Source organism: Meleagris gallopavo, chromosome 8 (assembly GCF_905368555.1).
Source record: "Meleagris gallopavo chromosome 8, MGAL_WU_HG_1.1, whole genome shotgun sequence".
Lineage (NCBI taxonomy): Eukaryota > Metazoa > Chordata > Aves > Galliformes > Phasianidae > Meleagris > Meleagris gallopavo.
The window spans coordinates 4,469,049-4,582,675 of NC_139411.1; the positions used below are offsets into that span (position 1 = coordinate 4,469,049).

Sequence of the window (113,627 nt, forward strand, 5' to 3'; positions counted from 1 at the left end):
CAGGACTGTTCTCAGAGCTAACGTTTCATTTTGGGGTGAAAATTGAAGCTTTTTTTGCAAGAGTCGATAGAGACTACTGCAAGCTAAGTTGCTGTGAGCCCAGCCAATATACTACAGGGTATGGAAGGGGCAAAAACATGAAATAGCTTGTACCTGATCACCTGGTAAAAGTTACCACTGCTGTATCTGCAATATTTGTACTTACTGTTTATTAATATTACTAATTATTAATTCTCTTTATCATGCTCTTTGTGTTTCACAGGAAACATCACTGGTTTCTCCTGTACTGGAAAGCTAATGCCTGTGTTACTGTTTATGAAATGCTTATTGTCTCCTTGGAAAGAAAGGAAGTTTTAAAATGCTTTCTTAAATAAATGATCTCTTGCACCCTTAAAAAATTTTCTCACCCAATGACCCAGATCTGTGATCTCTTAAAGTTCTAGAAAATTCATCATATTAAAAACTTTTTTTTTTTTTAATTAAAAGATTGCTAATTATTTCCTGTATTACTAAGCCAATGACAAACCTCTTCCCCATTAAGACTATACCGACTCTGAATGGCCAAGCTGTGGTATTTGGGACAATTGCCAGAAAAGTGAATGGACAATCCTGCATGAGCTCTTTTCTGGCTTGGTTTCTCCTTTGCAGGTTATCTGACTTAATCAATTTTCCTATCCAGCCCCAAGATGAAGAGCAGTGATGTGAAACTGCATCTGAGGCTGCAGTAGCCCAAGCTGGCTCCATTGTGTCATTTCCTCCTCTTCCCCTGGTTGTCAGGATTTGCGGTAGTAAGCTGCTTGGTAGGATGCAAAGTTCAGCTCTTGTCCTGAATGGACACACTGGGTTTGTCTAACATAGCATGTGGATGTATTATAGTGTTTCCAAAGGAGGTGATTCAGAAGCTATACCTCCATTTAGCAGAGCATTGTGACATGGAAGTGAACTAAAGCACTTGAGAACATGAAGAAGTGAATAGCAAAGGAGGGAGGATGGGAATTAGGACCAGAAAATAATTTAGGTCAGAAGAGCTGTCTGGAGGCTTCTAGACCAGCCTTTGCTCAATACCAGGCCACCTGTGAAGCTGTATCATACTAATGCCACTAGATTTTGCCTGCAAATTGAAGTTGGGTGGGATGGCTCTTCTGGTACATTACAATGCTGATTTTGAAGACCTGCTTAGAAAGGCATGTGACGTCCAGGATCATCCTTGTTCCAGATATATCTATCACAAAGCTGAGGAAAGCTTGTGATGAGGAAGGGAAAAATACTCTTGAATGTCTGTAGGTCAGTGTCCTTCCAGGAAAAAAAAATGGAAATAGTAGTGTTTGGCTCAAACAAGAGAGCAAACACAACATCTCCCTGAGTGTCTAAATTGCCATCTGCAATAGAGAGAAAGGGTAAAGCTTGTTTACCATGGCAGGATTGAGGGTGAGGTATAAGTCTGTCAGAATTATAAAATATTCTTGGAACTGCTAAATATTATAGATGCTAATTCCACTTTGAAAAGTATCCTGGAGCAGATGAAATCTATTGAACATCAGCTTGACACAAAATGAAATGGCATCGATGTGGGGATTAGCTCCTGCTTGGTCTCAGTTTCCTGGGACTTGCTCAAGGATGATTAACCAATTGCTCCTAACTCTGTAATCCAGTATGGTGAAAAAGACAAGTGAACATAGAAGGGAAGTCAAACTCACTACTTAAACGAAACGAAGCCTCAAAACAGTCTGCAGGAGAAGTAAATAGCAAGTGGAGAGCCATGGATGTGAATGAGATGTTAGAAGTTCTTAATAACAAGAAAGCTAAAGGAAACAACAAGAAATTTTTGGCCAGTAGCATTAAAAAGTGAAGATAAAAGCCACTGTCCCCCCTGCTGCTTCCAGTCCTTCATTGTCATCATCTGAAAACCTGAGTCTTCAGGTAAATAGTTAGTTTACAGTGGATGTAAAGAGTGTTAGACCTCAGAAGATAAATTACATTGGTATAAATTGACCAGGAAGGCAATAGTAGTTCATAAAAATCAGAAAAAATCTCATTTGAGACCTTCTGCCAGTGCAGCTGGTGTGGGAAAGGTGGATGGGCAGCCACTAACCTAACATTCTGCCACATCACTACCTCAGTGAAAAACAACCATAAGAAAAATTTCTGCTTTTGGATTAAGGAGCTCCTGAGAGCTTTGAAGGAATCTGAGGAGCTCTGAGGGCTGCTGAGAGCAACCAAACCCCACTGTTGAGATATTGCATCACCCAGACAGAATGCAGGAAGACAACACAAGCTGTTGCAAATGCGCAGGTTGACCAGGTGTTTGTCTAGTTAACTCTGCTTGGTGACCAGTCACAGGAAAACACCTATTCCAGCCTTTTCTGCTCATGATAGGAGAAACTTAAACATGGAATTTTGTGCAGATGAAGTCCATAAAGGCATTATATTTGATCATGTAGGACAACCTGTATGGGAAGCATATAAAAATGTGCATGAAGCATTAGTCTGGTGGGACTGGACAAGCCTCTAAGTGTAATTGCAGGATGATTCCCGAAGTGAGGATCTGGCTTACATCGGTCCTTGGCAAAGTGTTATTTTTTATACAAAAATAAAAATTTTCTTCAACATTTTAATATAAAATACAAAGCCTGTGCTAAAGGTTTGCAGGTGGAAGAGGCCAAGAGAACCGCTCTCATGAAAGTGACCATCATGCTTTATCTTGCCTACACAAGCCTAGAAGTTACACAAGACCACATCCTGGAGCAGACCGAGCCCTCTTAGCTTCAAGTGCTTCCATATCACACAGTGGATATTTGCATTGCACTTCACTCCCAGTGGTGTTTTCGTGTTTTTATGAACTTCTGTGCTGATGAGCTTTCTCAGAGCTTGGCCTTGATCCCACTGCACAAATGTCATTTTGTGCTGGTGCTGGTGCTTGCCAAATAATGTCCAGCTCTGTGTTTCACAATGACAATGGGTCCCATCTGCTGCTCAGGCTCCAGGTCCCAGCATATGAGTAGGGTTATTTTGGAAAAAAATGGAAGCTTTCTTGTAAATAAGAAGTCACACACTAATAAAATTAAGGTAGAGTTCAGAAAGATCAAGTACAGAATTTGGATAAATCATGTAAGACCTCCTCTTTTGTCTGCTGCCCCCACCATGGCCAGCTGCAAAGCTGAATAATGGCCCTGAGAGCAAGATGAGATGCTATTCTTAAAGTCAAAAGAAAAATACCCAGGCATGCAAAGGACTCAGCACCTGTTCATGGCTGTGGCACTGAGGCTGACATTACAGCAGGAGTTGCAGGTCCCACCAAATGCCGAAAACCCCTAAGAAATCTCCTGAGCATCAAAGTTCAGGGTCTGACCACATCCAGCCACCAGCAGAGGGAGGAGATGGCAGGAGGGTGCTGAGTCATTGCTTCTGATGCTGTAAATTAGCACTCATAATTCACACAAAATGTGTACAATGGAACAGAACTGAGCTTTCTAATGACAGATGTTGGGACCAAGGTCCGACTGCTGCACTGACACTAAATGTGCACCGAGCAGGCATTTTTGAGCCGTGCAAACCTTGCACAACTGCATGTATTCTGAGAAAAAATGCAGAGTATAACATGATGTGATGGGAAGTCCTAGATGTGCAGAAGCCTTGAAGTCCTTAGGGCCTGTGGCCAGGTGAGTTGGGTCTGAACCCAAGGATGGTTCCCACCATAGGGATGTCCCACTTGTGGGGAACGTCATGCTGTCCAGTGCAGTGCTTAATGCACCCAGGTAGTAAACCATCACAACTCTCAACTCCTAAGTCTTTGGTTTACATTTTGAATTCTTGCTAAAATCTGTTCTCCCTTTGAAAATCAAATGGTTTTCACACAGGAACAGATTATGACCTCGTTGAACTGTGATTCCCTAAGAGCAACCAAACCGCTAATGACAGATGTGCGGTTATTTTTGGATGCTGAGTTCCTGTTACTTGGTTTGTTTTCAGTTTTTCTTGAGTGACTCTGGGTATGGAGATCTGTGGTTTCTTTTCTGGATTTGATAACAGAGACAAAATTGAGGGACATTTGAAACCTCAGCACGACTTGCTGGTTGATTCAACAGAGTTCTGAAAAATTTTCTCACAGTGGAAATTTGGGTGAAATAGGAGCTTGCCTTTCAAATGTAGTTATGACAGGGGACGAAAAAGAGTGAAGAGCAATAAACATAAAGAAAACTATGCATAAAATTCATACTGAACGCTGATCTGGAAGCAGAATTATTCTCTTTCTTGCTAATGTCTCAGTCCTGTTATTTGACTATGCTAGCAAGAGTGCAGACTGGGTTTGATCTGCAGGAGGCCAACAGCCTAAACCTGTCTGAGTAGCTTCCAAAAATTTGTCTTTAGAGGTGACACCAGTGCGACTTTGTAAACATGTCATGATGATCTGGATAATCTGCGAGGTATGGAATCCATATGGGTGACACTGGATGGAGAAATGACATGGGGAAAACGGGAAGGAGTGAGCTGATCCAGAGCCAAAGTGTAAGCAGCACTTACATCAGGGATGGGGATAACTCTCTGTACATGGCACTGAGGAGGTCACACCTGGGTCCTCGGGAGGGATACAAGAGAGAGATCTGCAAATGGATCACACTGGGCCCTGGGCCCCATGGAGCTAGGGCAGGAGCCCAGGCTTCTTTTCAAGGAAATTGAAAATGGTGGGTTTTCTTTTTGAGGATATTTTGAAATGGGTGTAAGGAAATCCTCCCTGCAATACACATTTCAACAAAATACAGGGAACCTATATACCCACATAACCAAGATAAAAAGAAGTCTTCCAGAGATGGTTGCAAGCATCTATGCAGCTGAGGTTCCACAGACTGACTCAGAATACAGAGGTCTGAATGACTGATTTTATTTAGAAAGTTTCAAATCCACTTACTTTCCAGCTGTGCTTGCTGTGCTCAATTATTAACTTCCTTCACCTAATTTACAGTGTGTCAGATGCTCACACCCAGGAAGTGTCTGCTTGCATAACTGAAACTTTTGCAACTTGAATGTTCAGTGGTAACTTCAGCTTCTAGTTTTTTTATAAACTGTGCTTTGCTGCCTCTGTGGTGCATGCAGATCCACAGTGATAGCTAATTCCTAAGCTGAGTAAAACAGACTTGCTCTCTTCCTCTGACAGGTGATCAAAGCTCTGAACAACAGCTGTGTGTAGCATGGGAAGTGGCTGTTTTCTGTGTGTGTGGGGCAAACAAAGTACGCTGGGTGAAAATGTGAAGCAATGGCAGGCAGCCAGGCCACTCAGATAGGAGCCAGATCTGCCTCCCTGCTGATTCTTGAATTCACTTCTTTCATTTGGGCGATTGGCATTGCCTACGTATCACAGACTGATAGCCAAGTGTTAATCTCAAAAACATTTACTGGATGTCACATTAGAAAAATATGACCAACACTAATTAATACTTGGGAAATAATCTTGCTGTTTACTGATAATTTCAGATTTAGGGTTTCATGTGCAAGTAAAGCAGAGATGAACATCACATTCTGTAAAGGCACTGCTGGCTTTGATCTTGGATGCAGAGCCCCCGTGTGCAGGAGCATGGATCCAGCCCTCCGTTCCCCTGCTTCCAGCACTGCTCCATACTCTCATGCTGTGAGATCTCAAGCCCAGGCTCTGCAACAGGATCAGCTTATGCATTTGTGTTTTGCTACTGTGGGCATCTGGATCCTTTGGAAGCCTTGGGTAAAGAGAAGCAGCCAGACCTAGCTTCTGAGGCTTGGGAGATGATGACCACACTGCTAGATTGCTTCTAATTTTGGATTTGTTGGAGTATATCATAACCAAGCACTAAGGGAAAACCCTAAGCATTGCTTATTCAGACACAGGACGTGAAGGGTCTTGTCTGAGCATCTTGCCTTAATGCAACAATTATTTGTAATTCTGCAAAAATGGGGAAAGGTCTAATTTTGAGCTATCAAATAAGCATTTTTAGTGCAAGCTCTGTACACTAGAGGGTACAGCTGCTCTTCTCCCACTTCTCGCTGAAGTGGGAAAAGAGCCACAGAGCCATAACACCCTGCTGAGCCTTTGGACTGCCCATGGAGAAGGGAGCAAGGTGGCACAGACCTCACAGCATGGGACAGTGAACAAGGCACTTTGCTTGCCCCTTCAGTGCTGGGCTGGCAAATGCCAAAGCTGTTCTTGGCCCTTCAGTGAGGCCAAGGACTCATGCGGATGGGAAGGTTGAACTAGGGTATCTCAGTGTTCCCAGGCTGGAATCTGATGTTGGCTGCCTGAGTGGGATTAGTAAGCAATAGAGGAAGTTGTCATTTCCCTGCTGATGCAGAGAAAGAAGAAATGCCCCATATGAACCTAGCAAGGGAGCTATGGAGAGCTGCCAGGCAAAATAGCACCTGCTCCAGCATCAGAGCTAGCACAAAGTGCATCAGCACATGTTCATATGGATAACTGATGATAAATTATTTGGGGCGGAGAGAGCATCTGAATGATGCTGTCAGTGTCTGCTACAAGACAGAACGCGTGGCTTCCTACCTGACCTCTCTAATCCAGAGGATAGCACAGAGGCTTCACTATGGACCTAACTATTTTGAGGCAATTACAGCTTTTGTACAGCATAAGAGCAAAGCTATTTCCCAATTAAACATATGTGTCTGAGGTGTTACCGAAAGCCTGTGTTTCCTTGCTTTTCATTTGATTGCAATCTCAAACAAAAGGGCATGTACAAAGATACAAGGTGGGATGGGTTAAACTGCGATCTAGCCAGGTGCTGAAACGTGTGCAATGATGAGAAAGTTATGTGGGCTCTACGGCTTCTGTATTTAATAGCGGTACGGATAAAGCTTTCCTCAAAGAAGAGATCTGATGTGCTTTTCAGCCAGGAATGTTCCTGTACCAAAGCCCTGCGATGCATTGAGCAGGCTTGCACCTACCACATGCTGCCATTGCTTCACACTTAGAAAACCTTGTGAGGTCCTAGAACAAAAAATTGTGAAAATTGGTGTTCCTTAATTTACTATAATACTTTAATGATGAGTCAAGATAATTTTTTTTGTGAACAGCTTGAGCATTGCTGGTATATGTAAGATACTGAAGACTTTATCTGAAATCACAAAAACAGCTGCTGAAACAAAATTTGTGCCCTGGCCAAATATGTGGAAACAAGAGCTCATCAGACCTAGAGATATTAAGGTTGCAATGCTGCACTTGCTACATGATAGATAAATACCACAATGTGAAACACTACAAAGGTTCAAAAATGGAGTCAGTACTACATAATAGTGGGTGAAGCTACAGTCAGTGTTTTGCTGGTTGGGTCAGGGTTGGGTGAGAACAAATGGCTGAGATGGTGGGTAAAACTTCTGCATCCCTGGGGAAAAAAGAAAAACCTCTCTGAACAGCAAGCTGGCCAGCTAGAAAACAACTTGCTGCAAGTGGTTTCCCAAGCACCAGATTCAAAGCCTGGTGGGATTGACGGCACTTTGCAAATAAGTGACTGGAGGGAGGTAGGATCATCAGGGAAAAGGGCTGAGAAACCCCTGTTCTCTGGCCCATGGTGGGGGGTCAGAGATCTCATAACATGTCAGTCCCTTAGAGGGAATGTCTTACCCACTGGGTCACGTTACCTTGCCAAGCTCAATAAACCAGATGCAACCACAAGCCTCAAGAAGGCAGACTTTGGGCTGGGAAGGGAGGAGAGAGTTGTATCTCAGATCGAGCACTAAATAGAAGTGAAAAACCTGTGTGTGAGATGAATTAATTATAGTAGGAATTTAAATACGTTTGTCCTTTCCTCAGATTTGAGTATCTTGAGATTCAGGCTGCTGTTTATTCCCACAAGCTTTTATGAAAAGCTGAAGGTTTGAAAACTGTAATTCTCTTTTTTTTTCAAGGAACAACATTTTGTTGAGAAAAACCCTCAAAAGCACCTGAAATGAAAGAGAAAAGAAAATGTCTTTATTATTTCCACTGTGGTGGAAACAAGCATATGGTGACTTGCAAAGGTGTGAGAGTTTGTGCACCCATGGCCCCGTACAAACTGCTCAAGTATGCCGAGTCCTTATTCCTGCATATAAGCTGGTGTCCTGCTTAGAGTGGAGATTTACAACCTGCTCACCATGGGAGTTGCATAAATAAGACGTGCTCTCCCCGTTCTCACACATTAGCTTGTTTTGGGAGGGGAAAATGACTGCTTCCTTCAAAGAAATCCCGGCTTTTGCTGATGCTATCTGGCATTTTCACAGTGTCATCACTTTGCAACTCATTTCATGGCAAGTGTGCGTCAGGGCTTTGGGGTTTTGGTATACCACAGACATCGTCTACTTCTCACATGCCACTAGATTGAGAAAGTTGTAAAAAATACAAAGGGTCTCTGCTCAGAGGAAAGCGCATTGCTTAGAAAGCAGTGGGAGCTGCCTGTTTCCCTTTTTGGGTGAAGAACAGGAATTTTCAGAATTTGGTCAGAATGTGGTGGGGCTGTGGTAGAAGTTGGACTTCGATCCCAGGGAAAATCAACTTTGAGATAACCAGCTCTACAAAAACTCCCCATTTATTTGGTACATTCGTTTTCAACTATACATGTACATATACTGTGAGTGTAACTATATATATAAAATGTCTTCCATCCTTTTCTCTTTGTGACCATAGCAGGAGGAAGGGCCTTTGCAGCAGCCACCAGTGGACTAAGATGTGTGGCAGAGGGAACAGCGTGTTCTTCCAGAGCATGAAGCTTGGCTGTGGTGCTCACTTCAGGTGGCTACATGCGTGGCATAGATGCCATGAATGACTCACAGATGACTGCAATACTTAAAATTTCTTACAAGGGGTTGATCTGAGGTGAACAGATAGAGGAAAGAGACATTTTATGTATCTCTGTGGACTGGTTCTTCAAAGGTGATGCAGAAGTCATTTGTATGTGAAGTTCTCCCTCTGGCAAAGCTTAGTTTTACAACAAAATATTCTCAGGAATTCAGTTAAATTGTGAAAGTCAGATGAGGGAGGCTGCCTGAAAGCAATACAAGATGACCATGTATCTGGCAAACTAGAAACTTCCTGATGTATGTGTGAACTCAACCAAATACTTTCTAATATGCCAAACTGAAAGCACATTTGAATCAGAATTAAGTTCATACAGTTGGGCCATCCTGCAGCTGCTTCTACAGGAATGTGTTTGGGTCTATCGTAGCCTTACTTTCAAGCTTGACCTGTCCTCTGTTGCTTGTATCTCTTTTGGAGAACTAGAAGGGTTCCAAAAGAAACAGCTGTGGTTCTTATAGTCATCAGTAGTACTTCCAGCTTGTTTCAGAGATGCAGCTTGCCCATTCTCCTTCGTGCTGCAATTAGGAAGGTTGAATGGAGTCAAGACATGCCAAAATAATGCACATTTGGTATCACTACAATTTTCAGCCCTTACTGCTTGTCACCATAAGCAGAGTTGTAAGAGTCAGAAGAGAAAAAAGCTGGAGCCAATACTAGTGGAATCATTTGACCTGAGGTCAATGGCAACGGGCAGTCCCATGACGTGAAAGCTGAAAGTTCCTGTGTCCAAGGGCAAAAGCTTTGGAAAACCCAGAGGATAAAATAGCCGTGCGTTTCTCGAGATCTACATTCACATCTACTTTTAGTGGCTTGGACCAAACTTTAATGTAAGCAACTGCTTTGGCATGTTGCACTAAAATTTTATCTGGATGGTGTCGCAACGTCCTTTGGGTTGTGGGAGAAGACTGTGCTTGAAATATGCATGTTTGAGCAAGTTCAATGCAGCTTGCTTTTGCTGGAGCCTAACTTCCTTTCCTGGACGAAGCCAGAGATTTGTGGGCTCTAATAATGTGGCAGCAAACCAATTTGGCATATAGAAATGAGAAGGGCGAGTCCCTGTTCCAGTTGCATAAAAATGTCAGAGTGTGTGGGGAGTAGATGAAGGTAAAATTAAGGCCCAGTTTATTTTCTTTCCTTTAAAGTGTATTGTGTTTCTTGCTGATGAGAATGATTTCATAATTACAAGCATATGGTGAAAATGTCTGGGTATCGGTACAGAGTTGAGATCTGAACTCAGGTCTGGTCTAGACCATATTCCTGTGGCTATACAGCAGGTAAATCTTGTGGCACAATTTCTTGACGTTTTAACACATGAAGCACTGCCAGCATGTGATGACACAGTCAGACCATTGGTGATCTCAAAGAACATGGTCTATTTGTTTTCTAGTATTGCTGACATGCTTGGGGTCAGCATTTTGATCCATACCCTTTAGGCATGTCCTAGACATTTTCTTGTGACATCAAGGAGAATTGAGACTGATGTAACTACTGGTTTTCAGGAGTGCAAGATTTAAAACAAATAATCAGAAGTTAAAAAACTTGTAAAACTGACAGTTCATGTTTTACTTGTTAATGTTGTTCCAAATGTAAAATTGGAGTGCTTTAAAATCATTGTTACAGTGCAGTTACCCATGAGGCAAAATGCCTTCAGTCTGCTGGGAATGACAGACAATAATGGCAGAAGGAAAGTCAACAAGGCTAACATCAAAATACTTGTATTTATAATTGCTTTTACGAAGTTCCTGGAAAGCCCCTGTTTCAGATGCAGAATCCTGTGGAGTTAGGTGAAATAGAACAGAGCATAATCTCAGTCCCTGAAGGGTTTGAGCTATGCAGGACTCTTCCACTGACCGGACTGCCACTGACACACTTGGAGACCATGTTACGGGAATGTTGTTTCTAGTTGAAAAAAAAATAACTTATAGACATTTTTCAACAGCAAATTATATTTCTTCCATCTTGTTACTGGCTGTTGGATGGCCAGTGCAGAAGGATCCCTTTTGCAAGACAAAAAGGCTAAAAATATAATAGAAATGAACGTCTGCAGCTGAAGAGTTTGGCTGGGACTTGAAAAGTTTGCTTTGGGTAGGAGCCAGGTCCTGCTGAGGTCTGCAGGAATTTTGCTCTTGGCCTCAGTGGGGCCAAGCTTTCACCCTTGGAGGCCATGTCCTGAGGAAGAATTTAGTCTGAAATAATTTTCAAAACTTGTATTGTTTGACTCACAACCAAGCATTTTGTTGAGACTGAGTGGCTTTGTATTTCTAATTGACTCACGTTGCTCATCATAGCATATCAGTGATCTCTCAAGAAAATCCAAGAATGAGAGATGACTGTGTTTGAGAAAGGTTCCTAAACCAACAGCTTCTTGAAGGTCTTCCCAGGTCTCTGCTTAAGCTGTATGTTTTCAGGAGGAGATGTGCCTTAGAGCCCCAGCACAGCAGCATACTGCACTGAAGCTATGGCCATGATCTGTGGCATGGCTGGGATATGCCCATCCAGATCCTGGTCATCTCTGATAGATCCATCCCTCCATTCTGCAGATGATTCTGTGGGTGAAGCAAATATTTGAAGGTAGAATAGAGAAACAGTAAGGCATTTTGATTTCTACCTCCCATGTGTGCTCTTCCTTATTACCCACTCTTTCCTTGGTCATTTTTCCTGTAGAACCCAGAGACCACATTGGAAATAACGACTATCAAAGTGAGGTTCATGCCTTTCTTCTTCTTCTTCTGATTAGAGCTAGGATTAGAGCTAGGACAACGCACTCAGATAGTCTGAAGCTGGGCATGGGTGAGACAGCACAACTGTACTCTCAGCAGTGCATGTTCTAGGCAGATTTAACGAGTATGTCTTGCATTGCTGGACTGCACAAGTGTAGTAATGTTGGGTTCTACTGCTCTATATCAGCTTGTGATGAAGCGTGGTGTTACCAGTGGAGACAAAGGCCCATTTTGTACGAAGCCTGCAGAAACACCAAGTGCTCGTTTGGGCATTCAGAACACGGAGCTGGGGAAAACAACTTGCTCAGTTTACAGTCCTGAAACCTCTGGAGATGCACGGCTAGGTTTTTTCCTTGATATTCTGTGATATTATGACCTGTTCTAATATTACAGGACCACAGAACTGTAGGAGTTGGAAGGACCTATGGAGATCATTGAGTTTCAGCCCCTGCTAAAGCAGGCTCCATAGAGGAGGTTGCACAGAACAGCATCCAGATCCAAAGAAGGAGACTCCACAACCTCTCTGGTCAGCTTGTCACATTTAAGCATTTTGTAGTTATCAAGATTTAAGATTTTCCTCCTGAAGTCAATTGGTTTCATAGTGGACCCCAACAAATAAGTATTTTTGTTTTGCTGAAATGGAGTGTGATATCATTTTAATGGCTCCTTTTTGAAAACCTTGAAAGCTGCTTAAGAAACAGATTTACAGTGTATGGGCTCAAAAACTATCTCATTCTGGTGCAGTTGGAGTTGTCCAGCACGGAGTGCATAATTTAGTCTTGAAAAAAAAAGAATCTGGGAATTAGGGACTGCAACACAGGAGCTATCAACCACCAAGAGGCTCTTTAAACCTCAGCAGAGCTGTGCTCTTTAAAAAGTGTGTGTTTGTGTGGGGAAGAAGAATAAAAAGGAAACCTGAGAAAACTGATTTTTATTTTTAGAAAAATATTTTCTTTTTGCTAAGGAGAACTTTTTATTTTCTCTGCTCTAAATAAAGCAGTGATATGGTCCTGTTGTGCCTCGGGCTATCGCCTAAAAGAAAGGAAAGGCTGGAAAGATGGACCATCTGGAAGCCTGTGCAGGAGCAGGCCAGTGCTGTTTGTAGTGGAAGAGAATCCTTTGGATGTATTTTTGCACACTGCAGTTTTTTGTGTGTGTGTTGAGCTGATGGGAACATCTCAGAAGATTTTTCTTCATTTGGTAATGCTGATTGCTTCTTTTTTCATTAAAGGAAAGTTGGGAAGTGGTGTTTCTCTCTAGAAGCACTTTCGAGATCTGCAGGTGATCACAACACAAAGGGAGCCAGGGGGCTGGTTGCACGATCTTGGCCAGATCTGCTCTTTCCAGGGCACAACAAGAACTTCCTCCTCTTCCCAGTTTTTTCTGGGATGCCTGGAATCTCTTTGGTTCCTGTGAGCAGAAAGTTCTCTATTCTGTTGTTGTGGTGGTGGTTTTTTTTTCTGTTGTTGCTCAGGACTTTTCCTGATGTGCTTTGCTTCAGTGCTGCATCTGAGATGAGGAGAAATTCACCCCTGGTCCTGGGATAAGGGACCTCCAATGCATACAGCATTTCTCTGAGCTTATGTTCTCAGATGTTCAAGTCCCATCCCTGCAGATACCAGTGCCCTTTTGGCTCAACCTACACATCTGACAGCCTATGCACATTGCCCTCCCATTAAGAGACTACTCATGTACAAAGAATTAGAGGCCTGTAGTCACAAGCTTCTGCAGGGAAACAAAACCACTCTTTTCTTTAAAGAATGTTGGACAACTCTTTTTTTTTTGGTGGAAACTTGTGAAATAAGCAAGATCAACTCCACCTCTCCACCTCCTAAAAGGAGCTCTCAGTGTGTCGTGCAGCCTCCAAGGGATGACTCTTGTGGGTTTTTTTTGGGGGGGGGTCGGGGATTTGGGCCGAGGTGGGATGTTTGTGAGGTGTGAAAAGGACAAGTGTAGGCACTTTGTCTCCTCTCAGCGTGACCAATGTGGAAAGCAATGAAGGACTAAAGGACATCACAATGTCATAGACATTCGTGCCACTAACTGCTGTTGCTTTCACCAGCCATATGTACAGCTGTGTTCTTTTTATAGTGCTGCATATGGCACTACCATAATTGAATTTTTCTTAATAATTGATCTGACCTGTATCATTCTGTTCATTTTAGCAGAGCTAATTCAAGCAGATTGAGATTAGGACTAAAAATATGGTCTGGTTAGCGAAGGAACCATAAAGAGCACGACTTCACAGTAACGATGACAAGCAATCTGTTTTACCCAGATAGGCTCGTACTATTTATATGTAGCACACTGTCAAGGCTGGTGCCTTGTCTGCCTTCCAGAAGTCGTGATATACAGGGTAGTGGCAATCCTGTGCTGAAGAACACTCAAATTCCCATGTTTTTGGACCTCATCTTATCACTCCCTCTAACAAGGCCATTGGGTCCACGATTGCAGATGATGGCCCTGTCTCTGTTGTAGTAACCCTCCAACATGCCCATGCATGTGAGGAATTGGATCTGCACTGTCCCAGACCTGGGCAAAGGAAACATGAAAGTCTCTAGCATTGTAAGCTTAGCTTTATACAGCAAGCAATGGAAATAGCAATGAAATTGGAATGGGTGAGCAGGATCCAGCCTCATGTTTAGAAGCAAAAATCCTAGGGTGGTCTCTGAATTGCCCTTTGCTGAAAAGGAGTTTGGCTGTTTGGTTCAGACTCCTGAGTGTAGGAACGGTGGAGGTGGGACTGCAGACAACTAAGAAAGTGAGAAATGGCCCCAAAGATTAGGAAGCTGCAAAATGAGTGGCAGCTCTTTCTCTCCCAGAGCCCTCAGCTGCAGCTGAGTATCTGGACCAGACTTTATTTTTGGCAAGAGGGAAAAAATAAATCTCCTTCAATACGGTGCAAAAAAAATGAAAGTAAATGTTGAGACCTACACGAGGGCAAGGATCTCCTTTGTTGTGTGGCAGCAGTGCTTTTAGAACCAAAATCCACTTGCTTTGATCACTGATTAAAAAAAAATGGACATAAAAGGGATTTACTCTGAAATAATGGATTTAATCCCCAGTAATCCTTTCTTTGGGATTAGACTTGGAATATTATTTTTGTGATCTGTGGAATTAGACCATGCTGGCATGACAGACCAAAGCACGTGAGTTTAACTGCAGGAAGGGACAGAGCTGCAAACAGTGAATTACTTGCACAGACCAAAGCAGCTGATAAATCTGCAGCTCTATATTTAATGACGCAAGATCCACATGCAAGCATAGGAGCAGAAGAAAAAAAACTCCTCCTAAACAGAAGGCAGGAAAGACCCCTTCTTTCCAGCTGATGTTGCAGAGAAGTACTGTGATCACAGAATCATCGAATCATAGAATGGCTTGGATTGGAAGGGACCTCGAGGATCACCAAACTCCAACCCCCGTACCACAGGCAGTGTTGCCAACTGCATGATCTCTATGGACTGTTGGCTAGAGCTACTGGTTTGAGTATTTTCTGCCAAAAGAGTTACAATTTATAGCTGCTCCCAGCAGAATGACTGAGGGACTTAGAACATTGGTGCAAAATCACTGCTTCATGTATGGCCACAATACTTTCCAGTGAGATTTGGCAAGCCCCAGGCTCACTGCCAAGCAGCGCCTGCATGCACTGCTCCTAGGTCTCCCAGCACACTGCTGATTTGGCCTGATATATATGCTGAAAAGTCCTCCTGAGTGGTTTGTTATGGATATATCATAACGAAATAGGTACAAAATGTGCTATGAGCCCTGGTATGTAACTTTGAAGTCCCAAACCTTTCACAGAAAGCAACTCCAAGGAACTTCTCTCACTTCTCCTGCCAGATTTTGACTTTCCAAACTCAAAGTGGGGCTGGAGATGGCTTTTAAACAACTCTGCATTGTGCTCTGGAACAGCTGATCTTCAAAACAAAACAAAACAAAACAAAACACAAAAGCTGTGGAACAGAGAGCAGGCGAAGGAAAGGGAAAATATCCCCTGCCAGACCTATTCCTGTTTTTGCCACTGGACTCACAGCCATGCTTCTGTTTGTGAAGGTTGTTCCTGTAGCAGCACATGGCCGAGGCTCCTGGCTTGCACAGCCATGGGAGCTGCGGGGCACAGCAGCACCTAAGCATAACCCAGGTCTGCTTGTAGTAGGCTTGCTATTTCAGTCCTTTGAGGACTCTTTGCTTTTTCCTCAGGGCTTGCTAACCCACAAAGCTGTATGCTCTGCCTTGAGAGCTGCTGGTGCAGGACTGTTACGCTGGCTTTATCTTAAAACTGGGCAAGGCACACCACGCAAAGTCTTGGGAAGAAGCTGGTGACAACAGCCCATGTTCCGAGTCTCATGTTTCCTTTGTAGGGTAAAAACGTGTTACTTATTTCCATTTTTTGATTCAGAGGGAAGGAGTTGCTTTTCCTCACAGCAACGTGTATTGAAGGGTTACAAGTGGTGTACAAGGAGTTTGGAATAAATCCTGCTTGGCGGTTATTCAAAAGGTTTTCTTGAGTACACTATGTCTGATTATTGCAGCTGACAGCCCTGTACATAACGTACAGCAGACATCGCTCAGCACAGCACCGCTGCACACCACCTGGCAAAACTGGGGCAAAACTCAGAGGCAGCCATCATAGTTTTCTGGCACAATTTGTGTTGAATATTCCCTCACCCTGCCCCATTCTCTGAGCCTTTCCCCCTGTGTCCCGCACATGCCCTTGGATGAAATGCACCCAATTTTTGCGCACACTGCAAATCTGGGAGGAGCAGCTGACACGCTGATCAGCAGTGCCAGTCCAGAGGGACCTGGAGAAATGTGGAGATTCAGCCAACAGAAACTTCCTGAAGTTCAGCAGTTAGATGTGCAACGTCCTTCATGGGGAGCAGGAAATCCACATGCGCAGCTCCGCTGGTCCCGCTGGAAGGCATGCAGGTATGGTGGGTGCTGTGTTCATTGTGAGCCAACATGTGCTGTCACTGTGCAGAACATCCCAGCTGAGGCTACTTGAGAGCAGCACAGACCAAAGGAGTTTCTCATCTCCTCTATTCAGGTCATGGCTGGATACCTGCAGGTGCAGCACCACAGAGGACATGATGGTGCTTGGCATAGATCTGTGGCACATTCTGCCACAAGATGTTGAAGGTGCTAACCGTTTCCACGGGCTCAAAGGGAGTTGGAATTAAATCATGGAAGACAGATCTGCTGGGGATACATTCCCAGAAAAATACATTCATGCAAATTTATACTGATACACCCCCTAATTGCATGATAGACTTGAGCTGCAAATTGCCTGTTAGAGCTTTCTGGGGTGGTACATCTACAGGCTTGTTCTTCAGTAATAAGTGTGCATTAGTAGCCCCTGCTGAAGTCATTATAAGGATGCAGGTTTGATCTGTAGCAATTTTCTTTCTCTTCAGCATCTTCCTGGGAAGTTCTACATGAGTGATGAGGGTAGAAGATGTAAGGAAACCTGAAAGTTTGGAGAAAACTCAAATGGAAGTGAAGGCTTTGGATAGTTCACAAGAAAAATATGGGATAGAGTTTTGCCCTGTGCCCTGAGTTCACACTCGGCAGGACTGTGAAAATAGCTGCTTTGAAAATCCCTCCCTTTGGAGTCTCTCCAAAGAGAGGACTCTAACTTGGTGGCTATGGTTGTGTCACCCTTCTGTTTGTTTGTGTCCCTGAGCTGGCTTTGTTGCTTACTCATGGCCCTCTGTTAAACTCACTGCCTTTTGTTCTCTTCCCACAAAGGTACATGTGTGCAAAATGCCCCAGCATCCTTACTGGAGCACCAACATCTCTCCGGGAAATCCATTTCCTTTCGGGTGCCAGAATCAGGCTCTTTCACAGCACTCACCCATATCTTGTGTTTCTTTTCTGCACTCTGTCCCACTTCAACAGGAAGAGATGTCCAATCAGCTTCCTTGGCTAGGACAAAGCGGTCCTAGCAAGTTCTACAAGATGAGATGGGAAGTGAAGCTCCAAGATGATAGCCCCATGAGCAAAGCAGGGAAACCTTATTGAGAGGGATGATATTCCCTACAGTACCACACAGCTCTTTTCCGGGTGAACTCATCTTGCTTTCTCAGTCATATCAGATATCCTGAGAGCAGTCAAGCAAGACTTGGTCGTGGCGATACAGTACATCTATTGGAGGGGTTGATCTACACATAGAGATGATTTTTCTTTTTCCCAAAATGGATCCGTTATTCTACAAAATTTTCTTCCTAAGCTTAGCGTGAGAGCACCAATGCCCCTTGAATTAGTGTGGTTGAAGGAAAGTTTCTAGGAGAAGTCTCAGATTGGCTGCAATCAGCAAGAAAAGCACATGACGATTTTACTGGGAAGTCTCCACTATTGCAGTCTGGCTGTGCAGATCTTTCAGATGGGTGAATACAAGAATTTGCTTTGGAGATGGGAGCTGTAACTCTGCAAGACGAATCTTGTGACCAGAGGTGAAAGAACAAGGAGCAGGGAATTCTGTCTGCAGGTCGTGGATGGAGGTCACAGTGGAGGAGCACTGGTTGCTTCCACGTCCATCAACCCTTTTTTTTAGTGGTGAGTGATAGTTCTCAGAGATACCAGCTTATTTATTTAGTGAATTCTTGTATTTTTAAAAAAGCAAAGGAATGGAAGGAAGAAGCAAACCACAAATACTTCCTTTCAAATGTCTGTGTTATCAAATATTTGGAAGTTTGGAGTCTGATAGTAAGGTCTGAATCCACATGCTTCTATTAGCAACCACATCTTGACAAATGAATCCACATGCAAGGCATTTAGTAGCTTGGCAGTGTGGTCAAACTCCTCTTCTGCACTGGATTTTTTCAACCCCTATTTCATTTCTAGAATTAAGCTCTGATCCAAAAATGCTTATCAACAGAGTACTGATGCTTGAGAATGTTGATGGTGTTGATGAGTTGGTGGCTTACCTGCATTAAGGACCTGTGCCAAATGTAAGTTACATCTGTAATAACAGTTTTGCAGCTCGTGGTTTGGAATGTCTGGAATAAAGACCACACAACATCTGTTTGCTTCCAAGGAAGTGGCTCTTTATAGGGAATGAAAACACACCTTTGCCTTGAATTTAAGCAGTATTAATAGAGGAAACACTTCTCTACTGGGGACGATCATATTGGCTGTGAATTTTGGTGGTGAACTTCTTCCAGATTGCCAACCTGGCATCCTACTTTTCTGGCACAGCCCATCATTAACTTGTTTTTCTATGGATTTCCACAGCATCATGACCTTTGCATGAAGCCAAAGGACACCACAATAAGAGATTCTGGTGTTTGCAAATCATGGCATGTGTGGTTTTTTTGAGCATGTTTCCTGAATACCTGTGCATGTCATTTTTGAGTGGCTGGGAAGAAAGTAGCCTAGGTGAAGAGGCAAAGCATATGTCCCTATCCTAACACCCCTTAGCCCACTGGTGTGCACAGTTCTTCCCTGTGTGTAGAACATAGAGAGGAAGCTCTTTTTTGTAGCTCATACAGAGTATCCAGCCACTGACAGCGTGCACAGGTGTAATTCTCCAAGTTCCCTTTAGAAGCCAGGTTTCTCATTGCAAGCACACCTAAGAATGAGCATATGTAATACCTGAGAAAAATGGGGAAGACCCTAGGTATGAATGATGCAGATATAAAAGACCGTAGAAACTGTAGAAAATCAGAATCTTGAAAAACACATTCTATTGTTGAGAAAAGCTCTGTAAAGAGATCTCTGTGTCAATGATACTGTTTTCCTGAAACCTTAGGGCATTTCTCCTGCTTTGTTTCAAGGAACTGTGCTGTAATATAAAAATTGAAATGCAATTTAGCTTAGCTTGTCACTGCATGCAGCAAAGTTTGAGCAAGGGAATTGCATTTCAGGCCTGTAGTATTAGAGGCAAACAAGTCTGGAAATCCAGATCATGTATCCCCACCATAGCACCTGCTGCTAATACTTACAATAACAGAGAGAATTAAAAAAATTCCTTTCTGCCACCTCTATTTCTGCTCCACAGGGTCAATAAAGGACTCATCTGATGCAGAGATACTAATTTCACTGCGCTACCCCTTCTTAACTCCAGGCAGCAAAAGGACATCAAAAGGACATCCATGAGGAGCTGCCAAGAAATGTGCTTTTGATTGCTTGGTTTTTCTTGGAAGCAAAGGAGAATTCCCCATACCATCAATGGAGCTGGTACTCCCCAGTTGCTGTTTGCAGAGTTTTCACCTAATACACCGGGTTGCTTCTGATTATAGTCATGCAAATCTCTTTGTGCCACTTCAGCAACATCCTCTACACCAGCAGTGATCAGCACTCAGGGTGGTATCTCAGTTATGCTTTGCTGATTGCCAGCCATGCTCAGTGTGGTTAGCTGCACATAAGCTCAGTGCTCTCTCTCTAATTTACCGTTTATCACAAGTAAGATTTCAAGTACTTCCAGATAACTGTGGTTTCTGCTAGTCTAGGTGGTGTTTCAGCCAAATGCATTGCAGAGAAAGAGACTGTATTTTGAAACTTTCTCACTTGTCTTCTCAATTGCGGTTCTCAGAAATCCCTTTTGATCACTTCCCTTGCCCTGCCTAAAAGATGTAGTGCTAGCTGCTGTGCTTCATGACTTGCAATTGATTGCTTCTGGACTTGAAGTCTCTTGTTTCTATTCTGAGTTCTTCTCTTTATTTTCCCTGTATTCTGCTTAAGCATATACTTATAGATGCTTCACTTATCTCTGACCATCTTCTGACTGCTCTCCTTTCTTTGTGGCTCCCTGGTGTTCACCCATTTTTCTTCTCAAGTCTTAAGCTGGTTTTGAAGGAATCATATACACACACTTGGCTGACCTGCAGCCTAACTCTTCCTAATTCTTTACTGCCCAGGCAGTTAAAAAAAACCTCAACACATCCCTCAGAACACCCCAAACACCCAAGAAAGTTGACAGTTCCTTTAGGGCCTGTTCTAGCTTAGGAATTCATGGTATCAAAAGATGCCTTCAAGACAGTGACACTGGTATGACCCCTTGGGGCTGTGTTTTTGTTTCCACACCATGCTCAGTGTGTTTGTAGTTCACAATTTTTTCCTTCTTGTAAAGAACAGACGAGATGATGAATTGAGCTTCAACCAAGTGGTCATTGACTTCTCTTTTTCTAGAAGCAATGTACACCGTGTTATCAGTTCAGGCAGTTGCTTTTGTTATGCTATAGATTTAGTCCCAGAGAGTTCCCTGGTGAATATGTACCTTATATGAGAGCCTGAGTCAATGTTCAAGAGAGAAACGGACTCTGGGGTGTCTTTGAGCCACTTGCTTTCCATGATAGAAACGAGCCAGCTGAGGTTTGATTCTCTCTGCATCAATCAGATTCTCATTCCCTGGTTAACTACATTTACTGCGTGTTTGTCCTGCCAAACATCCAACTTGTAGAAGATTTGGTGGAGGGGTTAGTGGGAAGAAGATGCTCAACTTGAGAAAGAAATAAGAAGACATTTTCAGGAATTTGAGGAAAAATGAGAAAATTTCACAGAAATTTCACAAGATTCTTGAGGTTGGATGGGACCTCTGTATATCATCTTACCCTCTGGATGTTGGCAACATCCTCTCATCTTCCAACTGTCTTTTCCCAGAAGGGATCCTTCTCTTCCTTTTCATGTGTATTTGGTCTTTGGGACATGAATATTGGAACTTCCTACCTTCCTGTAATCTATACAGCAATGGTCAACTGTCACTGCACTCAAGGGAAGACCAAATAAGCACTCCTGTCCTCATCAGGATGGATACTTATCATATAGGTTGGGTAACCACAATAAATCAGGCAATTCCCTTGGAGTTCAATCACATGTGAACCTGGGGATGTGAGATTATGTCTGGAGCTCTTCACCAATGTAGCTGTGATGTCAAACTTGAAGTTAGCTCTCAGTTGCAGGAAATGGCTGGATGCCGGAGATTTTCTAAGAGAATACAAGTTGTCTGTTAGAGCTAAACGTTGGGAGTCTTTTTCTTTGTGTAGGATAGGATCATTACTTTGTTACGTCAATGGAGAAGTGCAGATGGGAATATATACTTTCAAAAATGTATGCGTTTAGACTACTTGTGGTCACCCCATTTGCTAAAATCCACTACCTCTTGTACCTTTAGCTCTTGCAGGAATTTCATATCTGAAATCTGGAGAAAGACTTCTTTTGTTTTCAAAGAAACCTTTGTCTTTGACCCTTATATCTGCCTTCACTTGTTTCACTTTTAGGGCTTCTCCCACACTAGACAACTGTTGTATGGACCAAATGCTGTGTCTACTGTTTGCTCAGAGAACGAGGAGCAGAAAAATCTTGATGTTGCTCAAGATAAAATAAATCTCCAGCAACATTATTAGACCTTTACTGTTTTCAGTATCAAAGCTCTGCTTCCCTTTGACTAGATTTAGGACATATAACATACTATGAGCTGTATGTATTCTTTCCATTCTTCCATTTATTTATTTATTTTTAAGATTGTAAGTCAAAGTGCTGAATTTCTTAGAGAGACTGGAAAGAAGAGAGTGCCTAATTTCTATGGGTAAGCAGAGTACTAGCATCTGGACAGAGTTAGAGCAAGCAGAAATTTTATGCAGTGTCTATGGTTATGAAGAATCTTAGTTTCTTGACCATATGAGGCATCCAGAGCTTCAGTAAGAGAGAAAGAAGACTCAGCTTTTTATTAAAAGTGACTTTGATAGAAGAATAAAAACAGACCAACAGCCAGAAATGTGTTGTCAACATCAATATCTGGTCTGCTGGCTGTTTTACTGATGCTGAACTCCCTCGGCTGTCTGGTGTACAGGTGAATGGCCTCGTTTTGTCTACAGGACCATCCTGTGGCCTTTGTTATTAGAAGTGGCCCATTTGCACATTTCAATGTTCCTGGAATGGTCCTTTGAATACTTTTTTCCACACTGCTTATATGAGCCTGTGAAATGTTGAATATTATCCTGTTTACAGCTTCAGTCTGCTGACTTGAGGGTGTGTTCTTAACTGGTAGTGTAAATCCTCAATCATCCATAGCAGATGATGGAAAGAACTTCTTCATTCTCACTGATCATTAGCATGCCAATCATTAGTGTGAGAACTCACACCACAAACTCAAGCTTAGTTTCCATTACTCATTGTTTTAGTTTTACATGGTCGATTTTCTTGCCTAAAAGGAGCAGTATCCTGCATAGTACAGTGTGACCTGCTGACCTTGGAAGCAAGGTCACAGCTTGCTGATCTAGCAAGCCCTGATTTTAATGCTATAACCCACCTCGATCATACAAGATAGTTCTCAAAGATACCTACGTCATGACCTCAATGTTGATGATCTGTTTGATTAAAGAAACAGTTTCCATATAGCGAAACAGGCAGCTACCAGGGAGTTTTCAGCCTTGTTAGAGCAGCAACCAAATAAACCACAATATGCAAAGCTCTGCGGGCAACCTGAGGTATGATGCAGAGCCTTCAGCCAATGAATGTGAGAATGTAGTGGCAGAACAATAACATGATAAAAGCAAAAATATTCATTTGTAAATGACTACCTTCTCCAGGGCTGTCCTGGAAGAAACATCTACACGCCAAGGGGATTCTTGACATTAAAACAAACATTAAAAGTTGTTTATTTGCATGGAGGTAGAGAGTGAACTCCCGCTGTTGATATTTAAATATTGTGGATCCAATTCTGTTTTCATGCTGTACAGAAAATCTTATTGAAAGGACAGAAAACAAACAGATGCGTGTTGGAGGTAGAAACGCTGCTCTGCTGACTTCTGGTGCAGCTGCACCTTGGAGATCACCTCAAAGCTTCCCTTGGTACATTTCTCTTTGGTGCTCTAAGGCCAGTGTCTGCAGGGCTCACTGTGGAGTCTCACTACAGGCCATTCTTTTACTGCAAAAAGCCCTCCCTGCTGATGGGTGGACACCAAGGGCTGGGAGTGAATATATGATTGCCTTCGTGGTTTCCCATCTGGTTGGTGTCTGGTTTTGACTTTGGAGAAGGTTTTGCCCTCATTCCTGAGGGCTGCCACTGTTGCCATTTCTCATGAGTGATGGACTTCCCAAGGCAATGCAGATATCTGATCACTGCAAAAGGAACATCCTCTATGTCTGTTTGGGTCCAGGGTGGAAAAAAATTCCTCTGTTCTTCAACACACTTGCTTTTCTTTTTAAAAACATACTTAATTCAGAGAGTAGAAGACGAGAATTAACAAGGTATAAGAACAGTGCATTCCTGTTAATTCTTTAAGCCTTCTGACATCTTGGAAACATCTCCCTTTTTAATTGCAACTTATAAGTCAAATCCTTTGTTCTTTCACAGAATTGAATCTTGCCCTTTGGACCCTGCTCACAGAGTCTTTCTTCCTGCCTGCAGCAGGAGAATTGGGCCAGGTCTAGCCTGCAGCTTCATGCATCCTGTAGCAAATAGAAAGGATACATTTTGTTTTTCATTTTTAAACACCAATTAAATAAATTTTAAAATTAGAAAGTTTATTATGTCTAGTGTTGCATGAAGTTTTTAAACCTTGAGATGGGCTATGGCCATGTTGGATTGTGTTGATACACTATGTAGAAGATGAGCAAGTGGGCAAAGCATTATCTGTCTTCCACTGAAGACCTGATGGGAAGGTATGTGCAACAGTAAGCTCTTGTCACACAATTCATTCCACATCTACAGGAATTCCTGGACAGAAAAATCCAACTTTTCTAACATTATAATATTCTATTATTATTATATTCTATTATTCTATTATTTTGCATTTATGTAACTTTTATTTATTTAGGACAATGTTTCAGACCATGTTCTCTTTTCTCTAAATCATTCTATAAAGGAATTCGTTCTTATCACTGACTTAAAAAATCACCTATAAACGACTTAAGCACCAGAATATGTGATAGTATTTAAAAAATATATTCATTGAAGTATCCTGAAGTCCAGTCTGTAGCCTGCAGAAGAGTCAGGTCCTGCTGCATCCTGCTTTTCAGTTGCCTTCCAGTGCATCTCCGTGGCCAAATTCCCAGGAAAGCCAGCAGCTCCCAGACGTATGATCCCATTGCAGCAGGAGCATGCAAGAATTGAGTCCGTGAGGTGCACCAGAAGGCATGAGTTTCCAAATTGCCCAATTAAACCTGTGCCTAGCCCCATCCCAGCCAGCAGCCCCACAGAAAAGATCATCAGCATTGGCACTGGCAGGAGGAGGTGACAGCAAGAAATGTTTAGCCTCTGCTTGCCACATGCCAAAACACTAATGCAGTCCATATGTTCCTACATGAAAAAAAAAAAAACCAATATCTTATGCAAACCAGCCGTCCCTTGATTGGCCTTGGCACTTTCACAGTGTTTTACATTTTTTAAGTGAGGTGTAAGGTTAATTAAGAAATTCCTGCAACAGCCTTTAGAAGTGCACTCATCCTTTTCCCCAGCTGTACAAGCACCCGTGGCTGGATATGTGGGGCTAGGAACAGGACTCTGTGGCTAGGGAAAGCGGACATCACAAAATAGATGGAGCTCTGCACAGGGAATGGGGTTTGCTGGGCTGGCACTGATGGGTGGAATCCCTACTGGAACTTTTGGGGGCCTCAGCCAGCCCTGGGACCACAGAGATGTTGAGCGTGGCTAAAGCTGAATGAACATTCTCATGCTGCATTTATTTTTTTCTTGAGGTTTCAGAAAGTCGCTTTGTAAAAATGTCTTCTGTTAATCATGAAGTGGTGGCTAATAAAAGAAAAAGTGCTAGGATTTCAGTTTCCATTTGCTGAAGTTCACTGTATTCCCAGGCATGCTTCCAAAAAAGCATAATAATGGAATGGTTAAAACCAAGTACTCTACTACAAAATGTATTGCTGTCCAGTACTAGATACAAGGAAGGACTCGATACAAAACACTGCCTGCCCTCCCTGGATTGGTACTGCCTCCATTAATTTGGTCCTAACAGGTTTGTGGCCATCTACCCCCGATGTCAAACAGAAGGAATCCTACACAAATACGGATATTCGTTGTATTTGCATTTTAGCTCACAAAATGGGACAAAATTCTGGCTTACTGCCTCTATGGAAAGGCAACCCAATTTTTTTCCTTGCCATTGCAGACTTCAGAAGCTCCATGCTCATTCCTCAGGACTTAAGCAATGTTAGAAAGACTACTGGAAGTGTCCTGGTCTTCTTTACCACTCCTAGGTTTCCAACTGCTACTGTGGTGGAATAATTCTTAGCAATGCTCATACAAACAGGTATGGCCCTATTTATCATCCCCGTCCTTCCCTGCCCAGGCCAAGACCGGGGGCTGCTCCCCGTCCCTCCTAGTGGCCTCCAGCACTTCCCCATCTCTTGTGGTGGCTCCTGCAGCACCTCAGGACCACCTCACTGTCATGCCGGAGCCCAACATGTATAGTGCTAGCTGCTTTCATGCTTCCAGGGAAAGCCGAGGAGTTGCTGGTTGGTCGCCCAAACAACAAATTTCATAAAGTCCCTGAAGAGCCAAGTATCAGAAGCTGTAAAAGCAACCAGCTGAAATTTCCCCGGGTGCTTTCCTTGTTCTTATGCCCTTCCCCATGTTTTTGGCCGCAGTTCAAGACAGTGTCCTGGGTTTAGTGGATTTGAGCCAGTACAGCCATTTTCATGTTCTTCTGATGCAGGAAATCAAAGAGACAATCCCCTGTGAAGATGGATATAATGACCAAGGCATTGTGCATTTCTGTTTTATATCCTGATTCATGCTAAACATTTTGTGATGAAGCCCAGAGTTCAGAGACTAGAGGATGGAAAAAAACTTGTGTGGAAGTATGAAAAAGCATTCTGTTTCAGAGAACTTGTGTTATTAGGTTTCCTTGTGGAAAAAAAAAAAAAAAAAAAAAGACTACAGGGTATCTCACACCCCATAATTCATGAACTGAGTCAGTAAGCAACACTGACAAGATAAAAGCCTCTTGCAGTGAACTGCCAAATCAGCAAAGAAATGCATGCAGTTTTTGCAATATATTTGCAGTGTATTTTGCCAGCAGAAGAGGGTCTCAGTCTCTTGGGCGATTCACTTGCTGCAATTTGGCTCCACTTCAGGGGTGAGGGTTTCAAAATTACTCACAGCCACATGCTAACGAATCGGAAGTCGGGTAATGCTATTGAAGTATGTTGCAGCTTATCCCCCTTTAAACCCACAGACGTTCAGAGCGGATGACTTGAAAATGAGATCTTACCACTCTTCTTTTTTTTTTTTTTACCGTTGTGATTCAAGTTTCATTCCAGTTCTGCACTGGTCTTTATTTTAGACTTTTTTGCTCGTGGCAGACACTAATGACTTGATTATAATCTTGGCTGATGAGCGGGAGATGAGTGGGCTTTAAGTATTGATCTTACCCTCAGGAGAACCTCACTGGTGAGGTACAGATCCAGTGGGGAAAGATACTGATACACCCTAAGTCCAACTCTGTGCTTTAACAGCATAGAAATGTATTCATTTCGTCTTTTAGTTCATCTTTTTCTTGCATACCTAGATAGCTGAGATACCTAGAGCCAGCCACTCCAAAGGGTGCTCATTTAGAGTGATGCTGGATGGGAAACTCGGTGACCTGTGCTTCTCCATCAACCAAGTGGACACAAGAATCTTTAGAATGGGTTGAAAAAGTCTGCTGTGCGTTTTCTGTTGGGGGGACGCTTGGCTTATTTTTCTCCAGTTTCCAACTACATGAACACCTATTTTTTTTTTTTTGTGGAGCTTCCTTGGCCAAACAAATATTTTTATTAATACTTCTCAGCAAAAATACAAACAGATACTAAATTATATCCACAGATTCTGTTCTGATTATTTGACCTTTAGTTTCTATTGACAACAGCAAAGTAAACAATTTTGGAAGTGACTCAATGCTGATTTCAGCCAGGAATAAACAAAAACACAAGACTCACTCCATGAACTATATGCTATTAAATCAGAGACCTAAAGCCATCTAAGCAGAAGTGTCGATGCCAAAGGAGCGATGATTCTCCTCGGCAAAATGATGCTCTTTCCTCATCTTGCAGCCAGGGGTGGGTTTCATGGGCACGGACCTGCCCTGTTGTTATAGGCTTAGAACACTGTGAAAAGCAATCAAACTTGAAACAGGCATCTTTCCTCCTTACCATCCTTCAGATCAAATTTACAGACAAGCCCTTGAATCAGCAGCTACTTTTAGGAGATGTGAATGGGAAGTAAAGCTTCTGGGAAGCCCATGGTACATATTTACATTTCTGAGTATCTACATATGAAATCTTAAAAACAAAGCCAGCAAATTCAAGGTCTGGATTCTGAAAAGATTAACAAGTCTGCAACTCTTCAGAACTTACCTAAACTGCACGTGTACGTAAGTTTGCAGGATAATAGCCCAAATTACTGGTGTCTGCTTGAGTGCCACCATATCTGCAAGACAAAATGCCCTCTGCAAAGCCAGCTTTCAGTTTACATGACAGATCTTCCAGGCTTTAAGTCTCAGAAGTGGGCAGTGGTCTGTGCAGACAGGTGAGGAGGCCAGTAGGATTAAGGGCCAGGGCTGAACAAAGGAAACCTGGTGGCAATTACCAGACTAGTGGTCAGATAGCCCTTGACAGAATAGGTGTTGAATGTTAACAGAAGTTGGGACCTTGATTAAAAAAAAATTAAAAGCAACTATCAACTAGATAGATAAAACGACCTCTAGTTGAACAGGGTAATATAAGGTACGATGATCTTTGTTACAATTTCAATAAAGTAGCTGGCAATTTACTTGAATGCTTTGATTCCGTCATTTCAAATGCTTTTCTCAAGAAGCTGATTCCAGTTGCTAATCAGATTTCTCTCTGCTTTGGGCAACAGGTAGGATTAGAGACCTCCAAAGGCCATCTAGCATTAAATGATCAGAAACCTATGATTATTTGGGGAGATCTTTGGCACCATGCACATGTTTTATCTACTCAACTGAGCTGGCCCACGGAGGGCTCTAGACCCAGTACCTGCTTCATGCTACCATGTGTAGTTATATACCAGAATTTACGGAACTACAGGCTCCATCTTTTTTCCCTGTTTTAAACCTGTTTTGTAAAGTTCTGTATGCCTGCTGGTAATTTTATGGGAGAAAGCTGCCTCTGGATGTTGCTCTAAAGAAAGTCTGGCTCTAAATTCAGTATCTTCAGTAGGTAAATGCAAAGTGCTTCTTAAAATACCAATGTAGCACCATCTCTGAGCTGGTTGGTTTTGGCAGTCCACTATGTGATTTCATACAGCACATTCTTGTTTACAGTTTGAGACCATGCCGTGGGACTTGTTTAATTTTCTGATATCCCAAGATGGCAATGTTTGCAATACTTCTCAGTTTCGCTACAGTAAGCAGATACTTCTAACATGGAATGAGAAAAAAGTCTTGTGGTAGGTGAGGACTGGAAGCTCATCTGCCAGCATCACGATGGAGCCTCAGTCTGCAGGATAGTACAAACTCCTTCTGGTGGTGAACTGCTGTCTGGAGGGGAAAACAAAAACAAAAACCTACTTTTTTTTTTTTGGTTGAGTCAAAATGGCTAATTTCCGCTTACGGCATCAGAAGGATAGACTACCCTACGCAAGGTAAATAGTGGCAACATAAATACAGTCCAAAAAGTGACCCAACAAAATCACACCCATGAGGTGCAAGCCACAGGGAAGAGCTTGAATGCAGTGCTCTGATTTTCTGCCTTCGCAAAGGCAGTGTTAGTACATTTTCCTCCAAATAACTTGCACTTCACCATCAGCAAAATGGAAACAAGAGGCTTTAGAATGGTTTGGTTTCAGGATATTCTTTAGTGCTGCTCAGAAGTTTTTCAGTGGAAACCAACCTCTAAACATTCACACAGGGATTTGCTGGCATTTCCCAAAGCCTTTAGTAGGATGTTGAGGGTTTGAATATGCTTCTCCTGAGCACCTCCACCTTCCTGCAAACCAACTTACAGATAGACCAGGCATTTTCCTCAGATGCATGGAAGGATTATTTGTAGGAAAAGTGCCAAGAGGAAAAGCTGCCTAAAACAAGAGGAACAGCCCTTTTCATGAGTCAAGATCAGCAAAGGCAAAACTCAGTGATCTGAGGTTTGCCTTGCATTTCAGAAAATGGCTCAGGTTGGTTTAAATTGGCTTTAGCCTCTTTGGATAGCTTTACTTCTCTCACTGAACTTTCTTTTTCTCTGCTCTGGGAAATTTCCTGCTCCTGCTCCCAACTAACCTGTCTTAGGACCCTCCTTAAAACACAGCTTTGTGACTGTATGCAGAGCAGGGAAGTGAAATTCTAAGTCTCACTGTTTTAAAACCAGAAAGAATAATGCTAATGATACACAGCTAGTCCAAAGAAACCTCAAATGCAGAAGAACCTACAACTACTATGAATAACTTCAAAGACTCTGCAAAAAGCCTGGTTTTATTAATAATGACTGCTATTATCAAAGAATAATACGCATGTCTCAGTCTGACATAGCTACCTGAATAAGAGAATACAAACTTAGCAGGCAACTCAATGCCTGATTTAGTCGGAGGGTTACAGTAGCTGCCTGGTCTTTTTGGAAGCTGCAAACTGGCCAGCTCCCCTGTCCCTCGGGCTGGGACAGCTGGAAACATGCCTGTAATGAAGAGAAAACTGTAATATCCTATTTATTTCCCATTAAGAACCAGCCCAGTGCAGACTTAGGTAGCCGGATGGGCCAGCAGAACCTGTCCATGTCTTCCTGCTGCTACGAGGCCACTGCTCAACCTGGGCCTGGAGTCACCCTGGGGTAAAGGGCTCTTCTCTAGCCCCACTCTGCACGGCCAACACCAGGGTACAAGCTGCTCCAGGCTGTGTTCAGCTGTGGAGGTTAAACCCAGCAGGTGGCTCAGCACCACAGTCACTCACTCATTCCCACCTCTTCCCAGTGGGACTGGGGAGAGAATTGGGGAAGAAAAAAAAAGGTGGAACTTGTGCATTGAGCTAAAGACATTTACTAAGGGAAAAGGAAAATAGTTATGACTAAAAGCATATAACAAATGCATATAACAAGCATTTGTGCAGGTGTGTCTCACCCCATGCTGCTGTATGGGGAAGCATTTTCCCAGAAGAGCCGATTAAACTATTTACAAGCCAAAAGCTCATACATCAGTTGTTAGGGGTAAGGTTCCCCAGTGCAAACATGATATGCCAAACTCCTGCCTTTGCCACCACGTGTACAACATCAGTGATGGTTTAACAGATGCCATCAGTTTTGGGACTGACACTTTTGGGAACTAGTGTCTCCAGTAAGACAGCATCACACAAATCACCTTCAGCTTTTACAATTTCAGTCTCCTTCCTACACACTTGTCCCACCTTTCGTTACTTATAAAGGTAAGGGGCTTTGGGCACAGAGATCCTACTACAATTGCAATTTCTCCCTCAAATAGACAGCTCCTTCTTACTGCTTCAGACTGGATCCATCCCTACCAGAACCTCTATGGCAGCTATCTGGCCCACCATATCCTTAGGCTGAGTAATGCATCCGTATGCCTTTTTATGTCTTTCCCTGGTGTCAATGCCTTTTGCTTTTTTAAAACCACCAATAAAGGGATGAAATGCAGCATCGGAAGTCACCCAAGAGGTGACATTGCTCTGTGACTTTATTTCAGCAGCCTGCACAGCCATCTGTCAACATGACCACTACCAAGGTAGGATTAGATGAGCCACTGCAATGGATAGCAAATAATGGTGAGAGGCCCCCTCCTTCCCATTGGGTCTGCGATGCTCCAAGCAGCCCTGTAAAATGCCAGGTACCACTCCCACAGAGTTCCATCCTTCAATCCCTGTTTGACAGGGACATGAAGAATTTATGTGAGTAGTAGACTCCAGGTTTCCCTTCTGCTTCTATCATGATCTCCCCATAACCAGCCTGCAGCATGCTCAGCTATGGGGAGAAGATCCCGTCCCAGCAGGGCTTTAGGAAGCAGCTAGGAAATACAGCACCCATAGGGATCAAATCCTTCCAGAAAGTGTGGCTCTCAAGGCCATCTCTCCTTGCCAACCCAGAAGCAAAGAGCAAAAGCACCCAGTGAAACTCCCTGTAGCCACGGCTGGTTTGGAAACTGCTGCGTGGATTTAAGAAGTTTTGCCAACTTTGGCTATGGATCAGCCACACGTTGCCTTTCACAGAGCTCATCCCTGGCTCTCACTTAGCCAGCAAACACAAATAAGGCTGTCAGTGCTTTTCAGTGAGGTTTACAACTACACTTCTGCTCTGCTTTTTGGATTTAAGTGCAGCTAGCAAAAATACGCTCAGGCATAGATGGAGCCTGGCTCTTGTGCTAGCAATGCTCAACTGGGAATAAGAGTTACTTTTTTACAGCAGATGTGTAGCTCAAAGTTCACCATAAGTGCATGTGCATCAAGAGCACAGTGTATATTTTTCTGCAAGAAAACTAGACTTGGCCCTCTATGAGACTCCAGAACAGCTGATTTCATTATTAAAAGAGTGAGTGCAATCACGCCAGAATTAACCCTCTGGTCTCCTCCAAGCAGGGATTTCTTTAACACCTGTGAGTTGGGGATGTACGTTTTGCTCATCTGCACACACAGATGGACACAGAAAATCTGGGCATGGCATGATGCCCCATATCAGCTTTTTTCATCAGGACATGAGCTGTGTACTGTACCCCTTCAGCAGTCACCCATGGTGCCAAGGCCAGGAGGAGCACCACCCCCGTCACCAAATACTTCTACTCACTTTGTGAGGGTGGATACGGCTTGGGATTTTCAACCACTATTATAACCTCCAGAGAAAACCAGAAGCAAGAAATGACGCATTTTCTAAAAAAAAAATAATTCTAAAACAGTTCCATGCAGGAATGGATCATTTTCTTACTGACCAAACTCAAAAGTAATACTTGCAGGCAAGTAAGGAGAGAGGAAAGTTCCCATGAGAAAACTTCAAGCATGTATTTTTAGGTAGTTTTGAGCAAAAGGACAGAATATAAGACACGTATCACATTCCTTTACCCATTATGAGGAATGGCCACATGCACGTCCATCACTCGCCCAGTAGCTAGGACTAGGGGTGTTGAGCTTGGGATCTTCTCCACATGGTCAAGGTAGTGAATGAGTGGTTTGAGTTCACCTCCTTCTCCTTTGCTCCAGTTCTATATATGTATGAGATCCATATCCCAGCACTCACTGAGCATCACTTGCCAGCATTTTTTTCACCCCTTCTGGGCTGAAAAAGGCAGAGGATGGCCAAATCTGCCCATGGCTCTGTGCGCATGCTGTAAGCATCACTTCCACAATCCAAAACACACGGGGAAATGAAAGCTCAGCACTGTGGCAGGGCGTGCTCCTTTGTAAAGATCATGACATACATTATACCCTGGTGCAGAGATCTGTAGGGTGATAGCACTGAGAAAGAAAGGACGTTTCCAGCACCAGCACAGGTGAAGGAGGACGTGCCATTGGGTTTGGCAGGAACCCTGTGCCGAAAAGATAACTTCCCGCTGAACTGTGGTTCACCGCAGTGCCTCGTGACTGGTGTGGAGCAGGCTCTGTTCCTACAGCTGCACACACGCCCATGTCTTGCTGAGCCCTTTCCCCATGGTTGGAGCCATTCAAGAGGAGGGGAAGCCAGGAACTGCTCGGTGCACTAGGCTCTTCCCTTCTGGCATCATGCCCAAGGTACCCAATTATAGTGATGCTCAGCAATATCATTACCAAAGGTGCAAGTGAAATGTCAGAGTTCAGCAAAATCTGGGCAAGGCTCACAGCAGGGCCACATGGTGAGATGGGCAGAGTGGCAGCAGGCAGCTCTGGATTTCAGGGTTTCAGCTCTGCTGCACAAAGCGGCTTATGAACAGAACATCCGAGCCGGAGCCTGGATTAAGCCAAAGCCAGCTATGGCCCTGCAAGAATCTCATCACAGAGGCTCAGTGCCCAGCAGCTCGGGAAGAGCCCTCATTGCCCCTGGCCCCAGGCCAGCTTCCTGGTCACGCTGCGCTTTGCGGCACTGGGCAGCCAAGCAAAGCATCCCCAAACCTGGAAAGTAGGCTTTGGCTGTAGGGAGGTGTCACAGCACCATGGAAACCCATCACGTGTTTTCAGCTGGGAAGTGCCTCCCATCTGCAGCTGCCCTTTAAAAACTAAAGAAAAAAAAACAACAACCAAAACCACCTAAACTAAATCAACCTCGATTTATTTTTACATGCTTGCACAAAATTATGGCCTCATTAAAGGGATCCAGTTTATGAACTGAGGAGCTGGGCACCCATCATCTCTTCCTAGCTCTTGTTAGAAATGAGCTAAATTCCTATAAACTGCATCCAACACAGCATCTTTATGTCTTCCAAGAGCAATGTGTATTTTATTTTACAGCTCTGAGAGTTATTCCAGCTAACAGCCCCCATGTGCCCTGTGTAGGCAGGATCGCAAGATGTTTGCCTTGCAGCCTGGCAGAGGCAGCCTGGATGAAGTGATTGGGATGAGGCTGTCCCTGGCCACAGCAGAGGACTGGAGGTCTTCAGAAGAGGCTACGGGCTTGGGCTGCTGGATACGTCCCCAGCTTCTTGTCTGAGAGCTAGCCCAAGACTAATTCAGCCTGCAGCAGGATGCTCTCCCACAAGGCTTATCTCTTCTCACCGCAGCCCATATGGATACTATCTGCACCCAGCTTCTGTCCTGAGGGACCCATGAGACACCATACAAGCTGAGCTGCCCTTGCTGGGACTGTGGATATTGGATTACAGATTACAGAATCACAGAATTGCAAGAGTTGGAAGGGACCTCAAGAGATCATCGTTCCAACCCTCCTGCTAAACCAGGTTCTCTACAATAGTTTGCACAGGCAGGTATCCAGACAGGTCTTGAATATCTGCAGAGAAGGAGAATCCACCACCTCTCTAGGCAGCCTGTTCCAGTGCTCCATCACCATTACTGTAAAGGAAGTTCTTCTGCATGTTAGCATGAACTTCCTATGTTCATGTAATGTAAGCCATTACTCCTTGTCCTATTTCTGTGCACCACCAAGAAGAGCCTGGCCTCATCAATTTGCCTCCCTCCTCCCTTTATAAATTTATAAACATTTATCAGATCCCTTCCTCAGTCTTCTTTTCCCCAGGCTGAACAGACCCAGGTTACTCAGCCTTTTCTCATATGGAAGATGCCCTAGGCCCTTCATCATCTTTGTGGCCCTCTAAAGGACTGCTTCCAGGAGATCCTTGTCTTTTTTGAACAGGGGAGCCCAGAATTGGACACAGCAGTCTAAATGTGGCCTCACCAGGGCAGAGTAGAGGAGGAGGACAATATCCCTCAACCTATTGGCCAGGGTATTTCTAATGCACCCCAGAATCCCACTGGCCTTCTCGGCCACAAGGGAATCATGGCCAACCAGTTGTCCACTAGGACCCCCCCGGTCCTTCTCCACAGAGCTCACTTCCAGTAGGTCAGCCCCTGACCTGTACTGATGCATGTGCTTATTCCTCCCCACGTGTAAGACTCTACACTTGCCCTTGTTAAATTTCATCAGGTTCCTTGCTGCCCAACTCTCCAGTCTGTACAGATCTTGTTGAATAGTAGCACAGCCTTTCAGCATGTCAGCCACTCCTCCCAGCTTTGTATCATAAGCAAACTGGCTGAGGGTGGACTCTATCCTTTCATCCAGGTCGCTGATGAAGATGCTGAACAGGAGTGGACCAAGCACTGACTCCTGGGGAACACCGGTAGTTCCAGGCCTCCAGTCAGACTGCGCTACTGATGACCGCCTTCTGACTCTACTACAGGCCACATGATCAGGGTGAGGCTGTTGACGAGGCCTTCTTGCTTCAGCAGCAGGGAGTGTTGTTCTCGCAGGCTCTTGTCCTGATGGGAGATTTCAACACCTGGATATCTGCTGGGATAGTGGCACGGCGGGTGGCAGACAATCCAGGAGATTCCTGGAGTCCGTTGAGCATAACTTCCTGGTCCAGGTACTTGATGGACCGACCCGAGGTGAAGTCCTGCAGGACCTGGTGCTCACCAGTGTGGAGGAGAGCATTAGAGAGGTTAAGACTAGGGGCAGACTGGGCTGCAGTGATCATGCCATGATGAAATTCGTGATCTGGAGGAATGCAGGTCTAGAAAAAGTAGAGTCAGGACCCTGAGCTTCAGGAGAGCAAACTTCTGGCTACTCAAGGAATTACTGGATGGGATCCCCTGGGAAAGTGCCCTTGAGGGTATAGGAGCAGAACAGAGCTGGCAGGTCTTTAAGGATGCCTTTCTGAGAACACAAGAGCTCTCCGTCCCCCAGTAGAAGTCAAGCAGGGGACGCAGGCGACCAGCATGGCTAAGCAAGGACCTGCAGCTTAAACAGGGAAAAGGGAAAAGTGCAGGAAATAGAAGCAGAGTTGTGTAGCCTGGGAAGAGTATAGGGACATTGTCTGTAGAAATAAGATTAGGAAAACCAAGGCACAGATAGAGCTGAACTTGGCAAGGGATATGAAAGATAACAAGAAGGGGTTCTACAGGTACATAGGCAGGAGGAGGCAGGCCAAGGAGAGTATTCCCTCTCTGATAAATGAGGACAGATATCTGGCTTCCTCTGACATGGAAAAAGCTGAGTGCTCAGTAAGTGCTTTGTCTTGGTCTTCACTGATGGTCAGGCTCCTCCCCATGGCTGCCAGGACCCTGAAGCCCTAGGTGTGGGTGAGAGGAGCAGATTCTGTCCCACTGTAACAGTGGAACAAGTCTGAGACCTCCTCATGAAACTGAATGTATATAAGTCCATGGGGCTGGATGATGTCCATCCTAGGGTTCTGAGAGAGGTGGCTGATGTGGTTGCTGAGCCACTCTCCATCATATTTGAAAAATCATGGCTGTCTGGTGAAGTCCCCAGAGACTGGAAAAAGGGAAACATTACTCCTATTTTTAAGAAAGGTCAAAAGGATGACCTGGGAACTACAGGCTGGTGAGCCTCACTTCTGTGCCTGGGAAGATCATGGAGTAGATCCTCCTAGAAGCTATGTTAAGGCACATACGAAATAAAGAGGTGATTCGAGACAGCCAGCATGGCTTCACCAAGGGCAGATTGTGCCTGACCAACCTGGTGGCCTTCTATGATGGAGTGAGGCATCAGTGGACAGGGGAAAGGCAGTGGATATCATCTGTCGGGACTTCTGCAAAGCCTTTGATGTGGTCCCTCACCACATCCTTCTCTCTAAATTGGAGAGGTATGGATTTCAAGAATGGACTGTTCAGCTCTTGTGAGGCCCCACCTGGAGTACTGTGCCCAAGCTTGGAGACCCCAGTACAAGATGCAGAGCTCATGGAACGGGTCCAGAAGAGGGCCACTAAGATGATCAGAGGGCTGGAGCAGCTCTCCTATGAAGAAAGTTTGAGGGAACTGGGTTTGTTTATCTTGGAGAAAAGAAGGTTCCGGGGAGACCTCATTGTGGCCTTCCAATACTTGAAGGGAGCATATAAACAGGAGGAGCAATGGATGTTTATGAGGGTGGACAGTGATAGGACAAGGGGGAATGGTTTTATACTGAGACAGGGGAGGTTTAGGTTAGATAATAGGAGGAAGTTTTTCACCCAGAGGGTGGTGAGGCACTGTTCACAGGTTACCCAAGGAGGTTGTGGATGCCCCATCCCTGGAGGCATTCAAGGCCAGGCTGGATGTGGCTCTGGGCAGCCTGGGCTGCTGGCTGGCGACCTTGCACATAGCAGATCAATTAGCACACCCCTCCTTGTTGGCTCCTCCACCACCTGTGTCAGAAAGTTATCTTCAGCATACTGCAGGAACCACCTGGGCCTTGTGTGCCAGGCCATGTTTTCTTATCCCATAAATATCAGGATGGCTGTAAAGCTGAGAGTAAAGGGAGCTCTATAAACATGTCTGTAATAGCACTTTTTGGAGATGAGCTTTGTGGCTCTGATGGGTTCAGTCAAGGGATGAAGAGCTCAGCCAAGGGATAGTCACTGGGTGCAAGTTAACACAACTGTGAGTTAAAATGCTTTGAGCCTCTATGGCCCCATCTTTCCTTGAAGAGAAAGACAACAATGTAGTCATTTGAGATCTGAAATGCTTTAATTCAGCCGAAGTCTTTGGGCATTAGCTGCGGCTCGTGACATCCAGGAGATCATACACAGCCACTACCATGTCTGGGAACAGGGAGACATGGCTCATAATTGATGGATATGCCAGTTAACCAAAAATTACCTCACTCTGAGCAAGGCCGAGGAAATCCACCAGTCAAGTCTGCTGCCTGTATCTGTTCAGATGCAAGCAGTGGCCTCTTTGAAACATCACCACTCACTACCCACCTTGCATGGGAAAGCTGGCCACGTTGTCTCCCTGCTTGCATATAGGAAACCAGACATTGCTACAGGGAGACCAACCTGCCCCATGCTGGGGATTTCCTGCAGAGGAATGTGTCCATGAGCACTTACCACTCCATCTTAAAAAAAAAAAAAAAAAAGTCAATTTTGTTTAAATTGACTGAATCTGAGGAAACGATAGGAAAGGGGCATTTTGATAGACTGTCATGAAATTGGGAATGATGGAAGCACTCAGCATTTCAGACACCATGATTCAAGTTTGATCAGAATTCTGGCCTTAAAATCTCTGAATCTGTGATTACCAGGTATTCTGAGGTCTAACAATGACCAAAACTGTAGGATTGCTGAATGGCTGGGGTCAGAGGTAGCTTTGCTTTTCTGCCATTTGCAATACTTAGGTCTGCTTCTGACATCAGGCATCATTACTCTCTGGAGCATCCCTGTTTGTGAGGCAGCTACAGAGACAATGTAGTGTTATGTCAAAGATGTCTCATTTTCTGTTTTCTGCATGCTACATGCTTTTCAGGAAGGCTTTTCAGTGGTTTGGTAGCATTCAAAATTGAAGAAGGGAAAGGAAGTGCAAATTTTAGTGTGCTTAATGCAAATACAGCTTTTAAACAAGGGACAGAAAGAGCAAAGACGAAAAGAAACAGCATATCCAAGCAGACAAGTAAGACTGCAAGCTACTCCTTCACCCTTGCAGGAACACAATTGACTTCATTCCCACATCCTTCTCTGTGCACAAAGGCAGAGTTTGGATAGAGAACAACTGGTTGGATAGGGCCCCATCAAATGGGTCTAGCAATGGTGCTCCCCACTGCCATGGTGGCAGCTTCTAAGGGAACTGACCACCCAGTGGGATACTGTTGTGTAGGTTCAACATCAGAGAATAAATGTTTCTCCTTTAGGAACCTATTCGTGGAGGACACCTGGATGGAAGCTGAAAAGCAAATATGAAAAATATGGCTAGTTCCTCTGTTTTGCTTGTTTTCATCTAGGTTTTCCAACACTGCAATATCAAACTTTGCTTCAGCTTGGACTTCAGTTGCTTTTGAGCTAGACCAAACCAGTACTAAATTCCTTGACAAGTTAGTTTATTCCAAGGCTGTGTGGAATGGCTACCTTTCTCCTTGGGAAACAGGAATTCAAGTGTCTCTGTAGAAGACCTGCTCATGTATATGCTCACCATTCAGTGCTGGAAACCTACAGGATCAGAGCTGATTGGAGCAGACACAATAACGTTGAGTTTTAAACTTGATTACTTTAGAAAAGTAGAAAATAATCAATGAATCCAGCTGGTGCCATAAAATATCTTTCAAAGATGTTTTAAAAAATAGTTTAAGTCTTAAAATTCTTGGTCACTTAAAATACTCCTTTAGAAATGGTCAAAAGCAGCATTAAACTATCATGTTCAGTTGCCTGTGAATGCAGGATTTTTGTGAAATTAGGGGATTTAAGGAAGAGGTAGAATTGTAGTTCTTTAATGGATGCATGGTTAAAATTCTGCCTGTGGAAAATAGTATTTTTTTGTTTTTATTGCTGTAGTGCATAGAAGTGCTAAACTTGTGACATTTGATTTAGTAGAAAGGACAAGGTAAATTAAAACTTAGTATAAATGATTTCTTTGGTTAATTACTAAGCAATTTTAAAATGGATTTCCCAGAAACATTGTTTAGTAGCTTAGAAATACTTGAAACTGTGACAGGTAGTATTTTTGACAGTTACACTTGCTTTCTATTATTTTAGGAATTCAAATCATAATCCCTGTTCATTCACCCACATCTGTATTTATATACTTCCCTAGACCTGCTGCTGCATTCCTACACTTGTTCTGCCAAAGAAAAGTATAGAGCTGTCTAGAACTCACCCTGCTTTCAAACAAACTGTTTACTTTAAATCAGTTTTTATAGCAGTGGTGATTTAACTGCAAATGGGAAACGTCAGCATAGTTTTCTTATTAACATGCTATCACGGAATATGCTTCAATTATTTCCCCTCCTTTTCTGCATTTTCTCAAGAAAGCAGCTAAGCCACCTTCCACATTGGCTGCTATTATCCTGAATGCTCCACTGCCTGGGAGGAGGAAAAAGCTGTTCCTGGTGTTGGAGCCTGTGCCAGCACATAGCCACAAGGCACTAGTCACTCTAACGTGGCCAGTAGTCTATTTTGGTGGCACATCATTTCCTGCAGCAGCATCAATCTCTTGTAATGAGCTCTTCCACCAGCCTGCAACCAGGGCTTCAGAAAGCTGCAGGCTAAGAAAGCAGGGTGGCAGAGATCTACAATGCCTCCTTTGCATTTTGTCCACACCAGGAGACATGGTTAGACTTACAGTAAGCCATCCAACTTGGAAAGCATAGCTGCTAGAACTCAGTGGCTTTGACTAGAGATATCAAGCAAAGTAACAACTCATTTAAATTCCATTTCAGTAATTATTATGGTACACAGATAGGTCTTCCTTTATTACTTCATTTTTTGCAAGATAGAAGCCAGTGGCTTTCATACTAAACTAGAATTCAATCCATCATAAAAAAAAATTATCATGAATCTAGACCATGTTTAGCAGTGAACTGCAACAGTTATAAATGAGACCTCACAGTCTCTGCAAGACTCATGGCAGACTCTATGCAGCCATCAAAGTTGGAACAAGTAAATCCATCGCCCCCACAAATCAGGAGAGGTTGAGTATGAAGAATCATTTGTCCTGAACAATTCGGCACTGCTTTTGTAACCTGAAAAAGAAAAGCAAACAGGGAGATGGAAAAGAAGTATATTATTTACCTGAATTCAATGCCAGAAAGATCAATATTACCTAGAAAAATGTCTTCATATGAAATGCTCTTTCCATCCCAGATTTTAGCTTCTAATACTAACAATCAAATAGTAAAATATTTATCTTGAGGAGTTAAGTTATTAGAATAAAGCTCTCCTGCATATGAAAAACAGAAATTTTACTGCCCTGTCCTGTCTTATTCTCAGTCTGTTTCAGCAGAAATAAAGCCTGATCCTGGACAGTTCGTGTTGGGCAGTTCAACCCAAAAGCCTTCACATGAAAATGGTTTCTTTTGTTTCAAAACCTTCCCATCATAAAATGTGTAAAAAAAATTAGGAGTTCAGGAGGTAAACACTCTTAAATGGGACATGACAAGACATCAAACAGTTCATGGCCTGAACACACTGAAATCAATGCAGAAACTTTGAAGGATTCAACTACTGTGCTCCATAGTTGTTGGCTTTACTTGCTTCCTTCATCACCTGAGAATACAGCTGAGGCAAAGCATTTAAACGTTAATAGAGCAAAGACATGTAATCAAAATAAACCAAGTTCTCTGCCCTCTGACTCACAAAGAGAGCAGGCACGGGAACTGTGCACCAACACCACGATGCTGGAAATCTGGCCAAGCACATGTGCTAGGTCTCGTGGTCTTACAAGATCTAAACACTAGACTGGAAAAGCCATTGGCTTTTTATGTTATTCTGTGTATTCTCTTAAATTAGGATCACTGTGATGACACACAATGACTTAATGAACAGAAGGTGAGCAGCACAGCCCCAGAAGAACCAAAAGACTCACATGGACTTGCTTTGCTCCTCTTTTCCGTGTATATGTCCCCTCTGTTGGCTCCTCTGAGAGCCAGAGAGTGGGATAGCATGGCAGGAGAAGGAAAACACTGATTGTCCACATTGTACCAAGCCAGTACATTCCAGAGTAGCACTGATGTATGTCAGAACAGAGATAAGGTAGCAGGAACAGCAATGGTAAGCATGATGGCAAAGAAGGTCCAGGTAGAAGGGAAAAGAGTGAGACAATGCAGCACAGCTTGACGATGTAGTTATGAGAGAAGAAACACTGGAAGAGATATTTTGGTAAAAGGAATGACGAAACATGACCCACAAGGATGAAATGCTGAAATAGAAGAAAAAATATCAAGAGTGACAAAGAGAGAGGATAAAAAGCAGCACAACGATGGAGCATAAACAGGGATCAAACCACAGAGATCACAAGGCATGATATGGAGAATGTAATTTTCTTTCCATATTCCCTTGATTTTCTGCCTTGCTTTTGGTCCATAGATATGTTTCGGGTTCCTGTGCAGTAAGCTGTTGCTGAGCTCTATTGTGGTAGTGTCAGCTCCAGTGAACAAGATCAAGACCCAAGGCAACTTGCCGAGTCCAGGAGATTTTTCCAGTGACTCAGATGTAGCTCACCATTGGCAAGAAAGCGGCCCACAGTTACAGAGCTGCATAAAAATCAATGCATTACCAAAAATAATTCTCACTACAAAAGCAGTAAGCGTGCACACATATACATACGTAGAGATGCAGTGCATAGGTGTATGTAGTGAAGTCTAATAAAAAAACATCCCAGTCGTACGCATTTAGAACAAGTATTGTCCAAAATTACTTTCAGCTACATAGCCCAGCCTGCCGGATCTCCTTCCTTGGAAGACTTAATGACTGTTGTTTGCATGGGTGGATAGTGATAGGACAAGGGGGAATGGTTTTAAACTGAGACAGGGGAGGTTTAGGTTAGATATTAAGAGGAAGTTTTTCACACAGAGAGTGGTGAGGCACTGGAACAGGTTGCCCAAGGAGGTTGCGGATGCCCCATCCATGGAGGCATTCAAGGCCAGGCTGGATGTGGCTCTGGGCAGCATGGTCTGGTGGTTGGCAACCCTGCACATAGCAGGAGGGCTGAAACCAGATGATCTTTGAGGTCCTTTTCAATCCAGGCCATTCTATGATTCTATTAAGACTTTAATACTCAGCAGGAAAAACCCATGGTGAAACTGATCTAGAGTTGGCAACAGTTATGCTTTAAGCAAAAGACTGAACTAGAGACCTGAAAAGGTCCCTTCTATGGTCCAATTTCTATGAGTCTGTGTTTTGCCAAAATCCCTTGCACATGTAAAGTGACTCTGTACAAGGGATGGTTTGGGATGCTGGTGGCTCTGAATGCTAATATGTCTTATCATAATTAAAGCAGGGGATCCAGAATTGCATCTGTGCTGATCAGTAGTGTAAGTAGAAGTTTGGAAGTCCTAATCCCTCATCCGCCATGGATAACTGTAATGTCTGCACTTTAATCCCAGGATTGTGTTTGGCCATGTGAAGGACACTACAGACGGATTTAATTAACAAGCAGGATAAATCCTGTCTAAAAGAGTCAGGGGAAAGATGCACCCATCTCATCAGTTCCCCTTGCTTCAGTGACAACAGGTTATTATAACTGAAAGTAAAGACAGCTTTATGAGAAAGGGGGAACTCTGTTCCAGATATTTAATTTAGGTAGTGATTATTTGACAGGTTGCACACCTGGCAATAGAGAGCTCTTACTGAGGTAACTGATCTAACCCATGCTAACTTATTCGCAATTACATATTTACATTCACCCACTAAATTAAAGATTGGTGATAATTCTTCCTGTGACACAGACATAAAACTCAAGCAACCATTGAAACTGGTGATTTTAATTGGTAGCAGCACAGGAGGTAGCAGGCAAGAGAGGCAGAAGATAGTGGGAAGAGCTGTAAGTTGTACAGTGGCTTGGTGTTTGAGAAAAGTTCAATGTCATGAACATCAGCATTATCTTCTGAACAAACACCGTTCCTGCAATCTGGTGGAAAAGTGGCAGAACACAGTGTTACAGTTATTGCAGCTAAGAGAAAAAAGAACCCCAGAGGCAGAATTGTGTAGTTCAGCTGCATGCTGGTTCCCTTCACGGTAAGTGTGGATGAAGTGACAGATTTTTAGCAGTTTTTTAGCAACTGTTTTACCAGCATAGCCTCGTCTAATTTTGTTTAGAAATAGTTCTTACTTTGTTTTGGGAGCCCTTCCCAGACTTGATCAACCAAGCACTTGATCAAAATCTTCTCCCTAACACCTGCAGCACTTGTGCTCACATGCAGTTTGAAGGAAAAAGGTAATGCAGAAGAAAAGAAGACAGAATCAGAAAAGGGTGAATTAACAATGGCAAACGTACAGACATGCCGTAACTAACAAAAAAAAACCCCCTGAACCAATAAACAGGAACATACAAAACACACGATATGAGGCATCTAACACATAAATGCATATATTAACGTCATTTTCATTTGATAACAAACACTGTGCACTGGAAAGTGATCTGCAGACTACCAATAACTAATTCACAGAAAAATAAACTTTGTCCTTGCAAGACCAAGCTCTTGTTGCTGGATGCTGATCAAGGGGTACAAGCAGACTTCACAGCAATCATCTACAGTAACTTTTCCAGACTTCATAAAAGGAGAAATTTTTAGGGGACTGTCTTAAGTAAATATTTTGCATTGACTTCCACGTTTAGTTTCACCAATGTAATTTAACTTAAGAGGCTTTGGGTAAACATGTAGATATACACCAATCCTTGAGGAAATTGCCAACAATTTCCTTGGATTTTTAAGAGACGTCTGTAAAATATACACATTTTACTACCCTTAGGTAGTTTACATTAAAATACTTTTTGCATAACATACTGTTAAATTGAAGCAGGCCAAATCAAATAGTAACAATTAGTATATCCAAACACAAGAACTCTCACTATTCTGTGGTAAGGTAGAAGTTTTGCTAATAAAGCCACATGCTTTCAGAGGCAGAAGAGACAGACTTAGTCATATTTTTAAATACAAAAAAAATCTCAGCGAAGCATGGGGGATTTACTTCCTTCCTGTGCACAGCTCCTATTCCTTCTTATGAGGATTGTTGCATAACTTAACACTAAGCCAGGTCCACTACATGAAAACATGACTAGAAGTGATCTGGCTATAGCTAGCCAGCCATGAACACTGCTCGTGGCTACATGAAGGAGTGCATTATGGATATTGAATGGATATCTCTTCCTTCTCCTGGCTCTGAGGATGAACACCACCGGGCTGTATGATGTCCTTTTTCTCAGGACACCCTCTGCGCCTGTTCCACAACAATACCCTCCCAGCTGCTCGATCAACCATGGGTTACCTGCGAGTATCTCCACTTCTGACACTTTACACTATCTGCTTTGGGCAGGGAGGGCACAAGGTTCTCCAGGTGGCTGAGAATTAGCTGCTGCACCTCTGCAGGGTCTGAATCCAGATGCTCTCTTCCAAACGTCACCGTTGTATGAACTACAACTGAGGGTCCAATTTCAGGAGACTCTGAAATGAAGAAGAGAGATGCTTCTAAAAGATTACTCATTAATATTTGCATTCCCTCAATACTGCCCATTGTGTCTCTCGCTAGCCTAGAATTAAATAAGTATCTGCAGCACCACCCTGTTCCTCCAGCTGGAGAAACACAAGAAACAATACAAGTTATTTAAAAGAAGCGCAGTAGAGAAATCAAGACTTTTTGCAACATTTGCAATGGTTTTCCCATTGCAATACTTCTACTTTTCTCCTAAAGGAACCCCAAGGCAAAGGACAAAAAGAAGGAATAGTGTTTGCAGAGTTACTGTGAAAAACATCTGCTTACTCTATAATTGGTTGCATATTGGCCATGCAATACTATCTACACAATTGACACTAGAATAAAACCAATACTTTACTTTTGTGGAGGAGAAAGGAAACAGAAGCCAGGGCAGGTTGGCTTGATAAATCATTATCTTGATCTACACAAGTGGACTAAACTTGAGTTCTGCTGCTCTAGCGATTTCTAGGACATCAACATGGAGTTGTCTACATACAGGCTTGGGAGAGTGTTAAGCTTCAGTACAATCTGTGTGTAGTAGAAATGCTAAGTCACAGCCCGAAGCAGTGATTGAGCACATGGTGGGAAGGCAGGGCCAACCCAGGGGAGCTCAGGTACATGCAATGGACCTGAGTGACTGGAAAGGATGGAGTGAGGATCCACACTCTCCAAGACCTCACTGAAGGGCTGGCAGTGGATCCCTTCCTACCTGTAGACCTCCCAGAGATAAGCAGCTTCCTTCCTTTATTTCTGTGCCCATGGCTGTTGCGTTTGAGCAAATGCTTGCTGCAGCCTGAGACCTTGCTACTCTGCTGTCATTGTTGTGCTTTCTACTGCGTTACGCTTTGCTCAACTGTGTGCAAATGAGCAAAAATCAAACAAAAGAATTTCTCCATTAAAAACTAACCTTGACATTTAAAAGCCTGCTAAGATGGAGCCAGACAGGAGGAAATGAGCACAAACTGCCACTTGGGAAATACTGTCCCTGTGCAAGTAAGATGCCCCTGGTGGTGGAGTGTCTCCATTCTTGGGGACAGCTCTGTTTTTCCTGGACATGGCCCCAAGGAGCCTGGAGCGTTGTGGTGCTGGTCCTACAGCCCTGGTGTTGCCAGGTATCTCCAAGTGATTACATAATCGCATGGCTCTGCTCTGAGGCAAAACTAAGATCCTTTATCTTTCTACCAATAAATATAACACAAGTGCACAGGAACCAGGACAGCCAATGAGAGCATTTTCCTAGAACACTGGATTTTATGAGTGATTTCCCTGTGTCCAGGCACTATGAAGTCCCAGCAAATCCTTGCATGAGGTTCTTCCTAGTGGGGCTGATGCACTTTAAATGAACTGGATGTACTCGCTGGAGAAAGGATAGGACCTGGATTCTGCTATATTTCAGCCTAATTCACCAGTTAAACTAAGTGATTCCCTCTTGCTCCATCAACTAGAAACTCCCTCCTTTAGAAGTAGAAAGGCTAAACCTTTGTTTGAACTAGCAAATTCCTAGAAAAATATTTCAGTTCCAGTAAATGAGCATTTTCTGACCAGATAATCCATGCAGAAAGAGAAAATTGAATGCTTTCCAACCATAGAAACTATTCTGATAGAAATCTTTACATCTTCATTGTCACTGAGGATACACAAGGCTCCTCCTTTGAGAAGCCAACACATTCCACCTTTCAGAAGCAACCTAAACTTCATTTCCTGATAAACTTTGTGCTTATTTGCTGATCTCTTCAGATTACACAACTAAGACACATCAAGCCTAGTCCAAGCACTCACAGAAAACATGAAATGATGGTTTTCACTTCAACTTGGAAGATCCTTTCACTCAGTCTCTTTCTTAAGTGGCTCAGTCAACTTCTACTAAACGTGGGTGAAAAAGAAGTCCACGATCTCCAACCAGCGTGGATATGGGATGGAGGTAAGGCAGATCTGCTGTTAAGACCGTTGAATGAAACAAGACCTAGAAGCAGAGACTCAACCAAAGAGGCCATCTTCTTCCCTGAGCCCCGATGAAATGGCTGCCTGAGGGTAACCTTCAGTCTCACCTTCCTGACGTTTCCCATGCTTACACTGGTTTCACAAAGTAGCACAGGCCATTACCTCCGTTCACATCAGGTTTTCCAAATGTCCGCAAAACTCATGGGAACGCCACTCAGTCTGTCCTTCCCACCTGAGGTGGAAAACAGGTATTCCAAGTCTGTTGTCTGTACGTATTGCCAGGGATAGATAACCAAGTAGGGAAGCGGATTTTTTTTTGTTGTTGTTCATGTGATTTGGCAAATTCTTCCATATAAACTTGGTAAAAAGGCTCATTAACAACTAAGCTTTTTATTACCATAAATACTAATTGCTTGCTGTGACTTGTTGTAGCCAATGATTCTTGGACAGGGCCTGCTTCTTCCAGATCTCTCATCTCTTCCATAGCATGTACAAAGCAAGTTTCAGGAGAACACGCAGTTTGAGTTTTTAATTCCTCCTTAGAGCTACTCATAGCTTGGAGAGCTTCCAGAGACCACTGAGTCACAGCCTTCCAGTATTGAAATACGCAGACTGCAGGGATCAAATTTAGCCTCAAGTCTTTTTTTCAACAAAAATATTGGCTAACGAGGAGTTTAAAATAGATTTTTCCCTGAAAGCAATGGGGGCATCTCAGCCTCAATACCTTAGAGCTCTTACACCAAGTATGAATGACTGTTCAGCTGCTGCAGGAGCAAACCTGGTATTTTCTTCCCAGTGTGTTTAGATCAGGCTGTAACGGTTAGTTTAAAAACTAAAACCTTGGCAGGGCTTCTCATGAGATTTTCATTTCCTTTAGTTGTGGCGAGATGTGAACACTCTATGGCCGTGATGGTAAATGACAAAGCATCATGGGAGATGCAGCAAGCCAGGGAATGCTCTCAAAGTGTGGGTAATGATGTGAAGGCAAATGGAGGCAGCAAAAAGCTTTCATCTGCTCCCAGTTCTCCCTCCTCTCATCCCAGCTGCACAGCAATTAATCCAATCAGTTGATGTGGTGGAAGGGGTAGATCAGAGCTCGGATGAGACAGCAGAGTTGGCTGCAGCTTTTTTACATACATCATTAGCCAGCAGCCACTCTGCCAGTGTTGGCAGAGTACCCATCCATCCACAGTCACTGAGGGATCCCATGAAAACTTGGAAGCAGCACGCTTCTGCCTGGTGCTTTAGTCCTTTCAGCCCATGCTACACCAAAGCTGCGCTGATGTCATGCCTGCCCCAATCCAGAGTGCTGGCATCTTGACTTGTGTCCTAAGTTCAACCTCTCCTTGGTGGCATATAGAAGATGCAGGTCTAAAAATGTAGGTTTTCTTTGTTTCAGTGTTTTCTTCATTTTAGAGCGAATTTCTTTTGCATCAAACAGAATCAACACCAGCACATGAAGAGTGAAGAACATGAGGACTTTCAATATACTCAGTATGCATCCATGTAAACAGAAAGGAACTGCGTGATCTCTGGCATATTGTCCCATCCAGCCCCACATCCTGCCTGTGGCAGTGATGTTGTCACAGCAGTGGCTCCATGCCTGCTTTGGGGACCTTGAAGATGCTGGAGTTGCTATTTCATGAGGATGAGCAGACGGACAGAGTCAGGCTTTGATGTGAGATCCAGATTTAACAAAACCTTCCTCCCAGTGACATCTTTGCCACCACCATGCCTTGGCCACTATCACTACCTACTTGAGTTATTCTGAGCAGCTTGAAGGGCTGAATGGAGCGGTAGGAAGGATGTGAACAATTTGTTTCTTTTTTTCGAAGTAGGAAGCTCCACCACTCCCTCCCAGATAAGTTAAAAGATATTAGAGTCTCTATATCCAAGTAACAAGCGATAGGACAAGAGAAAATTGTCTCAAGTAGTGCCAGGGAAGGCTTAAGTTGGATATCAAGAAAAATTTCTTCTCTACAAAGGCTCTGAAGCACTGGAACACGCTTCTCAGGGAAGCAGTCAAGCCACCAACAGGTACTTAAAAGACACGTAGATGTGGAGATTAGGGACATGGTTTAGTGGTAGGCTTGGCAGTGCTGGATTAACAGCTGGACCTTAGAGGTCTTTTCTAACTTAAATGACTAACTTAAATGACTTCTATGATCAAACTCCAGCTGCACTATCAGCCTGACTAGCCCTTCTTAGTAAGTCTGAAACCAAATCCAAGGAAAGGGAAAAGGGGAGAAGAAAAGGGATGAAAAATAGAAGTTAGGAATTGAAAAGTGAGGATCTAAGTGCATCTTCCATATCCTAAAGGGCTACAGTGAAGACAGAGCCAAACTATTTATAGAAGTTCAAAGTGAAAGGACTTGAGAGAACATATGCAGTATTAAGCCTGCTAGGACTATAATTGTCCAGAAAAAATGATGGAGCTAATAAAAGATACTCTGAAAAAGAGCAGAAAAAACAGAGCCAGCACTTTAGCTTGTGGCTCAGGAACATCTGGTGTCAGAAAGGTGGCTTCAACATTTGGATAACACATTTAATGCAGAATATAAGATGGAAAAGTACAGTGTCCTGGGTGAAGCAAAGCTGCTAGGGCTAGAAGCATGGTTGCACTATTACGATAATAAAAAGACTTATGACCATTCCTTGCACTCATTCTTTACAGCAGCATAGTGACAATACGAACAGCCCACGTTGCCAAGTCCTCCCCCAGAGACCTTGTTCTGCCCTGGTAAGCCTAGAGTACCCAATTCACCACAGTATAAGCCCAGGTGTAAATTCTGCTCCCATTGTGGCCACATCCTCCTTAGCACTAGTCTTAGGGAAGAAAGGGAATACATAGTTCACGTGTTTGCAGAACCAAAAAACCCATAAACACCCCAATAAAAGTACAGCACACCACTTCTCGGAGAAAGCCCAGTGTGAATTGTCTGCCCATCAAAGTCTTCTCTCTTGCAAAATGCAAAAGCTGCTTTTGTACTGTACAGTTGGTGAATCTATGCCAAAGTCAGGGTTCAGAGTCCCTGAACAAAAAACAAATTGTAGAGATTTAAATGGTGCAATTAGCTTGATCCCTGGAATCCACAGAGGCCTGAAGCTGAATGTTTCTTTAGCAAAGAGATTACCATCAGTGCCTGAGACCTGTACTATTCATTTGGCAAATGGTCAGTATGGTATCCATAGTATTCTGGAAGTGTGATGGGTTGATAGGCTCCTAGAGGAATCGTGTCAAGAATTTCTCTCATGTTCCTGTCCAGTGATGCAAAACCTGGAGCCGGAACAGATACCAATGAAAAAAAAAAGACTTGGTTGCTCCCTACCCCTAAGGAATTTTTACTCTGAACTGGGAGTTGTGTTTTGCTATCCAAAACCCATTCTGATTCTGGACAACATGAGAGGAAGGAAAAGGGTTTTATCATTGCCATGTCAAACAAACTCTAAAAGCTGGGCTGAGAGGAAAGTGCATGGAAATACTGCTGGACAGTGCAGAGAGCCTCATAAAACTAGGAAAAAATATATATATATATATAAAAGAATAGTGAATAACTTCAGCAATCCTAGAAAATAAGCACAGGAGGATTCACTTTCAAAAATTATTTTAAAGTTAAAAAAAGATACTCAAATTACACTGATCTTGAAAGCCTGCAAAATAAATCTTCCCTCTAAATTATATAACCTCACAATCCTCACGTAGAAGAAGAGTACTGCTTCAATTTTTGTGTGTCATCTATCTTTAACCCTCTGGAATACAAAGAACTGCAAAGACTGCAGTATTTCAGAAATGAGGCTTGAAATACCGAAGAATTCCCACTGTCCCCCCCGACCAGTTATAAATATTGATGGAGTGTTTAAGGCAGCCAATCAGACAAATATTTAATATTCATACATAGCGCGCAGGGAATTCAACATACATTTTTGTAGGCTCTTCCTTATGTAACTTTTGAACATATTACCTCTATAGATGGAGATGCACCTCATTGCAACACCGCATATGGGAAAGCCTCACGGCAGCATGCTGCCCTAGGAGCAAGGGCTGATATTTCTGGAGAATGATAGACAGACCTGCCTCTCTGTCCTGCCATTTCTAATTCGTGCTAACAAACTGATCCTGTTGTGTAATTACAACAGTGCTGAGAATATATACCCGATAAGCACTGCAGCCACATCTGATGGGCAGGAAAGCAGATTTCCCTCTTAAGACTGAAGTAATGAAGGAGGGATGCAGGCAGGCACTTAAGAATTACAAGTCACTACATACGGTGTATATAGGAGAGTGCATATGGCCTAGAGGAGGGGAGGTAGAAGTAAGGAGCATTCAGGCATTAATACGCTGGCTCTCTGGAAAGGATCACTGTCCTGATAGGTTTCAGCTGCTTCACTCAGGGAACTGAACACTAACATAAATTTTAGCCTGAGCATTTCTGCTTTCTCTCTCTGATCATTGACACTTTCATCGTTGCCATCATCTTCCTCAGACGAATCAAGATCAGTCAAGGTTGAAGAATGTAATAAAGATGAATGTGTGGAACATAGTGCTAAAAGATTGGCAATGGCACCCAAAAAAAACCAGTGTGTGAACAAAGCTGTTCCTATTCCCCTTACTGAAATGTTCTGGAGGTCAGCCAGAAGCTCGAAGACTAAAAAAAAAGATGCAAAATACTTGTATGCACTAAAACAAACACATGGGACCTTTATACTCAGGTGTTCTGGATGCAGAATAAATATATAAATAAGTTTAATCTTCAGTACCCTTTGCCCAAGTTGTCTAATAACGTGAGTGTGCGTCTGAGTTTCCATCATTAGCAGAGCTGTGTCTGCTGGAAGAAAACTGAACCACTTGGTGACCATTCTTGTTTTTCCTTTTGTCTGCTATGTTACTCCACCTCGGCTTAAACTTGTGAGCAGGATGCAGGCATGCCTCCCCATCCTGTATACAACTGGAATGCTCATAGACAGAAATACTGCTTCAACTAATGCACAATGCTCTTTCACTCTATGTGTGGGAACTGTTGAATCACGGCCTGAACCTCTCATTGATCACCTGAGGCAAGCACTGAGTCAGCTATGGAGCACAGGTGAAGGCAATTCAGCTGTGTGACCAAAAGGGCTGGAGCCTGGCTGCATCTCTCCTAGACCACATTTAAGGGCTGACTGACACTGAGGAAGGATCTCTCTTTAGAGATTGCTCCTCTTGGAGTTTTTCCTGTGAGCCCAGAACACAGATAAACTTTTCCATTCTTTTCCATTCATTTCTGATTATCCCTTTCCAACATGATAATCTTTTCAGCTATATGCTCTCTAAAGACCAGCCTAGCTTCTCTGTATACTTGTCAATTCAACATCTGTATACTTGTTGATTACACACCTTAGTACTAATTTTCCTAGACCTAAGCTCAAATCTGCAAAACCCAAGTTCACCAAGAAAGACAGTACAGCTAAGGCATATGGTTGACTGTTTATATATCACAAGGAGGGCCTTATGGGACAGAAATCGTCTTCAGTTGCTGGAAAAAAACTACTTGTGTAAACAGATCTCTCTCATGATAGGAAATCTCAGTGAGAAAGGTATGCGTCAACACAGATGTTCTAGTAGTTAGCTGTTAACAATATGCCCCAACAAATACTTTACTTGCTATTTGGATGAATTTCCTTTGGAACTACCAAAAACACAGTACCTGCTGATTTGATAACTTGATTTTTGTTACATATTCATTGCTCTCATTGTTGGTGTTTTGAATACACATGAGTGATCAGACAAGGAAGGGATGGGTGAGTTCCTCACCTGGGCTGTGTCTTCTGCTCGACCAGATCAGGTGGCTGGGAGAACAACACCAGTAGGTGCTATTAACCACCAGGGAACTTATCCTTAAACGCAGCAGCAAAGATGTTATCTTGCATGCAGGAAAACATCCAGCTGCACTTTGTCAGCAAAAACAAGACAATGACAGAGGAAGAAAATCACTCTGTATCTGTTTTCTCTTATACTCTTTCTTATGTACTTGCTATTGGCCCTTGCAGGAAGAAGCACATCAGCATATCATGTCAGCCATTTTTTTTTACTTTAAGAATTTAGCCTATTCGTACAACTACGCTGAATTATTTGCACAAATAATAAAATTGGGCTTGCACAGCGGTGAGTTTGTTCATCTCTGCAATAACTTTGCTCTCAGCATAAACTGGTGAGATGTTTTGATGTAAGAGCAAGGTTCGCAGTGCCCAGTGTGAGCAACATTGCTGGTATTTATGGACTGCTGACAGGAAACAATGAATCCCGCTTGAACAAGAGACAGTGTACAGGAGTCTCCTACATCTAAATCTGAACATGTTTTAGCACAGTGAATGTCCTGATATGTAACAACTACCTCTTGAATTTTTATATGCTGAGAATCCTTCCTTACTCTGTAGCAGTGTGTCACCATGCTTATTATGGCACCCTAAAGGTGTGCAGATTTTCACTCCCCCTTCACCAATGTGGCTAAACTCGGTCATCATTTCAATGTGAGCAAGCAATAGAATTGGGAAGTATTTTCAGTTCCCAACTTGCTTGATTAACCTCAACTGCTAGCAGTTATTCTTGAGATACTCTATGCCAATATACTTCCCAGACCTCTTGGTATATGGAATATGTTTAATAAATAAAACATATAGCTATTTCATTGCTATCTTCCAGAAACAGATGAGAAGTGTCTACCTTGTGGGATGTTCTCCAAGCTTTACTGAGCAGCTGTACAGCATGCAGCCATTTGAAGGATTTTTCCATGATTATGAAAGCAAACTAGCGAACTCTGAATTAGACCAGGCAGCCTCAATTATATAACTTGTTACTACTTCCAAGTGTAGTTAGTGGAAAGAACAGGAGTTGAAAAGTAATGGATGACAGGAGATAAATTGGCGTGGTTATGAATCAATGTTTAAACTAAGGAACTCAAACACTTTCTTGGAATAGCAACATTTTGATGTTTCAAATCCCCTGACACTGGTTTCATAAATGCAGTAATGTAAACCATGTGTTGGGTAGTGATTTTCTGAGGACCTTCCCGCTTTCATTGTGTATTTTATTACAGGCTAAATGTGACATTAAATGCTATCTACCATGGCTTAGAGTTAAATACTTGCTCTGTTCAGAATATCAACACTCAATTAAACAGCATTTTTCATGATCTACACCCTCTATTGTCACCGTGTGTAAGGGAAATAATGGGAGCACTGACCTACATTGCGTTTCTTATTATCGATGGAGATGAAGCGTATGCAGGGATTATCGGTGATGTACTTTGCAGCCCAGGGGACATCAATCTGTGCACCGACTTCATAAAAAAGTCCCAGAGCGTAGCGGGAGGAGTATCTTGCTGATTCCAGTTGCTGCTTTTGCTTTTCATTAATTACTGTGGGGAGAAAAAAAAAACAACAACACAAAAAAACCCAGACAATTCAGACTGTCCTTTTTCTCTCAGAACACTAAATGCATGAATTCTGTGGTTAAGCTGATTACTCCTTCCTGAAAACGACCAGACTGCTAAAGCTAAGAATCTAATACTAACCCCAGTGCTTTGTAATATTTTTCTGGGACACTTCTTCATGAAGTTTTAATGGCACATTATGTAGAGTACGTCCTTCATGTGCAACCCTCCCCATCTGTGGGTCGTTTATCCTGTAGATAAAGTTGTGAGACTTTGATGCCAGATGACTTTTTCCCAAATGCTTTCTCTGAAGGTGAATAAATATTTCTCGGTAGGAATAAAATGTGCTAGTTTGCCCCAACAGATGAAGTGAATGATCATATGATTCTGTAAAAAGATCACAACAAATGACTTCATATATTTAAAAAAAAAAACAACAACAAACAAACACAGGAACTCTTGAACTTCTGGGAGAAATAGCCACATAGACCCTCCAGTGTCTGTGCTGCAATTCAGACAGATGAAAAAAACACCATGGCATCGCACTTTAGTGCTATGTTCTTGGGTTGTACTGAAATAGCCAGACTACTAGCACGTTTGTGATTGAAAACAAGAGAAGAACTTATCCTAAATATTTTTTAGCACAACATGAGTGGAGACAACCTGAGAAACTCTCAGAAAGGAGAAGATTCCACAAAGAGTTTGTAGTGAAGTTCAATAGCTTTAGCTGAAGGCATTTTAAGGCAGGTTAGAGCGTTTCAGAGCAACTGTGAATCCACTTCTCCCTGTGATTAATTCTGACTTCCAATTGCAGTAACATCTGCTTTTTGCCTCAGTTTTCCAGTCTTCACAAAATGCTGCCCAAAGTAATTTAGCCTGGGATAGACAAGACCCATGCATGAAGCCTGGTTTGCCTGCATGCCTTGCCCAATCCACAGCCACCTCCATGTGACAACAATTAGCATGTATCAAATTATGACTGGCCTTGCTGTCATGGCTAACACTGCTCCTCAAAACATGCAAACCAGGAAGGCTTCATCACATGCTATACCAGCACATGTTCTCTCTTTGGAAATAGATATTTCCTGCTGTGCCAGTGTGATAGTCCAGTACCCAAACTATAAATCAAACCTCCTTGCTTGGTCCAGTATCAAGGGACTCCTGAGTCCCGATTCAGCCATGCTAGCAGAACATTTTGCTGCAGGACACACAGCTGAGAGCATATTCAATCACACTGAGAAGTCCTTGCAAAAACTGCCACGGAACTCAGAGCCTACTGGTCAGAATAAAGATCCATTCCCACTGCTGCTGGTGTGCTCACCTCTCAAAAGCATTAAGGCTGCTCAAGTCTGGATTCTATTTAATACTATAAGAGACATGTCAGGGCTCCAGCTGCCATTTCAGCATGCAGCAACTGTATGTATACTAGTGAATGAAAAGTGCCAGAAAGGGTTCTCCAGCGCTGGATGTGGTGGCAAACTCACGGGAGCATCCACCTGACAGTGGGTTGGCCACTTCCCAGACTTGAGGTCTTTCCCTGGTCTTGCCCAGCCTACATCATTTGCTCAAAAGAAGCTTACCCCAGCAGAAATATTGCGAGGGCCTTCACACATCCAAGATGGGGGACATCTAATCTGTGTTATGCATTGGAGGAGGAGTCTTTGAGCTTCATAAACTGCTCCATGCACAGAGAAGCCCAGAAGAGACCATGACACACAAAAAAGCTTTACAAGCAGAAGACAACAAGTAGGTAATGGTGCCATTCCTGAGCCCACCCGGAACTGCCGTCAGCTTCGAGATGTGACCTCAGAGGGCTGTCCTAACTCAGGCTCCTGGCTGTTTTCCCCCAATTCATCACAACTTCTGCACCTACACCAGCTTTACCTCATCACCAGCACACCAGAACGTTGAAAGTCAGATGCTATCCCAAATCTCTTCTGTAATAAACCTTGAAATGCAGCCCCCCAAAAATCCCAGAGATTTCAATTATTTTACTATAAATACTTCTGGAGTCAGAGAAATATGAAGGGCAGACAAAAGCAATAAACAACAGGTGTCACATCCTGCTCATACAGGGAGGGAAGGGGTAACCAGATTCTTGTTGGTCCTTTACAGCTGGAGAGGGGAAAGGAGGAGAAATAAGGGATTTGGCAATGGAGATAGTAGTAATGTGGCAAGAGGAAGCCAAAGGACAAGAGACAGGACTGGCTGAGCAAAATGTACTCTTAAGAAGCTTCCTTTCTCTCTCCTGTTTAATTCTCCCCCTGAGAAGCTGTGGGGACACCTGCTCCTGGACCTGTATCTTTTTAAGGAGGATCTTTTCTACCTCCTTTGGTAAATGTAAAAGGAAAACTGGCTTCAACAGATGAAGGCTGAGTTGGACCAGCCAAGCCACTCTGTGATTCTGTGACTGTGTGATCTGTTCCTCCTCATGGATTTCAGAAAGTGCTATAAGAAATTGGTTGAAAGGTCGCAGACAGAGGGTGGTGATTAATGTTTCTATGCCCAGGTGGAGGCCGGTAACGAGCGGCATCCCCCCGGTGTCTGTCTTGGGACCGGTGCTATTTGGACCATGCCTAGTCCAAATAGTGATGCTATCAAATTCAGTAACACTTTGTGCCAATTCCCAAATATAGATCACACGACAGCGGGGACAGATGTGTCCAGAAATTCCCATTCTCACACTTCCCTCTCCCCAGCCAGCATTGCAAGACATGAGAACACAGCCTTGCTGTCTGCCCTTGGGTGTCACTTCATCCAGGTAAGGACTATGAACAGTGGAATTCTGAGGAGTCTGTCACCACCCTTTCTCTATAAGTAGTCACAATGTATTTACATACTCTTGCTGTGCGTCAGAAGAAAATTAAAATCCTATAAATATAAAATAAACAAATAAAGCTGTAATATCCTATCTAAACCATCACTTTTTGTCTGGCGATTATTTCTCCTGGAGGGAAGAAAATGAACGAAACCTCTTTCAACCCAAGAAGCAAATTGCCCCAGAAGAGCTTAGCACACAGGAAGCTTCATGCTCTGGGAATATCTGGGATTGGTAAAAATTGCAGCGGTATTCGGGCTGCATGGCTCACTCCATATCCCACCTCTGATCTGTGTAGGACCATACCTGCAGAGTGACATTTGCTTGTTTATTGTGTGGAGTGCTTCAGTGGGTACAACTTTCACAAGCTCAGTATTGCCAGCCAGCTGGCTCTAAGCACCTCGTTTAAGACTTGACATTGCTTTACAGACCTGTCTTCACAGGCTGTAAAGTTGCAGAAGGTGTTTGGGGTTGTTGGGAATGGATGCTGAAGAGTAGTGCTGTCACCAAGGTAAAGTTACAGTTCTACAGACGGTTGTTAAGCCCCATACCTACATATGGAGCCTGGAAGGACGATGCTGGCAGAAAGATGAACAAGAGGCACCTAGGTTTTTGAAAAATTATGTCTGTAGTTCATGAGACTCTAAACTGTTGCAAATTTAAAAGGCAGAGGAAGATTATATTGTTTGAGACGACAATAAAGCGGTATCATGGTCAAAATCTACCAACAAAACTAACAACCAAAAACCTGAACTGTATGTAAGACCAATGCTACAGGTTTTAAGGCTGATGTTTCATTCTTTTTATGTTTCAAAAAGGGCAAGTTCTAAGGACATGAATAGAGCCTTCACTCTGAATTTCCATGCTTTGATTGATTTAAATGAAAACCAGACTGTTGCTTTAATGCTGTGTATGAAACCATAAAATAATTATTAATTTTTCCCATTCCAACAAAATGGGTTAAGATGATTTTAATAACATTTTAGGGGGGAAAAAACCAAAACCAAACAGCTTTCAGAACACAGAATTGTCCAGCATACAAAAGCCAGCCATAGCGATATTTTTAAAGCAATGCATAAAGGCACAAAAATCGTACAGTTTCCACTGAAAAACTCAGTACAGTTGCACTGGGAACACCACTGAAGTAAGCATCCCCTGGAGATTCCATCACATCAAAGCAAGGGATATGTATACTTTATTTGCTGTTTCTCCAGACACTGACAGCAGAGTGGGTTACTTCTCTCTCACACCCCATAAATACAGCCATGGTCTTTTATCTGCCGTTCCAGGACTTTCCTGTCACCTCGCTGCCTCACTCACACTGTGGGAAGGAGAGGACCTAGAGATCCCCTTTGGCCAACAAAGAGCTTTTAGCTGGCGAGCAGGGAGTGCAGGCACCGCACCACACAGCACCAAGCCTCACCAGCAGGCAGAGGAGGGGTTGAAAAGTGCACCTTTATCTGCAGAAGAAAGGAAACACCTGAACCATTCACCAGCAGGGACTCTGGTGAGGACTGGACTCACAACTGCACTTTTGAGCAAGCAGAGATAGGAAAGAGGAACAACGGGAGGGCAAAGGCTTCAGGTCAGTTCAAAGGTTTGCGTATCTGTTGCTGTAGGTCACAGCTGCTGAAAACAGGGCAAACCACAGGGAAAAGAAGATCGTAAAATGTGAGAAGCAGTTAAAGAAAAAAAAATGTTTTGGAAAGTTTTACTATTCCTAATTCAGTACTTCTAAAAGCTAGCTGTTCTTGTCTCCCCATGAAGTCCCCATGTGGTTCCAGAGCTCAGCTGGGATACCTGTACTGAGCTCTTGCGGGATAAGCGCACAGGGAAGTGCAGGCAAACTTTGGTACATCTTTAGCTTTAGTGGGAATGCTTTTAGAGCCTATGTTCAGCTTTGTGACCTTCCAGGACCATCCTCCCAGTTCAGTGTCACCTCTGCTCCACACGGGCCTGCTTTCTGCACGTCCTTAAGCCATTCAGGTCAGACAATGAGAAATGGAAATACCCTGACAGCTAATGTGATTTGTGTAATGGGATGAAACAGCCTCCAGTATCCATCCTCAAGGATTACAGGAGGGAGGTTGTCCTTTATCCCCCTGTTTGAGTTTCAGCAAAAAAAAATTTTGGATGAAGCTTTGCCAGCAAATGTGCCTCAGCACCCATTCCCACTTCAAACTATTTGCAAAGAAAATGTTCCCTTCTCTCCTGAAGGGTCAACATCAGGGACGGATAACAAGATGCCTCTACACCCAGGAGGAACCTGGTCATCTTTTCCAAATTTGGTAGGCATTGCATGTTTTGCAGCAGATGAATTAAAACTTTTTACATCACAAGGACCCCTGGGATATCCTAATGCTGCTCAACTTGCTCCTTGAGTAGAAAGGCTTTCCATTCTTCCACACATTATTTCTGTAGTCATACACTCTTCTCACTTCAATAAGTTTGCAATTGATGCTATCCTCATAAGGTTTTGTCATTTTCTCAGATTGCTTTGGTCAAGACTTTATTTGCATTATCTGACTTACTGATATGCTGACACAAATTCATCAACTAGATGCCATCAGTGACACAAATATCTTTAAGTGGCCAGTGATCATCTGTATTAAAAAAAAAGTTTAAAAGGGAACTCTGCGGTTAAACGGTAACAAATATATTTTTAGCCTGGGTACCATGTTAATAGATTTTTATAGCAGCATAGGCAGCTGAGCTAAGTACATGGAGACACCGCTTATTTTCACAGCTGGTGAAGTGCTGCTACCATTGCTCTGTTTGGAATATAAATTATTCAGAGTGGTATATTACCTGAAGCCTTCTAGGAAGGATGTTTTTCCTAAGAAGGCTTGTTGAGCTTGTACATGGATTTCCTGAGCATGAAGCTGTTGCTCCAAGGTGTCCACTCACATGGTGAAAAAGGACAGATGTCCCAGGCAGCCCCCTGCTGCATGGCCATTAGAGCTGACACCACGCCATGATGCTGGCTTTCTGCCACTGCCATGACCATTTCAAGATGCAGACTCTTCCTGCTTCTGTGTTTGCGTAGGAGGGAGCAGAGGTTATGAGAACGAGTGGGCTTTTAAACTCAGCTTCCTTATCACACTGCTTGAGATTTTAAAACATGCAGCCGAACAACTAAACATAACTGTGCCTGTATTTGCATTAAATACTAACCGAACACTTCTATATAGTTTGCCTTTTCTTGTTAGGCTTTGCTTGAATACTGCTGTTTGGATGCAATGCGGTGCTTAGTCTTGCATGCATGCTCAGTCTCAGGATAACTTAATTATTTCAAATTTTTTTCAAATCATTGTAGTCCTGACTGACTTGACAGAAAGCCACTTCATCTAAAGTTTATGGCACGTGAAAGAAACTCAAATGCATATTTAGAGAATGACAATTAAGCAGAAAGCAAAAAAGCTGGAAAAAAAAAAGCAGGTTTTTATGAGGTTTCTAATGATTCTGAGAAGAACTAAGCTTGAATATATGTCCCCTAGCTGCACTAACCAAGATGACTACCAATCCAGTCATTATTAAACTAAAATCTCCATCAATTTGCACATTAAACATAATTCACATTTATTTCCTACAACACTGTATATTGCATTTGAGTCAACTGTTGCTGTAAGGAGCGAAACAGAACATTTTTAGACAGCTGGTAGCAGGGTAGAAGGCCATGAGCACAGCCTTTGACCTGATACCCATGTTACAAAGAACAGGATATGAAATTCATAAGCAAGTAAAACTGAAGGAGGAGACAAGAACTGAGTATCACGGTCTGAGCAATCCTTAAAATCACATCACCACCCACTTGGGGAATGAAAGCCTGTCCTATCATGGTTTGAGATGCACATCTTTTAGCTGGGAAGCTTCTGTGCCTTAAGATGAGCCAGAAGAGAAGATGACTTGTGTGGCTGAACAAGAACTTTTGCTGAGACTCTGGGAGAAAACAAATTTATCTCCTGTGGAAGAAGGGACAGGCAACTCAGGGAGAGCACAAGGAAGTTGCTAGACTATGAAGGGAAAAAATTAGAAAGGCTAAAGCCCAGCATTACCTCAACTTGGCCGTTGTGATTAAGGACAACAAAAAATGTTTTTACAAATAAACTAATGGTAAGATGGGATTCACCCAAGGGTGCTGAGGGAGCTGGTGGATGTGATTGCCAATATGCTTATCACTGCCTATCAGTGGTCCTGGTCAACAGGAGAGGTCCTAAATGACCAGAGATTTGCCAATGTGATGATCTGGGGAATTACAGGCCTGTCATCCCAACCATGGTGCCGGGGAAGTTTATGGAACAGACTATCTTGAGGGAGATCACACAGCAGTTGCAGGACAACTAGGGGATGAGACCCAGTCTGCATGGGTTCATGAAAGACAGGTTCTGCTTGACCAACCTCATCTCCTATGATCGAGTGACCTGCCCGGCAGATGAGGGAAAGGTTGTTCACGTGGTGTACCTGGACTTCAGCAAAGCCTTCAATTACTGTCTCCACATTATCCTCCTTAAGAAGCTGTCATCATGTGGCTGGGACGGGTACACTCTTTGCTGGCAAAGAACTGGCTGGAGGGCCGGGCCCAGAGAGTGGTGGTCAATGGAGTTAAACCCAGCTGGTGTCTGGTCATGAGTGGTGTTCTGCAGGTGTCAGTACCAGGCCTGTCTTGATTAATATCTTCACTGATGACCTGGATGAAGGGATTCAGTGCGCTCTCAGTAAGTTTGCAGATGGTAGGAAGGCCCTACAGAGGGATCTGGACAGGCCAGTTCACAGGGCTGAGGCCAATAGGATGAAATTCAACAAGACCGAGTGCTGGGTCCTGCTCTTTGGTCACAACAACCCCAGGCAACACTACAGGCTTGGGGCAAAGTGGTTAGCAAGCTACACAGAAGAAAAGGATCTGGTGGTGTTAGTTGACATTCAGCTGAATATGAGCCAGTAGTGTGCCCAGGTAGCCAAGAATGCCAATGGCATCCTGGCTTGTATCATAAATAGTGCAGTCAGCAGGACCAGGGAGGTGATCATCCCTCTGTACTCAGCTCTAGTGAGATACCTTGAATACTGTATTGAGTTTTAGGCCCTCACTGCAAGAGGACATTTTGACCTTGGAGTGTCCAAAGAAGGACAAAAATTCTGGTGGAGGGTCTGGAGCACAGGCCTTATGAGAAGCAGCTGAGGGAACTGAGATTGCTCTGTCTGGAGAAAAAGAGGCTTGGAGGAGATCTCATAGCTCTCTACAACCACCTGAAATGAGGCTGTGGTGACAGGACATAAGGGACTGGCCTCAAGTTGTGCTAGAGGAGGTTCAGGTTGGATATTAGAAAGAATTTCTTTTCCGAAAGATTGGTTAGGCACTGGAACAGGTTACCCAGGGAAGTGATGGAGTCACTGTCCCTGGAGGTAGTAAGGCTAGATGTAGTACCTGGGGACACAGTTTACTGGGCAATATTGGTTGGTAGGTGGACAGTTGGACTAGATGAACTTAGAGGTCTTTTCCAATCTTAATGATTCTATGCTTCTTCCAGATTTTCTGGGGAAGGAAAAGAAATAAATACCTGTATGGAGCCAGGAAGACATACTGTCTCCTTCCAAAACAGAACCTGAGTATTAAGGATTGGCCAAGAGATTTGGGATTTATTTGGAAATTTGGTACACCTGCAAACAGTTCCAAGAAGTTATGCAGTAAAGACCGAATAAAATACATGTAACAGAAACATGCTGTACAGCTGTATATAATACATATTACCTACATATATTTCACAAATGCACGCTGCATTGTAGGCATCTGCAGGTAATAACATAGAATATATAAGCTATGCCATCACATTACTCTCATTAGCATTACTGCAAACACACTTTTCATACTATAAGCAGAGCACCACTTACTAAAAAATAAATTAAGCTCATTGCCACATCTCCTCTGGATTAATTTACAAACTAACCTACAAATTAATTCAGATTCATCTTCCTGCTGTTTCTTATTCCTACTAAGGACTTAACATAACTTTCTTCCTACATCAAGTTACCAACTGCTATATTGAGTTCTTTTATTCTCTGGCACCAAAAGGTAAAAGCTCATTACTTACATAATTTTAATCATAAAACATTTAGCAAATTTCTTATGCACCTGTTGTACACTGCATTGAGCTGCACGATAAAGTGAGAAGATTTATTTTCCTGGAACATGACACTAGTTGCCAAAACAGCATTAAAAGCTTTTCATGGCAACAAGGAAAAATGCTGTCTTACTCCTCTGTGTATTGACTCGAATGGAATAAACACATGAATAAACTGAATTAGATTTGCCCGGCGTTTGTGGCTGCTGCACTGCAGCTCCTCACTGACTGCAGCAGAGGAGTCTAATGGCATGCAAAGCTTTGCACAGCAATCAGAGGCTTGCCCTCAAGATGTTAGCTCAGATCCAGTCCTTGCCATGTCTTCCTACTGTTAAGCCAAGTCAGTACCTGCAATGCAATATCAGACAGTGGTAATGCACACTCACAGAATGAAAATGCAGCTTCACAATAATGGACAACAAAGATATTTCAGTTTAAATAAGTAATGGAGAAAATGCCTTCAAGCATTAATTATTGAGGAAGGAGTCAGCTAGCCACTAGAAATCTTTGCCTATGAGAAAAAATTAACTTCTTTTGCTTTCCTTTTCAAGTAGACAAGCATTCTTAGTTTATTATCAGGAAGAAGTAAAAAGGAAGGGTGTAAGTGGAGTTGTTGATAATAATGTTAAATATATTTCATAAATTAAAAGGGATTGCAATCCCTTTAGAAAGCTACTGGTAAGAAGCAAAGGAAAGGCACAGATACAGAGACATTCCAGTATCAAGTTGCTAGAAAATTAACGACAAATCACACAAATATTTTGTAGAAAATACAGACTAAACTGTATTTAGATAAAGTCTGTGATTTTCTACTGTTGGAATAAATCTTCTTACCATGAGCTTGAACACAGAATACATTCAAATGTAGTTCAAACTCCCAATGAGGCTTTCAAGTCGATGTTTTCAAAGGCATACAAGTAATTTTAGAAGATGGGCTCATATTCCGCTAAGAGGAATGAGAGGACTGTGCTAGTCTTGTCAGCATGCTTACCTATGAAACAAGTACTAGGAAAACACAAGGTTTCAGAAGAAAGACTGTAAAGCACAAGGCAGAAAGTGTGAAAGATTCAGAAAGATGCTACAAGGCAAAGATGCTCGTTTCTCACATTGTGACCAGAGAAAACAAATGGCTGCTAAACATAACCTGTCACAAAAAAGCATGTATAAAGGCAACGCCCATAGCAGGGCATATGCTACCCAGCACTAGCAATTTTCTGATTACCAGAACTTTGCCTAATCACACCCTATTGCTACCACGAAGCCTTTAATTCACCCCAAATACTTATTAAAAGCAACCAGTAAACCTGTCTACCTGCTTTACTGTTATTATAGGTGGCCGTAAGGAAACAAAACCACAATGTTTATCCTTTCAGGAAGAAAATATCTTTTTTTCTGAAAAACAAGTTTTATTATTATAAGATACTAAAAGAAAAGTTTATTATTACAAGCTGTTGACACTGTAATAATTAGCTCAACAGAATTTAAGACACAAAGTTTCAAGAATCGGTATCCTGAGATTAAGCTACATAATACTAGAACATTACTTAAAGAATGCTCTTACACACTTTCTAATCATGTCATGGAAACTGGTATATAACTTAAAGCTTATTATTTACAATACTGTGTAGAAAACATTAAAAAAAATCCAATCCATTTGTTTTCATTTCAGAAACATTCAGGCAACTTTGAAAGACGACAGACATTCAACTGCAGGAGAGGAAGATTCCACGGGACAATGGGAAATGCCAAGGCTTCCCAACCACCTGCCTGTCAGACACCTCCTGCACTACCATCCCACATCTTTCAGAACCCACTACTCATGCCTTCTTTAAAACCTTCCCCAGATAAACCATTTTCTTTCAATCTCACATCAAGTTCCACTGCCTTTAGTATCACCCATCAGAAGTGTGGAATACACACTAATTCCCACACTACACAAGCAAAAAGACTCAGGATATGAAATGCTACCTCAAGCTGCATGTGCTACATGTCAGGTTTACATTTACTTCTTTTTTCTTTAATCACATACACCATGTCTGTACATTTCTTTTTGGTTTTTGTTTTGTTCCTACTTTTTTCCTGCAACTGAATTAGTTATAGATTTCATGGGGCTTTCCTCCCAGAAGTTTTAATACAGCAAAGACTGAAAAGCTGAAACAGTTTTATACTTTACTATTTTTAGAAGCATATTTGAATTCTTATGTGCATATTTTTGTAACTACAAGGATGAGGGAGCAGGGGAAAACATACTTTCTGATATATTTCAGCACAGCAAATATAAGAATCTATTGCAGGAGGTGGAAAGAGAGAGGAAGGGAAGAGGAGGGAATTGAGATTTATGAAGTAAAAAGTTTAAGGACAGTCACTTTTCAAAAAAGTAAAGGATGAATCAAGAAAAATGTGAACTGGGAAAGAGAACTAAAATAAGACAGAGGTAGGCCAGAGTCAAGGCTCACAACTAAGATTAACAGATACTTCTGTGCATTTCCATAGCAGATGTTCTGTCTCCCTAAAATTAGACAAGACAATGGGATGAGTTCTTTTACTGAATTGGCAGGGTACTTTATTTTCAATTATGTGGTTTAATAATTAAAGTTGCCTTGGCTGGTACTGTATGTCTGAAAGCCTCTACGACATTCTGCTACCTTCACTCTGGGTGCTGTGGTTATTGGAGATACTGCTTAAGATAAAACCATTTTTTCTACTTTCTCATTGACCTGTGCAATGTTTTGCAGCAGAAACCAGTTTCGGGGTCTTTGTACTATCTTCAGGTCCGGATCACAGCCACACAAAGAGGTAGGCCCTTCTGTTTTTCAAGTTTTCATACTAACATTTAAACAAATATTTGATATTGATGTAAGAGGCACAAAAAGGTGCTGATGGAATAAATCCAGTTCGATGGACACTGCTGAGACTGTTACTGACAGGAGTCCATCCAAATGTAGACGTCCACATAAGGTTTACAAATGTCACTGTGAACTCCTTAAGAAAAAAGATGATCAATTTATTTGTTTCTGCATTTAACTTAAACCAATTCTCTTTGTCTATAATTGCAGAACACTACATATCATGCTCACAGTGGACCACTGCATCCCACGCTGCTACTGCTAGCACAGGTGTATCCGGAAAGCACTGATCTGCTTCCCCAGATGTGTTCTGCAGACACCTTTTGACTACACACATTGCTACATGCTAGACCTGTATTTAAAGCTCAAGAGGGAAGTAAGCTCACAGGGTTTTACCCTGAATGCCCAACGTATTGGCAAGAGGTTAGCAGACCAGCTGAGGGTTGCAACTGGTAATGCCTGAATTTCAGCAATGCTGGTACCAACAGCTTGCAGGTTTCTTAGAAAGTTTATGTTAGTAAGCAGAGACATTTAATTTACTACTGTCTATAGTTTAACATTTGATAATAAAATATAAATTAAAGAGAAAAAATGATCTTCTCCCCATCTCTGAAAACCACTGCAAGCCTCAGGCTCTAGGACACACTGTCCAAACTTAAAAATCTGTTTGAAGACTTCCACTGTAACTTATCAGAAGAGTTGTATAGGGAACTCTTTTCTTCTCCCAATGAATACGAGTTGTGATTACTCTTCCAAAGCACGAGGCCATGCCAGAGCAGATCTCTCTCTCATAAAGTAATTAAAATTAAATTCAAATTAAAAAATTATTGTATTCTGTAATTGAATGGGCAGCATCACTACCAATCACAAACAGGTTTTGACTTCATTCTACATTTGCATAAAATAACAAGAAATGTTAAGACAACAAATGAGTAAGCCTGCACAATCAGTCAGGCTCATCAGCAGATACACTAAAAATGTAATGAATGCAGGAATATTCATTTATATTATTGTCCAAATACAGAAAAAAAAAGTGAGAAATCTTTTATCAGACAAGGATGGATAAGAAAATAGAAATGCAGTACTGAGAGAGCTCTTATTATTTATAAAAACATGTATAAAAACACAGGAAGCTAGAGTAGCAAGTAGGAGGAAATTATGTACAACACTTATCAGATGGATACCGAAATGCTGCGTCCAAGTTAGACCTTAAAAAGGATCCAAAAGAATAAGATGTCTGAGAGGTGGGATAGTTAAAGAGGAGCTGTGCAAACTCTACCTTTGGACACCAATCTGCATGTTCCAGTGAGTTAAAAGCCATTTTGTGCTTAGCCACTTCACTTTACCCCACTCCTCCTTGTAGCTGGGAAGAAATCACAAGACAGCAAGCATTTGAACGTTGGCTTTCCTTCCAAAGGTTGGGTTGATTCATGCACAGGGAGCATGCAGCCCATGCTCTCACAAGGACTGGGGACCCAGAGGAGGAACGTGAAGGAATTTTCTGCACTGGCCTCTGTAGCTGCACCTTCAGACAGCAGATCTGAAGGAGAAAGTGCTGCTCCCTCTCCCCTTTGCCCTACTGGATATCAGTCTATACAGCTTACATAAGATAATACGAAACTATGACTTCCCCATTCAAAACAAGTGACCGAGTATCTCGGCTAGAAAAGGGATGTTCTATTGTATCTCTCAATTACTCTTGTTCTTCATTCTGTACACAGTCTGACAGAGGAAACACAGTACTCCATTTCTGATTAGACACAAGGCTATAGGCATGAAATAGCCGTTATTATTTACCGAACAGCTGTCAAGAGCAGCTACCAAACAGGCTCTTTTAAAAGAAGAGTGACTGTCTGGTGTTAGTGAATAATTCCTCGGGAATGGGAACGGCAAGGAAGTTCCTATTTTAGCAGTGGAGCCCTAGTGAAAAAGAACTCTTAAGTTTATATAGAATTCATAGAAGATAGAGGGAAAAAAGAGGGGAAAAAACACCCGAGCACTGACCCAAACAGCCCATTCAACTTACTGCCTGCAACTTGGCTGCGGAGAAGACAGAGCTTGCATGCACTGAGTTCCAAAAGCAGAATCCCAAGCTCTGCTCCCGCATCAGCCTTCAGCACGCAGGCATGCACAAAGCACTGGTAGTACAGCCATTTGCTGCAAGTGGGCTGAATGTCAGCCAAAGGAGCGCCAAGACAAGCAGAGCAACATCACTTTCAGCTCTCGGGCACCAATAGTCGCACAGAAAGGTTTTAGGGAACTAATGTTGCTGTGTAAAGCATTATATTGTTAGTGGCATCACTAAACTTCAGCGTCCCCAGCTCCTAAGTCAGGCTTCAACAATGAGGGTAGAGCTGAGTCTGTTTGCTTTCTGACCTTTTTTCACACTTTATAACTGTGCTCACTGACTATAAAAAGCTTAAAATCAATTCAAATGTGATCAAAGGAATTTAGAATGTAAGGTGACTCCAGATTTAAAAAACACAACCAAAACCAAACCCACTATATGCTGCAGAATAAAAACCTGATATACTGCTGTAACCACATGAAAAATACAATCCTGATTGCTGCAAAAACACTATTTCTATCTGAATAGCTGCCTGGCACAATCAAAGATTTCTACCAACATGTTGTCAGAGAAAACTCTTGCAGCTCCATCGTAACAGTCAAGCTCAAGTCAGGAAAAGATAAAGTAAAGAATTATAACAGAATTATGGCAGCAGATTAAAAAATCTTCTGTGGAGCAGAATTACATTAAAAAAAAAAAAAAGACAAAGATCTTGATTAAGCACTACAGAACTGGGACCAAATATCTTTAATTCACAGCAGAAACCCACGAGAAGCCTGCCCCTGCTGAAGTGTTTAGAGAAAAATTATTTAGGTTGCATAGAACTGCAGCAATAAGCACTGCTTTGTTGGAAAAGATGATACCGATCATTTCCTGGATAACATTTAACTCTGCCCTTTTATTATGTGTTGTATCACTGTTAATTCATACCCAATAAGAGAAAAAGCCTGAAAAGGTCCAAAATCAACGCACTGAAAGCTGAATAAAATAGGCACTACATCTTAAAGTTACTGTTCAGAGGTTCACTCTCCATCACTGGGATGGAAAATTACTTATTTTAGACAAATCTCTTCATTCTGCAGAACTTGAACTTGTCACAAAGGCAGCAGAATCCTGTTATGTGAGCGGTCCAGGCTTCCCAGAATATTATTTTTCTTCCTTGGATCAACTTGTGTATGTTTAAATATCATCCAAAATAAACAACTAAACATTATCACATTAACAGTAAATAACAGCAGCCCTTTTCAACTTAAAAATAGACAACCCAAAGTAGCAAACTTCATGTGGGAGAATAAACGCCCCAGGAAAATCTTTCTACGTTGCAGACCATCCTGCTGGAAAACTACTGGTGCAGTTCCTCGTCCTAGAAGGATCTCTAAACAGCTACTTACTGAAGGGAAAATCAATTACAGCTCAGTCTGTCCACAAGAAATCAATCCTTCTACCTAACAACCAGCCCAGATATCTTCAGTTTGGAAAAAATGCCTAGGTCAGGGTAAGTTACAGGTAACTTCCAACTTCTACATCACATGCAGAATCCTACAATCAAGCAATGCACACAAGTACTCAGCAGGTCAGGCATGGGCCTGAAGAAAAGTCTGATTTTCAGGGAGACCACTGCCGGTTGCTAGGAAGTACCTCTTTGATTCTGGCTTTGAACCCTTGACCGTGAGCTAATAGGAGATTTTTTCACCTTACCCACCAGAAGTCAGGAAAAAAAAAACCCAAACATCCGACACAGAGAAAAACTGTCCAATTTCCTGGATGTAATTCCTTCCCAAAATTGTGTTCTAGACCGTAACAGATGGTCTGCCCTGTAAGTTCACATGTAGTGCACCTGTCTCATTGAAATACGTTATTTTAATTAAGTTTCCTATAGCTACAGACAAAGTTGAACAAGTGTATGATACTCCACATGTAGAAGTTAACTTTGCCGTCGTATCTACTGGCTTGGCCTACTACGTTGTCCCTGCCCACCCTTGTTGTGTTGTGATTTATGGGAAGGGCAGTAAAGAGCAAAACTGGATGTGGCTCTGGGCAGCCTGGTCTGCTGGTTGGCGACCCTGCACACAGCAGGGGGTTGGAACTGGATGAGCACTGTGCTCCTTTGCAACCCAGGCCATTCTGTGATTCTGTGATTCCGTAAATAAATTCATCTGAGTGAGATCACTTCTACATCCCTGGACTGAAACAAAAAAGATTGAACAGCAGCTCACATCACCAGCTGTGACTTGAAACCATGGACATCCACACATGTCCCACAGCACCAAGGAACCACTGCTGTCCATGAAATGAAAAATGACCTTTAAAGCAGACTTTCGGGTCTGAGATTTGATATAGCTTTGGCTCAAATCTGCTGCCTCATTCACAAATAATAGTGTCTACAATATTTATGGCTTATTACATTTTAATAAAAGGTTAAATGCTGGCCTCATTGAAGTCACAGGAAATTTCACCAATGGCTTCGGTACCCATGTTTTACCTAAAATGAATCAGGGAATCACCTGCTCTGCAGAAAAACTGACGTTGCTGGAATGACACTTCATAACAGTAATTCATCAGATGCTGACAGAACAGATCAAAACAGACAAAGCCTGATAAATACAAAAATGACATCAATATTTTTCTATCAAAGTGGTTCAGAGCATGCATGTACTTATTTCCAACAGCACTGCACGCTGACCTCTTCTGTCTGCCCATCCCAAGCAGGAATGCTCCAGCACACAGCCTCCCATCTTCTTCCAGCCCTCATTTCAGCATGAACACCATGTGTCTAGGTCTAATCCCGCAGCTCTTTGTACAGAGGCAAACAGGACCCTTTCCCAGTCATTTATGTTAATTTCAAAAGAACTTATCTGTCTCTAGGGAAACTGTGGGAAGAAGGCTGCATCATCGCACCAGCGGCTCCAGCCGCAGCCTCAATGCCATCGCAAAGCTGCAGAAGAAACTTTTGCCTCTGGGTTTAAGTAGTGCAAGCAAGCTGCTCCGAGGAGGACAGAGGCAGGATGATGAAGGCTGTCGGATCAGATAATGTCTCTAGACACAGGTAATTTTATTTTTTTCCAGGTGGATTCTCCTCTTAGCTCCTGCAATTGTCATCTGTGCTTCAGCAAACTTCCCCACTGCTAAATTCCTTTCGTGGATAATCTTCTCAAAAATATTTTAAGGGAATACTGGAGAATAGATATTTTGTGACAAGAAAACCAGCCATAGAAAAGATATCTTAACATTGAAGTTTATTCAGTGAAATAATTACGGAACCGTCCTGTTCAGGAACATATGGAGACATGGCATTGAAAAATGTCTTCTAATGAAAAGTGTTCACAAATAAAAGGCCAAGAAATAAGTTAAGCATGCTGTAATTGCATAAATATGGGAATCAAACATTTGATAGAGCTTTTTTGACTCTGGAAGACTCAAGCCTAACAAGACTGAGCAGCTAGCTACATCTAGACTCACATAAAGGCCTGACATTTGTAACAGTGAGAGAAACAAAACATTCAGAGGAAAGGAATGAAAGCACTCTGAGTCTTCCCAAAAGCCAAAAATCAAAAACCAGAGCAAATCCCACTAATGTACCAAGCATCACTTGTGTCATTCAACACTGAAGATGTTCATGCCAAGATTGGGTCTTTCTTTCCCCCATTGGCCCTGATTATAACAGTATTATGGCCTGCAGGGGACTGTTTTATCTGGTCATAGTGGTCCTTCTGGGCTTTCTAATCCGTAATCTGATTTTCAGTCACGGAACTGCACTGCTATGTGTTCTCAGTTCCATCCTCGGAATGTCATGTGGTGCGGGATATGGTAAATGAACACACATAGCACTCACTTTTAAAGCTGGCTGGGACGAGACAGGGAGGAAAGACTATTTGTGGGTGGTTTAAATGAATGTACTATATTTAACTCGTGGCATTCGTCAGATGACACAGCAAAAGACACATAATAAGGATCAAACCATTAAGATTCACTGAGAAAATACAGTAATTTTACTCATTTGGAAGGAGTAAAGACAGCCTGCTCACTCAAACCACCCCTGGATGTTTCTTTTGCATTCATGGGTCTCCCCCTAAAGCCTGAGAGTGAATAATATACCTGCTGTGTTAGGCTTAATGACATCATATTTAAGAACATACATAATTTAATGCACGTCTCTGTCTCCGACTGGCAAATTCTGGTGTTTAAATGTGGACAAAATTGAAAAACAGACATATTTAAGCCTGGTCTCTACATTCAGCACTGAACCAGCTCCAGCTTGCTCCAAATCACTTTCAATTCCTTCCGAATTTGTCAGAGTAGAGGTGGCCAAGTGGCTCTTCTACCTGCCTGTTCGTGACTTCAGCAAACTTCACAGCTAGCAGGAGGGCTAGCTCTTCTGAAAGTTTGGGCAGAATTATATAATAAATAATACATCAACCCGACTGAAGATTGCATTTGTAAAAAAAGACCCAAAAAATCCTGAGCGTTTGCTCATGTTTTTCCAGTATGGCTCCAGAAAAAAAAAAAAAAAAGAAAAAAAAAAAGAAGGAACCTTTTAACAGTGTGCTTCACTGGGCTAGATTTTTCTAATACATTTTTTATCTATGTAATTCCAAGTCCTGGGGAATTTATCTGTAAATTTTTTTTTACTTCTCATTCTGAATATAAATGAAAACACTTAGTACTGCTGTGAAATCAACAATCTCCTACTTCTTATATGATAAGCAGATCTCTGTTTATTAAATATCAAGCAGTCAAATTTCATTCCACAAGAGCTGTGTGAGTAATTACACCAAGTTTTTCTGGAAGGCAGCACTGCAGTGTTCTGGACAGGCAGTCATTCTTTTAATCTACTGGTGTCTGTACCTCATGAGCTTATGAGTGGGAGCTCCTTTACAACTAAAATGAATGAACTATACACACATAAAGAGCATATCAGCCAGACAAACAACAAATAGCTCAATGAGGTCTGACTGCAATAATACAGCAAAGACTTGACCAGCATGTGTGCATATTACTTAAAAGTTCAAGAAGTCACATACATTTTTAACAAGCCAAAAGCACATATTATGTCTTTGTTACTATTCAGTTTTTAGAGCAGCAGCTTGGCAGACGGGTATAAAAAACAAAACAAGTTTATACAGTCTTTTTCTGCATAACAGATTTAAGCCCCGTGCAGCTCTGTAACCAGACAAAAATTCCCACTCTTTACTCATTCAATCTGAGATTCCCGTAAAATACAGACTTCCTTCCACTTTTACTCTGAGAAACTAAACCCCAAAACTATGCAAATCACTCCCCAAAACATATACCTGTCTGTCTCAGAAAAGGAAAATGAAAATAATTAATTTGCTGTAGTTTAAATTGTACAAAATTATTTCCTCTCATTTCAGTTAGCACAAGAGGAACAGAAGTCTGTCTGCTTTGTGGTTAAGTTGCAATGCAATGTAGCAAATCTACACAGCTCCTGCAGTAGATTTCAGACTCTCGAGTCCTGTTCAAGTTAAATTAGAAATTCCACAGTTTTGAAGAAACTAATAATTCCACAAAACAGAGAAGTGCAAATGTAGCTGTTTAACCACCCGAAAAAAAAGCCTATTTAAAACAAATCCTGTTCGTTAGGTACAGAAAGGAAGTACAAATGTCACATCTGTACTACCACATTTCCTCAAGAGTGCTGTATGTGGGGAGCATGTCAACATGGAAACTGTGCTGTGTCATCAGCCAGGAGAGCTATGGCTATCTGCAACTCCAAACGGCCCAGCCCTAGATCACAGCGCAGGCCCTGCTGCACTCAGCTTCCTGGATGGCCAATCCAGAAAGGGATTTTTGTCACCAGACTGTAGGATTTGGGAAAGGGCCTGGAGGGGGATTCCACGGTAAGGACTAAACTGTGTTTTTCCCAGGGGAAACTCGCTGTCCCTGGGTCAGAGCTTTTTCTGCCCCTCTTTCTCATAGATTTCACATTTCTGGGATATTTAAGAGAAACTTCCACATCACAGTTTTGCTATTGGCCTCATTCCCCACATCTCAGCCATAGCTCTTGGGTATCTACTGAAAGGTGAGCCACTGAAATCTTCCATGTAGACAGGTGGCTTAATTTTTCAGTGGAAGGAGGACTAACAGTCTCTTTCCTCTGTAATTACAAAGGAAAAGGCCATCAAAATGCAAAACCAAAGGGCATCGCTTTATCTGGATGTCTGTGACAGAAGGAAACGGGGCCAAGTAGGACTTAATGCTGGTTTCTTCCAGTGCCCCTCCTTAGGCTGCCACTCCCAGCTCTACCACCAGCTGCAGCACCATCTTCTCTGGATGTGCAAGGCCACTGACCCAGAAGAGCCCTTGCAGACTTCAGTACCAAATTCAGAACAGAGGAGTACCATCCCAATTGAACCAAGTGTATCCAATGAACAAGGCTACAAAGACAAATTTCATACTGATACAGTTGCCAGAGCCAAACTGAAGTTACTAATTTCCCAAAGAAAACAAAGTAACTACTAAACCGTATAAAGTTGCTCGGTTCTACTTCTTTAAAAAACACAATTACCTGTGCCTGCAGAGGAACCTCCTCCAACTCTGCGACAGCCTTCATTTCAAGCAGATGAAATTGCGGGGACTGCATTTCCAAGGGATGGCTCCCACTGGCCCTGCTCTGTCCCTGAGCTCACTCGTGCCTTCCCTGCTTGCCTGTGTAACAGGGCAGTACAGAGCCAGCTGTAACATTGGCTCCTTTTCCCTTTACTTACTCTGGCACTCCTGCCCGTGGCAGCCGCTCCCGGCAGGTGCTCAGTGAAGTCTCAGTCCTCTCCTGCAGCCATTTCGTGCCAATAGGCCTGCAAAGGTCTGTCAGAACAAGTCTCAGCCATCAGAAAGCTCCACGATGTCTGCCAGACAGGAATGCTGTCAAGTCAAACTGCCAGCTTCACTGCCATCTCAAGGCAACAATTCCACTGCTTGCTTAAAACACTGCACGTGTACGTGCTTTCTGGTTATTTGGTTTTAATGGAACTGCTTATGAAGTACTTCACATACCCCCTTTGTTCTGTATTATGCAGAATGCACAGCTCCAAACTAAAGCAGATTGCTTTTTCCTAGTTGCTGTGAAATACGAAAATAACTAAAAAAATTCTTAACAACTGCAAGTTACATTAGAATCTGATTTCATTCATAAAAGCCTGCACTGGGCTTCAGTTGTGAGACAAGAATAAACCTTCACCCTGGCTTGTAAACTACGTATGGAAGAAAACGGGGAGGAAAAAGTCCCAAATGCATTCATGTCAACCAGTAACTCAAACACGAATACTTATGGAATTATTTTTATTTTAAAGGGTATGAATTGAAAATACAGTTCTCAGCCTGAACAAACAAGGCTACAATAGCACAAGACCTGACAGCAGCTAGGGAAGGGATTCAGGCTACCTGAAATACCACAGGCTTCCCCAAACAGCCCTTAGCATCTACCAACAGAACTATCACCAACTGAAAATTAAGCTTTCGACATGCAGTCACAGATAGAATTATAGAAACACAGAATCATAGAGTCACCAAGGCTGGAAAAGATCTCTAAAATCATCCAGTCCAACCGTCCACCTATCAGCAATATTTCCCACTACGCCATGTTCCTCAGTACAACATCTAAAGGTTTCTTGAACAACTTTAGGGACAGTGACTCCACCACCTTCCTGGCCAGCCCATTTCAGTGCCCGACTGCACTTCCAGAGAAACAGTATTTCCTAACATCCAACCTGAATCTTCCCTCCTGCAACTTGAGTCCTACAGACCTCTAGTCCTATTGATAGCTATATGGGAGAAGAGGCTGACCCCCACCTCATCGTAGCCTCTCTTCAGGTAGCTATGGAGAGCAGTAAGGTCTCCCCTGAGCCTCCTCTTCTCAAGACTAAATAATTCCATTTCCCTCAGCCGTTCCCTTAAGGCCTGTGCTCCAGACCCCTCGCAGCTTCACTGCCCTTCTCTGGACACCCTCCAGGGCCTCCACGTCCTTCTTGTAGAGAGGAGCCCAAAACTGAACACAGTACACAAGGCATGTCCTCACTAGTGCTGAGCACTGTAATACTGAGATAACAGAGTACTGTAGGACTGAGATAACATCACTGTACTGTGGCTTTGTCACCATCAGACTGAGAGTGCCAGCTGGCAACATTTCATCTGGAAGCTCGTGCAGATTACAGGCGATTTTCAAGTTGACATGGAGTTGTGTACACATGACGGAGGGAACAGTGAAGAACTTCAAAGTTCTTACTTGCCTATGCAGGCCCATATTTAAAAGCTACATTAAGAAGTCTGATGATGACCTATATGCAGTGGTTAGCTTATCGTAAGATCAAATTTCCAATACAGTGATTCAGATCACCGGGATGTTTATCCAGTCAGACTGGATTCACTCCAACATTTCAAATGGTCTGTTCAAAAGTACCTATAGTTGAATCTTGCCATAATCACATCCTGTTTACCCCGCAGCTGTGTCTGACCAACTTCATTAAAAGAATGATAGCAAAGCCCCATGGCAAACCGAAGCCCTAAGCAGACCCCACCTCACCTTCATACTGAGCCAGATTTTTCCTTCTTGTAGCTCTTGTGCTGCCCACTGAAGGTCACTAGTGTTGCTTGCTGTAATAAGGGTGGACTTTCAGGTAGTACTACATCTAGCAACGCTGCCTAGAGATCGGGTTGTGGATGCCCCATCCCTGGAAGCATTCGAGGCCAGGCTGGATGGTGATGTGAGCAACCTGGTCTATTGAGAGGTGTCCCTGCCTATGGCAGGGAAGCTGGAACGAGATGATCTTAAAGGTCCCTTCCAACACAAACCATTCTATGATTCTATGATCTAAAATGATCTGCAAGAAATAAACAGACAATTAGTATCTATCTGATCTACTTAACAAGAACACTCAAACAGATCACCTCATTTGATGGCTGGAGTCAAAGTCCCATTGAAGAAAAAACATTATTAGATCTGACATTGTGTGAAAAATAACACACACACACACACAAAATTTCATTTACTGGGCAATCAGAGCCCTGATTTCCTTTAATTTCACTGCCACTTGAAGCTCCCTGTCACCTTCTAACTTATATACTGCAAGTATGTCTCTCTGGCAATCTTGAATCCCTCCTAAATGGGTTTCATTTACTCCTGTTCTCCTCGAAATCAATGCAGAGAAGAAACTGAAACAGATAAGACATACTGGATAAGAGGAAATGTGAAAGGAAGCTATGTAACATGATTTGCAAGGAACCTTTCAGGGACAACCTTCTGATGAGGAACTTTCCTGATGAGGGACTTTCCAGATGTTTCCATTTGACTGTTCAATACTGTGATAAGAGGCAGTTTTCAAAAATGACATGCACTGCTTGTCAACTTTGAGAAATTCACCAATGAAACGAGTCCTACAATTTTAAAGGATACCATGTATGTGTGTGTATCTGTGCATGTGCTGATGGACATGCTTCACAATGTGAGCATACACACTGACACATAGAAACACACATCATATACTCTCTTTTAAAAACTTTGCAAGCCTAAAGTACCCCTGAAGCTCGTGCACATCAGCCAGACTTTCTCCAAGTCTTTCCACACGTGGTGCTGTCATAGATGCAGTTTACAGAATGAGTCTGCTAGGCTGGACCAGATCGCTGCACACAAAAGCATGTTGATAAGTAGGCTAAAACAGGTATTCTCTGAAATGGCCAGCAGACCTCATTTTGCAAGAGTCATCTCTAATGCTGTGTTCCCATGGTGTCCAACAGCCCAAACTGCAAACTTCAGCAGTCAGCTTTCAATTGAAACTGTGCACAGGTCTTATCAAGGCCCGAGGAAGATCTAAAGGCATAGAGAGAAAGCAGAGGTGTCTGCTCCCATGCTCACATGTAACAATTGCTGCAGTACTGCCCCGTTCCTGTGCTACAAGCAAACTGCCACATTAGCCACCAGGTAAACTACATGATTACCTGGCCTAATGAAGGGACATTAGACCCCTTCATCATCCTGAAAATACTTAGAATTCTAAGTTAAAAAATATCTAGCAAACATCTTCAAATTTTGCATAAGATTTGTAATTCTAATAAAATCGATGACTTATGATTTGTAGCTTCAATAAGTGAAACTGCTGACATCAAATCATTGACAATGGTGAGCTGGCACGATAATGATGCCCATTTATTGTTAGCTAGCCAACTGCCTCCCAGAAATAGAACCAGAGATACAAGGTCTAATTAGAAGTGCCTGAATTATCAGCTTTCCTACAGGAGAAAAACTGATGAGAACTCAGCAGAAGGTTTCTGTTCCAAAATAAGAATTCTAGTAGAATATTCTCTGTGCAGAATTAAAACCCAAACTTAAAGACAGGCCCCACGAAAAACTTGTTACCTGCAAGTATTGTCCTTTGATTTACAGCTAATTCTTTCAGTTCTGTGAGACAATGTTTTAAGTGCTCTGTAATGAAAGCACATGTCGCAAATGATCACAGCCACTGGAAATTTGTGAAGATAAATTTTACAAAATGCATTGAGAGTTTTTGAAGTACAATCCAGTTTACACCTCAACGGGTAATGAACTATTAATTAACCAGCATTTCTAAAAACACTTGAAATTTAGGGCAGGAGAGATTACACATAACCATATATCATGAAAATGCATACTATATCTGTGCAGTACTGATTTATTTCCTTCTTTGTTAGAAAGCATCTCAAGAAAGTACAGAATTATACCTGAAATCAGAGCCTGAGTCTAGGAGGTGAACAAAAGTGCAAACCAATTCCTTCAGCAAGCATCTTGTGTCCCTTTCTGTCCTAGCTGAATGGGAAGGACTGGTGGGCCTCCTTACTGCAAATCTGCATTGCCTTGTTTTAAAAAGTTTAAGCATATCTGCTATGGAATCTCTTGCGTGAAAGATGTTAAATTTAATCTTCCTAAAAAGTTGTTATTTTCCCAGCACTCCTGGCTAAGAGTTCCCATCCCTTTTTTTAGGTAAGCTATTGCCATTTGAGCAGTACAAAGGCCTTCTAACATCTCCCAATCTAGCCTTTGTTTCCTCTCTGTGATCTCTGTTATAACGACTGTTGTTTGCATGGGTGGGTAGTGATAGGACAAGGGGGAATGGTTTTAAACTGAGACAGGGGAGGTTTAGGTTGGATATTAGGAGGAAGTTTTTCACCCAGAGGGTGGTGAGGCGCTGGAACAGGTTGCCCAAGGAGGCTGTGGATGCCCCATCCCTGGAGGCATTCAAGGCCAGGCTGGATGTGGCTCTGGGCAGCCTGGTCTGCTGGTTGGCGACCCTGCACATAGCAGGGGGTTGGAACTGGATGAGCACTGTGGTCCTTTGCAACCCAGACCACTCTATGATTCTATTATCTGCTCCCGTGTTGTTCTACTTCCATGTTCCCACACGGCTCATGCTGCCATGCTCCAAAGCCCATATTCCCACCAGGCTTATTTCTCCAATTTTTCCTCACCCACCTTTCTGCCAACTGCACCATATGAACTTCCTACGAAGAGAACTAATGTATATAAAAAAGACTGTTACACAACCCCCAGAAGCAAAACATGGCACTGGGGATCACAGAGAGGCACTAAAGACTGGCAAGTGGGTGGAATAAAGAGCAAAGTCTGCCTTCCTACAAGAGGATAAATGATTCCCTCTTATGCACAAGCATGACTTCTGCAGACACAGCAGAAAACAAAACACGCTGGATTGGCAACCCAGAAACATACAGCACAAAAATCTTTGTACAACAGGATCCAACCCACTTTTCTGGAGCTGTGCAGCATAGGCTGATGAAACTGTCAGGCTGGATTGTGACAGGCTTACTTTGTATCAAAGGTTCTCACTCCACCAACCCCTGCCATGCACTGAAGTGCAAAAGGTGTTGGCTAAGAGTGCAGTCACACTGGACAACATTTTAAGAAGAGAAAGGATCTCAGACTCTCCTGGACAACACCATAGCTTTTCGTGTTACTGCAGCATTGATGAAACTGATGTAACAAACAGACAAAGGCCAAGGAGCAGCACGTCCTGCTCATCAGCCTACCTGTATTTTCCTTTCCTGAATTTTGGTAATGCTGATGCCCATACACATGAATCGTAAGACAACTAGGTCTGGTTTTGTGTATTGATGGAAACAGAAGTTTCTTGTACAACAGTGACTGAAGGTCTAGAGAACTGGTCTGGAGGCTCTACACGTCATTTCCCAGGCAAACTATAAAAATCATGAAGCTGAGAGTACTGCCCCCCTCAGAAGCGCATATTTAAGCAGAAGTTCCTATTTAAGCAGAAACATCTGGTAAGTGACCCAGAGCTCAGCCTGCAAACACCTGTATGCACCGCTTCGTTTTATACACAGACAGCAGGCATGATATGGGAAGAGCAAAATCCTTCATTTTCTAAAGGTATTTGTCATTGCAGCCATTGTAAAATTCAGCAGTTTTAAGGCACTCCAACCCCTGCTGGAGCCATGTGATTACACTTCCTTGCAGATCTTTTCTACACAATAAAATATTACCGTTGAAAAACTATGTAAATTGCAGAAAGTCAGCCAGGCCACCGAAGTCAGTACTTGCACCGCTCTGACATGAACATTTATTCATATAGATTCATATAGAAATGAAGCCTGTTTTGATACCAACTGTTCCCATATAAAGGGAACACTCGCTCCAAACAGAAAAAAAAAAAAAAAAAAAAGCAAGGAAAGAAATTTTTAGATCACAGAAAAATACAAAGAACTGATATAACCAACAAGGAAGCGTGGCTTGTGTGTCATTAATATATTAATATATACACAATATATTTTTTATTTTACTTCATGCTTCTGCCTCCCCTTTTTGTTTGCTGTTCAGGACAGATAAGTACTACTGGCAGCATCTTGGCACAGCCCTTTCTCTAAGCAGCGGGTACTGCACCAGCAAAACCTTAGACCCCCAGTTTTTCAGAACTCCACTCCATGCCTATTTGACTGAAAGTTCTCAGCTCCAGACATCTGCTGGAAAAACAACATAAGTTTTCTCTGTTGAAAGTGCCAAAGCAGACAAAGTATTTTAAAATTCTCATTAAATCCCATAAGCTTCTGCTGACCATGTATGATGATAGCAAACGTTAACAGAAGCAAAGAATAAAACTTCTGGAGCTTGCAGAGTATTAAAATCAGAAGCACTGCTGGTTAAGCGAGGCACACAAAGGTTCCTAGCACAGAGTCAAAGGACCATGGGAAAGTCAAAACACTGGTGCTGGGGACTGCTTAATAACAGGAAATACAGCGTACTTTTGATACACATAACCATTTAGAAGGAGCTCGTCCAGTTCGGAGCCAAAAACACAAACTATACTTTTGACACTGAACAGCAATGGTGGCTTGTAAGCAGCAAAAACTGATTCAACTTTCTAGTAATGGAATTATTATCTGTCTTTTTCTGGTGATAGTGTAAAAGCTATCAGAGGACCCCAAAAGATGACCGTGAGATGGTTGGGGGGCAAGAGCAACACCTACCTAAGGAAGACAGGCTGAGGGAATTTGCCTCAAGATGAAAGGCTTTGGGAGCCTTCACACCAGAACTAGTAAAAAAAAAAAACAAAAAAAAACAAAACCAAACAACAACAACAAAAAACCACCAAACTTCTCACCCTTGTGGACAGGCAAGGAGAGAAGCAGGTTGCACAGGAAGGCTGTGCAGTCTCTGAAATTGGAGTTTTTAGGATATGGCCACATAAACCCTGAGCAGTCTGCTCTGACTCCACAGTCTGACCGTGCTTCAAGCAGCACCTTGGGGACCTCCCAAGGTTCCATTCAAACTGAAATATTCTCTGGTCCTACGACGTGTTTAGCTGGCCAGAAACTCCGTATATGAAAGGGGCAAGGACAAGGCTTAGAAAGACAGGCTGGAGAATATGTGTCTTTAGAGAAAAGTCCCTTACTCTGTTACCACTGCAGAATCATTAACATCAGACATCCAGAAGAACCAAGACTTGAGAAGGAAAAAGGAAAACTCCTGATATGAGGACTGTGAAGGAGAAATTAAGAAGATCTAGAAGACTGAGAGATTTCTGATGCCAGAAAACTGGGGTGAACAGTCCTCACACGGCTCTACTTTAGAACCAACCACAGAGCAGTATCCAGGAAAGCCAGCCTGGAATGGAGACAGGTCTCCAAGGCAGTTTCATGGGCTTAGAAGTCTGTCAACTGTAGTTCACATAACAGCAAGAACAAAACGGACATCTTGCTGGACATGTTTCAGTCATCTAGCGGGGAAAGTCTGCACTAGAGATCCAGGAGGGGCTAAGGACAGAAAGTTGATGAGAAGTTCCTCCCTCACTGATACAAAAATCAGCACCTTTAGGAAACCACACATTAGGAAATTCCATATGAAAAGACCTAGAAGAGACTGGTTCTTTCTGATGAATATTCAGAATTATGGTGTGTAAGTGTCCTTTCTTGGAGGACTTTTCAAATTCAGTTTGCAGCTGTGTCATCTCGTGTCATTTTGTCAGGTCTCCTAAATTAGCTTTTTATTTATTCTGAAATGCGTTTTCAGGGGAGATTTAAAAAATATCAGGAAATAAAAGCGCTAAATCTTCTCCGAAGTGAACGTATCTTAAATTTAACTGCACTGCTGTGTCTTGGATTGCTTCAGGATCTAAGTGAGGCACACGCTGCTGAGAGAAGCCATACCCTCCGTTAGTTTAGCAGATAGCACAGAGAAGGAATAGAGATGCTATCAAGCTCACTAACCTTGCCTGCCTTTTTCAAGTCTGAAATAGAAGCCATAATTGGCAAGCTAAGTACTAACTGAGAGCAACTGCTCTGACTGTAACTTGATTATGTTAATCAAGTAACAGTTTTGGGGGAAAAATATAACTATAGTGGTTGGTAGTAATTATCTTTCTCTTCTGCAAGACTAACAATTATCATCTTTATGAGCACCCTTTTAGCACAGGGGGATCAACTACCTTTTCTTTCACATTGGCTGACTGAAATGCAGCTGTGCCTTCTACAGGCAGGATGTTACACAACATTCAGAATTGGTTTTAATTTTGCTACTGTTATGTTTGTAACAAACCCAACCAAGTTCTTCAGGGTAGCCTGCAGAATTCAGGCACTTTCTATAGCAAGACATACGTGAATCCTGTACACTGCACTAAGAGCCTCAGTCATATCTGCATGTGAGAACATAGACTACAATCTGAACTACAATTTAGCTACTTTTTTCCCATGAAAATCAACACCTCTCCTTCTCACCTTCAGCCAGATTTATTTTTCCCCTTTCCATTCTCAGTAGCTCTACAGGGTTCATTTCCTTCTTCAGAAGATAGGTCCTCATGTTTTGATTTTCTTGAAAAAGAAAGAGGCAATCTCGTCCTTCAACACTCGATATACTTAATAATACACTCAGTAAAACCTTATGATCAGAGTCAATGAGGACTCTGCTATCTGCTAGGACTTGAACACACTACAGGATCCAGCCTCCCCTTTATTTGGCGATGATTAATTTGTGACAGAACTATTTTAACAACAGATTTGTTTTTCCTATGTACTATCCCAAGATTCTCTTACTCCTGTTTTACGATGTTTCTGAGAAGACACACATTACTGCATATTCATGTAATTATTTTTTTTAAATACGTTCAATATTTTCCATCAATTTTATAACCAGAATTTCTTCTTCTGACTACTTCTCCTTTCTTCCTTTTATTCCTAAGTTCAGGGATTCCATATTTTACTTCCTTTACTTTTCCTTTCTGCTGGGATTTTTTTTTTTTTTTTTTTTTTTTTTTGCATGGGCAGTTCCTTAATTTTTTTTTCTCCTAATTTAACAAAGCTTTCCCCAAGATGACTACCTAAACACACAAATCCAGAGTAACACAAACTGTACTGTCTCCCACCAACTCTAACTCAAATGTCTTCCACACAGTTAAGACAAACTGATTTAAAATTAACCTGGGCTGAAACAAATACATGTACCAAAATTGCAGTTAAACACTGTCAACTGTTTTGGGCTGGTTTAGCCCAGTTCTGTGACCGATGGAGCGGTGGGACTCACAGACCCACACCCCAGGATTGAGAGAAGGAGGAAAAAGGGGAAACGGTATGGAGGTGGGCCTAAAAACAAAACAGCAGCAACGAGCTAAGGGAGAAAACTAATTTACTAAATATGATAACAGAATGCCAGATAACACCATTTAATACAATATAACAGGAATTGAAGCTAATAAATCAAATGAGAGTGCGTCCAAAACCAAATACTTTAATGCTGAAGGTGAGACGGCTAAGGGAGCACACAGCACAGTGATGAGCAGTAAAAGAAAGGACAAGGAGGGCAAGCAGTTTTATCTTTCCTTCTAAAAGGAAATGGAACAGTGGGAGATGGAGGAGTTCTCAGGAACTCCTGAGGAGTTGGGAGTAGGAACTGGGAGATGTAGTTGTTCTCAGAAGAGAACAATCCATGGAACTGAAGCATTAACTCATTAACCCCAGCACACTATATGATGTTTTGATGTGGAATACCAATAACAAAAATCACAAAACCATGACATTCCATCCCTTATTCCACATCACTACATCATGTTTTCTATATATATATCATATACACAAACAAACAATAATTAACATGCATTAAACACACACATATATACATGGAATTACTGACTGCCTACCCCCAACATCAAATTCTCTTGTGGTACACATTGAACATTTATCTGCATTACCCGCCAAGCACATCCGGGTCTCTGAGCAAAAACAGTTCCATAGAGAGGTTTGCCATTTCCAGAAGCTGGAAAGACCCAAACTGCTTTTCCCAACCTGCTCTTTACATCTAGTACAGGGATCTTATCTCCCTCCATTGTATTTAGGGAGTTGGATTGGGCAAGACTATCTCAATTGATATATCCTCAAGTACAGACCAAGCAGGTAGCCTCTTCCAAATGCTTCCCCCAACATTTAAATGTTCCACCACCCACTGCTTTCAACATAGTTTTTAACAACCCATCGTATCATTCAATTTTACCAGAAGCTGGTGCACGATAGGGGATATGATAAATCCACTCAATGCCATGACCTTTGGCCCAACTATTTACAAGAGAATTTTTGAAACGAGTCCCATTATCTGACTCAATTCCTTCTGGAGTGCCATGTCACCACAGGACTTGAGTCCCAATACGGTGTTTCGGGCGGTACCACGGGATGCTGTGTATGTTTCAAGCCACCCAGTGGCTGCCTCCACCATGGTGAGCACATAACGCTTACCATCGAGAGTTCGTGGCAAGGTGATGTAATCAAACTGCCACACCTCCCCACATTTGTACTTTTGACATCACCCTTCCCCCCAGAGAGGTTTCATCCTCTTGGCTTGTTTAATTGTGGTACACTACACAGACATGAATAACTTGTGCAATAGCGTCCATAGTTAAGTCCATCCCTCGGTCTCTAGCCCACTTATATGTAGAATGTCTTCCTTGATGGCCCAACATCTCAACTCTTTACTGCAGTCCAAAAGAACCCATGTCTTCTATTCAAAGCACTAATTCGTATTCAAACAACTAATTAAGTTAATGGGGGAAAAAACCCTCAAAGCAGGGTGAGCAGACTTCCCTAAAGCTAAGCATTTAGTATTATTACAGTGGCACTGCTCCTTAGTTGGCTGTAGTTAAGAGGGCCTGGAGAAGGAAGAGGGGTCTAAAGAAGACTAACCATTCTGCTGCTGTCTGCTGCAGGTTTGCCCACTAGCATCACCTGAAGATGAACAAACTTAAATACAATCACGCTGTGCTCCATCAACAAACCCAAGAAACAAAACCTCCAGATACTGCTCTGCTGTGTTTGAGGTCCCCAAACCCACACTGCTGGCCCAGTATAAGCACTGCCCATTCACAAGCAGCATCAAAGGCATGATCAGAGCACAGCTGGCTCCATATTCAAGGTCAGGCTGGACAGGGCTCTGAGTAAACTGATGTAGCTGTAGTGTCTCTGTTCATTGCAGGACCAGATGGCCTTTAAGGATCCCCTCCAACTCAAAAGTTTCTGTGGTTCTGTAAAGCAACAAGCAGTGATTGTAATAAAGGCATGGTGTCAGAAGTTTGAAGAAGAAATTGGGAAGGCCTTCAAGATCCCATTGAAAATTACTTGTTTGGAGCTTTTTAGTCTGATTTTCTTCACGCAAACAATATGGATTGATTCAACTGATATGAGTGTAAAACTAAACTCCAGGGTTTATTTCACTATGGGCTTTCTTTCCTTCCCTTCCAAAGCCATTCAGCACATGGAGATCCCACAAGCAACCCAATCACTGGTAGGGTCAGAGATTTAATCAATCCTAAAAATTTCATGTAAGCCTGCAATCCTGCTGCTAGTATCAATCAACACTATGCTCTTTAATACTTAGGTTTGGACTCTGCAGCTTTTAAGATATGGAATAGATGGTAAGTCCCCCACTGCTCTTTGGTGCAAGAACCAAAATGACACTCTTCCAGTGCTCGGTAATTAAAGTCAAGCATTGTTATATCACCTAGCATTAAAGCCAATCAATTTTTAGCATTATTGAAAAAAGATTCAAATGGTCTTTGCTCAAAACAGTTTCAGGCATCTATTTCATATTGCCTTTTTCGTGAATTATATTATTACCATAATACTCTATTGGCTGCAAATCTGCATCCCAAAATATGTTTCAATGAGTTGTCAGCTGTATTTCAAAGCCACGAAACAGGGAATGATAGGCATCAAAAATAACAATTTGTTGTTACTCATCATCTTGGGGCACGGTACGCTTCAGACTCGTGAAAGCTGATCATTTTCCACTTCCCTTTTTCATAAAACAGCTTTATGTGAACTGCACAAAACCTGCAGACTGCTGACAGTTGATAACACTGCTGCAACTGAAAGGGAGAACTGTAATAACAGAGCTCAGAAAATACATGCAGGAGCATGCATGTTGAGTCATACTGCAACTCTAGTTGACAAAAAGCAAACTTTATTTTTAAGGAAAAAAAAAAAAAAAAGAGAAGCAAGTACAGGAGAGAACTTCAAAGTCAACACTGGAACCAGAAGCAAAGTACATTAACTTTTCTGTAGCTGTCTTGTTCTGGAGTGTGACTAAGCAGAACAATGTCTTTTGGCTTCATTTACAAAGTCCATGTTCTATAGGAAGTGGCAAAATCTGCTCTCTGGAATTGACTGCAACTCCACTTGTTTTCGTGGGGATGTAACACAGAAAGTTCCAAGCTTTACGTAGGTGGTAAATCACAACCCTACTCCACAAAGCTAGTAAGATCACAGTAAGATCCTGCTTCTTTTAAGCATGGAGAGGTATTAAAACAGGAAAAAAAAGAAATAAAATCTGTACGAAAAAAATGTCTGAAATGGTCACAGCTGACAGCACTCGATTATTTATATGTATTTAATGATTTGCAAATGCCTGTATTCTAAGTAAAGATATAAGGAACAACCTGAAAACCACAGGAGAATGTGACAAAGTCTGTGCTACCACTCTTGATGCAATATAGTCACCAGAAAAAGTACCAGCAGATTTAAAACTAACATCCAGATCTGAAATATTCATGATTCCCTTTTTATATGATATCTGTCACAGATAAACGACAAAGAATGCTGGAAAAGGAACATTCACATCAATCAATTTCTAAATAATCAATTTTTAAACATTTGTTTTAACAGTACTAAGAGATATTAATCACTTGGATGCGATCAGACCAACAGGCCATAAATATTAACATTATTAAGTTAAACATCCTGTAGTAGGAAAAAAGCAAACAAGCACTGTGTTCACCAGTGAATTTTCTGGTAGAAACGCAGCATTATTCTACATACAAAAATCGCTCAGGAATTACCTGCTCTCATGCCAAGAAGCATAGCTTCCATTAAGAATTGTTCAGATTTTTCTACAATAAAATTTGTAATGTTTGAGTTTTGCAAAGTGTACCTCCGACATGCAGCACTAGCAGTTTCTTTTACTGAAGCCATGTTCTTCTTTCTCCTTCCTCATATTCTTTTAAACTACGTGTGACAAAAGAAAAACTTCTTTCTTCACCATGTTCTGTGTTAAACTACCTCATTTCTTTCTTCTATCATGACTTCTTTAGTGATCTAAAACAAACCAAAGGGGAAGTGCTGTAACTCCTCTCAGCATTTCCAGTTCTGAGTTACGCAATGATCTCTCCCAAGAGCAGTTTTCTTTCCTTCCCTGATACTAGGCAATGTGCAGAGATATAAAGCTGATCAGCCATTATGGCACTGTTCATTGTACTCCACCTCCTATTAAAGCTGCCCTTAATGAAAGGGCAAAACAAAAGCAACACTTTCTAAGTATTACATTCTTCAGTGATGAAGATTTGCTTTCCCAGTACGGAAAACCTGAAAAGACAGTCATCGAGATGCTTGGAATTAGCCTGAAAACATAAAAAGTCACAGTATTATACAAGAGAAGGTGTTTTAGTAGATTAATTCAAATATATTTTGTAAATATTGGGTATTTTATTACAGGCTATGCTATGCTTCCACATTCTTTACTATCCACAGCCGTGCTGGTCTGCAGAGCAAGATGAGTGGAAAAAGCAGTAGACAGGCAACCTTGTCTCAAAATCTAGTCTGAATTGAACCAACCCTTAGTGCTTGTCTGTGCACTACACATTCACTTTCCTTTGCACAGGCTGCTATACTGGTAAAGAGAATGTAAGTCTTCCCCAAAGCTGAAATAGCATGGGCATCCAAACCACATTCCAACTATGGAGCTCATAGGTCCACGTTCCAACAGCAGTTTTTGTTAGATTACTTTTCCATTAGTAATACTTTTTAAAAAGTAATTTCCTTGCCTGATACTTGGATATAACTAAAATATAAATCACTAAAAGATAGAACTTGTATTAGCAAAAAAAAAAAATAATAATAATGCAACATCTCACCCACAACTGTTAAGTTGCTTCATGTGGCTTCAGTTGTATCATGTGTGCTGCATGTTTTATCTGTTTTATTTTTTAATCACACATTCATTCACTTCACATCCTGTCATCTCAGACTTTCTGAATGATTTACACATGCAACCAAATATGCATAGCACATGTTACGAAAACAAGCTGTTTCTGATTGAAAACGGCCTCTCTCCACTATAATTTATTCAGCTTTCTTAAATAAGAGCATGCACACCACACACACAACTTCTGATACACAATCAAGTATAAAATTTAAAAATCTGGCTCCTCTGGGTTTTTCTTTTTTACTTGTTACAAAGGTATGCCTCTGCTGTAGAGCATCAGCATTTATAATGTAACACTAGAGAAAAAAAATAATAATAATTCCTTGAAACTTACTGACAGATGAGCCACAACCTACCAGGAGATGAAAAAATACCAGATGGAAGAGGAAAAAAAAAATTCCTTGTTGTTAGTACATCATGCCAAATGCTGTACTCAAAAGCATAACTCTCCCCTTCCTGTGCCACAAGAAGCCCTTCCTGAGAAATTTTTTTTTTCAACTACTGGGGGGGTGACTATTGACAATAATTGCTGAATTTGAGAAAGCCAAAAGTAGTAGAAATTCTGATCTCATAAAATGCTGCTTGGAGACTTGCAAGTGTCATGAAAAAAATTATAATACTCTTGATATCTGACTTTACAGCAAAATGTAGATACTGCCAGACTGATGCAAAACAAAAACAAAAACAAAAACAAAAAACAGGGAAATAACACTTATGGCTAAAGGAAACATGACAGCAAAAGAATAAGCATGCATTTAAAAGAAACCAAGTATGTATGTATCTCACTGTCTGCAAATACAAGCATATCAGCAGTAGTTTCACTGCCAGGAGATTTACGAGGGCTTAAAAAATACAAAGTCAAAATGGTATTAATACATAATCCAGGTCAGCAAGCCATCTGAAAACCCTGCTTAGGTCACTGCCAAAGCCCTACGCTGCCACACCATTTTAGAGCACGTGCAAGATGTGAAAGTTCATTTTCCCTTATGAATCTTGAGCTGAAGCTGTCCACAAGGAACTGTCAGACCTTTTCCCATGGGATTTGTATGGCATTTTACCACCTCCTAAACATAAAAAAAAAAAAAAGGATGTCATGTGTTTATTTTCTAAAGACCTAACAGTGTTTCGCTTCTTCCACTGTAAAGCATAGCACTGTATCTGCTCTCATCAGAAAAGTCAGAGCTAAAAAGACAGACATGAATCTAAAGAACGAATGGGATAAAACTTGGAGAGTGGAGGGGTTTTTTTGTTTGTTTGTTTTTTTAAAAAGCTACCACATTTCCTTGCCAAAATTATTACCTCTTACAGGACTTTAAGCAATACATAAATTAAGACTACATGCCTTCCTGGAAGTATTCTGATGGCATCAGAGAACATTTATCCTATTTTTTAGCCATTTAGCCTACTTTTATCCAACCTAACAGGTGCTCCTTTTACCAGCTCCTGTAGCACAGGCACAACCTAAACAGACTTTCTGCACTTACCTACAGTTATCTACTACATAATGCCTTAAGAAAATAGGTGGGAAATGCTAGCAACCTATAAAGTGGTAACAACATGGAGATGAAGAAATGTCAAACTACACCATTTTTGCACACAGAAGACAATTTCTATTTTCTCTTAATCTTATTACTGTTTAAATTCCATGCTGTTTTGTGAAGAGAAAATAGCCTCCTGTAAACACTGACAAAATATTAGAAAAAACTTGGCTTACTTTTTGCCTGAAATTTAAGCACCTATTTACTTTGTAAACTCTGCTAGCTGCCACGAAAGTATGGGAATGTGCCCAGACATTTTGATTCAATTTGAGTTTGTATTCCATTATTCCAATAATTCTTTGCAGATAAACACCAAATCTGAAACACATTCATTTTACAACTGCAGTTGCTGGACATCTAAGTTATATCTAAGTTACTGGCAGCGCAGTTCAAGTAGTTGATGCTGAAGTCCACACATCTTAGTTTGGGCCAATGCTCAAAAGGTAAAAACACAAAATGACATTTTTACAAGCCTTTGAGCTTTACTTAAAACAAAGCAGAAGCATCTCCTAAATACAAAACCATGAGAAGAGATCAATGAAGCCTTTTTTAAATACAGGTATACAATTATGCTATTGTATCTGTCATAGAGGAGCACCAATCAGCCACATTTCAGTTTAGTTGTGTTCTTAAAGCATTACTGCAGGGAAAAGACTCAGAAACTACTGGTGCAACAGGATTTACTTGCATATTCTTTGTTCTTTGGAATAAATCAAGTGAAAGGATTAATGTCGCTTTACATTTTTAACAATTTGTAACACAGAGTGCTGTCAAGTCAAACAATAAACTCATCTTTTCTCACCTAGCCTATCTATTTCCTGTATTAAATAAGCACTGGGGCTGTGAGACTGCCTGCTTAATCTGCTGGACAACAGTGGATTGGGAAAACTATGATGCAGCAGGTGCTTTCTAATCAATATTTGAAAGGTAAACCACATTCAAGCCTACTCTGATCACTCTAATGGCAAATCCTAATCAGTGAGTCCCAAACATTCACAACCACACACATTACCACTGCTGATAAGCTATGAACTCGTGTTTTTAATCTTGCCATCGGATTTTACATATAAAAAACAAAGACAGAATTTTCAGTAGTCCATCAATAAAAGCAGGGGAAAAAGCAAAGCCCAAAACAACTTTGGGGGGAAAACAGGAAACGTCTGAATTTTTTGCATTCAACTGCTATTAGCTAGAAAGCTATTAGCTTTCTATTAGCTAGACCAGCATTATAAATGACATTAATTAAAAATTGAAGCAACACTTCAAGTTGTTCTGCCAAGCACGTGTGAAATAAAGTTTTCAACTCCTCAAAACATCCCTTAACAAAGAACTGATGGCAGATGCTAAAACAGTTACTAAAGAAAACAGAAATTATGATAAATTAACAAGTCCCAAAGGGCTTTGCTAAGCCTCACACCTGATTTTTCAATGAAGTTCAAACAATACCTAGATTTTTCAAACAATCCATTAAGGTGTATGACAAATGCAAGATCGTACCTCTAGGCACACTATTTTACAAATGTGCTCACTTGCACAAACTTCAACCTCCATTCCCTGTCCCAGATCTATAAACAATCAGGTGAGCACCAACCTCCAACTGCTAGCTCGCTGGAAACTCCTGTAGGCCAGAACAGTGGACTTGGTCTTACGATTAGAAGCCTCAGAACAGAGTTCATTTTCATAAACACACCCTGGACATTAAGAACTTTCAGAGACAAATCATGGCACAAAGTACTGAAAGAGCACAGTAGCAACTTCTGAAATACTGGGTTATAAAGATAGATTCTGTCTTGAAATTAGGTGAGAATCACACAAATCTGAACAAATTTTCAGTTTTTATTTTATTAATTTATTTTAAAGAATGAAGTCATACAACAGAATGATAAAGGTTCAAAAAAACATCTAAGATCATCTAGTCCAGTCATCAACCCATCACCACCAATACTGCCCACTAAATCATGTCCCTCAGTGCCATACATTCAAATTTCTTGAATGCCTCCAGGGATGGTGACTACACCACTTCCCTGTTTAGCCTGTTCCAATACCTCACCACTCTTTAGGAGAAGACATTTTTCCTAGTATCCAACCTGAACCTCCCTTGGTGCAACTTGAGGCCATTCCCTCTCATCCTATTTCTTGTTACGTGGGAGAAGAGGCTAACCCCCACCTTGCCACAACCTCCTTGCAGCGAGTTATAGAGAGCAATAAGGTCTAAACAATCCCAATTACCTCAACATTTTTCCTAAGATCCCTCGCAGATCCACTGCCCTTCTTTGGACAAACTCCTGGACCTCTATGCTATTCTTGTAGTGAGGGACCCAAAACTGAACAAAGAACCCGAGGCGTGACCTCCCAAGTGCTGAGTACAGGGGTACAATCATCTCCCTGGTCCTGATGACTACACTGTTTCAGATACAAGCCCAGATGCCTCTGGTTTTCTTCACTATCTGGGCACACCGCATCTTCAGCCAGCTGTTGACTAATGCCCTTAGATTGATTTCTGTCCCACAGCTTTTCAGTCCCAAGCCTGCAGCATTGCATGGGGGTGGTTGTGACCAAAGTGCAGAATTGAGTACGTGGTCTTGTCACAGGATAGGCTCTGGAAAGGTGGATTTGGAAATCCCAGGGAAGTGCAGCCAGGAATAAACATTGGCTTTAAGACTATGCAGGTAAATCCCACACATACAGCTGAAATACTAACAGTTATGTTCTGGATTGGAATTACAGAAGAAAAAGGCCATTGCTCTAAACCTCTGTGACAATGTAAACACCTGTCTGATCTTTTCTGCTGCAACAGCCCCCATCCTTCTTCCTTCTTAACATTCTGGATTTAAAAATAAAAATGTAATATAAATTCCTTATCGAGACTTACTGAGGAATAAGCTCTCAGTGGCACAGTGAGGATTTTTACAACACAGAAACCATCAGCTCATTAAATGCATGTACCATGAAACACGAATAAAGAAATTTCGGAGTTGCTCAGTCTGTTTGTATTTTTTTGGCAGATAATATTTTTTTTTCTGTAGGCTCAAGGCAAAGAGCAGCTTTGGAAACATTTCTCTGTTTAAACGCGATCCCTGGACATTACCAAAGACTGCTGTTGGGAAAAACTGAGAGGTATCTGTGTTTTATTGTTCAGATAAACAAATTTTAGATCATTTATTTGTTCTGTTCCAAGTACAGTCTGTGTGTACCATCACCTTTACTATTTTGCGAAAAGGCAAAACGTCTGCATGACAAAATGGCAACATGAAGAAAAGCTGCGTAATTAAGTCTTCAGTGCAGAAAAAATGGCACCCACTAACATTCATCAACCCTTGCTGAATGTCTCAGGAGACCATACAGTGAGCATATGAGGTGGTGTGTTCAGCAATGATGCCATCGTAGCAGCCGTGAAACAGCAGGTCACCTCTGGTGGCACAGTTCTTTTTATTTTTAATTTTTTTTTCCCCTACACGAGCATAGCATTCAGACTCCTCTTCATTGCTGGTGAAAATGCACAGCTAATGGTCATAACTATGTTGAAAAACAGTGTTTTGTAGCTGAGAATTTGCTCTATCAAACAGTGTTTTTGTGTTCTTTGTATCCAATGTAGCTTCCAAGGAAATAAATAGGAGGCACTACTTTCGGAGCGACCCACGTAGATGGCAACATAAAATTGTAGTGATGAGGCCCAGGCACAGGCTGCCCAGAGAAACTGTAGATGTCCCACCCTTGGAGACTTTCAACACCAGGCTGGATGGAACCCTGGGCAGACTGTAGTAGTGAGTGGCAACCAGCCCACAGCACGGGTTGGATGGACTTCAAGGCTCCTTCCAGCCCAAGCCATTCTACAGTTTGACGAAAGATGCTCAAGTGGCATTAAATAGCATCCCAAAATCAAACCCCTGGTATTGCAGCATTCTGCCAACCAGCATACAGTAGGGACAAAAAGAGAAGTATAGCCAGGTTATAGTAATTACACATGGGTAGATCAGGCTAATCAACACACAAAAGCACTGCCTGACATACCAGATGTAACTTCTAAAAATCAGTTTAGCTAAATCAACACATTCTGCTGACAGTTGAAGGTGCAGGTGCTCTGAGCCTCTCCTGGGACTAGACAGGAAACCTAAGCTTAGAATTCAAACCACAGAATCACAAGCACTTCTTTGCTCACATGCTTACACAGATCCTATGCTATTCCCCTCCCCTTGCTGGAAGCACACATTACACCAGTAAGTCTGTGGACCACATGGTGAACTGCAGATCTGCAACTGATCCCGCTAAAAATAACCTCCCTGCCTTCTGGGGCAGGGGAAGTTGCATTGCTGTGGTCTCACAGACAGCTGTGCTGATACAACGGACTTGCTGGAGGTAGAGTGGAACAATTCAGAGGACGGACTGCTAAAGAAAATGTTCCTGTAACATTACAAGGCAGCAGGTTTTGTCTTTTAGCACTGTATCCTGATGTTTTGTTGGGTTTTTTTTTTTCAGATCTGTCAAATCAAAATTTCAGCTGTTTAACAGACAGAAAAGAAGCAGTGTTGACTGTCAACAATAAAATGCAAAGCAGCACTTTATCTACCACATCTGCTATTTCATTCTCCTTTGCAAACCTCTCATGCTCACACACATCAGGTTTAATCCTCACACTTCTCAGACAAAAGTGATGCAAAGCAGTGTAGTGGCCTATCTGACTTTTGATAGGCCTTCAATGTGTTCAATTAATAACTGCAGGAAAAAAAAGCATTATAAACAATCTAGATAAAGAGAAATCTAAAAATAGGCTATGTAAGTCAAATACCCTCTAAAGAACACACACTGTGACTTTCTTCTGATGATGCAATTTGACCTTTTTAAAAAAAGAAAAAAAAAAAAGAAAAAAAAAAGAAAAAAAAAAGAAAAAAAAAAGTGTTCCCTGAGATGGAAGGCATTACCTGAGCTGCAGAAAGCAGAGGGCAGGTAATAGCTGAGGCCACTTTAAATGCAGATAATGTGGTCACAACAGCAGCTGAACAGACAGTGGTGCACTGCTTCTCATTTGTTCCACCAAAACGGGGACTTCACAGCAGAGGAGAGCCATGATGTATCCTGCTGCATCCTGCAACTGCTCTCCTGTTGCAAGGGTGGAGGGTTTCATAGCAGAGTAAGATGTCCCACATCTCTGTAAGAGCACTGTTAAGCCAAACAACTGCTGCCTCACACCCCCATCAGTGTTCTACTTGATTTCAACAATGCTGAGCCTTCCAATACAAGAACCTCAGCCAGTACTAGGATGCAACCATTTCAAAGGAGTGACCTGTTTTTAAAAGACCACATTAATAACAACAACCACTCTCACACAAAATTAATAACACTTGTATTTCCAGAAAGCACAAATATTTGCATGGTGTGACCTCAGCTCCTAGGTCCAACAGGTAACTAACCCTTCAGCGTACATGTTTATGTTGGACATTTTAGATTTGTTAGGTAAGAAGAGTAAACTCAAAGTCTGGATAAGGCCTGCTAAGATTGCTTGGAAATGGAACTACAAAACTGAGAATTTATCATAAGCCTGTCCAAAAATAAACATATATATAAAGTACTCGAGCAAGAACTTGGGAGCCATGAAAAGCTATGAAAGTTTTGCTTTCCTAATTCGCATTACATACTCTCTAAGTAAATAGTCCTATTTTACTCATATCTTCTCATCAGCTTGTATTATTTAAAACATGTGGGACATTCAGACAGATGAAAAAAATAGGTCAGGCTCAAAACAAAAGCCACAACATTCCTTTTTGTTAGCAGATTAAACATGCAGAACTGTAATTTTAAATTCCAAGTAAAAGCAACTTAATGAAAACATCACTAATGCAAAAATAGAAGCTACTTGGGATTGTTGTGATCTTTAATTGCCATACTGCCAAGCACTTAAAGAAAACAGAACTTATAAGTAAGTTTGTCAGTCTCATTTGAGAATACATTAAAAAAAGGCCACATTGATTAGTGACCAGGTGGGAATTTGTATGAAAATCTAGGATTCTAAAAGAAGATTACAACTGGAAGACCTTGTCTGAAATACTACTGCGTGGTAAGTATTTGTAAAATCTCATCTTCTCACTTTCAAAGATTGAGCTTTTAAGCAAATATAGTCCTTCTTGACACTGAATTTACATTACAAAACTCAGAAACACATATATTCATCTTCCTTTTAACTTCTGCATAGCCACAGTAATTATTGCCAAAATATGTAAAATCCAAATACAAGTTAAGTGCACTAAATATAGTCACACAAACTGAAAGTCCTAAAAATCATTTGACTGCTGCCACCTAACGTTGTTCCAAACACGTTGCAAGGAGATAACCATTTTCTGCTGCCTCAGTCTAAAGCTCAGGAAGGCACCAACTCTTTACATACTACGTGCTCTGTAAAGAACAAGAAAATGAAGATGTAGATGTTTGGTTTTTTTTTCTTGTGACTGCTTTTGTTTGGTGATTCTACTGTAAATTCAAGTAAGCACAGGACAGAAACACACAGTTTCTGGACAAAAACCAACTAAAGCAAATCAGAGATGCGCAGTGGCATAACAATGAGCATTTTAGAGCCTATCAATTCAGGCATTACCACTGCAAGATATTTCAAAGTTTAAGACTTCCAGTAGCAATGTTATTAATTCTGTCTTTACTATTTCTAAATACATCGCTGATGCATCCATTTAGGAACACTAGCCGTAGAGAGAATGAATAAAGACTGAAAATGAAGATAAAGATGAATCTAAAAAGATTGACCATAGCAAGTCACTCTCTTCTCTGTCCCTTTTCATTTAAAAACTGATAAATCCTGGATCAATTTCAAGAATACAAACAGAGCAATACAAGTAAACAAAACAAAATACATATATACACACACATATAAAAGTATATATAAATAAAGGGTTTGTACAGACGCACACTTCTCCACTAATCAGAGCTATCACAGCTTTGCTGCCTTTCTATGGACACCACAGGGCCTCAATGTCCTTCTTGTAGCAAAGGGCCCAATACTGAACACGATACAGGGTGTTGATCACCTTCTTTGTCCTGCTGGCTACGCTATTTCTCATACAAGCCAAGATGCCACCAAGATGCCATTGGCCTTCTTGGCCACACTGCTGGCTCACATTCAGCTGAGACCAAGGAACACCCTCAGTTTCTTTTCCTCTGCACAGCCTTCCAGCCACACTGCCCCAAACCTGCAGCGCTGCACGGCACTGTTGCGGCCCAAGTGCAGTACGCAGCTCTTGATCTTGTTGAACTTCATCCCATTTGCCTCAGCCCAGTGATGCAGCCTGTACAGATCCCTCTGTAGGGCCTTCCTACCCCCGGGCAGATTGACACTTCCTGACAGCTTGCTGCAAACTTACTGAGGGTGCACTCAATTTCCTCATCCAGATCATCAATAAAGATATTAATCAGGATAGGCTCCAATACCAACTCCTGGGGAACACCATTCATGACCAGTCACCAGTAGTGGTCTCCCCTAAGCCTCTTCTACAGACTAAACATTCACCACTACTCTCCAGGCTCAACCAACCAGCCAGTTCTTTACCCAGCAAAAAGCATACCTATCCAAGCCACAGGATGCCAGCTGTTACAGGAGAATACTGTGGGAGGCAGACTTAAAGGCTTTACTAAAGACTCGACAGACTTTGTCAAAAGCCTTTCCTTCATCCACCAGGCAAGTGACTTGATCATAGAAGATGAGAACCTGCGTTTCATGAACCCATGCTTGCTGGGCCTGATCCTCTGGCTGTCCTGCACCTGCCACGTGATCACTCTTAAGACAATCTGTTTATTAACCATCCCCAGCAGTAAAGTCAGGATGATAGGCCTGTGGTTCCCTGGGTACTCCTTACAACCCGTCTTGTAGATGGGAGTCACTGGCAAGCCTCCAATCTTCCAGGACCTCTCCCATTCACCAGGAATGCTGACAGACGGTGGAAAGCAGCTTAGCAGTCACATCCATCAGTTCCCTCAGCATCCTCAGGTGGATCCCATCTGGCCCCATGGACCTGTGGCAGTCCAGGTGGAGTAGTACTTCTGTTTCCACCTGAATCACAGGGGATTTGTTCTGCTCCTACCCTAGACTTCCAGGTCAGGAGGCTGTGTACCCTAAGGATGACTGGCCTGACAAAGTGTATTGAAGGCACTGAGAATGTCAGCTTTTTTCTTATCATGTGAACACATTCCCCACCACATCCAGGAAAGGATGGAGATTCTACTTAGCCTTCCTCTTACTGTCAATGTATTTGTAAAAACATTTTTTGTTGTCTTTTACTACAGTACCCAAGTTGACCTCATGCTGGCTTTAACCTTTCTAATTTTCTCCTGCATATCATAGGAACTTCCTTGTGCTCTCCTCGAGTTGCCTGTTCCTCTTTCCATAGGAGGTAAACTCTCTTCTTCTCCTGGAGTCTCAGCAAAAGCTCCCTGTTCAGCCATGCCAGTCTTCTTCCTTTCTGGCTCATCTTACAGCACATGTGGACAGCCTGCTCCTGCTCCTTTGAAATTTCCTTCTTGAGAAGTGTCCATCCTTCCTGGACCCCTCTGCCCTGACTCCAAAGGGACCCTCCCTATCAGTGTACTGAACAGTTCCAAGTCTGTCCTCCAGAAGCCCAAAGCAGCAGTTTTGCTGACCTTCCTTCTGACTTCACCAAGAATTGAGAGCTCTATCATTTTGTGGTTGCTCTGCTCAAGACAGCTCCTAATGACCACATCTGTCAGTCCTGTTTGGGAACAGCAGGTGTAGAGGGCATCCCTCCCTGTAGGCTCTCTTACCAGCTGTGCCAGTAGGATAGCTTCCACACACTCAAGAAACTTGCTTGACTGCTTCCTCTGTGCTGTACTGTATTTCCAGCATGTACCAGGGAAGCTGGAAGTTCTCTATGAGAAAAAGGACTGGCAAATGCATGACTTCTGCCAGTTGTTCATAGAATGCCTGGTCTGTCTCTTCATCCTGGTTAGGTAGTCTATAACAGACTCCCACCAGTATGTCAGAGTTGCTGGCCTTTCTCCAATCCTTACCCATAGATACTTGACCTTATAATTGCCAGCCTCAAGCTCAACACTGAAACACTCTCTAAGGTAGCAAGCCAAGCCATCACCCCTCCTTCCTTCCCTATCCCTTCTGAGGAGCTTGTAGCCATCCACTCCAGCCATGGGAGTGATCTTTATCATGTTTCAGTAATGACAATTAAGTCATAGTTTGTCTGCCACACGACAGTTTCCAAGTTCTCCTGCTTACTGCCCATGCTGCATGCAGTGGTGTAGATGCGCTTCAGCTGAGCAGCTGGCCTCACCCCCCCAACCCTGGCTTTCTTCCCTTTGCTCATCTCTAGCAAACCTGGTTTTATTTCCTTCCCCTTTTATATCTAATTTAAGGCTCTCTCAAGGAGCTCTGCCAGCTCCTGGGCTAGGAGTTGTTTCCACCTTTGAGACAGTTGGGACCCATCTGCAGCCATAAGGATAGGTGCCAAGTAAACTGCTCCATGGTTGAAAAAGCCAAAATTCCTGTGATGGCACCGGCCTCACAGCCATGTATTTATTAGCTAAGTTTTCCTGATCCATTCAATATCCCTCCCTGGCACTGAAGGGATAGAGGAAAACACCATCTCTGTTCTGCCCTGTCAGCTAACTACCCCAATCCTGCTGAAGTCCCTTTTGATAGCGCTCATGCTTCTTCAGCAACTTCACTGCTGCCAGACTGAACTATCAGCAAAGGATAACAATCATAGGGGTGAATCAGGCCAGGAAGTTTTCACTTAACTGCAAATACAGGAGTCCAATTTTTCAGGATGCATCTCTGAAAACAATAGCACACATGTCCAAACTGCATTCCTATTAAAAAAATATACTACGTGTGTTTAAGGAGATCATTTGCAGGACCACTGATTAAAAACACAATAGTCCAACACTTCAATGTGCTCAAGTAGGGCAGGAATACTGATGTTAGAAAGTTAGCCATCACACTTGTACAGCAAACTGTTAAATTTCTGCAAGGGAAGAATTACCACTTTGCTTGCTCATGTGAATACTCAAGCTTCTAAAGTAAAGGCAGAGAGAAGGAGAAGAAGGGGTAGAAAAACAGAAGACTTGTTGAGTTGGCTTGGATAAGTTAGTCCTACAGTTACAAAGAAGATAAGAAAAGGATGCTGCAAAAAATGTCTGACAGTTCCAGCAACCCAGGAGCAAGTGAAATGAACCGTTCATCTTAATTACATCTTCAGGGGACCTGGCTCCTTTTGTGGACAGACAAGAATTCAATTATCCAGGAAAAAAAAAAAAAAGGCATGCCAATGTTTTAAAAGTGGACAGAAATACACAGCTGGCACATGCTTGGAAGTCTTCTGTTTCCACTGGTTTCTATTACATTTTATGAGCTTTTTTTTTTTCCTCTATGCTACCATTATTTCAAAATGTTTTAATGCAGTTTCAACCAATGAAGAACCCCATTACCCACAAAGTCATACAATACACATATATCACAGTCCCCATCTGCATGGGAATTAAATGTGTATTTGTATGGGGCTGCTGGATCACGGCCTGAACCTCTGATTGATCACCTGAGGCGAGCAATGAGTCAGCCACGGGAGCACAGCTGAAGGCAAATCACCTGTGCTGCAGGAAGGGGTGGAGCCTGGTTGCACCTCTCCTAGAGCCATTTAAGAGCTGACTGCCAGTGGGGAAGGATCTCTCTGGAGATCTGCTCCATTGGAGTTCATCTCGTGAGCCCAGGGTAGGGTGAGTGACTTTCTCTCATTACTCCAATATAAATTATATTAGCAAGCTCCTGGACACACCACACACACACACACACACACACACACACACACACACACACACAACACACACACACACACACACACACACACACACACACACACACACACACACACACACACACACACACACACACACACACACACACACACACACACACACACACACACACACACCCATCTGTATAGCCATTGATTTATCAGTATTAAATCCAGTTAATTTCAGAATTTTAATCTTTTGTGTAGTTATGTAAATTGGAAATTCTCTTCAAGATACCAATAAACGTGTAATTATTCCACTAGAACAGCCTATTTGCTCCGGTACTTTCACTTGCTGCTTTTACAAGTGAAGAATGAAGCCTTTACCAGAGTACTTTCCTCCAGACATTGCTCTCAAAGCGCACATAGGTACCAAGTCTGTAATTTAAATGCATATATTTTTACCTTCCTGTATTATCATTTAACACTTGTTTAGTTCAACTCAAATAGTTTTAATGACGAACATTAAGAAAGTAAAGGTACTACTATCATATACAAAATGAAAAAGCAGGCGAAATAAGGTTTCAGGGCAACAGTTCTCCTTTGCAAAGGAACCTGAACTTATCAGGACTGAAGCAAAGCATGTGCTTTTCCAAACTAAGACACTTCATGATATCTCTGCAGGGAAATGTTACTGAATGAGGTGGGTGCCCTGGAAGTCACTAAGGAGGTGAAGTTACTGCATACCTTCTTTGCTACAGTCTTCACTGCTAAGACTGCCTCTGAGGCACACCAGACCCTGGAGGTAAGAGAGAGAGTCTGGAGAAAGGAAGACTTTCCCTTGTTCAACAAGGATCTGGTCAAAGATCATTCTCAACGCATACAAATCCATGGGCCCCAATGGGATGCACTCACAACTTCTGAGGGAGCTGGCAGAGGTGACTGCCAAATCACTCTCTATCACGTATGAAAAGTCATGGAGAAAGGAAAGGTGCCTGAGGACTGGAGGAAAGCCAGAATCATTCCAGCCTTCAGAAAGGACAAGAAGAATGAGCAGGGAAATCCCAGGCTTATCAATCTCACCTCTGTACCATGGAAGGTGATGGAGCAACTTATTCTGGATGTCATCTCCAAGCAAGTGGGGAAAAAAAGGTTACCAGCAGTAATCAACATGGATTTAGCAAGGGGAAAATCATGCTCAACCAACTTGGTAGTTTTCTGTGATGTCACAACCAGCTAGGTAGGTGAGGGGAAAGCAGTAGATGTTTTGTACCTTGACTTCAGCAAGGCTTCTGACACTGTCTCCCATAACTTTCTCATAACTAAGCTTAAGGAATGTGGGACAGATGAGTGGAGAGTGAGGTGGATTGAGAACCATCTGACAGACATAGTAAAAAGTGTCGTGATCAGTTGTAGACTAGTTGGAGGCATGTAACTAGCAGTTCCCCAAAGGTCAGTACTAGGTTCCACTTCATTTAAAATCTTCATCAATTATCTGAATGAAGGGACAGGGCATACCCTTAGCAAGTTTGCTGATGTTGCAAAACTGGAAGGAACGGCCGACCCAACAGAAGCCTGTGCTGCTATTCAGCAAGACCTGGACAGACTGGAGAGTTGAGCAGAGAGGAAGCTTATGAGGTTCAACAAGGGCAAAGGCAGAGTAACCTGGGGAGGGATAACATATCTACACAGGTTCTATAGGAGGTTAGGATCTATACAGGTTAGGGACTGAGAAGAATTTGCATGTTCTGGTGAACAATAGGTTGACCACAAGCTTAGCAGTGTGCCCTTGTGGCCATGGTATCATGGGGTACATTAAGAGTGTGGCCAGTAGGTCAAGGGACATTATCCATCCCCTCTACTCTGCCTGGTGAGGAGTATATCTGGAGGAGTATATCTGGAGTACTCTGTCCAGTTCTGGGCTCCTCAGTTCAAGAAAGACAGGGAACTGCTGGAAAGAGTCCAGCAGAAGGTCACAAAGATGATTAGGGGCCTTGAGCACCTCCCTTATGAGAAAAGGCTTGGGACTGTTCATTCTGGACAAGACTGAGTGGGAATCTCATCAACGCCTATTAAAATCTAAAGTGCAGGAGTCAAATGGATGAGATCAAACTGTTTTCAGTGGTGCCAAGTGACAGGACGAGAGACAATGGCCACAAACTGGTACGTAGAAAGTTCTATCTGAACATGAGAAACAACTCCTAAACTGTAGTGACAGAGCACTGGAACAAGCTGCCACAAAGGCTGTGGGGTGTCCTTCTCAGATATTCAAAGCCCACCTGGATTCTTTTCTGAGTGACCTGCTGTAGGGAACCTGCTTTAGCAGGGGGGTTGGACTAGATGGTTTCCAGAGGTCTCTTCCAACTCCTACAATTGTGATTTTTGTGAAAGAAAGTTTTTCCCTTGGAAAAAGGCTGTACAATGCTTTCCAGCTAATGCAAGCTATGCATACTGCTCAAGTGCATGCTTTCGGCTTGGCCATCCTAATCTTTTGCAGCTAGTGAGGAGGAGACACGTTACGGACAGACACAAGTTTAAATGAGTTAAAACCCAAGAAACAGCAGGACATGAGGAGCCAAGGTCAGCTCTTTATCTTCAGGGCACCGGGGTAGCTGCTACAGATCAAAGAGCTGGAAACCCACTGACTTTACAGTGTCTACTTCAGAAGCCGGCAGAAAAGATGCAACAAGCCCTGTGACACCAATGCCAACTCACAACAAAGCCACAAGGCTGATCCCAGATGCTGCAAGCACAGTCAAAGAGCATTTATAAGCCAGATGCAATATGTTGTTGGTACAGAACAGCAGCTATCTTGATAAATTCACATGTGGCTCTCCGAGAGCTTGGCTATGCTTCCTGGCTTCCACAGAGCATCAGCACTTAGAGGTGGATCCAGAGCTCTGCCCAGTAAATCCTCACTGGGGCCATTCTGCAAGCATGTCTTGACTTGGAACAGTCTCACAGCAAACACATCAAGTCCACTTTAAACACATTTACTCTAGTTAATCACTGAAGGATAATTGAGATTTGATAATGTTTGGGGAATACAACCCCCAGGGGGCAGCCAAAAACAGTAAACAAGCTGGAAGGAATGAGAAGTTTTCAACTTCTAAACTTGGGACAAAAGAGATCTGCTCCCAGCTTTTTCCCTCCTTATAGGACATACAAGTTCAGTCACATTGCATGCCCATACAGCCTTGAAATCACCTGTCTTCTATCAGTTTCATATTCATCCTATCGGAGTGGAATTTAACAGACAGCTTAGCCTACTGAGTGCTTTTTTGCTACACAAGATACTCAAACCACCATTTTAGGCTAAATGCCTACAGTTTTGAGGTATACACTTACTGTTTACAATGTCACCCTGCAGCTGAAGGATTTGTGGAACAGGCATTGTGAGAATGACTACATCAAACAGTTCTGGTGATCCCATTTTGCTGGTGACTGCCCACTTCCCATCTTGGAGAGAGATATGAGTTACATGGCGTTCGTAGAAGACATCTGCACCTGGTTTGAAAAAATTAATTACATATAACTGAATGTCATGTAGAAAACGCACAGTAGTTTCTCTTAGTAACTGGATGGCCTACTAGCTGCCAAGCACACAAACCATCTGTGTGCAAAATCTCACAAATCAGGCTGAATTGGTTTAACAATCAAGATATTACACTAAAAAGCAGATCCAGAGAGGTTGTAGAGTCTCCTTCTCTGGAGATATTCAAAACCCAGCTAGACACCATCCTGTGTGACTTACTCCAGGGAACCTGCTTTAGCAGAGAGTCCCTTCCAACCCTTATGGTTCTGTGATGCTCATCACCTGGAAAGTTCCTATCACCTGCACAGGGTGGAATCAAGCGGGCACGGGACATGGGGCAAGGAGTCCTGCAGACCTTCTATATGTAGCATTCTTCACATCTAAGTCAGCAAAGCGCCTGACGGATGTGGAAACGTGCAACGCTCACTGTTCTGTTTATACATTTCAGTAACTCCAAGATGCATAAAAACAAAGAAGGAGCTACCTTTCACATTTAAGTCACCAGTTAGACCATTCAGGAACGCAGTAATTAAAAGACTTAATTGACACAAAGGCATTTAACCATTACCGGACTGCTGCAAATAGTACTTGACAACGGAGGAGATGCCCTGAGGCGCCACGTAGTCACAGCTGCCCTCTTTCTCCACCAATCCCTCAATGCGCGCAGACAGCGGCTCCAGGATGCCACGAGACAGGAGCTCCTCGTAGAAACTTGACAGGAGAAAAGCAGAGGGATGCAGACGCGCCGCGTGAAGCCCACCGCCAGCTCATTCCCCCAGCCTGGCCGCGGGGAGGCCGGCACGGCCTCAGGCGCGCAGCCGCCGCCCGCGCGCGTCCCCGCTCACCTGCCGCGCGACTCCGCGCGCCGGCTGACGTACTGCGCGCCCAGGTCGGCAGTGCAGGCGGCGTCCCGCGCGCTGCGGCTCGTGCTCATGCGGCCCCCTGCGGCGGACAGGAGGACAGTCGCTCAGAGCCCGCTCTCCCCGCCGCTCCCCGCCCGGCCGTCCCCCGCGAGCCCACCTGCGCCGCGCGCCTTGTCCCACACACACAGCCGTTCCCGCGTCGCCCCCCGCAGCAGCGCCGCGCAGGCGCCGCCCGTCAACCCCGCACCCACCACCAGTACCCGCGCCATCGTCGCGGGGCGGGACCGCGCCGAACCACGCCCCGTGCACGCTGAGGGGAGCGGCGGGCCGCCGTGTGCCCGCCCGGAGCTACTCTCCTATGCGAATCAGAGTATGGTTACTGTATAGTTATTTTAATAGTCCTTTCTGGTCCGTCCCTTGTTTGGGGAAATTATTTTTGAGAAATACCTGTGGTTGATGCACTAATCCTTTGCAGGAACCACAGTCTTTCAGGAAATCCATTTTGCTTCTGTCTCTATGGTGTCCTGCAGTCCACTTGAAAATTGTGAAAATTTTATTTTCAAATCTCAAAAAAAAAAAAAAAAAAAAAAGTTAATATTGACAAATAATACGGGACCTTTCTATTCTTCCATGATTCCTCTGACCATTTCTCTAAAACATTTCCTTCTTGAATTTGCTGCAGGGATTTTAAAGTGGCACGCTGTGAGCCTGTGACGGGGAAGCTTTTACTACAGTTTTCATTATAGACAGGTAAGCTGCTTCAGATGGTTAAAGTTGTGATCCTCCTTTACATTCTTGCTTGCTTGCATTACTCATATATGATTCCACTGAATTTACTGTCCTCTCTTAACAAAGCAAATTGGGAATGCAAGCAGCAAGTCAGCAGGACTACCTCTTGGAACAATATTTTCTATTCTAAACTTCATTTTACATATATCTTCTAAATGGAATAAAATAATGGCTACTTTTTACTTAAGCTGCTGAATGGTTTGTTTTTTTCTTCTGGACACCATCAGATCACTTACAAAAGCAACAGTAATGACTGTGTGACCAGTTACTGTCCAGAACTTGTAAATCTGAGGTCTGTATTTCATTAGTGAATTCTATCTGACCAAGACAGAAATCAAAGTCTTAAGCCTTTCTGGGACCTTGACCTAACATCACATTTACATCCAGTGGGAGCTTGTGCAACTCTTGTTCCATGGGAAAAAGAATATCAGAGGTATACATGATTAAGAAAAAAAAATCTTGCTTCGTTAAGCAAGAAAATTCAAATTGTTTAGAAAGGAGCATGCTTTTTAACTGAAAGAGTTACACTGCAGTTGGGGAGGTGCGGTGCTGAAAAATCAGCAGTGACAATATTTTGTGATGTTGAGCTAAAGCAACCCTCCAGATATGTCTTGTCCTCCAGAGCTTGCTTCCAAGTGCTTTACTGCTGTTATGAAAATGATGGAAATGCATGCACTTATATGAAGCGTTATTACAAACCACAGCAAAACTGGTGTTGGATCTTCAGGCCAAACATCCTGCTTTTGAAGCAGGATGATCCACTCTGGCCTAATGCCAGGGCAGCTAAAAATTTGTCTGCCTATCAAAGTAGATCAGATTGGCTGTAAGGTCAGAACGAGGATTTCTAACAGGTTAGAGCTGACTTATTCCTGTTTGGATGGCAAAATTGTTGCATATAAGGTTACACCACATCTTTTAATAACCTTTCTAGAGAAAATAATGTTTTTTCTTTCTAGAAAAAAACATTTGCAGGTTCTTTTTTTAATTCCCAATGAACAATAATTGCACTTGAGCAGTGCTCATTTTATTACAATGCAGTCCATACTTACCATCCTTTGTGAAACTTCTTCCATTCATTCAGGTGGATCTGCTGTTGTACAGTGTAAGAAGTATGAAAGTGCTGACATAATTACAGCCCCATCATGATTTAGCTTATTTGTGGCTTCAGCAGGGACACAAAATTAACTATTGCTATATTAGGGCCAGTAGAGGACCTTTAAACCTTACAATATGGATCAAAGAGATCTAGCAGGTCTGTGGAGAAAAACCAGAGCAACGCTACATCTCCTGGGATGCATTATGGCTCTAGTGTCTTTAAAATTCAATAAAAATGGTAATTAATCACATTTGGGATGTGTTTATTTCTTTTTGACATCTGAGAAGCCAAAGAGGAATAATTGAGAAAAATAAATCCCGAAAAGCAATTACAAGGACAGTCCAGCAGTCCTGTAATTCTGGTATGCCATGTACAAAATCCAAAGGAAGAAAAGGCTTAAGGAACGTACGCATTGCCTACGTCTTTGGGTTTATCTGAGATATTTTGGTAGTAAGACTGAATCATTTATTTTGAGTTGCGTATTTTCTGACAAAAGAGCTTTCTTCAAATTCAGTGTTTACATGTGACAGAACAAGGAGTGCCACAGAAATCATCTGTAATATTACACAATCTGTGCAATAGATCATGCAGGCAGATAGCTGCTGGCGGAGAGTTCTGCCCACATTTGAGTGAATATTATTGTCAATATGAGTAATTCACAGAGAAATAAGATCAAGTCTGGTTGTCATTAAGAAAGATGTCTTCTACATATACATATATTGGCAGTTAGGGGACAAATTGTGTTAAAATCTGCCTCATCCAACTCGTTAGGTTTGGAGCCTTTGCAGCATTTCTCTGCAAGCATCAGTAAAATGTTTCTTCATTTCACACTTCCTGCATACCTGGAGAAACAGCCTGAATTGTTAGGAATAATAATGTCCTATCCTCCCGATCCATTTGTGATCCTATTTAATATTCCATGATGAATTTTCCAAGTCTCTGCACACTTGCTCTGTGAAGTCTTATAAACTTTCAGCAGCCAAAACATCCTTTGGAGAGAAGTTTCGTGGAGCAGTTCTTGAAAAAAAAACCCGCAAGAACGTGCCCTGTATTCGTTCCTTGACATAATGATGCTCTGCATTTTGTCATCTGCTGCATTCTTTATAAGTCCTGTCATAAGCCTTTCTTCTGTGAAGAACAGTGAGCATGCAGAAATGAAAATTTAATGAAAGTTATTTATGAAGAGGAGTTGCATTCACTGTGGTTTCCTTTTTTATCGCAAGGTCACGTTTCTTGTCCTAAATAATGTATGATTTAATGCTTTTTTTCCTCTAAATATGTTGCTTCTGCTCCTGCTGCGGAAACTTTCTATAGAATTGCCATTTGATGTAATACACTTTACCTAACCATGTTTTTAAATTTCTTCAAGACAGTCTGTCTCCACAGTATTTCAGCAAATACTTTTGCCTCTTCTAAAAAAAAAAAAAAAAAAGAAGGATTTGTAATTTTTATCAGCTGATCAGATTATCAGCTTATGCAATTGTTTACTTTTCTATCTTTAAAAGATTCCTTAAGCATCTTTCAGTAGCACAAATTCTAGCTCAAATTAATCCTGTTTAAACATATTTATTTATTTTTTTTAATCCTCTTTCCTGCTTCCCAGAAACAACTTGTCCTTTGCAGCTTTCTGGACACACAGGGTAGGAGCAATTAATACCTCCAAAACAGGGCCACCATTTAGAAGAACCCTAATAGGTCCTCAGTGGCCAGCAGGAGCCTCCAGAAGGTCAACAAAAGTAAAAGCTAAATTCTTCCCCACACACAGCTGGGTCTGACAGGGCAGCTCTGCAGGCAGTGCCTCCAGCCCGAGCCCAATAAGTCTCGCCTGCTTGGAACAGAAGCAAAAAAGGAAATCATAGAAATGCTTGAAAATTACACAAAGCTTGTCCCAGTTTTGGAACTAGGACGTCTGTAATATGCTGATATTTCTTCAAGGATATGCATTGGTGGAACATTTTGTGCAGAGAAACATAACAATATTTACTGATCACATGTTGATGTGCAGCACTACTGTGGAGTTTATGCATGTTTGCACAAAAACAGAAGAGATGGGACACAGTATTTTAGCACAATATAGTTAGAAGATCCTTCAGGGATTAACTCAGCTCACTGCTGCAAGAGAAACTATGAATTATGACAGTCATAATCCTTCCATCCTGCACTGAGCTCCTCTTGGTGAGACCTGCCACACGTTTCTGCCATCGGTGTCCAGAAAGCCATAGTGATTCCTCCCACAGTGTCCGTGGGCATGAGACTGAAACAGAGATTGGGGCAGGAGCTCCTTGGACCTGGTTTTTGGGAACAGAGATTTATGTGTTTTGTGGTTTGATGAGCTTGCTGATGTTTGAGGTGATGAGTTTGGGTGCCTGTGCTAGCGTTTGTCATTTGCATCCTGACAGCCATCCTAGAGGCAGGTGACATTAACTGAACCGCAGAAGGACGCACATCTTTGTCCCAATCCACAGGGACTGCCACCTCTTTCACCCTCCAGTGCCTCTGGCAAAGCAGTGGTCTGATTTCATGTTGAACATCATGTCGCATCCCCAAACCCTGCCTGGGTTGTTCTCTAATAATCACAGAATCATCTGGCTTGAAAAAGACCATTTGGACATTGCTCTCAGATATATGATCTGGATTTTGGGTAGTCCCATGTGGAGCCAGGAGTTTGACTCGATGGTCCTTGTGGGTTCCTGACAATGCAGAGTGGAAGTCAGAGAACTGCCAGTGGAGACAGAAAAACATGAGTATTGTGACAGGCTGGGCACTCTGTGTTTCCTTCTGGTGTCAGAGGATGATGAGCACATTGCTGTTCAGACAAGGGAATCACACTGTGCACAAACAAATTTCACAGGTAGCAATTTCCTCTCTACCCCTACTCATATCTTTTCCTGTCTTTCAATCCCCAGATTTTTGCTCATTCACCATGGATTATTCCAGTTTCAATTTCTGTGTTTTGTTTTTTTGTTTGTTTGTTTTTTTTAATAGCTATGAACAGAAATTTATAGCTTTCTTATTCAGAAACAGCAAAAAAAGTAAAAAAATAAAAAAACCCACCAAACCCCCACCACCAACAAAAGCACAGATCTGTTGGTGCATAGCTTAAGAACTTCTCAATCCCCTAGTTTTCACTTGTTCACAAAACAGCAACTCACAACATAAATCTGTACTAATCCACTGTGAGGCCAACGTATTTCCAGGCATTTTGACCTCCTCATCTGGATCAGGGGCAAAATGCTGCCCTCAGTTTTTGACTGCTCTCCATAAATTCAGCCTAATTACTGCCAGTGTGGGAAGAAATACACCTTCGCCCTCTTTTTGCCATTCTAAATAATTGAAAAGATCAAACTGCAATATGAGCAAAATGGATCGTGAGCACATCGACTGAACTTAGATTGAGAGGTTCTGGATGGAAATCCCAGCCCCCATTTGAACAGGTTCTTCAGGGGGCAATAACCTTCCAAGCTGCTCTTCTGGGCAGATTTCAGCAAATTTGAGTTTGACATGGCCTCGCAAAAGGGAATAACAAAGCTTTTTTTCCTCACCCCTGCTTCCCAATGGCAACCAGAAGACTTCAGCTGTGGATGAAGGGTCTTTGAGCCTCTAGCTCTGTTGTGGCAGCCTGCTCTCAGCAGGTGGTTGGAGCAGGTGACTTTCCACCCTGGATTTTCCTGTGATCTTGTTTCAGAACAAGAAGCAGTAACAAGGCAGATGTGGGATTGTATTTCCCTCTGCCTCCCTGCAACATGGTAGCATTGTGTTTCCAGTTTTTCCAATTGGAAATGAAATATAAAATGGTGAATAGAAGTTTCTTTGAGTTCTTATCATTCACCGAAATAACACAAGTCTGACTTCCCTTTAACTTGAAAGAAGAACCTAAAGAGTATTATTCAAAGGTGCAATCTCAAGTGTGTATGTGATCAGTTCTCAGTATCGTTGGCATTGTGTTGCAAATAGACAGCAAAAGCCTCCAATCCTACATACCGATGTCTAATTTACTTTTATAAACCTTCTACTAGGCAATCTATTGATGGATTAACTCTGATGCTCCCTGCAGTGGCTTTTTCTCAACATGTTATTTGAATACACACCTAATGCCTTCTGGCAACTGATGCTTTGAGACCAGGTCCCAGTCCCACAAGTTACTTGGCTGATGTCATTTTGAGTTCAGAGCTATACTTTGTTCTTTAAGTATATTTGTATGGGTTAAAAGATGAGGCATTCAGATGTTGCAAACAGATTTCACAAGTCTTAATTCTACCTATACTGACAACATTTTTATTATCTTTGGACTCTTGGTACTCAGAATTTTTGGAGTTCTGGAAGTCAAGACACTGGAATTCATGAAGTGTTTGGACAATCTCAGATATATAGTCTGATTTCTGGGTGGTCCAGTGTGGAGGCAAGAGTTGGACTCGGTGATCCTTCTGGATCCTTTCCAGCCTGGGATGATCAATTATTCTATGATTCTCCTAAAATCTTCCTCTTTGAACCACACTGGACACGGGTTAATGTGTGTAGAGACTTGCAGGCAGACACACACACAACTCTACAGGAAATCAGTTAGCACATTTAATCAATAGACAGGGCTAACATGCTATTGGGCTGTGCACTGAAAGCGCTTGCCACACCCAGTGCTGGTGCTGTAAGTGTCCTCGCTTGTGAGCAAACTGAGGTGGGGAAATGCTCTTGTCTGTTCCTTGGAAATCTTTGACCTTCTGGAATTGCTGCATGTAATCATCCTGTTCTTTAATCAGATTTTCATGCTGAGATTCTCTCCTGAGTCTTTGAGTTGCTGATGAGAACTAGATCTGCTCTGATCACGGGGCTGATTTTTAAACATCATTTAGGTACTGCTTTTGTTTCTAAAGTTTCTATCTCCAGTATTTATTACTGAATCTGCGGCAAATTTGCACCCTCTCTTGGAACCTGTTTCTTTGCACATGCCCACACACATACCCAAAACACGCTGAGAGTTGATGAGTTTGCTCTTCTTCACCTGTGGCCAATAACTCAATAAAATAAGCCACAAAGGTCTGCCATGGCAATTAGACGATTATTTTTTCAGTTCCCTTATAGTAAGATCACTGAAGTGTTGCCTTTGGAGGCCTCCATTTCAGCATCCCTCAGAAGTAGATATGCGCAGTGAATGATGGTATTGACAAGCCAGCACTGATATCCCATTTAACTACCATCTTGTCTGGTTTTGTGCATATTGCTTTTATGCCCCCACTAGGTGTCAGCTCTTCCTCAGGTCCATTAAGGACTTGCTTTGGGTTAGGCACTGCAGTGGGGAACAAGGTTAAGGTCCTCGGGACAGCCCCCTTTCCCATTGCCATGAACAGTTTGTCTCCTGTGGATTTAACACAGGGTGCTCAGGCAGCAAACTGGTAATACAGGGACAGGTAGGCAGTCTGAGAATGCCATACTGAAAACACCAGGGGTTTGGGTGATCCCTGGCCTCGAGCCCCCTGAAATGGCAAATATTGTCCTCATAGTACTCTGAGGCTGCCAGCAAGGAGGACAACTCCTGCCACCCATCCCAGCCTCGCAACAAAACACAGGGCAGCGGTAGTACCCAGTGAGGACAGGGTCAAATAAAATTTCTGTGGAATCTGTCATGCCCAGGTTATTTGAAAGAAAATTCTGTTTTCAGCCCCTACCTTTTGTTCACAGTGCTCTTCAAATGCAGCTCTATCTTAGGTAGGCTTCGTGACAGAACATCACATAGCATTTGGAGGATAGGATTGATAGATGGATAGGTCTACGGAATAGTGGCTGGCTGCTTGATATACTGAGAGACGGAGAGACAGAGAGAGATAGAGAGATGGATGGAAGGAGAGGAGTGGGGAGAGGGAAAGGGAGACAGACAGAAAGTCAGATTTCCAAGATACTAAGAAGATAAAGATTTTTTTGGACAACTCTGTAGGCATGTTAAATT

General features: G+C 42.4%; 1 protein-coding gene and 1 long non-coding RNA gene across 6 annotated transcripts; one reads left to right on the forward strand and one right to left on the reverse strand.

Moving 5' to 3' along the window:
* Nucleotides 1–40,178: 40,178 nt before the first annotated feature.
* On the reverse strand, nt 40,179–106,119 carry RNLS (renalase, FAD dependent amine oxidase). 4 transcript variants are annotated; one of them, XM_085230151.1, is made up of 8 exons: nt 105,962–106,118; nt 105,787–105,883; nt 105,510–105,652; nt 104,755–104,913; nt 54,440–54,685; nt 54,110–54,283; nt 44,742–44,917; nt 40,179–40,498 (listed from the first exon to the last, which is right to left on the reverse strand). In XM_085230151.1, the coding sequence occupies exons 1-8, from the start codon at nt 106,071–106,073 to the stop codon at nt 40,346–40,348; spliced, it is 1,260 nt and encodes a 419-aa protein (XP_085086277.1). In that variant the 5' UTR covers nt 106,074–106,118; the 3' UTR covers nt 40,179–40,345. The 4 variants fall into 4 exon arrangements, with proteins under 4 accessions (XP_085086277.1, XP_085086278.1, XP_085086280.1 ...); XM_085230152.1 differs by lacking the exon at nt 54,440–54,685 and having other exon boundaries at nt 105,962–106,117; XM_085230153.1 differs by lacking the exon at nt 40,179–40,498 and having other exon boundaries at nt 44,737–44,917; nt 54,114–54,283; nt 105,962–106,119.
* On the forward strand, nt 58,409–67,719 carry LOC104911878 (uncharacterized). 2 transcript variants are annotated; one of them, XR_014884900.1, is made up of 4 exons: nt 58,409–58,701; nt 59,334–59,404; nt 64,902–66,028; nt 66,289–67,719. It is a non-coding gene; the product is annotated as an uncharacterized LOC104911878 (long non-coding RNA). The 2 variants fall into 2 exon arrangements; XR_014884901.1 differs by lacking the exon at nt 59,334–59,404.
* Nucleotides 106,120–113,627: the final 7,508 nt, after the last annotated feature.

What these genes read in the sequence shown, in the direction of transcription:
- RNLS (XM_085230151.1), bottom strand. Translation starts at nt 106,073, where the DNA reads ATGGCGCGGGTACTGGTGGTGGGTGCGGGGTTGACGGGCGGCGCCTGC. An exon ending in GGACAAGGCGCGCGGCGCAG is followed by an intron (nt 105,884 to 105,961) that starts GTGGGCTCGCGG and finishes TGTCCGCCGCAG; the next exon opens with GGGGCCGCATGAGCACGAGC. An exon ending in GTACTATTTGCAGCAGTCCG is followed by an intron (nt 104,914 to 105,509) that starts GTAATGGTTAAA and finishes TTTTCAAACCAG; the next exon opens with GTGCAGATGTCTTCTACGAA.